This window comes from Telopea speciosissima, chromosome 5, assembly GCF_018873765.1.
Source record: "Telopea speciosissima isolate NSW1024214 ecotype Mountain lineage chromosome 5, Tspe_v1, whole genome shotgun sequence".
NCBI lineage: Eukaryota > Viridiplantae > Streptophyta > Magnoliopsida > Proteales > Proteaceae > Telopea > Telopea speciosissima.
In genome coordinates, this window is record NC_057920.1 from 55,463,013 (window position 1) to 55,587,342 (window position 124,330).

General features: G+C 37.8%; 2 protein-coding genes and 1 long non-coding RNA gene across 3 annotated transcripts; all 3 read left to right on the forward strand.

Annotated features, from left to right (window-relative positions):
* Positions 1-32,421: 32,421 nt before the first annotated feature.
* Positions 32,422-33,708, forward strand: LOC122663097. Its single transcript, XM_043858801.1, has one exon. It carries the CDS (start codon positions 32,422-32,424, stop codon positions 33,706-33,708), a length of 1,287 nt encoding a protein of 428 aa, XP_043714736.1.
* A 26,204-nt stretch (positions 33,709-59,912) lies between these two features.
* On the forward strand, positions 59,913-90,662 carry LOC122661158. Its single transcript, XR_006332837.1, has 4 exons — positions 59,913-59,925; positions 71,340-71,344; positions 87,469-87,476; positions 90,293-90,662. It is a non-coding gene; the product is annotated as an uncharacterized LOC122661158 (long non-coding RNA).
* Positions 90,663-100,477: 9,815 nt separating this feature from the next.
* On the forward strand, positions 100,478-121,347 carry LOC122662421 (patatin-like phospholipase domain-containing protein 4). The gene is made up of 7 exons (XM_043858048.1): positions 100,478-101,058; positions 102,037-102,180; positions 112,895-112,967; positions 117,778-117,883; positions 117,963-118,059; positions 120,770-120,865; positions 120,958-121,347. The coding sequence occupies exons 1-7, from the start codon at positions 100,483-100,485 to the stop codon at positions 121,132-121,134; spliced, it is 1,269 nt and encodes a 422-aa protein (XP_043713983.1). The 5' UTR covers positions 100,478-100,482; the 3' UTR covers positions 121,135-121,347.
* Positions 121,348-124,330: the final 2,983 nt, after the last annotated feature.

Here is a 124,330-nt window from a genome sequence, read left to right on the forward strand (position 1 = left end):
GAATTTACAAAATTATAAGTATTACCATTTTGGCGGTGAAAACATGCATTGGTTGGTTCATCATAAAGAACAGACCGGGTTTGAACCTGAACGAACCTTTTATTGGTTTTCGACCTTTTCTAGTGGGGTCCACAGACAAGGTACACAGATATCGCAGTATTATCTGTCACATGGAGGATGAGAAAGGATAACGCTCCAAATTATATTTGACAGCGAGGCATGTTGATACGTTTTGAACTGCCACCAGTTTCGCGTAAGGAAAGGGATCTGTGAGAGAGAGAGAGAGAGAAAAGTGGCACTAAATGGGAGATTGGGAATAGTGAATCTAGGGGTGTCAATCGGTTGGTTTGGATTGATTCGATTCGTTTTTATCAGTTTTTATCAGTTTCTGTGTGAGAATGAATGAGTCCAAAACATGATCCAATATGGATGCACTGGTTTTGATTTTGGTTTTTGTCGATTGGTGTTATATATCAATTTACTATCGATTTGATTTCAAGTTGGTTTCGTTTTGCCATGTAAATATATTCAAAAGTATTTAAAAAAAAAAAAAGAAAAAAAAATATTATTTGATCGAGTGGCTCCTACACCTAGACACATAAATGTGTAGAAGTACTATGCTGTCCCAATGGAAAGATAGAAATCTCATCTAGGGCGACACTTGGGTGTGCATTTCTATTGGTCAACGCGTGTATGCAGGCTCTAGAGACAACAATCTCTTTTCCTAAAACTATATTTTTTTTTATGAATTTTCAATTTCGGGGTGATATGGTTTCTTATTGGTTTCGATCCAAATTTTTTTGTTCCATTTACTATCTTTAATGATTTCAATGTAGCCCGATTTGGTTTTAGTGTCACAAAACCCTAATCCAAAACATGATCCAATAAGATCATATCAGTTTTGATTCGGTTTAATTTTGATCGGTTCGGATTTAGGGTTTTCACACCCCTAAGTGGACCCTACTCCATGCCCGGATTTGGAAAATCAAAATATTGGTGATTGAGAGAAGCACGGCCACAGTAATCACTCCACGTGGCTGATATTTTTAGATGAAAATATCTAAAAGCACTCTTTTGAGGGAGGGTTGTAATTGGCAAGGGTCCCACAAATTATTGTTTACTTGGTCTATAAGATTGACACCTGTACTTAAAAACATCCCACATGTAATCACTCCTTCCATGATCTCTGTTTTGAGGTTTTTCTGTAAATATGGTATTTTTTGGATGGCAAAATGGTCCTTAAAATGCTGGCTTCACTATGCTTCAAAACAACCGACAATCTCCCGCGCTTCCTCTTTATGTTTCTTTGGAAATGCCTTTTTTGTTCAGTTTGGTGATGTTTGTTGGAGTTCAATTATTAAAAACAAATAATATAATAGGATTTTATATTCCATCTTTAGAAGAGGGAAAATAAAATCAAAAGAAAATGAAATGAGAACTCGTTTTTCTCTCTAAACAAACAAACAAAATTAAATTATTGGTGAATTTGGGTATCTTTTAAGCCACGAGGTTGTGTGGGGCATTTTGATAGGGCTAACATAGTAAATGCAGCTAACATTGTGTCGGGGTGTCTCCATGGAGAGTCGTATTCTGAATAATTGGGTTCACAACTTGCAATAGACATTGTGGACTTCATGTCAGGCTTAGTGCCTTGCAAAGTCTACATCCCAATCAAGAACCCCCTAACCATAAACCTAACAATTTTATTTGTGTTCCTTTGAACCCTAAAACCACCAACTACAGTTTTCCTTACCGGTTCAACCATGTTAAACCATAAAGGGGGCCCCGGTTCAACCTAATCCAACATGTATGGATAATAGCTAGTTAATTCATGTATTTTTGCCCGGCAGCGTCCCCATGCGACCTATCACATGAGGCAGTGAAATTATCACCTTACCCTCCCCTTAGATGCATGTGTGTGCATTCCCATTGCCCCTCGCGCTGATGCAGAGCTCACACAGTGTGGAAACAAATCCCTTCACATATTTTATATCTTGGTGACTTGGCCGTTTTATTTGCAAACTTTTGTCATTCTTTTTTTTGGGAGACGATTCCCTACACTACCCGAGTGAACCCTTTGAAATCTAACAAAAAGAGGAAGGGTATTTATGACATATCATTCCCTCACTATATGTGAAGGGATGTATAATTTCATTTTTGAGCTGACATTGTACAAAACTTTTTTCGTTTTATTTTTTTCATCTTATTTTGGATTTTCTCTTTTCAAATTTCTAGTTTATATGTTTTAGAAGTTTTTGAAAATCATTAGATAAAGCTGAGCTACCCATTTTTACAATTTTCTTATTATAAACCGATTGTTCCCAATTAGAGTTGAGACAATGCATAGTAACATCTATAGTATTGGTACACATGCATGGACATACACATGATTTGTGCGAATACAAAATGGGGTGTTTGATTGAGTTAGACTATTAAATTTGACATGCAGCTAATTTAGGGCATGTTCTCTCTATCCAACGATCAGAATAGACGTATCATCTGTTCATACGGCAGAATATATGTCTTGTGACATTTGGAAAAATAACAAACTAACTTTCGTGATAATAACAATTCGCCTACAGGTTTATAGGAAGAAGGAGCATGTCCAGTAGCGTGGCTCCTGCGCCTAGACACAAGGCCCTAAAAAATGACTACACCATCCCCATGAAAGATGGAAATACCCACCCCTATTGATTCTTCTACGCGCACTCCCATTGGCCCTCACATTGGCACAGGGGCCACGCTCCCAGACATAAAACTCTCCTCCAAAATTTATATATATATATATGACAACTTTTTGATCATATTTTCAAATGATCAAATCAAACATTAATTTTATTTGAACTTATCCCCTACCATATTTTTGGGGGTACCCAAACTGATTATGGTCTGAAATGTTTATGGGTCTAGCAGTGATGGTTTCAAAGATCAGTTTCAGATGAGACTGATCTGATCCATTATGTGTTTACAAAGGTTTTTCCTATAGGAATTCTTTTTTCTCCCAAGTTTCATATTTTCATGTTCATGCCCATCCAAAGAAAGTTCACTGGTGAACATGAAAACATGAAACTTTGTTTAGGTGGCATGAACAACATCACCAACATATGTTGAAGTAGACTCAAACCTGTCATGTTCCCCCTCTGGTTCTTTTGTGGGGAGCAGAAGTTGGATTTGAGAAAGGCACTTGATGTGTATTCTTACTTAATCATTGTGAAATTGAATGGATTTTGAGGAATAGTTCAATCTAATTGCTAACATTTCAAACATATTTTGTGGAAATAAAGGCAAGGTACTCATTTTGAGTAGGGATGTAAATGGATAACGAAATCCGAATCCGATCTGCATCCGTGTCCGTTTAGGGGCATCCGTATTCGTTTAGAGATATCCAGGAAATAATCCGAATACTCGATTAAAATCGTCGAAAAAATCCGAATACTTAATAATAAAAAATTAAGTAAATAATGATTTTGAGGGTTTTTGAAGATTCAATAGGTTCTAGAATATGATGAAAAGAGAATCATGATCTAAGAGATATGGATTGAGAGTGAATTGTATCCACTAGGGGAGGAAGGTCGGGTTACACAAGGCAGAGATGTAAGCGGATGATCGAAATTAATTCGATCCGCATCCGAATCCGTTTAGGCGTATCCGACCCGCCAGGGAATATCCGGCCCGATCACATCCGATCCGTATCCGATCCGAATCCGATCCGTTTACATCCCTAATTTTGAGGCTAAAATCCTCATAAAAACCACATTCCATTGGATTGTCTCAAGGGCTTCTCACATGCTCTTCAGACATATGTTGTAGTTTGACACTGACCCAACAAAGTGACAAATTAAAGCAGGCAATTGTAAGTTTAGGTTTTGTAACATGTCATGCTTATCAAGTAAAGTTTTACACCGAAACAAACGGAGCCTTAATAATTTGTTCAAGTAAAATTTTAGACAATAATTGAAAAAAAATCAAAAGAATTTATTGATTCGATGATATTTTTATTGTTATACTGGTAAAAGCGGTGATGGGTCCTCACCCGGACTGTTAAGCTCTTTACTTTGATTAAGTAAAACTTGGCTTTATGTCATTATCTTGACTTGTTAACACTAATCTTTTTCTATTGAGACAAGTAGGATAGAAGGAAGCTACAGTAACCTACCATGAGTTATGAATTTGAGAAACATCTTATCATCTTTGGAAGAAATTAATCCAAGAGAGTCCTTGTCTTAGAAACCATTACAATAGTATCTTCCCCTATTCTCATGATGAATGATTGAAAGGGGAAAGGAAAGTCTAGGAGCATTTGGGAAGAGTTTTTGCCCTCCTAGAAGGGGCGCCCATCCTCATTGGCCAAGAAAAAAATAAAGAAAGTTAAAAGGCTAAGAGAAGGACTAAATACTTATCAGATATTTTGAATACACATCATAGATAACATTATTTATTTATTAATTTATTTTTTGTTGTTAAAGGTCAGCAAAGTATGTATTGATATAAAAGAATTGACGTTACAAGAATGACTGAAAAACTTCCAAAAAAAAAAACTCATAAATTTGCCAATTTACCTTCGGCATTGCCATCAATAAAAGACAGATCCTGAAAAACTTTATAATAACTATGGAAAAAACCCAAAAATCAGATAAGAAAATTATGTAAATCTGTAGTAGAGTTGGCCAAGCGCTTTCCAAGAGACCGCCTGAACAATGAAATTAGGGGTGCCATTCCAAATGTTTGAGATTTTAACTTTAGCAGCATGATTTACAAAAGCATTTGCAGTTGCATTTGCTTCCCAAAAATAGTGGATGATTCACCACTGAATAGAGTCAAGGAAGGTAGAGACCGACCACCAAGTCTACATGAAGCACCATAGAATCTTGTGAGATAGAATGGATGTTACCACTGCTACGAGATAGCGCATAACCTTAATGGATCATTAGATGTTAGACCCATGGTTTCTTTTTTGTGGGTAAATTTGACAACCCATTGCCCACCCTACCCGGATCCAATAAACATCTCTTATTTGAATCCTGTTGGAGCTAGGGCAGTACTAAGAATAAAAGATGCAAAGCTTGTTGGCTGACTAGACATTTACATTAGATAGCATCTATTTATGAAAATAGAGTGGTGCTTTTGTTCCAACCTATCTTCCCTACTTTGAAATAAACTGTTTTTAGGTTTCACCAAACTGATTGCATACCATAAAAGCACTGTGGATGAAATGAAAGATTAGAATAAATTCTCTATTATTGTGAGTGGGGGATAAAGAAGCCATCAAGGCTTAGAAATCTGAAAGTGACAACAACAACTTCAACAGAGAAAAAAAGGAGAGAGAAGCTGATGCCTTGGGGAATGGGGATAGGGATCTCTCTCTTTAAGATAGGCTTTTCAATCATGAACCAACATTGCTTAATTTCTTGTTTACTTAATACATTTGTGACTGAAATCTATCATTTTAATGAATCAAACTTTAGTTTTGAATTGGGTTATGAAAAGATGACAAGCATGGGGTTACATGATACATGCACCCTTGCCATGTCATATGTACTTAGAAGTAGTGGGGTAGTACATAGGAGTAGTGGTAGTGGATCTGGACCCTCTAATTTCGAGCTGCCCCTATTTTCGTGCGCTTCACACATAGCAAGGAGGAAAAGACTGTCTTACCCCCACTCGGGTAGGGGTAAGGCGATGTTTTCACCGCCTTGCTGAGTCTAAGGTGCACACGACAATAGGGGCAGCTCAACAGTAGAGGACTCCGACGCATAGTGGTTATGGGGGAAAATTGTAACTAAAGTTGATGTGTCAATTAAGTAGCGGTTGCAATCCTTATGCAACCTTTTTAATAGCAAATAAGACTGGAGAACTCTAGTTGGAAAAATGTTATCTTGAGAAGAAGATCGACAACCTCTTAATTACGTCACGATGCCAGGCTTATCTATTTCTTATTTTATCTCTTATTTTTCCTTCTCCTTTTTTTTTTATTTTTTATTGCTTATTCTCTCCAATGTATCTGTGCAACATAATAATGGATTTGTACATGGCATTGACTCATTCAAAGACACATGTCGATGTTCTAAACCACTTGCTTAAGTGATTCCTAACTGATTGTTATTTGACTAAGTAAGTGATGATGATGAGTAGTTAGGTCTAAGACAATTTTAATTGTAGAAGAGCTTTTCTTTGGTTTGGAGCTCATAATTGACAATTTTAATTTAAACCCTTCAACCCACTCATCTCTGTGGTTGTCTCAGTTATGAATTTGTCTCCTTTCTCCATTGGAATTTTAGGGTGGAACCAAAAAGGAAGGTTTTAATAGAGACCTGACCTACCTTTGGCTCATTTCACATTTTTCTCAATTGGGTCACCAAGTTTTGATAACTTTAACTGAACCTCCATGAATGTTGTAAAGTGGGAATGTATTCCATTTACAGAATCCTACCATCTTATTCTCTGAATCAATATTGGTGATTCTCTTCTTTTTGGTGGTCCCAAGTTAATGTTCTTTATGCCAAACATTGAGCAATTCTTAAGAGATCTCCATCTCCAAGAGTTTTGATTCATTTGTTTCTCACCCTTTCATTAGAAACTGTTTCTTTTGGGGTTTGAGCCTTCTGACTACACTATCCCTTTTTTGGGTATCAAAGAGAAGCATTATCATGCTTTCTTCTTGGTTGTAACCTTTTGTTCTGTTTTTTAGGTTATAGTGTTAAACAATATTAAGGCTTTAGGGCCAAACTTAATACAAGAACTAACAAGGGAGGTACAACCTAGGACAGAAGTGGAATTTTTCTCTTTTCAGTTCATGTGACCTCACTTCATCTCTTGGGGTTCTAGGAATATTCTTGCCAGTGCTGCAACTTAATTGATTAAAGTTGGATGTTCTGATTCGATGTTTGATTTTCTATATATTTCATTCATTAATGATGTAACAGTTGATTCTATTGTCACTTCCACACAGGGATGTAAACGGATCAGATTCAGCTCGGATAGTGCTATATCTGCATCTGCGTCCGCATCCAATTAGTTTTCGGACGGATTCAGATAATGCTAAACAGATACGAACACGTATATGGATCGGATAATTTATCCGTTTACAGTAAATATAGCTTTTCGGATAGCTATAGCCTATCTGTATCCGTATTCACATTCGTTTAGCTTTCGGATGGATTCGAATAGTGCTAAACAGATACAGACATAGATACCGAAACGGATTTCGGCTATTCATTTACACCCCTACTTCCACAATTCCACTACAGAAAAATAAAAATAAAAATCTAGGATTATTTACTATTTATAACACATATGGTTTAGACACAAAATTACAAAAATAAACTTGAGCTAGAAATCTTATCACTATTTATCTCATCCACAATTCCCACCACAAATATTTCATTTTTGGATTTGAATTTTTGAGCAAATGGATTGTCTTTGTTTTTAATTTTCACTATAGTGGATTCTCTAGGATTTTTATATCCATATCAAGTTGGAATATGCACAAAACATAATTTTTGTTTCATTGCACATAATTTATAGATTTGTACTATCAATCCGAGCCATAATTAAAACGAAACGATAAAAAACTTTGTTAGATATGACACGTTTTAATGGTTTGGAATTTTAATAAGACAGTAAAAAAATAAGGTCAAAAATTTCGATAACAGGTAAAAAAAAAAAATGAACTATACGAGTTTTAAATATTTAAACATGAAAAATACGGGAACAAAAACATAACAATATATATATATATATATATACATAAATTTGTGGGACCAACATATTTTTTGGAAAGAGGGAAATTTTATAATAAATTAATAGGGGAGTGGAAGTTACACTCGGTAATATTTCTTCCCATTAGCGTCATTCCGTATGTTGATGGAAAGGCCCTCTGGGAGGCTGTGGGACCAACATATGATTTATTATTTAAATAGTAATAGTTGATGTGTGGGTAATAAGAATATATGCTATTAATTATTTTTTTGAAAATTAAGAGTAATTTTTTTTAAAGTGTATTTATTCAATTTAAAAAGCGTAAGTTGTGTTTAAATGCGTTTAAAACGGATTCGTTTTTTAGTGTGTTTTTCAATATTTTTTGGACATTATGGAAAATAGATTTAATAAGTGGAAAAAAAAAACTCGATAACAAAAACGGGCATTTAAATCGCATTTTAATTAATTATGATCCAAACAAGACAAACTGAGTTAGAGATTATGGGCCTTGTTGGGCTAAACCTCAACTTAGCTCATATGGAATTTGCCATTGGACTAGGTTAATTTAAGGAGTACAACATAAACCCACAAAGCCATTATTTCTGAGCTCCATAACCCATTATCATTCATATAAGAGATAACACCAAATTAGCTATCAGAAAGATAATAATAATAAAAAAGGGTTTTCATAAAAAAAATAATAATAATAAAAAGGGTAGATTACACGCTATCCCTTGGTTTTCAAACGAAACTCAAATCACCCCCTGATTTTTTAAAATACTCAAATCATCCCCTGTATTAGACCTCAATATGACAAAGTAGTCCCTACCGTTAGTTTTGTGTTGTTAAGTGATGATGTCAGCCAGTTAAATGAATTTAAATTTCTAAACTACCCTTGACATCCAAACATAGATTTTGAAGGGTAGTATTGTAAATTTAATTCTAATGTTTTAATACAAGGGTAAAATAGTCCCTTCACACCAATAACTAACAGCAGACTAATACCGCTACTGTAGAGGCGGACGGATGAGTATTTTAAAAAATCAGGGAGTGACATGTAATTTATCCTAATAAAAAATTATGATATTAAAGTTTACTATAATAATAACAAGGCAAAAGGTTTTATACATGACCGTGCATGATGTATGACCATGCTGAGGGGTCGTGTGTTATACACAATCATACCCATCCAATAGTCGAAAGATCGACCAAGCATCATGCATGGCCATGTACGAAACCTCTCCCCTAATAAAAGTATTTTAAATTAAATTAAATGATATCTAGTCCCAGCTCATTTTAGTTCATGACAAGTGACAACCAATTGGAATGAGAGGTTCCATTGAATCTGGTCCAACTAATTTAATTCCCTCACTTATCTGTTTGGGAAATGGTATTTTGTTTGACTACTAATTTAATTCCCTCACGTTTCTGTTTGGGAAATGGTATTTTGTTTGACTAGATTAAACCATGAAACTCTAAGCTTACATGTAACAATCTGAACCAACCATTTGGAACCAATGAATTGTTTTAATTTCTGTTTTTTTTTTTTTATTATTTATTTTAAGTTTAGTCCATGAAGATAGGGGTGAGACCGTGGGACGGTGGAAGACGTGGCCGGAATCCTCCACTCCCACAGTATCACCTGACACTTTTCAATATTATCTTTCTTTAGATTATTATAATATAATATAATATAATAGCTCAGGATTTCATGGTTGGACCGGCAGCCTTCAGGTGTGTCTGTGTATGTGTGTGAGTTGGAAACCCTAGAGCATGTTTTTAGGAGATTTTATTAGGTGTTTCTCATGGACTCACAATAAAAAATGGTCTCTACATGGGGATCATTATCCTCTCACGTTCCTGCCTGGTATAGTTGTCCGGTTCCTCTCATAAAAGGATAAAAATGCCAATCTAATCTCCTATTCGAACGCACTGCCCGGGGTATGGTTAAGTTGTCATTTTCGATCCACTATGAGAGGAATCAGACAACCGAATGGGGCAAGGATAATATGATCAGTGTTTTCTTAATGTTATATTATTCATTCAATAATGTTTTCTCTTTTGCCAAACATTTTGGTTACTTCTTGTACCCACGATTATAAGGGTGTCAAATTCAGACTGAAATTGAAAAATCGAAACTTGAAACTGGATCGAATATGTAAAAAACCGAACCAAATAGTTAGGTTTTAGAATTGATTCGATTATCGGTTCGGTTCCCGGTCCAGAATAGAAACCGAATTCCGTTACCCAAAATCGAAGCGAATTTGAAAATTTATTATATTAAAGTATATTATTATTTTATAATACTAATAAATTATAGTGTTATTACTAATGTTAATATTAGATTTTATAAAACTACTATACTATACTACAGTATTATAGTATAATAATATGTCACAGTATATTATAGTATATGGACCAAGTACAGTACCCGTAACCGAACCGTGTAAGAACCAAATATAACCGAATAAGAATCAAAACTGAGCAGGTTTGGTTTGAGTATCGAATTTTCAGAACCCATTCAGTTCTCGATTTGGTTCCCGATCACACCCACACTCTCTAGAACCAGACCAAAACCGAATCAAGTAACTAATTCCAAACCGATTTACATCCTTACCCACAAACATGTTTGTAGCAGAGTAGTGCCCGGTTCAACCAGCTGAACTTGTAGGCTTTGGACATTGCCCTATTAGGTGAAATTACCTTAGCCAAGCCAATTTGAGTCCCTATTAATGACTTTTTAAGATTGGGAAAAAATTTCATGAACACCTTCTCTAAGTATATCGAAGATCATCGACAACCAAATTTATCACAAAATATCACAGACACCCTTTATTTCTTACTTTATGAGTTTATTTCGATTTAGTCCACTCTGTTAGGCCTGTGCAGTTAAGCTGCTGTTAACTCTTTTATAATGGTGAAATTACCCTTACCACAAGGTGAACCTCCCATGATAAGAGTTTATCCCAAAATGAAAATGAGGATTTTAAAATGAAGAAAGTTTTCATATACGGTCAAATGTGCTTCATCTGTCCTCGTTGTTCGAACAACACCTTGGCCACGTGTCGATATTTATTATCGCGTTGGATGATGTCCAACTCGGGGGTGGGCTGGAGAGAAGCGGGATCCGTTAATATAGCTTAGCACTAACATTAATGATTTTTATGAGTCTAAGTGTCGATCAAATGGGCGGCTACCATAGAAATGTGACAATTCTATTTGATTCCATTCGCCATTGACCGCGTCATTGAATCGTCAAGAACAGGACCACTGACTGTTATTTTCAACAAAAGATAGAAGCATTGGAAGGTTGAAATCTAAATTTGAGGTCGACATTTATAATAAGAATTTTTTCTTGCCCAATAGTCATTGTCAAACAAATTAATGGCTTTCATGATCCTACATGAACATCTCACATGAGTTGGCCTCATAATGGAAGTTTACTAAGATAGGGATCACAAAAAAAAAATAATAATAATAATATTTTTTTGAAGAAATAGTTGATCCTTATTGTGATTGTCAGGATTCAAGAATTATAACATTTTAATTTATGATTTGAGTGTTCTTCCATAGGAATAATCTCACCATGGAAACCCACAAACTTTAGTTGGATAGAAATCTCGTATTCAACTTTTTTTAAATTGTTGTCGACCTCATCCTTCTGCAATGTTTAATAATATTAATCGTTGGATTGCTGATCTGAAACTATTTACGTCTTTCTCCCAACATATTGTCCCCTCCTCCCCCTCGCAGGTCCTCCTTTATCCCATTATGACTGCCTTGTGTTGGTCCAATCAAATCACGCCTTGTGTTATTTGAGATGATAGTTTTGATAAGGAATCTTATGAAGTTTGATGGGTTTCTATCATTACACGTATTTGACCAAAAATTTGTTTTTGGCCAAACTTCATCTATGGATCATAACAAATATTGGCTACATGAAAATTGTTTTTCTGCTATATGGTTAGCTTAACTAATATCAAAATTTTGTGAATATGTTATTACTGTCACCCTCTACTCATTTTGTAAGTTTCAGTAAATATTCCTATAATGACAGTTTAAAGTAAAATTTTAAGAAAATCAATACTTTTGAGAAGAATTGAAGGAAGTATTAACCATTAAAAATACAAGTAAGACAGATTGTCTTCTCCCTTCCTCCTTGTTTAACAAAGTCTAAAGCCAATCTTTTTTTTTAACAATTTTTAGTGTTTTTTCTTTGACAAAGTTCATATAAGTAAAACTAATTTTGGAGCCTTCTACCGACCATAATAGTTATTTAACTATAAGTGTTTAACTAGTATCCCTTTGTCTATTCATCCTTTCACAAGGACTTTAAGATGGTGACCTGAATGTAAGACTGACTCATTTAATTGGAAAATATCCCATCTAGAAATTTTGGAGAAGGACAAATCACTTTTGGGGTTTTCCACCGCCTCTAGCTATCTAGTTGCTGTTTACAAGCTTAGAATGAATCCCTTTGTCTATTTAAGATGGTGATTCCAATGCAGTTAGACATTTAGTTGGAACCTATCCCAACTGATTTCAAACACTAGTGGAATTTCTACCCAAAAAAAAAACTCTAAAGGAATTCATAAAAAAAAAAAAAAAAGGGTGTATCTAATTCATGAGGCTCTCGTAATTACAGGGTCTGAGGAGGGTCATATTTACGTATTAAAATCCTCTGCAGTACTGCCGGGTGTGCGATGCACATCTGGCGGTACAACAAAGGCCATGTGTGCCATGTGTGCCATGTGGCCTCTGCTGTGCCGTAGGATGTGCACCGCACACCCACCGGTACTGCAGAGGATCTTGGTCTCATATTTACATAGCTTTACCCGAGATGTTGTTTACCAACTCGAACTCATAACTACTAGGTCACAATGAAGTAATCTTACTACTGTTGCATCGAGACCCACCCACTATTCTATTGGAATTCATATCCGGTGATGGCACTTGTTCTTTTTTCAAATTAGAGGAGTGTTGTCATATAAAAAAAAAAAAACAAGGGAGTGTACGTTAAACAAGAAAATGTATTCTATATCAAACAACATGTAAACAAAGATTTTTCGTGCATAAAAACTTAAGAATTAGTTTTTGTGCACGTAATTGGTCGTGACTTTCAACTGTTGGGTGGGGGGAGGGGTAGAATTGTAATAACACATTCCTCTCTCTCTCTCCCCCATCCAATAGTTGAAGCGTACACAGCCACGCATAAAACCTTTTGCTGAAAATAAATGTGAAAACAAATTACAACATTGTATTGATGCATATAGGTTTTTTTTTTTTTCAAGCGCTTAATTTGTGTATTTGTACGTTGTGATTGGCTCAGTACCATGGGCATGCGGCAAGCTCAATTCATTGTTGACAGAGAGTAGGACCGACGTAAAATACTCATGACCAATATTTTACTTGAGTTCAAAATATGACTACTTGCTCAAAAATTATTTTTGCCCGTGTTCCTATGAAATGCCATGAAGCTCATATATGTGAGAGAATTCTTGTCAAGTAATCATATAGTAGAGCTGATCACCCTGCTTTTTTTATGCAAACTTGAGTGGGGAAAATTTAATTGTGTTTTAACTATTTTTTGAAAACTCTCAACATGTCAAATAATTTGTAGTCTTATTTTTTTGCCCTTTTAATATAACAACACAAATCCTCTTGTGTTGGCTTGTGATTTTCTATGTAATTTTAGTTTAATTTAAATAAATTCATTGTGATATGGTTGAAGGTACCATGAAAGGTCTGAAGTGAGAATTTGATAGAGATGTGACATCTCGAAGTTGTGAAATAAATATAAAATAGATTCTTGGTCTATAACTTATTTTGAAATCCAATGCTTCTTTATTTTCTCGTTTTATAATGTATTCTAGCTGGAGAATCTATTCCGAAAATGCATACCAAACAAAATGTTAAAAATCGTATTTACATTAGTTCTGGACCTAAAATCAAACTTCTTTTCCACTTGATTTTAAAAAAAAAAAAAAAAAAAAGCTAGCTTCTGTTCTTATGCTTAAAATATGGGGAAAAATGCTTTCAAAAGGGAGAAAGGGAAAAAAAATATTGAAGCTTTCTCTCACAAATCCTCTTTTGTAGGTTTGTGATTTTCTATGTAATTTTAGTTTAATTTAAATAAATTCATTGTGAGTGTGGTTGAAGGTACCATGAAAGGTCTAAAGTGACATTTTGATAGAAATGTGAAATCTTGAAGCTGTGAATTAAAGATACAAATTAGCTTTTGATAGACTTTGTTGTAGCGATTTATGGATGTCTACTATAATTAATTGTTGGATTTCTCTTTTCTCTTGTCTTACATCGTAGGGTTGGCGAGTTACAAAAGGGTCCACTAGTATTAAACAATAGGGGAAAAACATGTGCGTTGGCAAATCAAAGTCGAGATTGGATCATGTCCTTGTACAAAAACCGTCCAAGGCCCTCTAGGGCCACTCACATATAATCCACTGTGGGATCCATATGAGTGGCCCTAGAGGGCCTTGGACGGTACTTGTACAAGGACATGATCTGCGCTCAACAAAGTCCCCTAACTGATGCACCCTTCAATTGAGAAGTATAGTCAAATAATCCTCTTAATGCCCCAAATTTGAAAACCTGAGGCTGTGTTTGGTATGCATTCTTGGAATAGATTCTGGGTCTATACCCTTTCTCGCTTTAGAATGCATTCTAGATGGAGAATCTATTTCAAGAATACATACCAAACAAAACGTTAAAAATCCCATTTACATCAGTTCTGGACCTAAAATCAAACCTCTTTACCACTTGATATTATAACAAAGTTAGCTTCTGTTCTTATGTTTACAATATTGGAAAAATATGCTTTGAAAAGTGAGAAAAGGAAAAAAACAAAAAAAATAAAAAATGAAGCTTTCTGTCACAATCTTGCATTTATAACTTTGAGAAATTTCATTTTAATGGTTGAAAAAATATAAGGGAAAAATCTTAACATGATTAACCATACAATGGAGATAAGACTCAAAAATATGTTATTATCTTCATGTTGACATTTGTTACATTTTGTAGAATTAATTATTTAAAATGTTCCATTTCTTTGATATAAAATACTGAAAATTTTCCTCTTAACAATAATTTAAAAATGATATCAAGCTACATTTTATCATCTTAATCTTAATTTTTTTTAATATTTCATTATAATAAAGGTCATTTTATAAAGGGAACATTGATACGTAAGCAAAGAAGTGATGAATTTTACTTCTTTTGTATGGTGCTTGTGAATGACCACTTTTAGAGCCGCTAACACCGGCCTTAATTGTTGACAATTGATGCAATTATAGAAAGAAAAATATTTTTCTTGAATTAGAGAGTGCAACATCACAAGGTTATGTTGTGAAGCTAATATTGTTATTTAATTAGAGAGAACATCTGTTGGAGAGCCATAATGTCATGGGAATCTTAGCATCCCCCTTCCTATTTCTTCTAGGTTGCGGGGTTGTTGAAACCAAGAAATTTTTGTTGTGAAATATTTGTTGTTTTCCTGGTGTTTCTTCACGTTTTCGATAAAATCTTCTTAAAGAAGTATTTTTATAAAGTTTTCAGTGATATTAGTGGATGATATTCGAACTATTCCAACCCTAACACCACAAGAATCTTAACCAAAATGCAAGGGCATTTTAGTAATTAGGTTGGATTAGGTTCTTAAGAACAAATAGTGGGGGTAAAAGGATCTTTTTAAATTAGATTAGGGCAAAAAGATCTTTTCATATTATGAACAAATAAGTCAAGGCAATTAGGTCTTTTCAAATTTAGAAAAGATAGAAGAAAGGGTAGTTTGAACAAGTTTTTAGCACTTAATGCCTAAACTTAATGGTGTGGACTTAAATGGCTTTAGGGGGGGTAAAGTAGGTGTGGTACATGGAATTTGTACGGGTGGTACGTGAACTTATCAGAACCTTAGGGGGTATGAGGAATACTGGGTGCATTTTTGGGGGTACGTGTATTTTTTTCAAAAAAATTGGTAAACTAGACCAATGCAGACCGATCTAGATCGATAGTGATAGAGACCGATACCAATTACTAAAACTCTGGCTTAGACTGAACAACACTTCATCATAGGAGGCTACATCAAATAAACCTGTGTTGGTTCCTTGAAGGCCTTTAGGGCTACATTACAGGTTGTATTACAGCTTGTGTGATGAGCCACGATCCATTCACACTTAAATGCATTAAATGCCTCATTCACATTATAGATTTGATGGGAATGGTTCAGGGAAGGTCTTTATCATTCCAGACAAGTAGTTCTGTTGTAAGCAGACAAGTTGCTCTAACAAAGTACTTACTTTTTAAGGGATACCCTTTTGGTCCAATTATTTTGCTCATTGTGCACTCATAGCTTGAACCGATTCTGTTGGGTCTGTGTTGGGCTTAACAAGGGTTAAATTCATTCTCATTATAAGAAAGCTTGTAAGCTCGAGCTCAGTTCAGGTCTTATAGATCCTGATCTAATTGTGCACTACACTAAGTTACTAATTACTATAAAGTTTTTCTTCAACACATGGTGAAGGTTCACAACACCATCTTAGGATTCTCAAACCCTTATAGGGTTTTAGTATGTTTTTCATGATACTTTCTTGCGTGGCATCGGGTTCCTTTTCAGGAAGTCCAATGCCCAAGGAGTGCCCAGTGTGGCATCCAACGGCATTGGGATGTTGGGCACATAGGGATGTGTGCCCGGCATGCATTTCGACCCGCACAACAGCCCAACGTCATTGGATACCTCCCTGGGCACTAGCCTTCCTGGAAAGGAGCCGCATCCTCTTGCATGCATCTGAAGCCCCATGGTGAATGAGAATCCAATGACTATGACTTAAAGAAAAGTGAAAAACCCGATCTTTCTTATAAGGCAAGTAGTTTTCTGTCCGAGAGTGTAACTTACATCAGCCCTCCCATCTTTGTATCTCTCTCTTCCTCAAAACAAGGGTGCAAAAGTGTCTTTTCACATGTGCTGGTGTAGGCCCTTTTTCCCTTTCTTCTTTTAGGGATTAATGAATTATAAGTACAGATGCGGGACTAAAATGACAAAAGGACAAGCAGGAGAAGATGTCAATGGCATTGATTTGTGAGTGACAGGAAATGATTTGTTTTTTTAACTTAAGAATCTATGAATACAATTGTATATGGTTAAATTTATATATAAAAAGTATGAACAAGAGTATAACTTTTTATAGACAATTCAAATATGTTTTGTTGGAAACCCAAAGAGCATGTTTTGTGGAAGTTAGGTTTATGTCATTTGTAGATAGGTGATCATGGTGTTCCTAATAACTATGCTTACAATCTCATTAAAAAAAAGACAATCTCAAGGATTTCTTATGTACTTTTATAGTACTTATTATTAATAGTTAATTTGTAACAAGTGTGTCCCGTACTACACTCTACACTCTTGTAATAATGAGTGATTAGTCTAAACCTAGTTTAATTAACAAGGAAACCTGATATAGAAACATATGGGTTTCGAGGAATTTAGTTGGCAATGTCGAGTCCAACATGTGCTACGATCGAGTTTGTTGGTCGATTCATGTTCGATTACGTTTCCAAAGCGAATGGGGGAGAACAATCTAAATTTTAATTTTTTCTTTTCTTTGCACAATAGGTGATTAAAGATCAGGTAGAAGAACCCTACCCGGTCGCTTTTTCCTCTACACTAGCACGGGGGCCAATGGGAGCGAACGTAAAGCTATTAATCTAGATTTCAGTCAATTTCGATCGAGATTTAATTCCATGAATGAAGCAAAGTGTGGTCAATTTTCAATACTAGGCGAGAGTCTATATGACTCTTTGACTCTAGAAAAAAAAGGAATAATCTAAAGTCTCCCCTATTGAAGTCCACATATTAACACAAAAAATTGGATGGGCCAAATGGGCTTGTGATATACACATTTTAATGGGCTTGTCTACCTTCTGCCTCCTCTAGATTTTGAATTTTGAATGCTTCTCCAATTGACCCAATTTTGTTTATGGACTCTCCTCCTCTAAATGTTCAAATGTAAGAAACTAAGGATTCTTTTTTCCACCAGAAAATAATATATGGGAAGTCTGATTCTAAGGGTGTCAATTGAGAACCGAACTTGAAACCGTCTGTTTAAAATCGAATCGAAATAAATCGGTTCAATTTTAGTTTCAAAATCTAGAATCTTTTTTCTTTTGTTCAGTTCAGTTTTGTTTTTAAGGTTGAAACTATCCGAATCGAAGCAAATTATTACTTTTCGAACTGAAATGAAATATATTCTGTTCTTTTTAATGTTTTAATTAATGTGGATGTCAAATTCTATTCCTTTTTACTGTTTGGAGAAAGTTTGGGGGAATTTTATTTTATTTTTTGAAAAAATTTAGGGGATTATGGCCCTAAGAAACAAGGCAATTTTTTTCAAAGATGAAAAAAATTTACCTAAGCACCTAAAATAGGACCCAAACCGAATACAAACCGGGTCAAAACCGAATAATGAATCAAATATGGAACTGAATAAAAACAAAGCCATATGGGTTCAGTTCTGGTTTGAAAATATAGGTTCCTATTTGGTTTTGGTTTCCAAATGTTGTATCTTGAACCGAATCGATTGACGCCTTTTTAGGAAGTGTTGACACATTGTATATTCAGTTACATTGGTCTCTCCTTACCATAAAAAAAAGTTACATTGGTCTTAAATATTTTAGTTATTGAATAATTAAAGAATACATCAAAAAAAATTAATAAATTAAGATAGTAGACAAAATATGTATAATTTTATTTAAAAAAAAAGAGAGTAAAAGATACGAATTGCAGACCAAGTAGATAAATAATCATATACAATTTTTGCTGAAATACCAAATTACGCCTATGTCAAAATAAAAACAATCGGATAAAATTGCAGTCTAATAATATCCATTTGCATAATTAGAAATAAACCCTAAACAATTTCAGAAAAAAATGGAGAATAACTCTGAAAATTTTTTAACTACAAAAATTCTTAAATTGTGATTATAAAACATGATTAACTAGAGATTAGGGAATTTGGGTTTTAAAGAATAATCATTGGAAAGAATTTGAATTCTAACTTATCCGAAAATCCCCCGTGATACCACCCTAGAGTAGGGATGTAAACGGATTGGATTCGGCTCAGATAGTGCTATATCCGCATCCGCATCCGATTAGCTTTCGGACGGATTCAGATAGTGCTAAACGGATACGGATCGGATATTTAATCTGTTTACATGTAAATATAGCTTTCCGGATAACTATAGCCTATCCGAATCGGTATCCGTTTAGCTTTCGGACGGATTCGAATAGTGCTAAACAGACACGGACACGGATTCAGAAATGAATTTTGACTATTCATTTACACCCATACCCTAGAGCCCTAGACTACATGCATGCATGCAAAACCAAGAGATGACGGTTAAATTTTAACCTAGAAATGCTCCCAAAACACTTAGAAAATTATCTCAAAAATATGAAAATTGGATGCTTTTTGATGTGTAAAATTACTATAATACCCTCATAAAAGGCATGAGCCATAGTGTGCAAGATGAAACCCTAGGATTTCTTGGAAGAGGACTACCCTAACTTTTTTGTACCCGTTTTTGGCTTACTTAAGGAATTTTGGGAGATTAATAAACTAATTAATAATGAATAGTTTGCTTTATCTCTTAGTATTGACTAGCTAAGCCTGGGATAACTCATCAAACATCTAAGCCTGGCCCAATTCGGGTACCGTATCATTTTTCTAGCCGTTTTTTGGCTTAAGGAATTTTGGGTCCTATTTTCCCAACCGACCCATATGAAATTCATACAATTAAGCGACATATAATTATACAAATAATAATTTTATAAATTCTTTACAAATAATTTACAATTAAACCACCAAGCTCCAAATTTCATCCAATCAAATTCAGAATTCTCTCAAGAGAGTTTCCTCTTTATATGAGCCTTACTGATATTTGTGCTTTTCCATATATGTTGTTGTTATTGACTTGCTATGCAACAACTATGGGTGTGTTTCTGTGATAGAGGACTTCATATATCTGTCATTGCTCACTTTTAAGCTCAGAAGAAATAGCCTTCGAGAAATCATAGGGGCTGAAAAAATATAGAAATGTCATTAGATTATTTCTATCATGAAAATTTCACCATTAAGGTGTGGGTGCTCAATCGTAGGATGTACCCATGCCCATGTTAAGTCTTGGGAACCGGCTCCTCTCTAGTAAGCCCAGTGCCCAGTGAGCATCCAACGGTTGAACTGGCTGAATGCACGCCAAGATATGCAATAGTACAGTGACGATTTTCAGTTTCAATCCAAATCTTCCCCACAATTTTCAGTTTCAAACCCTAACGATTTGGGGAATATGAGGGCAATTTGATCACTTACACTTTAATTTTGGTGGGTTTTATCATAAGGGCATTTTGATCATTAGATTCTCTAAAACTAACGTCTAACATCCCAGACTAACGGATTGGACTAAAGTGTTACAATGTTTTGAAAGTAGGGGGCATTTTGGAAATTGTAAAGTTGTAGAGGTGTATTTGTACAAATGGGTATTTTGAGGGGGGGGGGGGGCATTTGGCAAAAACCCTTAATTTTTTTTTTTTTGAAAGACTTAATTTATATTAAATGATATCTAGTCCTTCACGACAGATTGAACACCCAATTAGAATGAGTTGTTCAATTGAATCTGGTCCAACTAATTCAATTCCATCATTATTTATCTATTTGGGAAATGGTATTTTTGTTTTTGTCTGGATTAAATTTAAACCATGAAACTCTAAGCTCACATGTAACATTTTTAATCTGAATCCTCCATTTGATGTGGGCACTCCCTGGATTGGCCAAGTGGACGGTATCCAAGTGCATAAAATCCCCAAAATCTAAGTATCTTGGTTAATTGTTTAAATTTAATTTCTTCAAAAATATATTTTTTATGGGAGAAAGTTCTTTGTCTGGGAGTGTGGCGAGTGTGGCCTATGCCAGCACTCCCATGAGTCTACCTCTCTCCTCCCCATTTGAAAAGACACCTCTGCCCCCTTGTTTTGAGGAGGAGAGAGATAGACACATGGGAGTGCTGACGTAGGCTACACCCCCGAACAAAAAACTTCTTCCCATTTTTTATTTACACCAACAGTTGCCTAGTGTAGTTGGTGAGCTGTGGTGCGCTTCATGCTCACGCTTACCAGGAGGTCTTGAGTACGAGTCTCTTGGTTGGTACCTTCCTTCCTCCCTCCCTATTACCCCCCTCCTTAAAAAGTAAATTATGTATAAAAGCTCCCAATTCCAAAAAAAAATATATTTTTTAATTTTATTTATGGGAAAGAGAACGCTACTTGGTCGCGAGCGGTGCGTGATCTTGTGCCCAGACACAGGACCGTGTGAAATGATCGTAGCACCCCCATAGGATTTCTGCGTTTTCATTGGGGCACAACGGTCATTTATGCAACCTGTGTTTAGGCATAGGGCCACACGCCCATGCATTCAAGTAGCGTTCTTTCTCTCTTTATTTATATTTAAGGCAAGAGATTGTTGACCAGCGTTGGGTCAACTAAAGCCCACGTAGGGGGAGTTGGAATGAGATTTTTGAGTTTACTAAGGGCTGAACAATATAAACATGTGTTCTTGTGTCTAGACGTAGGAACCATGCGATCAGTTAGCATTCTTTTAGACAGCGGAAGACGTGGAATCCTCCAGTCCAACAATATCACCAAATACTTTTCAAGATTATCTTCTTTAAATTATTAGCCTAAGGCATACATTGCGCCACCTCACATACATTATAATATTTATATTTTTATAAAAAGAGAAAAAATGATTTAGAAATCAATGTAAGGACGTGTAGTTTATCCTGCTTGCTCAGAGAACCCTCTTCCAATTATAATAGATTAGACCAGGATTTCATGGTTGGACTAGCAGCCATCAGGTGTGTGTGTGTGAGTTTGAAACGTTAGAAAAGACCAATAACGGATTGATCGATTTTAACCAGTCTTGAAATTGGCTTTGAGGTCCAATTACATAATCGGTCAGTTTTAATCGTGGCCATCAAAGGTGTATTAATGAAACTGGCCTAATCCAATCTGACCCGACTACTTATTCGAAACCCTATTTAGAATATATGACACATACTATATACTAAGTTATAAGGTCTTAAACTTCCTCTATATATCATTACGAAGCTTGCCTCCATGAAACTTGTTGTTTAGCTATATGGTTAGTTCAATTAACATCAAAATTTTATGAATATGTTATCACTATCATCCTCTACTCATTTTGCAAGTTTCAACGTTTATTCCTAATTTCTATAATGATAATTAGAAAGAATGCTTTGATCAGAAAGTCAATACTTTTGTGAAGAATTAGAGTAAGAAAGATTGTCTTCTTCTTTCCTCTTTTCTTGACAAAATCCAAATCCAATCTATTATTTTCAATAATTTTTAGTGTTTCTACTTTGTCACAGTTCATATAACTTAAACTACTTTTTGGGCCTTCTACCAACCACGGTGTTGTTTATAAGTGTTTAGTACCTAACTAGTCTCCCTTTGTCCTCTATTCATATCCTTTTACAATGACTTTAAGATGTTCTACCAAAAAAAAAAGAAGATTTTAAGATGGTGACCTTAATGCAATATTGGCGCATTTAATTGAAAAATATCCCATAAAATCTCAAACACATTACTACAGGAATTCTTATCCAGGAATTTTGGAGCAGGACAAATCACTTTTGGGGCCTTTTACCAACCCTAGAGCTTAGAATGAATCCTTTTGTCTATACATCTATCCATTGACACAAACTTTAAGATGGTGACCCCAATGTAGTGAGAATTTTAATTGGAACTTATCTCAACTGATCTCAAACACCCTAGTGGAATTCATCAAAAACAAAGCATGTCCGGTGCATGAGGCTCCGGCCACTACGGGTTCTGGGGAGGGTTACGATGCAGAAAAGAATAGAAATTGTAAACAAACAATCACATAGTGCACACAAGGATTTATGTGATTCGACAAGATTGTCTATGTCCACAGTGAGATGATATATGTTTCACTATCAATGAAGAATAGGGTTACAGCCCTAATCCTCACACCTCTTTCAAATTGCATTGTAGAGAAAAATCCCTCGGTACAAATTTATAGTGTTACCTTATACAGAAATTTTATCGAAATTTCCATATAATCCAAGTGGCGGAATACAACCCTCACAGTTTTAGCCCTGTTTTACGGAGATGTTGTTTCCTAATTCGAACTCACAATCACTAGGTCGCAATATAGCAATCTTATTATTGTGCTGAGACCCATCCTCTAGCCGCTGCTCTATAGGAATTCATATAAAATTTTGTGGGGAAGGGATTCATGCATTGTCACATGAATCCCATCAATGACCCGTGCAATATGGGGTATTTTGTCATTTCAGCTGGGACTCTTGTTCACATCCAAGGTCCTGTGCACGAAACCTTTTACCAAAATAGACTTAGTTTTAATGTTTCATGCACAGCCGTGTAAGTATACGGTCATGACTTCAACTATTGGATGACGGTGGGGGTACCATGAAAGGTCTGAAATGAGAATTTGATAGAGATTTGAAATCTAAAAACTGGCCATCCCCCTAGCTTGACACAAGGGTGCGTGAAATAACCACTACACCCCCTAGAACCCCAAAAATGATCAAGAATATGGTGGTTATTTTATGCGCTCATGTCCGGACGTAGGGGTGACATGTCTGGTGCGACCAGATGACGTTCCTTTCTCCCATATATAAATTAGATTTTAATATGACTTTGTTGTAGTAGTAGTGATTTATGGATGTCTTTTCTATAATTGATGGATTTCTATCTGCTCATGACTTACATCACAGGGTTGGCAGAGTCGCAAAAGGGTTCACTAGCATGTGCGTTGGGAAATCAAAGTCCATTAACTGATGCATCCTTTTAAATTAAGAGTAGTAGTCTTTATAAGTCAAATAATCCTCTTTAAGCCCCCAGATTTGAAAAACTTTTAACAATCCCATTTACATCAGTTCTGGACCTAATATATTCAAACTTCTGTAATTTCGCCCTTCATTTTAAGCTTTTGCGAATGGAATACCCAAATTTCAGGAGCAGGAGAAGGTTGTGCTTTTTGAAGATATATATATATATATATATATATATTCTTTCTTTGGTTGAAGAAACATTAGGATGTTGGGATTCCACACGAAAACAAAAATTCCATATTGGATGTGAGTAGTCTGATGCTTAGACTAAGGATCGGAAGACTTCAACACCTTCTCATTAACGATTAGTTTTTAAGAATAAGTTTTACCCGAGTTCCAACAAAACTAGTTCAAGATGTAATATGGGTCTTTATCATCATTCATATTAAAATTTACGAAAGGGACATTAGTACTTAAGCAAGTAAAATGATGAATTTCTTTCTTTTTGACAAAAGAACAAGGAAACAAACTTATATTAGGACCAAGCCCTATCCTAATACTTCTGAGTTTTACTTCTTTTTGTCTGGTGCTTGCTAACAACCACTTTTAGAGGCGCTAACACCGGCCCTAATTGTTGACAATGTTGCAATTATAAGAAGAAAAATGTTGTTTAAATTCTCCTCTTATTGTCCATTCATTCATAGAGTGCAACATCAAGAGATGATGATATGGCAGGTAATATCTCCATTTAATTATTGGAGAACTTCATATATAGTTAATTTATATTTGATTCATAGACATCTTAATGAGATTAAACAACAACATATTTTGGAGTAGAAAATTTGTTGGAAAACCCTAATGTCGCGATAATCTTGACCAAGGAACGAAGAGCTAATTAGTTATTAATTTTGTTTATTTAATTTTTTTTTTGAAACAAACATCACATACTTGTATAACTACGAACCAAATAAAGGAAGGTCTAATACAAAAGTCTAATTTATTTGCATTCACATTCCGAGCAAGATGGTTGGCTGAAAAAATATTCCTCTCTCTACCATAGTAAGTTTGGGTGGCTCATTATCTAAATTTGTTGCATGAAGAGAAATGTTACCAATCCCTAAAAAGAAAATTTTTATCCAGTTATGGGTTATTTGTCACAATTCATTTTTATAAGAACTTGTAGTTACTAAATAAACAATTTTATTTAGAGAAAGCTTTCCTGCATCGTGGGTGTGGGAAAAGTCCACCCATATCAATAACTATTAATGTCTTCCACTTATAGTACTGAGTCGGTAATACCTCTATTATTGTTCCCCAATACCCTCCTAATGCCATCCATTCCAAGGCCTTGGTCATGTTGGGAACAAATGCGCAATCACGTGAAATAATCTAAGCAAACAATCATATACAACGCAAGGTATTTGCCGTGGTTTGACAAGATTAATTGCCTACATCCACTCGAGAGCTAGATATTTTTCACTATTTCTTGAAAAACTCTCTATACCACTCTCCACCTTATAAAGTGATTTTTTCTTTTCTTACAGCTAGTTTTTTTTCACACAGATACAATATAGAAGGAATCCAAAAATTCCAATCCCTGCAAAGTTACATTTTTACCCTTGTACATGTAATGAACTCCAAATCCGTTCCCATTGCAAATACAAACCAGATTACAATTATGTGGACCCTTATAGAATAGAAAAAATACTCAATCCCAACATGTCAAGGGAGAGACCTGAAGGGAAACCGTCCTCCCTCCTCCCTCCTCCCTCCTCCCTTTTTTTGGGTCTACTTTTTTGTGCTGAGACTAAACAACCCTTCATCATAGGAGTTTACATCAAAATAATAAACTTATGTTGGTTCCTTGAAGGCCTTTAGGATTACATACAGCTTCCCTAATGAGTACACTATCCTTTCATTCTTAAATGCATAATAAAATTGATGGGAATGGCTCAGTGAAGGTCTCTATCATTTCAGACACCTAGTTCTATCTAAGGAGACAAGTTGTTCCCCCCAAGTACTAACTTTTATGGGATACCACTTTTTAGTCCAATTATTCTGCTCAGCTACCCATTAATTATAGAACTTTTAGCTCTTAATTTTAAGTTACCATGCATCCTATGCTTCATCAGCTATTGATAGAATCTAAGATCAAGGTAATTAAGGTTGCTGCTAAAAGGGCTTCACTGTCATTAATTATGGGCTCATAAACTTAATCCAATTTTGTTGGGTTTGTGTTGGGCTTAAGGGTTAAATTCATTCTAATTATGGGACTTGTAAGCTCGAGCTCAGATTAATTACTTATAATTACTATAATTTTATTGACTTAAGAATCTATGAATAAAATTTTATATGTTTTAACATTATTTGCAAAAAGTGTGAATAAGAGTAGACTTCTTAGATCAATTCATGCACACACCCTTCAAGAACATGTTATAACTTTTTATAGACAATGCAATGCAATATGTTTTGTTTTGTTAGAAACCCAAAGAGCATGTTTTGTGGAAGTTAGGTTTATGCTGTTTATAGGTGATCATGGTGTTCCTATATAATAACTTTGCTTACAATCTCATAAATTAAATCCAATCTCCAAGGACTTCTCTAATGTACTACATTTGTTTCTTAATATAGAAACTATGTACTTTTATAGTACTAATTATTACTAATTTATTTGTCAAAAGAGTGTCCCTTGTAACAATGAGTGACTAGTCTAAACCTAGTTTAACACCAAATCTGATATAGAAAAATATGGGTTTGGAGGAATTTGGTTGGTATTTTCGAGTCCAACAAGACCTATTAAAATGCTTAATAGGGAAAACAATCTAATTTTGATTTTCTCTTAACACAAAAGGTAATTAATGATCGCGAGAAGCACGCGGCCTGGTCTCTTGGAGTGGGCGAGGGAATCGATTAGGGAGATTTTTCATTTTGTAAGAGGATTGGATGGTCATTTCTGGGAGGACTATGTTTGGGTGTAGGTTGGATGCAACCAGACAACGTACTTTTTCCCTTCAATATTTGCATGTCTAAATGGAATCATTGGACTAATGCATCATTAGTTTTGTCACATGGAACAGTGGTGGCAATTTTGACCATGTGTTGTATACAAGAAATTTCCGAAGGAGCCGAACTGCGGAGAGGGACACAACCATCACGTGGGCGTAAAAGGTACAAATGCTTCCAAACACAATGCCATGCCACTAATTCCTTGCTTGCTGCTTGATTCCCCGAATCCACCACAGGTTTACACCTGAGATGCGGATTGGACGACAATGTAGGGATTTCCTAAATATTTTGGTGTCCCTATCCTCTCCAATTATTTGGGCATCCAACTCCTCTCCAACCACCCATCCAACGGCTGTGAGGACTTGGATATGCATCCCAACACTTGCCAACATCTGGAGATGCGTGTTCAAATTCCCCCTACCGTTGGATGGGTGTAGCTGAAAAGGATCTTTTTCCCCACATGACCAAAACCTTCCTAGTATCTCATAAAATTTGATTTGCTTCCTCAATTTTATTTTGTCTCAATTATAGCCCATTCCATATTAGAAATTGTAATCCTATCAAATACAGTGCTTACCTTAATGTGAGGAATGCCTAATTGTTATTTACAGGATTATGATCCTCTCTCTATTACATTCACTTGTGGGTCCCATTGAGCTCCTTGGTATGTGTTTCAATACTCTGATTTGTTATTAGTGATTTAAGACTGCAATTTCTACCCAAAAAAAAAAGATTTAACACTGCAATAGGAAAGATCTTATTATTGTTATGTTTGTATGGGAATGTAAATCCCACAAGTAGAGCAATTAAGTTCTTTCTTTGTTTTTTTTAGTGAAAAACAGTAATTTTTTTAAAACCTTATTTATATATTTTAAAAAATTAATTTAATATTATGAATTTTAGGGTCCACACATCAAATACTACTATTCAATTAATAAAACATGAGTTTATCTCATAGTTTTGGTGTGTATATTGTAGTTCTTTGGTCACGTTTATAATTTGTACCGTTCATTTTAATTTTTTTTACCCGTTCTCAAAATGTATGACCGTCTTGTTCAAATTCTGCGTCATTTTAAACATGCCCTGTTGAACAAAGTTTTTTTTTTTTTATTGTTCCTGTTTTAACTAACTATGATCTAAATAGATTTCCTCCTATTATTTTTGGGGATTTCTCCTTTTCTTGATGGTGAATGCAATAAAAGAAAAGGGAAGGGAAGGGATCGATTAGACATTCTACTTGCTGAAAACAATGCCTTATGAATAATTTCAAACTTAGTAGGCAGGAGTCTTTCATTAGAATCCTAAACTCGGTTCAGTTCTTGAACCAAATCGAAACTGAACCTATAAATCAAAACCAAATCGATTTACACCCTTACAATGAGAGAGAGGGAGTGTTTCCCTATTTCTTTCAGTCTGCAGACTGTTCCAAATCAAGGAAACAAATATAAACTTCACTCAAGACGATAATGGATTCACTCCTGCCTCAGTAATCCAAGGATTTTCTTAAAGATGGTGAAAATAACCGCATGGCCCACAAGGGCGCATGCAAATATTGAAGGGAAAAAGGTTATATATCATAAAGGGAAAAGAATGCCACCTAGTTGCATGGCCCACAAGGGTGCAAATAACCGCCCCACCTCCATGGAAAAACAGAAATCCCATCTCTCGTGATGCTTGCACGCATGCTCCCATTGGCCCTCTGAGTTGGTGCAGGGGCCACACGATCAAGTACCGTTCTCTTGCCCGTACCATAATTATAGTCAAAGGATAAGAAATGTTGGGGGGGGGGAAATGATTGAATTCTACGTGCTATAGTCTACGCATGAAAAAAAAAAATAGTCACAAGTGACTATTGACTGGAGCCAAGTTTTCAAATCTCGGTTTTGAGACCGGTTTCAGGCAAGCCCGAAATTGAAACGTGCCAAATCTCATTTTGAGGTTTCAACACTACCAAAGTCAAAACTTAGGTTTCAACTCAAAGTTTCATTTTGTTTAAGCCCGAAACGGAGACAACTCAGAAATTTGAATCAATTTCAACCAAGATTTAATTTCATGACTGGTTGTCAATTTTTCATAATAGGCGAGAGTTTATATGAATCTTGAGTAGGTTTATTTATTTATTTATTTATTTTTATTTTTGATAATGTATCCTATAGAAAAAAAAAAAAAAAAAGAAAAAAAGAAAAAGGAATGGTCTAAAGTCTCCCCATTTTATTTTTTTTTGGTACGAAAAATCTCCCCATTTGAAGTCCAAAAAATTGGATGGGCCAAATGGGCTTGCAAATTTTAAGGGGCCTGTCTACAATTTCCCTCATCTAGATTTTAACGGGCCTGTCTACCATTTTCCTCCTCTAGATTTTGAATTTTGAATGCTTTATTATTTTTTGTTTTTTTTGGAGTTGTGTGGGGGGGGGGGGGGGTTAGTATTGGATTTTGAATTCTAGGACCTACCATTGGCAAATTGGCCCAATTTTGTTTATGGGCCCTTCTCCTTTGACTGATCTTTTGAAATGTCCATTCCATGTCCAATATGAGGTCCAAGTATTCAAATGTGAGGAACTAAGGATTCTTTTTTCCATCCAAAAACGCAAAAAAAAAAAGGGAAGTCTAATTTAAGGGTGTCAGATGAGAATGGAAACTGAAAATCAAAACCGAAATTGGTCGTTTAAAATCGAATCAAATCAAATTGAGATAAATTGGTTTAATTTTGGTTTCAAAATTTAGAATCTCTTTTTGGTTCAGCTCAGTTTCGATTTTAGGGCTGAAACCAATCAAATCGAATCAAATTACCAATTTTCGAACCACGAATCGAACGAATTTTTTCAATTTTTATGTTTCTATTAATGTAAATGTTAAATTCTATTTCTTTTTAATGTTTTGAGAAAATTTGGGGATTATGACCTTAACAAACACCTTAAGCTGCAGAAGAGAATAAGAGAGATTGTTTCTCCATTTTTTTTAATCTTAATTTGCAAGGTGTAGCTTCACGTATATTCCACGGGAGATTAACAGCGTGACTGACTCCTTGGCTAGGAGGACTTTGTCGTTAACATGCACAACTGATTAGCCCATTTTCACTCCATAGCTGCGTGAGATGTGTCATTCTTCGCTACCGTGAGCTTTGCATGCCTTTTTCTTAATAAAGACTTGTTTACCAAAAAAAATTCTTATCTTGCAAGGGACTCTAAATCATTATCATTTTAAATTCTTAATATCTCACTATAATATAATAAAGGCCACTTATAATGGGGACATTAGTACGTAAGCAAAGAAAGTGATGAATTCTTAGTTTTTGACAAAAGAACAAGGAGAAACAAGTCTTTTTTTCTTTTTGGGTGCCAAGGTAGAAGGGCCACTATATACAAGACCCATCGAGGGCCACAACAAAGACCCACACAAGAGGACCAACAAGGGGCCCAATAAGTCCACTTATTCAAACTACAACTACTACTGCTGCTACTTCTAATTACTATATAGAAGGATGGGGTAATTTCCTTTTTTTTTAAAGATCGAGTTTCCCTCCACCCACGGTGAACGGGATCCCATTGATCGTGGGTCAGGAGAGGGTGGGAGAAGGCATCATGAGGGTCTTTTGGGAAAATATTAAAACCCTATTGGGGTTTGTGAACCCTAGGATGGTGGATGAATCGTCCTCTATGGATGGAGGAAAACTTTGTCCTTTTAAAAAACATCACATACTTATATAACTAAGCCAAATAAAGGAAAGTCTAATTGAAACTAAGTCTAATTTGTTTGCATTCGTTTTCCAAGCAAGATAGTTGGCTAGAAGATTCCTCTCTCCACTAAAGTTAGGTAGTTCAGGTACGACAAAAATAGGGGTATAGATACATGCGGTATTACATGGATTAGACGTCAATAATACTTTTTGGGGTTTAGTCCCATATTGAGTGTGTGCGTGTGGTGTGTGTTGTGTATATCCACCATTCCACAGTCCTAAAAGTTGGTTAACCTTTTGGGATTGGTGTGTGGTTTGTGTGATTACACACACTTTCATCAAAAAAAAAAAAAACAAGGACTGATGTTCTTTATGTCGCAACGCAGCCTACACCCAGACACATGGGCCTGCCATTTAGGGGGCAGGGTGGTCATTTTGTCCACCCCCATGTGTCTGGGCATAACCGGCGCTCCTAGCACAGAGAACATTTGTCCAAAAAAAAAATATGGTTCTTTTGGAAAAATCATTACGTAAAGATATGGTCATATATTCACTATGTAATAGCCATGTACATCGCCCAATAAACACAATAATAATAGCATGTATTATGATTTTTTTTTTTCCACAAGGAAGCCTCACAACTTAAACAACCGCAATATAATTGTTGAATACTTAATGAGATTTTCTTGACACCCCTCACGGTGTCAAATAATTTGTAACCCTACTTTTTTTCCCTTTTAATATTTCACTTATTTTTTTTCTTCAATGAGGGTAATATTGTTTTTCCACATACATACTTGAAATATGTGTATAAGATTATTATAAAATGTATCAATGTATCAATGACGTACGGATCTTTATCCCCTCAATTTCCTCAATTCCATCTAATAGGGGGCGAAAATGACCACCCTACCCCCTATCTGAACATACTGCCTGGGTGGGATCCACCTCCCTCTATTAGAGGGAATTGAGGAAATTGACAAGCAGACAAATTGAGGTGATAAATTTCCGTATTTATAAGAATATTATATTGATATAAAACTCCCTAACACTTAGAAAGTTTCTCTTCACTATGGGTGAAAAGTACAGCCATCAATGGGTGTAAATGTTTACCTCTGGCAACAAGGTAGGCCTCCTATAGTACAAAGTCAATAATACCCTTGTACTATTTCCCGATACCTTCCTAACACCATCCGAAGACCTCGGTCAAGGGAGAGGGCTGAAGGAAAACTGGTCCCTTTTGTTGGTTTTATACTTATTTTGTGTTGAGACTGAACAACTCTTCATCATAGGAGGCTACATCAAATAAACCTGTGTTGGTTCCATGAAGGCCTTTAAGACTACATAAAGCTTGTCTGATGAGCCCATGATCAGGATCACTCTTAAATGCATAAAATGCCTCTTTCACATAATAGAATTGATGGGAATGGCATGGCTCGATCGGTGAAGGTCTCTATCATTCCAGACACCTAGTTCTGTTGTAAAGAGCCAAGTTGCTCCACCAAAGTACTTACTTTTAAGGGATACCCTTTTAATCCAATTAATTTTCTCAGCTACCCATTAGTCCTAAATTAAACTTTTAGCTCAAGGTAAGGTTGCTGCTAAAAGATCGATCACGACTTGGGTTTGGCTCCATTTTTTATTCATTCTTATTATTATGGGGCAGATTCTATTGGGTCTGTGTTGGGCTTTAAAGGTTAATTCATGTCAAGTGTCATCTCTTCTCTTCCTAAATTAGTGATCCCTTGACTGATGCGAATAAATCAAGCAGCAGAGATGACACTTTGAGCGGTCCTCCACCTATCCGCTTAGTAGAACCAACATCCGAAGGTTTCCTCTGTTAACTTCCTTCTGTGAATTCTCTCTCCTATGTCCGATCACCCTGGGGAGGTGCCGACACCTCCCAGGGAACCCCCTGATCATAGGCCTTGGTCCTCCCTTTTCTCTAACCTTAGCCCCTTATCTCGTGATGGCTTTCCCCTCCACTTTGTTCGTCCTACCATCATCGATGGCTCCAAAGCAGCCCACTATGAAGCTGATCTTCTCTATCTTGAAGCTAAGAAATGGGGTAACTGCCTAGTTGGGCATTTTTTGGGTTCTCGACCCCCATTCCCTCTTGTCAAAGCTTCCCTTTCGAAGCAATGGAAAACAAGAGTGGTTTTGAAACCTTCCTTCTAGACAATGGAGTTTTCATCTTCAAGCTTGCTGATGTAGAAGACAAACGCAGAGTTCTGGATGAAGGCCCTTGGAATGTTGGAAGAAAACCTCTTTTCCTCCGCCAATGGAATCGCTACCTCCAACCGCATCGCCTCGACCTTAGCTCGCTCCCTCTCTGGGTCTCCCTCCTTGGGCTCCCTTTGCATTTTTGGTGTGAGGAGGGCCTTAGCGTGATTGGCTCGGTCCTTGGAAACCCTCTCTATTCCGATGGCAGAACCAAACTCCAGGATCGTCTCGCCTTCGCCAAAATTTGTGTGGAAGTTTCGGCGGATGCTCCCTTGCCAGCTTCCATCCTCGTTGTTGATGATGAAGGGTTCTCCTTCAACCAGGCTGTACATTACGAATGGACCCCTCCTCAGTGTTTATCCTGCAAGTTGTTTGGCCATTCGATCGAAAAATGCCCTGCTGCTGGGCGTGGCGCCTCCGCTAAAGATCCCTCTGCAGGAGCTGTCTCCTCTGTTCCGCCTTCTTCTAGTGAGAATCCCATCCATGCCTTGGATCTCTGCCCCAGCGGTACCTCAGCCGAGGTTCCTGGTTCGATAATCATTCCTCCTGCTGTGACGGTTTGTAGTCACAACGTAGTGGATGGGGAAGGAACCGAGTCCACAGTCGTCCCTGTTGTGACCGGAGTAGCGTGCCCCATAATCGCGGCTCCAGTTCTCCTTGTTGCTACCGGAGTAGATGTCCCAGCCTCTTCTCCGCTTGCTGCTGCTCTCCCCACCCTCCACCGTGGTCAGGGAAGAGGCAGCCGCCGTAGACCTCGTCGGAAAGGTCTCCCTGCTTCGCCTTCTCCTCGCCGGCCTTCTCTCTCTGCTCTAGTGGACCCCCCTGCAACTGCAGGGTCAACAGAGACGGAACAGGTTCTCTGCGATGATGTCGCCTCCTCCCTCGAGGCGCTGACCTCCTCTCTGCCTGCGGGTCATGTAGCCCCTGTTGAATCTGCCATCCCTTCTGTCTCTATTGAGTCTGTCGCCCCCTTGCAGATTTCCCCTTTGCCTCTCGGTATCTCTGCCTTCCTCAAATCGTTGCCTAAGGGATTTTTATCCCCTAGGCCCTCTCTCTCCTCGATCTCTCCTCCTACCGATGTGGTCCCCCTCCCAATAGACGTTGTCCCCCGTGCAATCGATGTGGTCCCCACTGTGATGGATTCATCCCTCAATTCTGATTCAAGAATTTCCAATTTATGTGGTCAGCCTATTGACCCGGGTTAGTTGGCCCTCTTTGAGCGGGGTTTGGCTATTCGGTTTTGGTTGGACTGGAGCTTGTTTTTTGGTGCGCTTTTGGTTGGGCTTCCGCCTTTGTATTGTCTTGCCTTTTGGTAAGGCTTAGGATTCCTTGGCTTGTATCTCCCCCCCCCCCCCCTTTTCTTTCCCTTTTGGTAATTGAATTATTATTTCATCCAAAAAAAAAGAACCAACATCCGACACTTAGGAGCTGTTTAATGCTCTTTGTTCTTTTAGTAGCACTGCAACATCTGGCAGGTTATCATCCACTTCAGTTATTGTCTCACCCTCTTCGCTAGGGGTGCAAGTTTGGCCCTGTCGACCTGAATCCGCCCTGAGCCCGAACAAGGCCTGGGCTGAGATATTTGGCTCTAAGGGCATGTCAGGGCTGGAAATTTCTAGCCCTGAGTCAAGGTCGGGTCAGGTTAGAGTTGAGGTCTCAAACTAAGCTTGGCCGGGCCCGGCTCGATCCTGATTTAAGTTATACTATAAAATATATATTGATATAATATACACATTATAAACTTTAAACGTCAACCGCATTTTTTTTTGTATAATATAATATATAGGAAGGCAATAAGTGATATAATACATTTTATTATAGTGTTATTTTATGTAAAATTGATAATGTTCTCCCGGGCCCATTCCAGCTCATGCATTTCTTTCCCCCTCCCCATGGTCAGGGCCAATCAGGGTTAGCCCTGCCCGACCCTGAGGGTGGGTTAGGGTTGGATTTTTCTGGCCCTGATTAGGGTAGGGTTGGGCTTAGGCCCAACTAAAGGGACTTAGGGTTGAGCTAGGGTTTTATAAAGCACGGCCCAACCCGACTCTGTTGCAGCCCTACTCTTCGCCTTCGTCTACCCCTTCTCCATCTCATTTTGTGTTGGTCTTTTCATCGGGCCCTATGCTATCATCTGGTCCGTCTTTCTCCTTTGCTTGGCTTGCAAGCTTCTACTCCAGTGCTCCCCTCCCCCTTCCTTAGTCTCTCTTAAGAAAATTGTCAATATGGGTATAACAGCATTTTAAATGCGTTTTACAGGTCCACATGAGTTAGAGATCACGGGCCTCATTGGGCTCAAGCTCAGGTTAGTTCATATAGAATGCCATTAAGCGAGGCTCATAAAAAACCTAATTTAGTTCATTAAAAAAAAAAAGAACCTAATTTAAGGATACAACATAAACCCACAAAGCGAGCCATTATTTGAACTATACTCCATAGCCCATAATCATTCACATAAGAGATAGCATTAAATTAGCTACTAGAAAAATAATAATAAAACAAATTGTGATATTAAAAAAATAATTTATATTAAATGATATCTATTCCCAGCTCATTTTAGTTCATGACACCCAATTAGAATGAGTTGTTCCATTGAATCTGGTCCAACTAATTCAATTCCTTTATTTATCTGTTTGGGAAATGGTATTTTTGGTTTTTGTTTGGATTAAACCATGAAACTCTGAGTTCACGTGTAACATTTATAATCTGAACCATCCATTTGATGTGAGCACTCCGTGGATTGGCCAAGTGGACAGTATCCAAGTGCCCATAATCCTCAAAATCTAAGTATCTTGGTTGCTGCCAATGAATTGTTTAAGATTTAATTATTTTATTTATTTAAGTTTTGCTAGAATAGTTTGATTTGAATAGGGAAAAACCCTAAAAGCCAGGATCTCTATAGGGCATTCAAGAACACAATCAAATAAATAATAGAGAACAAGGTTAGAATCACTAACTTTGTTTTGCATCCATAGTGATGATGACCACAGCGGAAAAATAAAGACCAAAGATCTAGGTACTTCCCCTCTATTCACAAAGATAACTGGCTTGATGAGAATACCGTATGCACAGGGATGATGAACACTAAATATTTCCTTCTCTTTCTAGAATGCACTCCTCAACAGAGATTGAGAATTAATAGTTGTGATGGGTAGAAGGGGGTTTACCCATGAAGATAGTATGAGATGGTGGAAGACGTGGAATCCTTCACTCCAACAATATCACCAGACACTTTTCAAGATTATCTTCTTTATATTATGGAGAATAGAGCGCTACCCGATCATGCGCTAAGTTTGGCGACCACGCCTAGACACATAACTGCGTAGGGGTGTCTAGGAATTTCCACCTTTACATGGGGGCAAGGCGGTCATTTCCAAAAGCTTCAAGTCGGTTATGTGTCTAGCCGTGGTCGCCACGCCTAGTGCATGACCGGGTTGCGTTCTTTCTCCCTTAAATTGTTATGGAAAAGGTTCTCTAAGGTGTACACTGCGCAACTTCACATATATTATTAGGGAATTTTATGTTTATCACCTATGTTTTCAAACAATTATGTCTACCACCCTTGGGATTTCATTTATTTCATAACCCTCCCCTGTATTTTGAAAGATTCTTATAAACATACCCCTACCATTAGCTGAGAACAGTTAAGTAATGATGTCATCACCAAAATATTTACTAAATGACCATAATACCCTTAATGAAGGTGATTTTGCATCTTTACCCTAAATGAATATTGAAACATCATAAAGACAAAAGGGAAGGAAATTCCCGAAGAAGAAGATAGCTCACCATCGCTGACGCCATCGCCATCCCCATCGCTAAAGATAGAGCTCGTCGTCTGTAGACACCACATTTTGACACCTCGGAAGTGTGTCTTGGCAATGATGGCTATGGTCGTAACTCGTGTGGTGACTGAATAATAAGAATTACCAAATTACCCTTACCCCACTTTTTGTAATCAAACTCTCCCAAGTAGAGCCTAAATCCCTTGCATAGCCTTAGTTAACCATTTTAAGTCCACATTTGAAGTTTCACCCAAATCCAGCACTTTTTGTAAAAATGACTATTTTACCCCTAACATGGTTCTCGGTATCTGGACCCCCCAATGTGACTTGAGATCATTTGGATGACCTTATTTGGTCATATTTTGCTTGCACGTAAAATTTCGTATAATTCCGGAATCTTTTGGACCTTGATCAACATGAAACACAATTTCTATGCTTTCCTCAATATTCGTGCCAATTTTAGGCAAAATCCAGCCACATAGGCCACACGGATAGAAAGTACATGTTGAGACCTTCTGTAAAATCGATCATCCGATTTGGGAGATATTAGCATTTGAACATGGACCTTTAAAATGGATTCTTTAAAAGATTTATAAAAAAATAAAAATAAAAAAGCGGGTCAACCCAGCCTGACCCGGCCCAGCTGGACTGTCGGCAAGGGACAAACCCCGCACCATTTACGCTGAGCCGCACAAGGCACATCATCCCACTGGCACGCACAGTGCAGCCGCCCATGGCCCATGCTGGGCACTGCTGCCCAACCCCCATTCCTATCCTTTTGGGTTTTTTTTCAAACAGATTGAAGGCTATAAGTAGCCCTCATTTGAACCATTATAGGAGGAGCTCTGGTAAGCGAGCAATTCTTATAAAATTACCTCGTGAAAGATCTCACTTCCATCTTTGAAAACCTCCTGGTATCATCCCCAAATCCCCTACGGTTTAGGATAATAAATTACCCAAATAACCCCCACTCACGACCTTTTGCTGTTTCCGGCCGCCACTTCAAGCGGTGATTCGGGCTACATTGGTGGAGTTCCCTGGTTTTTGGGACTCACCTACACTGAGCTAGCCCTTCCACGCATCTAGGGTGAGTTTTTGTATTTTGTTTTATTTATTTTCTATTTATCTTTATTTTTCTAGTAAAATGTTCTGTTTCGAGAAATATTAGCTTAAAAAATAGCTAACTTATTTCTTAAATTTTGAACATATTATGTGATATGCATATCACCATGCTTGATGTTAACTAACAAGACCGAGATCTAAATCATCTTATTTTGGACCATTATACCCCTGTGAAGGATTTCGGATTATATAAAATATGAACCTATGGGTGGGTATTTGGACAAAATTATTATGACCACATCAAAGAGAATGTTTTTATTAATGGGTGTGGGCTCCGGTTTGATCCAATTCGGATCTGTGATGGGGATTTTGTATTTTTCTTTATTTTTCCTTTCATTTTAGCATTTCAAAAAATATAAAAAATAATATATTAAAAATTCACAAAAAAAAAATTTATGAGATTCATATTTCATCATATAGAAATAGTATAAATGACATCTACATCCCTAAACAGGGTGATGGCTCCATAAAATCAAGCACGATGAAATATGCATCCCATAATTTTTTTGTGAATTTTTATGCATTTATATTATTTCTGTATTTTTTGAAATGCTAAAAGAGAAGGAAAAATAAAGAAAAATACAAAATCCCCATCACAGATCCGAATTGGATTAAACCGGAGCCCACACCCACTAATCAAAACATGTTCTTTAACATGGTCATAGTTATTTGGCCCAAATACCCACCCACAGGTTCATATTTTATATAATCCGAAATCTTTCATAGGGGCGAAAATATCACAAAAACCATGATTTGGAGCTCGAGAAAATTAATGAATATCAAACACAGTGGTAAACATCTTCCCTAAAATTTCCAGAATTTTATCGCTCTTTTGATATTTTTAATATTTTTGTAATTGAAAAAGCAACCTCTTTTTGTAAAGAAAATCAAAGAAAATATATAAAAATAAATAAAAATATAGAAAAATACCCCTGAAGCGTGGTAGGGCCTAGGCTCAGCTTGGGTAACCTTCTTTGGCCGCAAATCATCGCCGGAAACCTCTGAAAGCCATTCCAAATGTAGTTATTCCGAATGGCAAAAGCATTAAACAAGGGGTATTTTAGAAATTTTATATATCTATGGGAGCATGATCTGGGGATGCATCTAGCATGGATTGAAAGAGGAGAGGACGATCTTCACAAAGGTAATTTTTGCATGAATTTGATCTATAAACCCTCCGAATGGCCTTCTATTTATAAGAAACAACCTGTTCGATGAAAGGTCTCAAAGACCCTTGGGGCATTGATTGCAAGGAACAAGAGACTGGCAGGGAGGCTAACAGGCACGACTTATGTGCAAGCTAGGGCAGCTGGCAGCCTAGGCTGGTGCAATCTATCACGACTTTAGCAATCAAGTGGGCATGGGGCCATGCCATGTTGGGGGTGGTTGGTGGGCCTTGTGTCTCCCCCAACAGGTCCAGCGGGTCAGGCCTAGTTGGTCCGGTCGGATCAATCCGGTCTGACTAGGGTCGGTCATTTTTTTATTTTACTTTTTTTATCTTTTAAAAAAAACAAATATTCCATTTTAAGGGTCCACATTCAAACATCATTATCTTTTGATCCGGATGGCCATTTTTTACGCACCATATATCGACGTGAAGATTGCAACATGTAATTTCCATCCGTACGGTTAATACGGTCGAAACTTTCTAAAAATTGCATGAATACCAAGAAAGCACATAAATTGTGTTTCACCCTGATCAAGGCCCAAATGATACTGGAATTACATGAAATTTTACATGTAAGCACAATATGACCAAATAAGGTCATCCAAATGGTTTCAGGTCACATCGGGAGGCTCGGATACCAAGAACCGTGTCAGGGGCAAAACAGTAATTTTAATAAAAGTTATCCGATTTGGTTAAAGCTTTACGTAAAAGCTTAATGTGACCAAATGAGGTCATCCAAAGTGTTTCGGACAAAATTGGGTGGTCTGGATACCGAGAACCATGTCAAGGACAAAATGGTCATTTTTGTAAAAGGTGCCAGATTGGAGTGAAATTTCACATGTAGACTTAAAATGGTTAAATAAGGTTATCTTGGGTTTAGGTCCTACTTAGAATAGTTTGGTTACAAGTGGGGTAGGGGTAATTTGGTAATTCTTGTCATTCAGTCACCACAAGAGTTACAACCTCGACCATCATTGCTAAGACACTGTAGACACCACATTTTGACACTTTGGAAGTATGTCTTGGCAATGATGGTTAAGGACGTAACTCGTGTGGTGACTGAATGGTAAGAATTACCAAATTACCCCTACCCCACTTTTTGTGACCAAACTGTCCCAAATAGAGCCTAAACCCTTAACATAGCCGTATTTAACCATTTTAAGTTCACATTTGAAGTTTCACCCAAATCCAACACCTTTCATGAAAATGACCGTTTTGCCCCTGGCACGGTTCTCAGTATCTGGACCACCCGATTTAGTCCGAAATACTTTGGATGACCTCATTTGGTCATATTAAGTTTTCACGTAAAGTTTCGGCCAAATTGGGTAACTTTTGTGAAAATGACCACCCCTGGTATGGTTCTTGGTACCCGAGCCACCTGATGTGACCTAAAACCATTTGGATAACTTTATTTGGTCATATTGTGCTTACACGTAAAATTTCATGTAATTCTGGTATCATTTGGACCTTGATCGACGTGAAACACCACTTATGTGCTTTCCTCGATATCCGTGCTATTTTTAGGCAAAATCAGGCCATATCTGCCACACGGATGGAAAGTACGTGTTAAGACCTTCGCGGCGATATGTGGCACGTCAAAAACGGCCATCTGGATCAAAAGATATTGATGTTTGAATGTGGAGCCTTTAAAATGGAATCTTTAAAAGGTTTATATAAAAATATAAAAAAAAAGTTTACTGAACCGAGTCAGACCGGGTTAACCCGACCCGGACCAACCAGGCCTGACCCAGCCCGGCTGGGCCTGTCGGCAGGCCACAAGGCCCACCATTCCCCACACATGGGCATGGCCCCATGCCCACTAGGTCGCCAAAGTCTTGGCTGCACCGACCTAGGCTGCCCAGCAGGCCTAGGCATGCACAAGTCAAGCCCATGTGCGCCCAGCCACTTGCACCTGCCAGCCCCAACTGCCCACCAGCCTCTTGTCCCCTGCCTTCAATGCCCCAGGGCTCATTCAGTCATTTCCTCGAACACTTTTTTTCCTATAAATAAGCTATGTTTTGGAGGGTTTAAGGACAGAGGAAAATTAGTGAAAAATTACCTTCACGTAGTCCTTGATCCCCTCTTTCGATCAATGGTTTTCTTATCCATAGGTTATGCTTCATTATTGATATAAAATTCCGTAAATATTCCTTCTTCACCACTCTTGCCATTCGGAGCAACCACACTTGGAGCGGTTTTTGGAGGTTTCCGGCGATACTTACGGTCAAAAAAAGGTTACTCAAGCTGAGTCCAGACACTTCCACGCTTCAAGGGTATTTTTCCATATTTTTTACTTATTTCTAAGTATTTGTTTTGATTTTCTTTACAACAAAGGTTGTTTTTCAGTTATAAAAATGTTAAAAATAATTCAAGAGTGATAAAAATATGAAATTTTCAGGGATGATGCTTGTCACTATGTTTGACATTCATTAATTTTCTCAACCTCCAAATCATTTTTTTTGTGATATTTTTGCCCCTGTAAAGGATTTTGGATTATGTAAAATCTGAACATGTGGGTGGGTATTTGGACAAAAGTGTTATAACCATGTTAAAGATCATGTTTTGATTAGTGGGAATGGGCTCTGGTTTGATCCAATTCGGATCTGTGATGGGGATTTTGTATTTTTCTTTGTTTTTCCTTCTTTTTTAGCATTTCAGAAAATATTAAAAATAATATAAATGCATAAAAATTCACAAAAAAATTATGGAATACATATTTCATCATGCTTGATTTTATGGAATCATTATCCACTAACATGCATATTTGATAGTTTTTATACATTTCCCACCTCATTTAGAGGTATAAATGTCATTTTTCTAATTATAATGAAAAATTCTGGAAAAATAGGAAAAAATGTTTTTATGCATGACATGCTGTTTTATAATGGTTTAGGATGTTTTCATATGCATACGTGACCATCATGCTTGATAGATATGCATACAAAGTCATTTGTGCCCTCTAGGGGCATTTTGGTAATTTTCCAAACGTGGGCCTAGGCTATCATTCTGGAAATATCATTTGGTGTGTTCAGTCATTTTAGGATGTTTAACATCACTTTCGATGCCTACAATGATTCTAAGTGTCTTTTGACACTTTTGCCATTTTGCCCTTAGGGGCATTTTGGTCATTTTGTGATCAAACCTTGCTTAGAACCTTGGAAAGGCTCCTGTTACTTTTGCCACATGTTTTAACATTAATAAACATGTTTTAAGCATAAGTCAGCATTTTCATGAATTATCATGCATTTTCTACATGTTTGCCATAACAGGGGCATTTTGGTAATTTTTACCACCCCACATTTCCTTGCCATTTCATGTGCTCTTGATGATCCAAATGCATGATGTTAATGTTATTTAATCATGTTTTGCTTATTTACAGCACTTAAATATGATTTCATGCCTTTGTACATATTTTGACCCTTTAGTGGCATTTTCGTAATTTTGGCTATTTTGGCCTATAAGCTGTTTTGCTTATCAATGATTGTCCTTTTCCATAATATAATTAAACTTGGTTTTCTTTTTTACAGTCAACCATGTTTTTGACCATAGAGTTAGGCTTTCTAATTTAGGTAAAATCCATTAATTAGCTTAATTAGTATGCATAATGTACATAATCACCAAACTTAGGAGTAGTAATTAGGATTAAAACATTAATCTTAATTAGCCTAATTAGGTTCATAAATTTCAATCAAATTAATAAAAAAATCTTCAAAAAAAAAATTAGTTTAATTAGGTGCATAATATGTATAACACAACAGTACACAACAGAGTTTGGTCTAGGAAGACCGGCCGTCGGTCGGGCGGTTGCTGGGTGCCTGACACCTTCCCAGCCCGTGACTTGACACTTACCCAGAGATCTGGGGCAGACCATCCATTGAGTCATTGGAGTTAATTTAGCGCCCCTTCTGCGAAGGAGGGGCACCATTCATGGGTCCTAGACCCTAAATCTAGGTGGCGACTCCCATTTTCCAATTTTCTTTCTTTCCCCCCGGGTGCATGCCAGCGACCCTCCGTCCGCTGCACCTACAGTGGCGACTCCACTGGGGACTGTCAGACTTCTGATTTGACCACACTTTGTTGTGTACTTGTTGTGTTGTACATAATTGTTTGTATATATTGTGATTGTACTAATTGCATCATGCATCGTGCTCGAAGTGAAATCAAACGACGAAGGTACTCCCTGTTGTGCCTCTACCCCCGGGGAGGTGGGGCACATCATACTAAGTACTCTGAGGTCGGATGATAGCCACTTCCTGCATGACATTCATGCACACACTCACTGCATGAAATCACTCAACCTCGTGGTTAGTCGTTGGAACCCATGTGTAGTCATGGGTAATCCGCGGCGAAGCCACAGCCCTTGATATCGTACCTTTGGTATATCAAAGGAACCACGTACCCTTGACTCGCTTCGTACATACGAGCGATAGGTATATCGGTTCTGTCAAGGGTGACCTTTTCTGTCCTATAACCCTACCCTATGCATGCATCATGTACTGAACATAGACCCAATGCATAGGAGCGCCACAACTGATTGTACTTTATCTGCGGTCCCTTCCGGAATTCCTTCATAGCCAATCCTACTAGTTTCAGTCTCCCGTCTATCGACGGATGAATAAGGATTTGACTTTAACAATAGGGCACAAGTGTTTATAACTACATCATCGTTGGTTTTTATGTCCACAACACAAGATTGGAACTGTAGGGTGATGCCTACTCCTCAATAATCAATCCAATGTGGCGTAGATCTCAACCTGGTAAAGGTTCCACATTTGCTGTCCCAGTGTTAGGGGAAGATTTGAATTTATCCACCACCAAGTTTTGGGTGACTGTCTCAAGGTAGTATTGCCTGCATGGAAATTCTTGTTTAGACCACCTTGATTGATTTATCATGAGAGAGTTCACCCAATTTGAGTGCACTTTTCTCCAATATGCCTTTGAGTTGGTGGCACTCTCTTTTGGACTAACTTTTGGGTGTTCAAATCTCGTTGTGCATGCTTACTGTCTATAGTCATGTTCAGAAAGGAGAGTCTATCTATTATCATCTCATCACTTCGTCTTTTTTCAAAGCACTATTTCAAATCTAGGGGGAGGGTCTCACTGAAATTCCACTCTTTCAACCTTTCCCACTCATTCGAGGTACCATTTCTCGTGAAAGAGAGCCTTGGGTTAAGGATTCCACTACCGGTAGACTTGTCAAAGTTCCTTCTTTGCCTCCGTCAAGTGTCGCATCAGAGAGTTCAGATAGTTCCACTAGTTCAAGCAAAACGAATTAGCATGATGATCCCTCATCCGGAAGGGGAACGATGGAGAACAGATTAATGACCAAATTGGAATAGATGATGGTCAACATGATGGCAACTATGAGGACACAAGGGAATCCTGAGCGTACACCAGATGCTCCTGTACAATCAAACCCTCTTTATCCTCCTGAATTCTCCCTGCATCGACCTACTCCTCCAACCTTGGCAGTTGACGATGAGGACCAAGTTGTGATCGATTCCACTCCTGCCCGGCGAACACATCAGAGTCACCAAGATAAGACTTGGGAAGATAAGTTTTATCGGCTAGAGCGCACAATCCAAAATCTGAAAGGAGTTGAAGATCAAATCATTGACACTGAGGGATTATGCATTTTCCCCCATGCTATGCTCCCTGATAAGTTCAAGTGGAAATCTGATAAGTTTGATGGTAGAGGAGATCCTCGTACCCACTTGAGGTCTTTTATTGGCCAGTTGAAGTCCCAAGGTTTTACAGATGAACAATTGGGGCAAGCTTTTCAGTTTTCATTAACCGGTGCTGCTCACCGTTGGTTAATGGCTCTATATCCATCTTCAATCCATACTTGGGAAGATATGATGAAGGCTTTCTCCCACCAGTATTCCTACAATACTGAGGTGGAACTAACTCGACGAGAGTTAGAGACAACAAGGTAACTTTCTGATGAAGGATTCACTAACTACCTAAAAAGATTTCGTGACAAGGCGGGTCAGATGTGGGACCGACCCAGTGAGAGAGAGCAGGTCGGTATGCTTATGAAGGGGTTGCGGCATCCATACCGCACATACATATTTGGACAAGGCATCACCACTTTTGATAGCTTGATCGTTGCTGGCCAGCAGGTTGTAGATGCAATCAACGATGAAAATCTCCCACAAGGTAGTAGATATCAAACAGGTTCGCCAAAAGCTAGCAGTAGCTCGAGAACCCCTTAGCCAGGAATTCCAGGAGTTAATACAATGGCAGTTGTCATTCCCCCGTCTCCAGCCTCATCCCTGAGGCCATCACCACGCACAATGGGGCAAAACATTACTCGTCCTTCTTGTCATCTTAGAAGACAATTTACGAATCTGGGAACACCCTTGGGGACACCCTTTAGCAGCTTGCTCGAAGCCGGTTTGATTAAGAAGGTGGAACCCATTCCTTTTTCAGATCCAAAACCGAAGTGGTATGACCCAAACTTATTCTGCCATTACCACAATCAGAAGGGTCATGCAACCGACAATTGTACCAATCTCTGACATGCAGTGCAAGACTTGTTGAATGCGAAGAAGTTTGAACTCCGTCTGAAGCAGCATAAGTAGTTCTCTTAAGCAGCAATGTCAGGCCCAACAAGGGCGTTTGAAGGTTTTGGACATCATTAGCTTTTTGACACAGAAGTTGCTGGAGATGGAGGAAACAGTTTCTCACCACACATCTGTTGATCCACCCTACTGCGGGTGTCTTTATCAATTGAAGTTTCCTAGATGATTCTGTTCATCCCATGGAGTTGCTTTCCTTACCTGAATGTTTTGGCCATGTCTGGGCCTAAGTTCGTTAGTGTTGTAGGCAGTCGTGTTGTTGTTCTTTCTTTTTCTCTATGTTTTCCACCTATGAAAGATGTTACCTTTCCTTCTTGGTGTTGTGTCAGTCCTAGTGAGTTTGTGTCTGATGTTACCTTTTCAGCTTTCAATAAAATAGCTTCTCTTGATTATATTGTTTATTCTTCCCCTATTTCCTATCTTTTAATGATGAATCTTGCGACGACCTGTTGCCTAGCTTTCCTGAATAAAAAAGAAAAAAAAAACTCATCAACCATTCATTGTCCATTTTGGGTGTCAAAGTATTGATAATAAAAGATCTTGAGCTTTTCATACATCTGATCCCCTTCCAACGAGAGTGGAGCTTAGAAGGGATTTCACCGCATTGAACCTATTAAGGGAGGCCATCTTCGACCGCTTGCTTTCCTAAAGAATCCAGAAACATTTGAATCCGCTAGTTCCCCTGTTGTGCCTTGGCATTTTTTTTGAAAACTCATCTCAGCTTACCTACAACCCATTATCCAAATACCCTCCTACTTGTAGCATGTCCTCATATCTTCTAGGGCCTGATCAGGAGAAATCTCTGTGTTGAAACCTAATGTCACAAAGGCAATGAGGCCCCCAGGAATGAGAAAAGAAAAGATTTTCAAAACCCAAGCCGATGCAATCTCAAAAACAAAACAAAAAAAGCAAAAAAAAAAAAAAATGTAAAAAAGGAAAAAAGAAAAGAAAAGAAAAAGACAGAATCAAAGATCAATGAGATACATCGGTTCAAGTGACGTTGGGAAAGATCTTGCAAGTAACCATGGGGCAAAAGTTTCCAATCTTCTCAATTAAGCCTTTGAGGCAAAATTGCCAATCTATTCAACAAATCACAGGGTTAGAAACTTCTTGATTAAACCTTTGGGGCCAGAAATGCTAAGTTTTTAGTTTGCTTGTTGGAGCCAAAATTATCAAATTCTAGTTAGACCCTAGGGGCATATTTGAGCTATTACCATCTTTTGCAACCAAGACCAAAGCTCCATTACAACCTGCTAAGTCCTCCTAGGCTAGATACGGTGAAGTTTTCTTCGACAGCTTCGAGCTCACCCGGCTATGATGAAACTTAATTATCAAGGCTTTGACACCAACACATCATCAACACGAACTACGTTTGACCTGATTCCCAACTTGGGATACGTAGGCAGCTTTCAAGCTCGGTCATACCAAACATCATTTTCACTTCATCATTGCCACATTACCCATCATTTTAGGGCTTCATAGGAATTTTCCACTTTCCTATTTTAAGGGAATGACAGGTTCGTCGCTATTTTCATCATCTAATCCTCTCACCATCTTAGTTGAGCTTTTTCCACCGTCCACTTCATCAGCAGAATTCCCAAAGAGTTTTATCCATCTCTAGAATCGACGGGTTTGCTCTTACAATCGCACCATCCTTTTTCCTTCAAACCACTGATTTCTTTCTAATGGTGCGATTTCTCTCACGAGCTCACCATTCCTGTTAGTCTCTCTGTCTATGGTAGACTCATCGGACCTCTCTACAGTGTCTTACAAAAGTGTATCCTGTAGTCATTTTAGGCTTGAGTGGGTCCAGACATAGCCTTAGCCTGTTGCCTCTTGATGATAACAACATGAACAGATCACCCTTGAACATCAACAGGAACGAAAGAGGAGTATTCCAACAAAAAGATCACAACATGTTGCAGTTGGTTTCACCCCTATGCAGTGGATCATTGTGAGGTGGAAAATTAACCGGGGCAACTGGTAGCCCTTGCAGTTGAAGATATCAGATGAGATCGCCATTGGTGACAGCTAGAGAACCAAGTATTGCATGTTTTGGACAAATGGTTATGGCAGAGTAATGCGGATGACTCACACATGTCTCCCTACTTCATTTGTTAGTTCAATCTAAATCAAGGGACTCCAAATAAAATCATGTTTTTACACCCCATAGAGGAATTGATGAAAAAATTAGCATATTTCATAGCAAAACTGGGGAGTTGGAATTTTCCTGAATCTATGTTGAGTGGGTCGGAGGCAGTTTGATCTGGGGTAATACTCATTGATGGGTTTCCTTCTTGTTTCTCCAATCCTCGTTCCCTGGTGATGGATTACACTCTCCTGCATGAACATGTTGTTAGACCGTGTCTGTAAATTAACTATTAATTGTGGTCATTTATCCTAATCTGCATCTATTTCATGCCTACATGTTGATTGCATTTGTGTTTATTCCATGTTTAATTTAATAGTTTTGCATGTTGATTGCATTTGTATATATTCCATGCTTGCATCTGTACTTATTCCCAATTTAATTTAACTTGGCATGATGTTTAAAGAGTCCAATTTACATGTGAATTATGTTTACACCTGTATCTTGACCTAATAGAGTGTCAATCCATCTCTTGACCCAGTAGAGTGTCACACATCTTTTGACCCAGTAGTGCGTCAACCCATGTCTTGACCCGGTAGAGCGTCAATTCATTTGTAACCCAGTAGAGTGTCACATATCTCTTGACCCGGTAGTGCATCGATCCATCTCTTGACCCGGTAGAGCGTCAATTCATTCGTGACCCAGTAGAGTGTCACACATCTCTTGACCCGGTAGCGCGTCAATCCATCTTTTGACCCAGTAGTGCGTCAACCCATGTCTGGACCCGGTAGTGTGTCAACCCACGTCTTGACCTGGTAGAGCGTCAATTCATTAATGACCCGGTAGTGCGTCAATCCATCTCTTGACCCGGTAGAGAGTCAATCTGCTTCCCTAACCCGTCAAGGGGGTCAACCCTATATTGACCCGATAGAGTGTCAATCTGTTTTCATGACCCAGTAGAGTGTCAACCAATAGGTGCCAGTAGTGTATCAACCAATAGGTGACCCGTTAGAGTGGCAGCCTTATAGACTCGACCCATTGGAGCGTCGTGGTCCTCTTCCTTAGATGGAAGGAGAATGCAAGTGATTAGAGTTCCTCGATTCCTGCCCAATTTTCATCTTCCACATGATTTGTAGGCCGCGTTAGGCCAAGTTCTAACAGTACAGGTGATCGTGGTTTGGAGGCTTCATCCCCCAGTTGTTAATTAAAAAGGCGAAGGAACTGTAAGATTCCACTTCCATCAGGTTCAAAGTTGTACACCGCTACCAAGATGGATAATCCACACATTTGTTGAGAAATTTTCAGGTTCAAAGCTATACACTGCTGCCAACATGGACTATCTACACCTTTATTGAGAAATCCTCAGGTTCAAAGCTATACACCGTTGCCAACATGGACTATCCGCACCTCTGTTGAGAAATCCTCAGGTTCAAAGCTGTACACCGCTGCCAACATGGACTATCTACACATCTGTTGAGAAATCCTCAGGTTCAAAGCTGTACAGCGCTGCCAACATGGACCCACATTTGTTGAGAAATCCTCAGGTTCAAAGCTATACACTGCTGCCAACATGGACTATCCGCACCTTTGTTGAGAAATCTTCAGGTTCAAAGCTGTACACCGCTGCCAACATGGACTATCCGCACCTCGCTAAGAAATCCTCAGGTTCAAAGCTGTACACCGCTGCCAACATGGACTATCTGCACCTCTATTGAGAAATCCTCAGGTTCAAAGCTGTACACCTCTGCCAATATGGACTATTTGCACCCCCAGATCCTTTGGTTCAACATCACGCGGCTACCCCCGGATCATTTGGTTCAAAGTCATATGACTACCTATAGATCCTTTGGTTTAAAGCCATGAGGTTGCAAAAAATAAAAAAATAAAAAAAATAAAAATAGCATTTTACCTTGAACTTTCATAATGAGGTATTAAACCCTCAGGGTATTTAGTCCCAGAACTACGAGGTATTTAACCCTCTGGGTATTTAGTCCCAAAACAACGAGGTATTTAACCCTCCGGGTATTTAGTCCCAGGATAACAAAATTTTTAGCCTGCAAGGGTCAAATGGTGCAGTTGATCGCAGTTTGGAACTTTCGTACTCATTTTTATTGGCGTAAGAACTGTGAGATTTCACTTCATCAGGCATTATTCTTTCGAAGATTCAGGTAAGTATCTGACCTCCTTCCTTTAAATTAAGCAAGATTTGCCGGACGTTTAGAATAGTTAAGGGATTTATCGGGTTTTCAATCGGTAATCGCCTATTTGGGTTATTGGATATCTCATATTGTTGATCTTTAACGACTTCTTTTCCGATCTACCTTGCTTATTTTTCTCTTTTTGAAATTCTTGGAATTTGTTTGCCGAGGGGGCTTTCGGTTTCCGGATTTTCATTTAACGCCTGCATCCTTGAGCAAGGTGCAGGTCGTATTTTCGCTCCCCTGTGACAAAATGCGGAATCATTCATTTAACTTTCGTCCACTGCGTGCCCTCAGTCAAATGGGGGCATTCTGTAGACACCACATTTTGACACCTTGGAAGTATGTCTTGGCAATGATGGTTAAGGACGTAACTCGTGTGGTGACTGAATGGCAAGAATTACCAAATTACCCTTACCCCCACTTTTTGTAACCAAACTGTCCCAAATAGAGCCTAAACCCTTAACATAGCCGTATTTAACCATTTTAAGTTCACATTTGAAGTTTCACCCAAATCCAACACCTTTCATGAAAATGACCGTTTTGCCCCTGGCACGATTCTCAGTATCTGGACCACTCGATTTAGTCTGAAATACTTTGGATGACCTCATTTGGTCATATTAAGTTTTCACGTAAAGTTTCGGCCAAATCGGGTAACTTTTGTGAAAATGATCGTTTTGCCCCAGGCATGGTTCTTGGTACCCGAGCCACCTGATGTGACCTAAAACCATTTGGATAACTTTATTTGATCATATTGTACTTACACGTAAAATTTCATGTAATTCTGGTATCATTTGGACCTTGATCGACGTGAAACACCACTTATGTGCTTTCCTTGATATCCGTACTATTTTTAGGCAAAATCAGGCCATATCTGCCACACGGATGGAAAGTACGTGTTAAGACCTTCGTGGCGATATGTGGCGCGTCAAAAACGGCCATTTGGATCAAAAGATATTGATGTTTGAATGTGGACCCTTTAAAATGGAATCTTTAAAAGGTTTATATAAAAATATAAAAAAAGTTTGCTGAACCGAGTCAGACCGGATTAACCCGACCCGGACCAACCCGGCTGACCCAGCCCGGCTGGGCCTGTCGGCAGGCCACAAGGCCCACCATTCCCCACACATGGGCATGGCCCCATGCCCACTTGGTCGCCAAAGTCTTGGCTGCACCGGCCTAGGCATGCACAAGTCAAGCCCATGTGCGCCCAGCCACTTGCACCTGCCAGCCCCAACTGCCCACCAGCCTCTTGTCCCCTGCCTTCAATGCCCCAGGGCTCATTCAGTCATTTCCTCGAACACTTTTTTTCCTATAAATAGGCTGTGTTTTGGAGGGTTTAAGGACAGAGGAAAATTAGTGAAAAATTACCTTCACGTAGTCCTTGATCCCCTCTTTCGATCAATGGTTTTTTTATCCATAGTTTGTGCTCCATTATTGATATAAAATTTCGTAAATACCCATTCTTCACCACTCTTGCCATTCGGAGCAACCACACTTGGAGCGGCTTTTGGGATTTTCCGGCGATACTTACGGTCAAAAAAAGGTTACTCAAGCTGATTCTAGACACTTCCACGCTTCAAGGGTATTTTTCCATATTTTTTACTTATTTCTAAGTATTTGTTTTGATTTTCTTTACAACAAAGGTTGTTTTTCAGTTATAAAAATTTTAAAAATAATTCAAGAGTGATAAAAATATGAAATTTTCAGGGATGATGCTTGTCACTATGTTTGACATTCATTAATTTTCTCAACCTCCAAATCATTTTTTTTGTGATATTTTTGCCCCTGTAAAGGATTTTGGATTATGTAAAATCTGAACATGTAGGTGGGTATTTGGACAAAAGTGTTATGACCATATTAAAGATCATGTTTTGATTAGTGGGAATGGGCTCTGGTTTGATCCAATTCGGATCTGTGATGGGGATTTTGTATTTTTCTTTGTTTTCCCTTCTTTTTTAGCATTTCAGAAAATATTAAAAATAATATAAATGCATAAAAATTCACAAAAAAATTATGAAATATATATTTCATCATGCTTGATTTTATGGAATCATTATCCACTGACATGCATGTTTGATAGTTTTTATACATTTCCCACCTCATTTAGGGGTATAAATGTCATTTTTCTAATTATAATGAAAAATTCTGAAAAAATAGGAAAAAAAGTTTTTATGCATGACATGCTGTTTTATAATGGTTTAGGATGTTTTCATATGCATACGTGACCATAATGCTTGATAGATATGCATACAAAGTCATTTGCGCCCTCTAGGGGCATTTTGGTAATTTACCAAACATGGGCCTAGGCTATCATTCTGGAAATATCATTTGGTGTGTTCAGTCATTTTAGGATGTTTAACATCACTTTCGATGCCTACAATGATTCTAAGTGTCTTTTGACACTTTTGCCATTTTGCCCTTAAGGGCATTTTGGTCATTTTGTGATCAAACCTTGCTTAGGACCCCGGAAAGGCTCCTATTACTTTTGCCACATGTTTTAACATTAATAAACATGTTTTAAGCATAAGTCAGCATTTTCATGAATTATCATGCATTTTCTACATGTTTGCCATAATAGGGGCATTTTGGTAATTTTTACTACCCCACATTTCCTTGCCATTTCATGTGCTCTTGATGATCCAAATGCATGATGTTAATGTTATTTAATCATGTTTTGCTTATTTACAGCACTTAAATATGATTTCATGCCTTTGTACATATTTTGGCCCTTTAGTGGCATTTTCGTAATTTTGGCCTATAAGCTGTTTTGCTTATCAATGATTGTCCTATTCCATAATATAATTAAACTTGGTTTTCTTTTTTACAGTCAATCATGTTTTTGACCATAGAGTTAGGCTTTCTAATTTAGGTAAAATCCATTAATTAGCTTAATTAGGATGCATAATGTACATAATCACCAAACTTAGGAGTAGTAATTAGGATTGAAACATTGATCTTAATTAGCATAATTAGGTTCATAAATTTCAATCAAGTTAATAAAAAAATCTTCAAAAAAAATTAGTTTAATTAGGTGCATAATATGTATAACACAACAGTACACAACAGAGTTTGGTCTAGGAAGACCGGCCGTCGGCCGGGCGGTTGCTAGGTGCCTAACACCTTCCCAGCCCGTAACTTGACACTTACCTAGAGATCTGGGGCAGACCATCCATTGAGTCATTGGAGTTAATTTAGTGCCCCTTCTGCGAAGGAGGGGCACCATTCATGGGTCCTAGACCCTAAATCTAGGTGGCGACTCCCATTTTCCAATTTTCTTTCTTTCCCCCCGAGTGCATGCCAACGACCCTCCGTCCGCTGCACCTACAGACACACTTCCTAAGTGTCAAAATGTGGTATTTATAGAATGCTCCCATTTGACTAAAAGCAACATTTTTGCAATCTTGTTCCCTTGAACTTTCGCAACGAGGTATTTATGGCTCAAGGTATTTAGTCCCAAAACAACGGGTGTAGACACCACATTTTGACACCTTGGAAATGTGTCTTGGCAATGATGGTCGAGGTCGTAATTCGTGTGATGATTGACTGGCAAGGATTACCAAATTACCCCTACCCCACTTTTGGTATCCAAATTGTCCCAAGTAGAGCCTAAACCCCTAAGATAGCCTTATTTAATGATTTTAAGTTCATATGTGAAATTTCACTACAATCTGGCACCTTTTACAAAAATGACTATTTTACCCTTGTATAGTTCTCGGTATCTGAGCCACCCGATGTGATATGAAATCATTTGGATGACCTTATTTGGTCATATTATGCTTGCACATAAAATTTCATGTAATTCTAGTATCATTTGGACCTTGATCAGCGTGAAACACCATTTCTATGCTTTCCTAGGTATCCATATCACTTTTTGGAAAAATCCGACCACATCAGCTGTACGGATGGAAAGTACGTGTCAACACCTTTGTGGCGATGGCGATATATGGTGCATCAAAATTGGCCACATGAATTGAAAGGTATTGATGCTTGAATATGGACCCTTGAAATGGAATAAAAGAAAATTTAAAAAAAAATGGCCAACCTGAGTCAAACTAGATTGACCCAACTGGGACAAACCGGCATAACCCAGCCCGACTGGGCCGGTCGGTAGGCCACAAGCCCACCATTCCCACACATATACATGAGGTCATGCCCACTTGTACATGTGCCAAGTCAAGGCTACACCGGCCTAGGCACCCCATAAGTCGTGCCTGCCAACCCAGCCACCAGCCTCTTGTCCCCTGCCATCAATGCCCCAAGGCTCTCTTAGTCATTTTATTAAATGGCTTTTATCCTATAAATAGGAGGTGATTTGGATGGTTTACAGACGAAGAAAATTCATGATAAAATTACCATTGTGAAGCTCGTTCTCCCCTCTTTCAATCCAGGCTATCTGAATCTCTAGATCATTCTCCCATAGATATATAAATTATGTAAATACCCCTTTCTCACCACTCTTGTCATTTGGAACAACCACATTTGAAACGGCTTTCAGAGTTTTTTGGCGACGATTTGTGGCCAAAGAAGGTTACCCAAACTGAGCCCAGGCCCTTCCACGCTTCAAATGTATTTATCTATATTTTCTTTACAAAAAGAGGTTGTTTTTCAATTACAAAAATATTAAAAATAACACAAGAATGATAAAATCTTGGAACTTTTAGGAGAAATGTTTCCCACTGTTTTTTATGTCCATTAATTTTCCTGAGGTCCAAATCATGTGTTTTGGGACACTTTTGCCCTAGTGAATATTTTGGGGTTTTACAAGAGTGAGGCCCACAAAGTAGGATTTGGGTTTAGACACTGATATGGGTGAGAAGAGCATGTTTATATTAGTATATCTCTGTTTTGGTTTGGTCTGATTCAGATATTTGACATTTGTTTTGTATTTTCTTCGTTTTAATCATTGTTTTTTCATTCTAGGAAGCATGAAAAATTAAAGAAATGCAAGAAAATCATAAAAAAATTTACAGAGTGTTCTTTGAATTATGTTTAAATTTTTATAGTCATTAGCTACTGTCTTTCATGCTTAAATGATTTTTGTATGTATTTCCCATGTATGCCTTTTTCACTAGGGATATAATGGTAATTTCATAGGTGAAAAACCCAAAAAAAAATGCTTTTATGCATTACATACTGTTTTAGGATGTTTTAGAAAGTTTTTATGTATATACACGTCCATCTTGCATCATAATCATGCATAAAGTTCATTCTTGCCCACAAGGGTATTTTGGTAATTTACCATATGCAGGCCCAATGCACCATCCAATACCCTTATTTGGCATGTTTAGCAATTTTATGGTGTTTAATGACATATCAAATGCCTGAGATGACTTAGAAGTGCATGTTCTATCACTTTTAGCATTTTGCCCTTTAGGGGGCACTTTGCTCATTTTGTAACCAAATCATGTTTAGGGTCCTGAAAAGGTTGATGTCACTTTATTTTCATGTTTTAACTTTCATAAGCTTTTTTTTAAGTATAAGTTTGCATTTTATGCATATTTGTATTTTTGCCTTAATAGGGGTATTTTGGTAATTTTACCACTTTGTGTTTTTTAGCATTGTGCATATTTTTATGATTCACATGTATGCTATTAATTAGTTTTAATCATGTTTTAATCTTTCGTTGTATTTAAATGTGATTGAATGTCTTTGTACATATTTTGGCCCTATAAGGGCATTTTCATAATTTTGGCCATTTTTGGCTCTCAAGTGAGTTTTTCTCCTAAATAATTGTCTTTATCCATGAGATAATCACAGGTTTAGGTCCTTGATCACTTTTGTACAGTTGATCATGTTCTAACCATAGAGTTAGGTTTTCTAACTTAGGTAAAATACATCAACTAGATTAATTAGGGCGCATAATGTACGTAATCAACTAACTTAAGGGTAGTAATTAGGATTAAAATATTAATTTTGATTAGCCTAATTAGGTCCATAAATTTCAACAAAGGTAATAAAAAATAAAAAAAAATTTAGTTTAATCAAGTGCATAATACGTATAACACAACAGTACACAACAAAGTTTGGTCTAGGAAGATTGGCCTTGGTCGGGCGGGTGCTAGGTGCCTAACACCTTCCCAGTCCGTAACTTGACACTTACCTAGAGATCTGGGGCAGACCATCCATTGAATCATAGGAGTTAATTTAGCGCCCCTTCTCCGAAGGAGGGGCACCATTCATGGGTCCTAGACCTGAAATCTAGGTGGCAACTCCCATTTTTCCATTTTCTTTCTTTCCCCCGAGTGCACGCCAACGACTCTCCGTTTGATGCGCCTACAACGGGGTATTTAACCCTCTGTGTATTTAGTCCCAAAGCTACGAGGTATTTAACCCTCCAAGTATTTAGTCCAAGGATAACAAAGTTTTTAGCCTGCCAGGGTCAATAGTGCAGCTGAACGCTGTTTGGTATCTTCGTACTCCATTTTTATTAACGATTGGCATAAGAAGTAAGAACTGTATGATTCCACTTTCACCAGGTATTACTCTTCTCTCGAAAATTCAGTTAAGTATCGGGTTTTCAATCGGTTATTATTTTTATAAGCAAGATTTGCCAGATGTTTAGAATACCCCGTTGTGATATTTTAGTATTTTCTTATTTTCCTTCTTTCCCCCGGGTGGGGGTGGGGCCATGCCCACTTGGTTGCTAAAATCGTGATTGATTGCACTGGCCTAGGCTGCCTAGCCACCCGTGCCTGCTTCTGCGCACATAAGTCGTGCATGTCAGCCTCCCCACCAGTCTCTTATCCCCTGCCATTATTGCCCAAGGGTCATTGAGACCTTTCCTCGAATAGGTTTTTTCCTATAAATAGGAGGCCATTTGGAGGGTTTTAGGAGAGGAGAAAATTCATGAAAAATTACCTTTGTGAAGCTCGTTCTCCCTTCTTTCAATCCATGCTATCTAAATCCCCAGGTCATTCTCCCATAGATATATAAAATTCTGCAAATACCCTTTGCTCACCACTCTTGCCATTTGAAGCAACTACATTTGGAACGGCTTTTTGAGGTTTCCGACGACGATTTGCGGCCAAAGAAGGTTACCTAAGCTGAGCCCAGGCCCTTCCACACTTCAAGGGTATTTTTCTATATCTTTAGTTATTTTTATATATATATTTTTGATTTTCTTTACAAAAAGAGGTTGTTTTTCAGTTACAAAAATACTAAAAATAATACAAGAGTGATAAAATTTTGTAATTATTTGGGGAAATGTTTTTCACTGTCTTTGATGTCCATTAATTTTCCTGAGGTCCAAATCATGTGTTTAGGGACACTTTTTCCCTTGTGAATATTTTGGGATTTTGCAAGATTGGGGCCCACAAAGTAAGATTCAGCTTTAGCCACTGACATAGGCGTGAAGAACATGTTTATTTTAGTATACCATTGCTCTGGTTTTGTTTGATTCGGGTTTTTAATATTTATTTTGTATTCTCTTTGTTCTAATCTCTGTTTTTACCTTCCAAAAATACCAAAAAAAAATGTTTTTTTTTTATGGCTTTCTTTACCCGGCAAGGACATGGAGTGTTCTCTGTAATGTATCATATCACATAGAACAATCCCTCTCCCTGTGTGAGTTTTATTTGTATGTCATCCATGCCTTTTCTCACCCTAAGGGCATAATGATAATTTTGTAGGTGAAAAACCCCAAAAAAAAAAAAAAAAAATTGAAAAAATCTCAAATAATCATAAAAAAAAATCTTTTGTGCATTACATGCTGTTTTAGGATGTCTTAGAAAGTTTTTATGTTTTATGTAGATACATGTCCATGTTGCATCATAACCATGCATAAAGCTCATTCTTGCCCTTAGGGGCATTTTGATAATTTTACTGAATGCGGGCCCAATGTATCATCCAGTAGCCTTATTTGGAATTTTTAGTAATTTTAGGATGTTTAATGCATATCAAATGCCTGAAATTACTGGAAAGTGCATGTTCTATCACTTTTACCATTTTGCCCTTTAGGGGCATTTTGGTCATTTTGCAACTGAACCATGTTTAGGGTCCTAGAAAGTTTTTTGTCACTTTATTTGCATGTTTTATTTTCATAAGCCTATTTTAAGTATAAGTTTGCATTTTCAGCATATTTGTATTTTTTGTCCTAACAGGGGTATTTTGGTAATTTTAACCACCTTGCATCTCCATAGCATTTTATGCGTTTCTGTTGATTCATATGCATTATGTTAATAATTTTTAGTCATGTTTTAATCTTTTTAGTATTTAAATGTGATTTCATGCTTTTGTACATATTTTGGCTCTATAGGGGCATTTTCATAATTTTGGCTATTTTGGTTCTTAAGTGAGTTTTTCTTCTAAATAATTGTCTTTACCCATGATATAATCACATGGTTAGGGCCTTAATCACTTTTCTACAGTTGACCATGTTCTGACCATAGAGTTAGGTTTTCTAACTTAAGTAAAATACATCAACTAGATTAATTAGGGCGCATAATGTACATAATCAACTAACTTAGGGGTAGTAATTAGGATTAAAACATTAATTTTAAATAGCCTAATTAGGTCCATAAATTTCAACAAGGATAATCAAAATCTCTCAACAAAAAAAAAAAAAAAAAAAAAAACTAGTTTAATCAGGTGCATAATATGTATAACACAATAGTACACAACAGAGGTTGGTCTAGGAAGACCGATCGTTGGTTGGGCGGTTGCTGGATGCCCAACATCTTCCCAGTCCGTAACTTGATACTAATCCAGAGATCTAGGACAGACCATCCATTAAGTCACTGGAGTTAATTTAGTGCCCCTTCTCTGAAGGAGGGGCACCATTCATTGGTCATGAACCCTAAATCTAGGTGGCGACTCCCATTTTTCCATTTTCTTTCCCCCGGGTGCACCCTAACAACTCTCCATCCACTGCACCTACATCATCACCATCGCCAAACACAGAGGGCTTCTCTGACGGTCTTTGCAAGCACATTGTTCGTGTGAACTGCTCACTCTCACCACATTATCTCTCCTTTGTTCACTTCAAGTCTGAAGTGCTCACTCCCTTGAAGCGACATGGCTACTCTTCTTCAACTCTCTGGAAGCTGTCAAGCTACATGGCTACCAACTGGGACTGAAGGTAAGTTTTACCCTTTGATTCCAATTTCTATTTGTTAAAATTAAAAACATAAGAAATAATCAAATCGTGCATCACCTTGGGTAGATGAGGATTTCCAATAGCTTGGAAATTATGACTGGAATTAGGATTTCCACATAATCTGCCGTCCTCACTTTAACTTCACCCTCAACAAACCTTTGCACAAACTTCCTTGGCATCAATACAACCACTTGGTCAGCTGCAAACCATTTATTCATCCGGGTAAACCTCCTTCAGTCAAGCTCTGCCATTGCAACAGTTGTTTGTTTTGAGTGGTCAGCTGCCTCTTTCCCAGCCTCAAGTTCAGGTCAACACCTCCTCTGCTGCAGCACAACAAATGCCTTCTAAAATACAAACAAAAGTTGTGTCAACTATTGCAACGCTCTGAGCATTAGGTTGCCGGATCGCATCCTTGTGGGCGTAAATGCTTCCTCTAATCAGCTTGAGAGCTTTTGAAGGTCTAAATTGTGACAGATGCTTGATTTTAAGGGCTTGGACTACAATTTATTTCACTCGACACTTGGATGTTGAAAAATCAGCCATTTGTCTCATTTGCTACTTCTCAAATCGCTCGTTTTCAAATTATCAGAAGAAGGTGGTCAGACTGATTGATTAATTCCCAAAAAAAGATTAATCAAAGTACGTTGAAATAAAATGTCAAGACCACCTTCTTCTGGTAATTTGGAATTGGCTTTGAGGTCCGATTACATAATCTCTCGTTTCAATCGTAGCCGTCAAAGGTGTATAACTGAAACTGACCTGACCGAAATTGACCCGACCAACTTATTCAAACTTCTATTTAGAATATATGACACATACCATATACTATGTTATGTTGAAAAAACCGAATCCTAACACGATGTAAAAAAGAATGGAAATTATAAAAAATAATTATACAATGAACACAAGGATTTACGTGGTTCGACAAGATTACTTACATCTATGGTGAGATAAGATACATTTCACTATTAATGGAGAATAGGGTTAGAACTGCTTGTCCTTACAACTCTCTTAGATTTTGTTATAAAGAAAGAACCCTCGCTACATATTTATAGTGAAACCCAAAACGGCCCTTCGAAATTAACCCACAAACCAAACGACAAAAGACACTTATGCCCCCAACATGTTATAAAGTCTTGAACTTCCTCTATGGATAATAAAGAAGCTTGCCTCCATGAAACTTGTGTTTTTTGTTATATGGTTAGCTTAATTAGCATCAAAATTTTGTGAACATGCCATCACTATCACCCTCTACTCATTTTGCAAGTTTCAACGGATATTCCTATAATGGTAGTTAAAAGTAATGTTTTGATCTGAAAGTCGATACTTTTGTGAAAAATTAAAGTAAGACAGATTGTCTTCTTCTTTCCTCCTTTCTTGAGAAAGTCCAAATCCAATCTATTAATTTCAACAATTTTCAATGCTTTTTCTTTGTCAAAGTTCATCCCTTTACAATGACTTTAAGATGGTAACCTTAATGCAATATTGGCGCATTTAATTGCAAAATGTCCCATCAAATCTCAAAACATTACGTACTGGAATTCTTATCCAGGAATTTTGGAGCAGGAGAAATCACTTTGGGGGCCTTCTACCAATCCTAGCTAGTTGCTGTTTAGTGTTTAAAAGCTTAGAATCTCTTTGTCTATCCATCCATCCATCCATTGACAAAAACTTTAAGATGGTGACCTCAATGCAGTGAGACATTTAATTGGAACTTATCTCAACTGATCTCAAACACTCTAGTGGAATTCATTAACAAAAAGAGCGTGTCCGATGCATGAGGCTCTGGTCATTGCGGGGTCTGGGGAAAGTCATACTTACACAGTTTTTGTAGAAAACAAAATCTATAATGATGCAGAAAGGAATGAAAATCACAAACAAATAATTACACAGTGTACACAAGGATTTAAGTGGTTTGGCAAGAGATTACCTATGTCCACAGTGAGATGATATATGTTTCACTATCAATGGAGTAATCTTACTGTCGTACTGAGACCCATCCACTGCTTTATTGGAATTCATATAAAATTTTTTGGGGGAAGGGATTCATGCATGGTCACACGAATCCCATCAACAACCCGTACAATAGGGCGTGTTTTGTCATTTCGAGAGGTACTCTTGTTTACATCCAAGGTATTGTGCGCAACAATGTACTATGCGCGAAACCTTTTACCAAAATAGGACCCAATTTTAATGTTTTATGCACAAACATGTAAATATACAATCGTCACTACAACTATTGGATGAAGGTGGGGTTACCATGAAAGGTCTGAAATGAGAATTTGATAGAGATTTGAAATTTCAAAACTGTGAAATAAATATATGGGAGAAAGAACGCCACCTCCTGCGTCTGAGGATGCGCAAAATGATCTTCACACCCCCTAAAACCCTAAAAATGACTGAATATGACGGTCATTTTATGTGCCTTTATGTCAGGAAATAGAAGCTACATGCCGGGCGTGACCAGGTGGCATTCTTTCTCCCATATATAAATTAGATTTTGATATGACTTTGTTGCAGAAGTGATTTATGGATGTTTTTTCTATAATTGGTGGATTTCTATCTACTCATGAGTCATGACTTACATCACAGGGTTGGCAGAGTCGCAAAAGGGTCCACTAGCATGAAAAACTACATGTGCGTTGGGAAATCAAAGTCCATTAACTGATGCACCCTTATAAATTAAGAGGAGTAGTAGTCTTTAAAAATCAAACAATCCTCTTAACGCCCCCAGATTTGAAAAACTTTTAACAATCCCATTTACATTAGTTCTTGACCTAAAATATTCAAACTTCTTTAATTTCGCCCTTAATTTTAAGCTTTTGTGAATGGAATACCCAAATTTCAGGAGCTGGAGAAGGTTAATTATGCTTTTTGAAGAAATATTTAGGGTAAATTACACACCATCCCCTTGTTTTCAAATACAACTCAGATCACCCCCTGGTTTTTTAAAAAAACTCAAATCAAACGACAAGTTTAGATCCCAATATGATAAATTAGTCCCTACCGTTAGTTTTATACTGTTAAGTGATGATGTCAGCCAATTAAATAAATTTAATCCTAAACTACCCTTGACCAATGTTGAAGATGAAAGAAGGGTAGTATTGTAAATTTAATTCTAATGTTTTAGTACAAAGGTAAAATAGTCCTTTCACACCAATAACTATCAGTAAACTAACACCTTTACTATAGAGGGTGATTTGAGTTTTTTCAAAAACCAGGGGGTGATCTGAGTTTCATTTGAAAATCAGGGGGTGACGTGTAATTTACCCTAATATACTCTTTCTTTGGTTGAAGAAATATTAGGGTGTTTGGATTCCATGCGAAAACAAAAATTTCATATCGGATGTGAGTAGTCTGATGCGAAGGCTTAGAGTCGAAAGAATTCGACACCTTCTCATTAATGGTTAGCATTTAAAAATAAGTTTTACCCGAGTCCCAACAAAACTAGTTCAAGATGTAATATGGGTCTTTATCATCATTCATATTAAAATTTACGAAAGGGACATTAGTTCTTAAGCAAGTAAAATGACGAATTTCTTTCTTTTTGACAAAAGAACAAGGAAACAAGTTGATATTAGGTCCAAGCCCTATCCTAATACTTCTGAGTTTTACTTCTTTTTGTCTGATGCTTGTTAACAGCCACTTTTAGAGCCACTAACACCGGCCCTAATTGTTGACAATGTTGCAATTATAAGAAGAAAAATGTTGCTTAAATTCTCTTCAACATCAAAAGATGATGATATGAAAGGTAATATCTCCATTTAATTGGAGAACTTCATATATAGTTGATTTATATTTGATTCATAGACATCATAATGAGATTAAACAACGACATAATTCGGAGTAGAAAATTTGTTGGAAAGCCCTAATGTCGTGATAATCTTGACCGAGGAACGAAGAGCTAATCCGTTAATAATTTTTATTTTTTTTTATTTTTTTTAAAACAAACATCACATACTTATATAACTACGAACCAAATAAAAGAAGGTCTAATACGAACTCAGTCCAATTTATTTGCATTCACCTCGCGAGCAAGATGGTTGGCTAAAACAAAGTTTCTTCTCTCTACCATAGTAAGTTTGGGTACCTCATTATCTAAATTTGTTGCATGAAGAGAAATGTTACCTATTGTCAAAAAGAAAAAATTTATCCAGTTATGGATTATTTGTCACAATTTAATTTTTCACTTTTCAACATGTTACCATTTTTATAAGAACCTATAGTGACTAACAAACAATTTTATTTGGAGAGAGTTTTCCTCCGCCACCGTGGGTGTGGGAAAAGTACACCCATATCAATGACTATGAATGTCTTTCACCTATAGTATTGAGTCGATAATACCTCTATTGTTGTTCCCCAATACCTTCTTAAGACCATCCATTTGATGGTTTTGGTCCTGTTGGAAACAAATGTGCAACCACAAGGAAAAATCAAAGCAAACAATCACACACAACGAAAGGTATTTACCGTGGTTCGACAAGATTAATTGTTTACATCCATCTGAGAGAACCAGAGATTTTTTCACTATTTCTTGAATAACTCTCTCCACCACTCTCCACCTCACAAAGTTATCTCTCCTTTGCTTGCGGGTAGGTTTTTTCACATAGAGACAAAATATAAGAAACCCAAAAATCCTAATCCCTGCAAAATTATAATTTTACTCTCGTACATATAATGAACCTAAAACCCGATCCATTACAAATACAGACCCAATTACAATTATGTGGACCATTATAGAATAGAAGAAGTACCCAGTCCCAACACGTCAAGGGAGAGAGCTGAAGGGAAACCGTCCCCCCCCCCCCCCCCTTTTTGTGGGTCTACATCAAAGGAGCTTACATCAAATAATGGACCTATGTTGGATCCTTGAAGGCCTTTAGGACTACTTACAGCTCGCCTAATGAGCACACTATTCTTTCACTCTTAAATGCATAAAAAGCTTCATTCACATAATAAAATTGATGGGAATGGCTCAGTGAAGGTCTCTATTATTCCAGACACCTAGTTGTATGTAAGGAGACAAGGAGACAAGTTGTTCCACCAAAGTACTAACTTTTATGGGATACCACTTTTTAGTCCAATTATTTTGCTCAGCTACCCATTAGTCATAAAACTTTTGGCTCTAAATTTTAACTTACCATGCATCCTATGCTTCATGAGCTATTGATTGATAGATTCTAAGATCAAGCTAAGGTTGCTGCTAAAAGGGCTTCATTGCCATTATAGGCTCATAAACTTAATCCAATTCTGTTGGGTTTGAGTTGGGCTAAGACTATTAAGAAAAGTTTTACAGCACAGCCTCTTACTAATTATTATAATTTTTTTGACTTAAAATGTGAATAAGAGCAAACTTCTTAGATCGACCAATTCATGCACACACCCTTCAAGAACATGTTATCAATTGTTATAAACAATTTGTTGGAAACCCAATGAGCATGTTTTGTGGAAGTTAAGTTTATGCCGTTTATAGCTGAGGTGATCATGGTGTTCCTATTTAACACCAAAATCTGATATAGAAAAATATGGGTTTGGAGGAATTTGGTTGGTATTTTCGAGTCCAACATGACCTATAGAATTCATAATAGGGAAAAAGATCTATATTTTGATTTTCTCTTGACACAAAAGTTAATTAAAGATCGGGAGAAGAATGCCGCCCGGCCACTTGGCGCGCGCAAGGGAATCGATCAAGGGGATTTTTCATTTTGTAAGGGGATTAGACGGTCATTTTGGGGGGGGGGGGGGACTGTGTTTGGGTTTAGGGTGTAAGTGAAAAACAATTTTTATAAAAACCTTAATTTTTATATTTTAATATTATAAAATTTAGGGTCAATTGATCATGAGAATAGAAGATGGAGAATGGATCTGTTGGAGATGATTTTTCATCCTTCTGATGTGCACGCCATATTATGCAAATTAATCTAGGCCTGTACCAATTGGAAGATAAAGCAGGTATGGGGCGTTTCTAGGACTGGTCAGTTCTCCGTAAAATCAGCTTATCACTTATTATCAAATATTAACTATGATCAATCCTCAAGAAGGCCATCTTCCTCTAGATGCCCAATGTACAGCCTTGTTCCTGATATGGTGTGAAAAAGAATTTGGTTGTGCCAGACGTTACCAAAGATACGTAGTTTTTTATGGCGAGTTTGTGCACAAGGAGTGGCATCTAATGAAGCTTTGTTCTAAAGGTGTATAAATCTGGATACATCTTATTTGCAGTGCAATGAACAAATGGAATCCGCCGATCATATCCTCTTTGGATGCCCGTTTGCAAGAGCAGTTTGGTTCGGCAGTTCTCTAACCTACTCCATTCCTAATGTCTCTGATCCAAAAACTTATCTTTGGATTAAAGACTGGGATAGTATTTTTGCAGCAAACAAAGTACGGGCAAGGGAGGCTTTTTCGTTGGCATCTTTTATATGTTGGGGGTTATGGAAAGCACGTAATGACAAGGTATTCAATGGGAAAACTTGGACTCCAGAGGAAGTGATACAGTATAGTCAAGCGAATTTTGATGAATTTCAGTTGGCGGTGAGGGAGGGAAGGATTGAAGGACTTGCTACCTCTTGTAATCCATCTTCACGCCAATCAAGGTGGGAAACTCCAAATGCAGGTTTTATAAAGTTGAATTGTGATGTCTCTATGCAATTTGATGGCTCTACTGGGGGTGTTGGTTTCATTCTTAGAGATAGTTTTGGAGCACAACTTGCGGCTGTTTCAGAAAAGATATTTTTCACATCTGTCGTGGTGGGTGAAGCTTTGGCAATACAGGCGGGCTTATTTTATGCTCAATCTTTGGGGTTGGACCAAATTCAGGTGGAATCTGATAATTCAGAGGTTATAGCATCTCTCAACAGGGCGAGCAGGGATTATACTCGTCTTCATATTGCTTCCATTATCCATGACATTGTTTGGATAGCAGCATCTTTTCGTGTTAATTTGTTCTTTCTCTTGTATTTCCAGGACTAGCAATGGTATTGCTAATAACTTGGCCAAGAAGGTCCTGTCAATCTCGTGTAAGACAGAATGGCCAAATTCCACTCCTTGGCTCCATGAGCTTTGTGTTCAGGATGCTTTAGGTTGCTCACGAGTTCATTCTCAATAAATCATTTTATTACCCCAAAAAAAAAAAATTTAAAAGCATGAATTTGTCTCATAATTTATGTATGTATATTGTCATTATTTGGTCACGTTTATAACCTGTACCGTTCATTTCCATTTTTTATCCGGTCTCAAATCTGCGACATTTTAAACATGACCTATCTATCGAACAAAGTTTTTTTTATTATTCCCATTTTAACTAACTATGGTCTAAATAGATTTCCCCCTATCATTTTTGGAGTTTTCTCCCTTTCTTGCTGGTGAGTGCAATAAAAGGGAAGGAAGTGATCAGACATTCTACTTGCTGAAAAAAAGGTTTTTTGAAATAATTTCTAACTTAGTAGACATGAGCCTGTCATTAGAATCCTACATTCGGTTCAGTTCCGGTTAATGTTAATTTATTGTAAATTGAACCTATAAATCAAAACCAAATCGATTTACAACCTTACATGAGAGAGAGAGAGAGAGGAATATGAATCTTATCGGCTGTTACTAACATTGGGAGTGGATGAGATTTCAAAGGCTAATATTAAGGTATTTTTGGGGATGAAGGAAGAAAGAGCATGGTTCTAAGTATCGGTATCGTATCGTCCATATTGAGCAATACGTATCGGTTTTGTTAGTCGTCGATACCGATATTGTACCGGTAGCAAGGTACGAACAAGGGGTTAAATGGTCAGAAAACTCGTTTTTTAAGGAAATTTAGGGGTATTTTTGTCCGATTCAGGTCGATATCGTATCGATTTTGTGGGTCACTGATACCTGTTCCGATACCGTGCACTAAAACCATGAGAAAGAGAGAGGGAGTGTAGTGACAGTGAGAGAGAGTGTGAAAGAAGTGAAATGTTGGGTCTTTTGGTCCATTGAGGAAGACAACTTCGATACATGGCTAGGTTATATACTATAATGGGAAAAGAATGGCACCTAGTCGCATGGTCCTTGCGCCTAGACGTAGGGGGCGCAAAATGGCTGACCCATCCCCATGGAAAGGCAGAAATCCCATCTCCTATGATGCTTGCACACATGCTCCCATTGGTTCCCGCATTGGCGTAGGGGCCACACGACCAGGTAGTGTTCTCTTTCCCATACCATAATTATGGTCAAAGGATAAGAAATGTGGGAGAAATTGATTGAATTCTAAACATTCCAGTCGGCTCATGAAAAAAACAAGTCACAAGTGACTAGTGACTGAGGCCAAGTTTTCAAATCTCGGTCTCGAAGTCGGTTTCAGGCAAGCCGAAAATTGAGATGTGTCAGATCTCGTTTCGAGGTTTCAACACTTTCAAGTCAAAACTTGGGTTTCAACTCTGATTTCATTTTGGTCAGGCCTAAAACCGAGACAACTCAGAAATTTTGATCAATCTCAACCAAGATTTAGTTTCATGACTAGAGAAGAGTACAGTCTGGTCTTTTTTTTTTTTATGGGAAAAGAAATATATATATATTAAGCTAAAAAAAAAGAAGAGTTTAGTCTTTAACAAAAATGTGGGTCTTCCTAGTGGATACATAATGAGTTAGGAAAGACAATAAGTCCCCCAACATGACCATCCATAATGGAAATCACATGAAGATGCTCCAGCTCTTTGTTAGCATTAAGCAGCATAGGTAATAACGGCAAAGATCGCACCGCAGCCATTGAATTCTTGACCAAGCTCCTTTTATTACCAAAAAAAAAAAAAAAATCAAGCTCCTTTGAATTAATTTTTTATACTAGACGAGAGTCTATATGAATTATTTATTTATTTATTTTTATTTGCGATAGTCTAGAGGTACCCTATAGAAAAAAGGAATAGTCTAAAGTCTCCCCATTTTTTTTTAAGTCCAAATATTAGTGCGACCCAACAACACAAAAAATTAGATGGGCCAAATGGGCTTGCATATACACATTTTAACGGGCCTGTCTACCATTTCCCTCCTCTAGATTTAGATTTGATTTTTTTTTTTTTTTTTTTTTTTTTTTTTTTTTTTTTTTTTTGGGGTATAGAATAGAAATTTGAATGCTAGGCCTACCATTGGCCAATTGGCTCAATTTTGTTGGTGCCAGGTAAAAAGTCCACTATATACAAGATCCATCGAGGGGCCAAACAAAGACCCACACAAGGGGACCAGCAATAATAGGCCCACTTACACAAACTACAACTACTGCTACTATTAAGAAGGTCTATTTCAAACTAAGTGTCCGTTTGGTAACACTTTAAGAAACGCTTTTTCCGTTTTTCTGTTCTAAGAAATGAAAAACAAAAAAAAAACACCCTGAAAAGTGTTTGATAAACGTTTTCCATTTCTACTGTTTCTTGAAACAGAAATTAAGTAACTTATTTGCATTTGCCTTCCAGGCAAGACGGTTGGGTAGAAGATGTACAAATACTAAATGGATTAGACGTCAATAATACTTTTTAAAAATATATGTATGGCAATAATTTTTTATGTGTTTAATATGATTCTTTTTTAAAAATCCTAGAGCAAAAATATGGACATATATTCACTATGTAATAGGCATGTACATCACGTAATAAACACAATAATAATAGCATATAAATTATTAATTTTTTTTTCATAAGGAAGCCTCACAACTTAAATAAAGACATTATAATTGTTGAATATATACTTAATACCCTATTACATCCCATAAAATTATCATAAAACACATCAATGTATCAATGACATATCATTTCATCAATCATATAAATTAATGTATCATCTGTTGTAGAATCATGAAAATCCCACAAAACAAAGACATGAGAGAGTACTTTACAGGAGGACCAACAAGAGTGGGTTTATGTTGCCCCATCATGTGCCTAGGTGCAGGAGTTATGCTCCCAGACAGAGTCCTTTTTCCCAGAATTCCCTAACATTGAGAAAGTTTTCTTGCACCGTAAGTGCAAGAAAAATACAAACATCAGTGGCGATAAATGTCTAACCCCTATAATATAGGATATGTCTCCTATAATACAAAGTCGATAATATCCTTGTACTATTCCCCAATTCCTTCCGAAGACCTCGGTCAAAGGAGAAGGCTGAAGGAAAACTGGTCCCATTTGTTGTTTATATACTTTTTTGTGTTGAGACTTGAGACTGAACAACTCTTTTTCATAGGAGGCTACATCAAATAAACCTGTGTTGGTTCCATGATGGGCCTTTAGGACTACACACAGCTTGTCTGATGAGCCCACGATCCTTTCACTCTTAAATGCAAAAAATGCATTCACATAATAGAATTGATGGGAATGGCTCAATGATGGTCTCTATCATTCCAGACACCTAGTTTTGTTGTCAAAGAGACAAGTTGCTACACCAATTACTTACTTTTAAGGGATACCCTTTTAATCCAATTAATTTGCTCAGCTACCCACTAGTCCTAAATTAAATTTTTAGCTCAAGGTAAGGTTGTTGCTAAAAGATCACGACTTGGGTTTGGCTCCATTTTTTATTCATTCTTTATTATGGGATCATAAGCTTGAGCAGATTTTGTTGGGTCTGTGTTGGGCTTTAAGGGTTAATTCATGTCAAGTGGTATCTCTTCTCTTCCTAAGTTAGTGATCCCTTGACTTATGCGAATAAGTCAAACAGCAGAGATGACACTTTGAGAGGCCCTCCACTGGTCACTTAGTAAAACCAACATCTGACACTTAGGAGCTGTTTAATGCTCTCTTTTTCTGTTTCTTTTTCTTTTTCTTTTTCTTTTTTTTTTTTTTTTTTTTTTTTGTGGTCGCGCTGCAACATCTGGCAGGTTCTGGTCCATTTTTGTTATTGTCGCACCCTCTTCGCCTTCGTCTACCCCTTTTTTTTATCTCATTCTCAGCCTGCAAACTTCTGCCCCCCTCCCTCGTAGTCTCTCTTAAGAAAATTGCCCGCCACCAACATAATATGGGTATTTGATCAGCCGGTTCTAATTGCAGTCAACTTCCTACCGGTATTGAAGAAAAAATTTTTTTTTTTTTTTTTTTTTTTTTTTGGGGGGGGGGGGGGAAGAAAGTAGAGAATATGTCAATGGCATTGATTTTTGAATAGGAGGAAAGTTTTATTTTTATTTTTTTGACATAAGAATCTATGAATACAATTTGTATATGGTTATGTTAATATGCAACAAAAAAGTGTGATCAAGAATAAACTTGTTAGATCATTTCATGCACACCCTTCAAGAACATGTTACAACTAAAGCAAATATGTTTTGTTGGAAACCCAAAGAACTTGTTTTGTGGAAATTAGGTTTATGCCGTTTATAGATGATGGTGTTCCCATTTCCTAAGAACGATTCTTACAATCTCAAGGTCTTCTCTAATGTATTACAATATTTGTTTATTAATTTTAGCAATCATGTGACTTTAATAGAGTATTTAATTATTAATTGTTAATTGGTCACAAGACTGTCCCTAATAATGAGTACCTAAACCCTGATATAGAAATAGATGGGTTTGGAGGAACTTGGTTTGCATTTTCGAGTCCAACATGATCTTTATTATCTGACAAGTGCTATGATCCAATTTGTTGGTCTATTCATTGTGGCTAGGATTAGAGGATCTAGTTCAGTAATAAATGCATATTAAAATGCTTATTAGGGTGAACAATCTAAAATTTGATTTTCTCAACACAAAAGGTAATTAAAGGAAAGTGGGCCTTGATGTAACGGTAAGGTTGTTCCATTGTGATCAAGTGATTATGGTTTCGAATCTGGAAACAGCCTCTACTTTCCAAGTAAGGCTGCGTACATTATGACCCTTGCGAGACCCCATAGTGTGGGAACCTCATGCATTGGGTATCCTCTTACAAAAGGTAATTAAGATTGGGAAGAAGGATGTTTGGATGTCAATGGGAGCACGTAGAAGAGTATTGATCAAGAGGATTTTTCATTTTGTAAGAGGGCGGGGTGGTCATTTCAAAGGGGTTGTGACTAGGTACATGCAAAAGAGGACGGGACAGTCATTTCAAGGGTGATGTGTCTAGGTGTAAGCTACACGCGACCAGGCAACACTAATGTACTGTAAGTTTTGCCGCATGGAAGGGTGGTGTGGCGATTTCAACCATGTGGATATAAGAAAGGAGAGGGAGGAGAGGGACAACACTATCACGTGGGCATACAAAGTACTAATGCCCAAATCCTTAAGTCTTTACAATAGGCTTCTCCCATGCGTCCAAGATAATTGCTTTTGCATTGAACTCCAACAATCTCTCTCTTCATATGGGAGCACTTGTGGGAACTGAGATCTTTCCTAAAGGATTTTTCCATCCTCGGAGGCATACGGAGTTGTCACGCACTCACTCCCCAATTTTGATACAATTTGTTGGGACTCGGCTAGCTTTTAAAGATAAGTTCTACCTGAATCCCAACACTTTGAGGAAGTTTGGAAACTCATGGCCCGGCCCGGCCCACCCAGATCTATGCGTAGTCATCCTTATTTGGATCATGTTGGAGCCTGCGCAATACTAAGAATAAAAGATGCTAAGCCTTGTTGGCTGACTAGACTTTTACATTAGAAAGCATCTATATATATATCTCCTATCCATCTTCCCTACTTTGAAATAAACTGTTTTTAGGTTTCACCAACTGATTGAATCCTGCAAAAGCACTGTGGGTGAAGTGACTGAAATCTAACATTTTAATGAACCAAACTTTAGTCTTGAATTGGGTTATGAACAGATGACAAGCATGGATCTGCCCTAGCCATTTTAGTGAAAAAAAAAAAAACTAGGATAGAAAATGTATTACAGTGGACATGTGCATGCATATGACGAATCGTTATCACCTCCAATTCCTGCCCGCTCCAATCCCTCACATAGGAGCAGAATGACCACCTTACCCACTGCCCGAACACACTGCCCAAGGTGGGGTAGAATGGTCATTTCTGCTCCTATGTGAGGGATTGGAGGGAATTGGAGGGGGCAGCGAATTGGAGGTGATAAAAATCCTGCATGTGACTGTATTTCTATATAACATTCATGGACACCAATTGGATACTACCATTTTGATGAAGAAATCAAACTAAATCTATATCTTTTCACCCAAAATAACAAGTAAAATATGTGATGGAGAGAGATTTTCTTGTTTGGAGAAATACTGGTTGTTCTTTAGACCCTTCAACCTACTATTCTCTGTGGATGTCCCAGTTATGAATTTGTCTCCTTTCTCCGTTGGGATTAGGGATGGAACCAAAAAGGAAGGTTTTAATAGAGACCTGACCTACCTTTGGCTCATTTCACATTTCCTAATTAATTGAATCACTAAGTTTTGATAACTTTAGCTGAACCTCCATGAATGTTGAAAAGTGGGAATGTATTCCATTTACAGAATCCTACCATCTTATTCTTTGAATCAAAATTGGTGATTCTCTTCTTTTTGGTGGTCCCAAGATGGTGTTCTTTATGCCAAACGGTGAGCAATTCTTAGGAGATCTCCATCTCCAAGGGTTTTGATTCATTTATTTCTCACCCTTTCATGAGAAACTGTTTCTTTTGGGGTTTGAGCCTTCTAACCATACTAACCCTTTTTGGGTATCAAACAGAAACATTATCTTGCTTTCTTCTTTGGTTGTATCTTTTGTTCTTTTTTGGGTTATAGTGTTATATATTAAGGCCTTGAGGCCCAACTTAAAAGAGTAACTAACAAGGGCGGTGCAACCTAGGACAGCAATGGAATTCTCTCTTTTCAATCCATGTTACCTCACTTCCTCTCTTGGGGTTCTAGGAATATTCTTGCCTGTGCTGCAACTAATAGATTAAAGTTAAATGTTATGATTCCATGCTTGGTTCTCTATATTACAAACATTAATGATGTAACAGTTGATGCTATTGTCACTTCCACTATAGAGAAATAAAAATTTGAGATTAGTTTCTATTTCTAACCATATGATTTAAATACAACAATAAATTTGAGATAGAAATCTTATCACTACTTATCTCATCCACAATTTAGAGAATATCATATACTCCCACCACAAATATTTCATTTTTGGATTTGAATCTTTGAGCAAATGGATTGTCTTTGTATCCCAATCTCACTAGAATTGTTGTCTTCATAGTTGGGGACTGGGGTTGGTGTTAACCACAAGAAAGTGTGGAAGACTGTTTGGAAATTACATATACATCCCAAATTTAAAATGTTATTTTCAAAGTTTGGGGTGGAGATCTAAGTACTAAATTGAAATTAGTGTCTCATAATATTAATGATCTCTGTATATTTTGTAATAAATAACCAAAGTTTGAGTGGTATCTTTTTTCTTTCATGTGAATTTTCTAATCATATTGGTCTGATGCAAGTAATTTGAAATGGACCAATGAAGCAGGTATCCTTCATTCAAGTTCTATATCTTTGAGATAAGATTTTGATTTATCACTAGAAGCAATATATTTTTGTGTTGGAAGCTTTGATCCATCATTGGGGGGATGCTGGCTGGGCTTCGATTATTCCTTTTAATCATCAGTTTCGGTGTGCTACAAGGGGTTTTTTATTTTCAAAATCATCTCAGGAGTCGGAAGCTAGAAGACTATTGCAAGGATTGCAGAGTGCAAAGGAACATGGATTTGAAAAAATAAAGTCTCAACTGATAATGTGCAAATGGTAGATTGGCATATGCAAGATACCAAGGATGGCCATGGGAGCTATTTCTCATTTTGTATGACATTATTAAGCTTATACAATATTCTCTTCACATAGATACTTATTCACTTGCACAGCTTCATCATTCCAAATCTGAAGAGACCTTTAAGAGGAGAAATTTCACACCATAAAATTGCAGCATCAACCTTATGTTGATGTAATAAAATTGCGGCATCAATTATATCACAGGTGCTGTATCAGCCAATGCATTGACAGTTCCATTGAACCAGAAATTTACCGAAACACTGCCAAGTGTGGTAACTTGCAAACCTAAAAGATGTAATAAAGGAATTGTTTCAACAATTGATAAACGTAATCGATCCATGCTTGATGAGCTTCAATAGTTTCACAAATCCAAAACTAGTAAAATAATTTACAATATGAATATGATTGAGAATATACAGGTAAATGTGTAAATCAAAGAACAAAGGAGGACAAAATATGCCAATACACCAGTTTTCGCTGATTGGTCGGCTACCATTGAAACTTTATTAGAAGGATATATGACCATAGAACCACCAAGCACAAAGAGTTGATGTATTAATTCTCTGCCAATAGTTCCCCAGTTCCTATTTATGGATTTTAACTATTCCCACCCTTAGATTATGAATCACGTAAAGTGACTGTTCGGTTGAACACAAGTTTTTCTGGTGTAGAATCTGGAACTACCACAAAATAGCCTGAAATAAAACAAAATGACAAAAAAGATGGAACGAAGTTAAAGAACCACATCTGAAAACTTTTTGTGCAAACAAAATTTCCAAAGTGTACAGATGTCATTACCGGTATAAAACCTAAAGATAAACTGCATAAACACAGAAAGTTCTGCACAGATGCTAGAGGTTATGCCATCTCTGTTGTTGGTTTTGTATTACTACATTGTACTTCTATCTTTCTAAATATCAATAATTACTTACCAAATATTTGAATAAAAGAAACATATAAGTCATCATCACAAGTAAATGAAAGATAAACTGAGAGTTTGATATGATTAAATGGCAGATATGAGTGCAGATGCCTAGCAACCAAGATGTAATACAGAAATAACACCCAAACAGCATTGATGATGTGATCCCGGGTTCCAAAACCCTTAAATTTGGATCTCAATGAACCCACAGAGAACAAATAACTCAATTTTAAAGATGTTAAGGGCAATTCTGTAAATACATTGAGGAAGGAATAGAATAGGGTATTTTGGTAGTTAATAAAAGGATGAGGAAGGAATAGAAAAAATTAAGGATTAGGATAATGGCTATCTAATTACCCAAAGCTGGGAACCAATAGCCAACAAATATCTAGAACAACAGGTCTCTCAATAACCCACCACAAGAGCAATGTCAGCAACCTCGCCAAAGGTGATCAGGTCTGGTTGCAAATCAGATCACAAGGCCTTTTAGGTGTGAGGAATGGCTTGCCAAAATTAGAAGTAAATCCGATAGTTAGACTGGGAGAAATCATGAGATTATGAGAATAGAAAGTGACTAAAATTAGGAACTCAAGGTTAGAAACAGTAGAAAACAGCAACTGAAGTGAAGAAATAGAAAGTAAGGGAATGAAAATAGCATCTAACGAACAAATTAGTAAGTGGGTATAGAAAATAGAAAGTAGCAGGACAAAATCAAAAACCAAGCCAATAAGGTGCTGTCCCAGGTCTTCTAGAAGGCTGAGTGTAACCAACCATTGATAGGATCGATAGGACTCCCTTTGGAGTCTACTACAGCATAAGAATCTGTCCAAACTTAAGAAAACAGCTAGTGGACAGAATAGTATTCAAGAGAGCAAACCAAAGAAGAAACAGTATGCACAAGACTGAAAACAGATTCTGACCTTTAATGGAAGAAGGAAAAGAAGGTAGAAGAATAGATGAAAGGATATGTTGGGCCTCTCACATAACCATGGAGAACGAATCCCACCAACTCCAGCCTTGCATCAAAACCAGTGGATGTTCCTATGGATCATCATCAGAAGTTTGGGGTTGATGACGGTGAGCCTCTTATAAATATGCATCAGTATAGGAGCTTGATTGGGAAGTTGATATATCTCACAGTCACCAGGCTGGACATTTCACTTGCAGTCGGTGTCCTTAACCAGTTTATGCAATCTCCCCAAAAGGCTCACTGGGATGCAGCTGTTTGTATCCTTTGGTATTTGAAGGGTGCCCCTGGTAAAGGGCTTATTTATCGACCCAATAAGCATATAGACTTAGTTGCTTTCTCTGATGCTGATTGGGCTGGTTCAGCCAGTGATAGTCATTCTACCATAGGAACTGCACTTTTGTTGGAGGTAATTTAGTTACATGGCAAAGTAAAAACAAACCACCATTGCCAGATCTAGGGCTGAGGGGAATACAGAGCTATGGCTCATACTACTGCAGAGTTGATGTGGCTACGATCTCTTCTCCTTGAGATGGGTTTCCCTATTCCTACTCCTATGAAGATGTACTGTGACAACCAAGTTGTTATATATATTGCCAGCAATCCGGTCTATCATGAGTGGACCAAACATATTGAAGCGGATTGTCACTTTGTTCGGGATGCAGTTTTAAAGAAGCTTGTTGAGACCATAGTTAGCAAAATGGGAACGGAAAAAAAAGGAGTCTTAAGGTATGTGTTTTAAGCGGTAAAAAAGTGCATATACACGGTCAAATAAAACGGTCAAAAAACAAAGAACGGTAAAAACGGAAAACGGACAGTACAAGTTTTAAACGTTTATATTCCAAAAAAAAGGGCAATATTCTCATATAAATTGAGGAATTTTTATTTGAAATACATGCTTCTAATTTCGATGTCCGGGCATTGACCTTGAGTTGAAGGTGGTATCATGAAAAATGTAGCCCTTCGAGTCATCTTTACTTTGGTGAAATAATCAGGCCGATCAGAGTTCGGGAGAGAGAGATATGGTCAGTTAAGTAAGCCATTGTTCAAAAAGTCCAAGGTCTTAAAAAACGCCAAAAAAAGGGGAACGTGTTTTAAACGGGAATGCTTGCCGTTTGCCTTTTTCCCGTATGTTTCAGAAACATAAGGTAAAACTTGTTTAAAACGATAAAAAACGAGAACGTATTTAAAACGGAGTTTCAACGTGTTTTTTCTTACAAAGGTTGAGAATCCTTTTGTTTCTTCAAAAGATCAGTTGGCTAACATGTTTACTAAGTCCTTGTTTGCTCCTAGTTTTCGTACTTGTTGTAACAAGCTGAGCATGGGTGATGTATATGCTCCAGCTTGAGGGGGAGTGTTGAGATTCTAGGGGTAGTTTGGTCTGTCTAGCTATTTTTAATTTATTCTTCTATTTGTAAGGCTGCACTTGGTACAGGGGTATTCCTGTCCCCTTGTACTTTATCACTTAAATAAATAAATAAATATATATATATATATATATGGGGTAGGGGCCTGCAGTAGAACAATAGGTTCTAGCCGCAGGCAGCCTCCCACGGTTTTGGCTGTCTTCTCTTCTCTCTTGTCTTCCTCTCTTTCTCTTCTCTTCCCTTTCCTTTGGTTTGATTGCAGGAATCTGGTTTCGTAAAATGTGTTTTTGTACACTTGGTTATTACATCAAAAAAAAGAGATTGAAAAATATATGGTTGTTAAAGTTACTGATCTCATAATGTAAGGGGTACATGACCATATGTACCATGGGGTTACATACATGGTTTAAAGTATCAGTCCATATCGTATCATATCAGTTGATACGTATTGGTATCAATCGATATCGATACGATACTGACCAATACAACAACAACCATAACCTTATCCCAACTAAATGTGGTCGGCTACATGGATCCAAAGCAGATATGACAGTAATAGTAAAAGAGAAGTAGGAGGGACTAGAAAAAAAAGAAGTAAAAATGAGTAAAAGGAAGTACAAAAGAGAAAATAAAATTACTTAAGGAAAAAGTCTAAGCAATAGTCAAAGCAGCATCCAAGGAACATCCTCCTATAAGGGGTCGGCTACACGGGTCCTTGTCCTCCAAACAACTCTATTCGCGGTCATACTAGGATCGAGCCCTACCACAAGCATATCCTTTCTTACCACTTCACCAATAGTCATTTTAGGCCTTCCCCTACCTCTTTTAGCTCCTTCAAATTGTATCTAGTCACTCTTCCTTACTAGTGCATCCATGGGTCTCCGTTGGACATGACCATACCACCTCAAGCGGTTCTCCCAAAGCTTGCCCTGGATTGGTGCAACTCCCAATTCGGTCCTAATGCAATCATTCCTTACTCTATCTCTTCTAGTCTTGCCACACATCCTCCTCAACGATACTGCCCGATACGTCTCATTTTTTTTAAAATGATGTATCAATTGTATCGTATTGTATCAGCAGATACGATACGATACAGTCAATACATATTGATACACTCAATACAATCAATACAAAGCCATTTAACGTCATTAATATGTATCGACTTGTATCGATACGTATTGAGATGTATCGGACGATACGGCTCGATACCGTTTGAGCCAAGTCGATACGCTTGACACAAACTACTTAAACCAATTTTTTACCCCTAAAGTCGACACAGCAAGCTTCTGGGTGGAAAAAACACCCAAAACCCAGATCTGAAACCTTGAATCTTGCTTCTAACCTCGATTTTTCAAACTTACCAACTAGGGGCCACCAATCAACACTTGAAAACAAATAGAGTGGAAAAACACCATCCTTTGCATGATCAAACAAGCTGAAATCAAAGGTCGAAGGAAATTTCATAGGGAAGGTATGATTTTTGAAAAAAAATTGATCTTTTTGTTCAAAACATGCTTTTTAGCTCTATTTTTTGCTATAAATCCATGGATTTAGGTTAAACTAAACTAGCAAATGTATCAAAGTTGAACAGTTGCAAGGATTTGAACTCAAATCCATGATTTTTCAAAGAAAAACGAAAATTTCTTCCATAGAGCTTTTTTTTATTTCTTCCAATAATCAAGTCCAATAATTGTTTGGTTATACATTATTCTCCATTTTAGTGTTTATGCATGATAGAGTGACTCTATATTGCTTGTTTATACTTTTTTTTTTGTTCCAAAAGTGTATTTCGTTCGATACATATCTCCGATACGACACGATATGTCTCTTAAAATCACCCGACCGATACAATACCCAATTTCGATTCTTTAAACCTTGGGTACATATGTGTCATGTACACATTCATGATGTATAGGCTTAGTTTCCTTTCTCTTAAGGCTTCCTAATATGTAACTGATTTAGTTTCCTTTTCCTAGTCTGATTTCTGTTTTGTAAACATCATATATATATGTGGTTAAGAGGTGAGCCTAGAACTCATGGATTTTTTTTTTCTCTGAATCGCTGAGTTCTTCGTCTTCCTCTCTTTGTGTTGCTGGTTTATTAGTTCTAATACTGTTACATAGGGCAACTGATCTGCAGTAGTAATTGTGATTCCTACAGTAGTGAATCAGGGTCTGCAAGTCAGGAAATATGAGAAGAAAACAAGGCAAGGTCCAAACACAACTAGCTTGAAAACCCCAACCAAGTCCTTCTGAAATTTAAGATTTGGTACCTACTACAGATTTGCTGAAACATAGGAATGTTTTTCAGAGAATGCAGACAGATTGATTTTTAGATTTAGAAGTCATCTTCTACTAGCTTGAAAACCCCAACCAAGTCCATCTGAAATTTTAAGATTTGGTACCTACTACAGATTTGCAGAAACATAGGAATGTTTTCCAGAGAATGCAGACAGATTGATTTTTAGATTTAGAAGTCATCTTCTAATGCCTAAGCACTCAGGAGTATCAGAACAGTCTTAACCCCTCTTTAATAGTATGTTGCTTACAAACTGGTCAAGTTCAATTCTTGCTCTTCTTTACCAAGCATAACAAACCGTAACTTTTTTGATAGGATAACAAACCCTAATTTTTGAGAAGAGAATGATGTACCCCAAATGTTGGGTTAAAGGCCAATTGCACATTCGCACCTCACAGAATGTTAACTGTTCAGCCTTATTTTGGGTTATGTATACCAAATCCATAATCCCCTCCAATTCTATAATCGCACCTTTTAACTTAAGACCGGAGTTTCAGCCCTAATTTCTGAGAAATGTTGAGGAAACAAACACGAGAATCAAAGGCATAGATAGACACAGAGAGAGGAAGGGAAGGGGCGAGGGCAGCAGGCAGCTTGATGTCGAACAGTGGTAGTCAACATGGCAAGTTTGGGTACAACAAAAAAAAGGGGGTACAGATACGTACGAATATTAAACAGACTAGACAGCAATAATACTTTCAAAAACCCGGTGCAAAAAAATGTGTACGAACACAATATGGTACCTGTTTAACACGGCTGCTCTGTAAGCAAAACTACAGGCATACATTTACTATGCAACAAACATGGACCATGCACACCACCTAATAAACAAAATAATAGCATGTAAACAATAATTTTATTAAAAAAAAGCCTCAACTGAAATAAACACAACATAAGAAAATGAAAATCCCACAATACCAAACAACCATAAACACAAAGGACCAAAACAAAAACAAAATAAATACACAATAGAAACATCATAAGATAGCCATTGGTAAGATATAATCAGTAAATGTGAAGCAGGAAATAGAAAATGTGTTGAGATTACAAAATGTGAGATTGGTGACCCACATAGATTATGACATTCTTTACGAAGTTTGAAGACCATTGCTGCAAATTTTCAAGAGCCACCAACTACAATTTTACTAACTTGTCTACATAATGGTGTTAATTATGTCATACTTTCGAAGAGGAAAAGAGTTCTCTAGGCACTTGTATTAAGTATTAGAAAATTAATATTTGGAAAAGAAAAAAAAAGCTACCTTTAAGGCCAACCTGTCTCTTTAATCAGTTTGGGCAACCCCATGTAGTGGACTAGTGGTCCCCTGTTCAAGCCTTTGGGCATATCAAAAGAGAGCTTATGCGTGCTAGCTATGAGTAAATTCTGGACTTAGTTTGATAATGAGTTTTTCTGTCTGTTTTTTGTGAAGTAAAACCTCTCAACTAGCAAATGCTCCATTCTGGAGCTTCCTTGTCCAAACAGCTCCCACAATATAATGTTCAAAATATGACAAGTCTTAAATCACCCATCAAGGTATTATTTGAAACAAAACGTTACCTCTATAGTATTCATAGTCTCATAGATCATTTACACAAACCTATCACTGCCATAACCATAGGAGTACCATTTAAAATAAAGAAACAAGGAACAGAAGACTAACAATTGGAAATCAGATAATAACTCAGCTTTTAAGTACTTTCAACTCAGTTGCTGTTATTGCCTGAATCATCATAAACTGTAGACTCTGGCATTTTTTTAAATTGAACAGGTGAGCTGTGAAATGGAATTCAAGAGAGAATCCAACTTAGAAATAATATGGTTCTTAAGGACAGTCTATTAATCTTCAAACTATTCTTCAACAGAGGGAATCAACAAATACAGTATACAGCCTCACTTTTGTTATCGAGAGAGACTCCCACATAATAGCTATTAACTGGGAAGAAGAAGGGACGTACCGAGAAGAGAGTCAAGATTCAAGAGGCTTGCTTGCTGCCGCTGCAACCAACCGGGATTCTGGGAACGGAAACGGGAAAGGAGGCAGGGGGCTCAATATGCTTAAAGGGAGACTCGCCGGCCGCCATTACAATCGCTTGGGAACGGAGACGAAGAAGAAGGGGGCAGGCAGTGGCGAAGGTTCCTAAACCAGAGAAATCGAAAAGTTCAGAAGTTCTTCTTCGCTTTCGATTTTGAGATTTTGGATGGGTTTTGCGGGTTTTTTTCCTTTTTTGTTTTGTAACGTATTATACGTGTATAATACGTGGCGGGCCTTTAAGGTCTGTTTCGTATCGTTTTTTTAAGTATTTATGGTGTTTTTATGTTGGGTAAATTACACTGCGACCCCTAAGGTTTGTCCTAAATATAGTGCAACCTCCTATGTTTCAATTATACACCCTCACCCCCTGAATTTAGGTTAGTTGTTACAGGCAGCCCCACTCCATTAGAGCATTCCCGTTAGTTGTTGATGTGTTGGCCATTGATGCTTTAAAATGACAAATATACCCCTAATGGGGTGTGAGTTTACCATTTTGCCCAAAGGGCATCCCTAACTTCACACCCCCTTCCCCCCTTCCCCTCCTACTCAAATTAGTCGCTGATTTAGGGTTCTAGCAATCTACCTCGGGCCATCTTCAACTCCTTCCTCTGCTACTTGAAGGCATGATAAGGAAGATGCATTTTAGGGTTCTCAAGATGGCAATCTGCTCATGCCATCCCATGTCAACATGGCCAATATGGCTCTGATTCTATGATTGGGGATCCTTCTTGTTCTTAGGGATTTAGGGTCTGTCACTTTCTTAGTTCTGAGAACCTTCCAATGAGGGCAGATCTGCTTCTATAATTGACTAGATCATCATGTTCTCTTTTCTTTTTTTTTGGCTAAAATCATGTCTTCTCTGGACTCTTGCAGATTGCAAGAGAAACCTGCTTTAGCACTTCCAGGTTAAACAAGAATAGCTTGCGTAGAAACCTAGGTTACTCAATTTGATGGGTTACTAGAAGCCTTCGATGATAAGTTTCATAAATCCATAAACCAACCAGAATTGTAGTAAAGGATCATATTCCAAGAGATTCAAGATATCAGAAGATCAACGGTTTCGATCTGGTCAAAAGGCTGGTCAAGTTCTGTATTTGGAGAGGACAACATGATATTAAAACTTGGGACCAATCTGATTATGGATTTATGGTCTAATCTGAATATTTAGGAGAATACTACTGAAGATCGGGTTCCAGATTAGGGTTTCCAGAATGTTAAATGAAATCAAATTTATAGAGAACAAAACTGATAGGTTTTCTTAGGGTCTCTGTCCCTCTTATAGGTGTCTAAATGAGGCCATTCTAGCCCTTAATGTACCATTTGGCCATTAACCACAGAGAGACAGAGCCTGAATTTGGGTTTGCTGAACATTTAGGGTTAATGGCGATAAGGGAGAGGCAAGAGAGAAAAAAAACGAAATACGATAGAGAAGGGAAGAGAGGGGTAGTTGAGATGAGGGAGAAAAGAGAGAGATAGTGGCCAAGTGGAGAAGGACATACCTATGTGGTGGACTTGTAGCTCCTGCGACTTCGGAGAAGATAGCAACAGCTTCGGTTGTGGGGAAGAAGGCAACAGTAAATAAAGTAAAGAGGGTTTGAATAGGTTTTTGGTAATAAATGTTAGAAGGGCAAAGTTGGTATTTTACATTTTATTATTAACACCGTCTACTTAAAGGGGTCGGTTGTACAATTTAAAAACACAGGGGATTGCACTGTATTTAGGACAAATCTCAGGGGTCACAGTGTAATTTACCATTTTAAGTATGAAAAACAGATTTTTATTTGGCAATATTGGTTCAAAAATTTTTTAAAGCTAACCGGGTTACAAAAAAACACACTTATGTTGACAAAAAAAAGTTAAACTTAAATTATCCCCCTCTTCTCCCACATCCTCGCAAAGGCACACGTAAAAGAGCTCAAGAACAGCCATTAAGCACCATCATCTCCACGAATTCATTGCTACTGAGAAGGATGGAACCTTCGTAGTAGGCTTGAGCCTTCTCCTCGACCTCCTGGATGGAATATAGGTAGAGAGTGACGATTCAACAGGTTCATTCCAAAATCTAATGGAGGATGTGCCACTTGTAATGGTTAGGGACAGATGAAGTCGACATGGTGATGCAGTTGTTGCTATTGGTATAGAGGTTTTCAACGGATTAGGGATATTCTGGTACAGAGGGTTTCAACGGATTAGGGATTAAGTCAATATGGTGATGTTGTCGTTGCCGCCTTCACCCACCTCTAGACTCTCCTCCGCTTGCCTCCCACACATTCTCGTATTGTGCATCTTTGTGCATCACTCATTAGCAACCACAGCAACAGGACCTTCATCAACAACTCTATCGCATGGTCCGCCACTCCGCCCTACACATCGTCTTTGTGCAACTGCTCTTGTTGCCACTATTAATGACATATTGATTGTTGGACAACATATCAACAAAATTGATAGGTTGAAAAAAGAATTGAGCAAGTCCTTTGCCATAAAGGACTTGGGACCAGCATAACAAATTTTGGGTGTGAAGATCTCTTGTGATAGAAAAACAGGAAAAAAATTGACTATCACAAGAAAGAAACATACAGAAGGAGCTTAAAAGGATCAATATGAATAAAGCAAAGTCAATCAGTACCCCACTTGCAAGTCACTTCAAATTGAGCAATAAGCAGAGCCCTTCAACTAAGCAAGGAAGAACATAAATGAAGAAAATTGCTTATGCATAAGCTATAGGAAGTTTAATGTATGTTATGGTATGTACAAGAACTGACATTGCATATGTGATATCTCAGAAGTTCATCCAATGCATGTTTGTGTTTTGGAAGTAGTAAATCTGTGTTAAAGGGATATACAATGTAGATATGGCAGGTGACATTGATTCAAGGAAGTCTACATCAGGTTACCCTTTTACTTTTGCAGGGGGAGCAGTGTCATGGTAGTCCAAGTTGCAAGGATATGTAGCACTTTCAACTACAAAAGTTTAGTATATTGCTACAGTAAAAGTTTGCAAGTAGATGTTGTGGATGAGGCAGGTCCTTCAAGAACTAGGTTCGAAGCAAGACAAATGCATTGTTCATTGTGACAGTCAGAGTGCCATCTACTTGAGTAAAAATCCAAGTTTTCATTACAATACCAAACATGTTTATGTAAGGTATCACTGGATTAGGGATATTCTGGAACAGAAGCATATGGAACTTGAGAAGATCCATGCTGATAAGAATACTGCAGATATGATGACAACAGTATTACCGAAGGTGAAACATGACTTTTGCAAACGCATGGAAGGATTGGTGTTGTAGATCCCTCCTCGTGAGTCGGAGGAGTCTGATGGGTTTCCTCTTCACGTGGAAGGAGGGACCCACACACTATCATATGCTTATAGATGTTGAAACACAACCTGCCTTTAAGACGATCTCCTTATTTCTCAATGAGTTACATATAAGGAGCAAAAGTGGTCAAGTGTAAAAAATACAATTCTCTCCCACTCTCGTTTCTGTTTCTCGAGCTAGTGCATACAATGGGAAATTTTTTAAAGAAAAAAAAAGGAATTTTTTGGGTGCTCTATTTTTGCATGCGAATTGTATTGTGACGATGTGTCAATATGACGACATTCTCCATATTCAAGGAAGATTAGGAAAGGTGACAGTTCTTCCTATTCATTGTCACTGCCAATATTGTGGTGAGAGTATTGTATATATATAATATGCATTTTTACTATGGTAGTTGAGCAGTCGGGTAGGGGTGCAAGGCGGATCATTATCACCTCCAATTCTGACACCCTCCAATTCCCTCCAATCCCTCACATGGGAGTGAAATGACCACTTACCCACTGCCTTGGGAAGTGTGTCCAAGCAGTGGGTAAGTGGTCATTTCAGCTCCCATGTGAGGGATTGGAGGGGAATTGGAGGGTGTCAGAATTGGAGATAAAAATTCGGCGCAAGGCTCTCTATTCTCTCAGTTTCTTGAAGATGAAAGACCGGAAAAAACGTAAATATGGCTTTTATATTGGGGGCAATAGTATAATTTTGCAATCCTCTTTTTTTGTTTAAAAAACAACATGCAAACTCACTTTAAACGTTAATGCCAACTGAACCTATTTTTTTGGTGTCCATTTGGGCTTAATTTAGCAAAACACATTTAAAACGCTAAAAATACGGAATGTCGTTTAAAATGTGTTTTAACCAACTATGTCTACGGACTAGGATTTTTTCATCATGGTCACAGTGTTAGAACAAGAAGAACCAAAGTTTTTCACGGTTGGAGATGACCACGCGATGAGAATCTCTAGATCATTGCACAATTCCACGTTTAATATGCAATCGACTACAGTTGGCCCGATCTGATCTGATCAGTCAAGGGAAATTGTGGGGCTACAGATTGGCTATTGTGCCCACTCTCAACTTAGTTGTGATCCTTTGATGAGAGTGTTAGGGTTAAGTAGTAAAATTCGGCGTGGCAGACACCCTAGCACGGAAGGCCTTGTCTATGCCGTATATGACAGATTGGCCACACTCCTCTTCGTGGTTATTTGAAGAGCACATCTCTTCAACCACGTGTACTACACGTGCTGAGCAATAGATTTCCATTTACCAAAAAAAAGTAGTAAAATTCGGCTAGGGTTTAAATACAAGAGACATGGTTCATTGGAGAGCTCTAACAGCGAGGGGGCAACACTCGATGTCTAGTTTGGGAGCTGGAAAGAAAAAAGATAGACGGGTTTCAATGTAAGCGAAATTTGGCAAGCACGTGCACTTCTGATGGAAATCTTTTTTTTTTATCCTCCTACATGAGTGTGATCTGTGAGGATAGAATTGGTGTTTGGTAAAATGATGTTTGAAGCAATTCTGAAACACAAAAATAAAAAATCGTAATCAACATTTGAAAGGCACTTTACAAAATCACTTCTATTACTACATCGGATAATTAAGAAAATGTCATTCCGACAATGTTGGCCACATATCAATTTTTTAAAATCCATTATCATTTCTAGATTGCATTACATCACAATGTCCCAATACTTTTATCCCTGTTTTAGACAAATAATTGACAATATTATTATTATTCAAAAAATCCTTCATTATTTTACCCATAAAAAGAGGGCAAAAGGGTTTATGACCATTAAATTGGAAATGTCTAAAGCCTAGGATGGGCTTGAGTGGGATTTCATTACAGAAATCTTTGAGTTTTTACGATTTGATTTTAAATGATGTGATTTGATTAGTCATTTGTTGTCTCTTGTCCCTTATTTCATTGAACTGAAAGGTAGCTATTTCGAAAATATTGACCCTTCTCGAGGTATTAGACAGGTTTGCTTTTTAAGCCCTTATATTTGTATAACAACCATGGAAGGTTCATCTTCAGATTTTGATTCATTAATGAATTTATTCTCTATAAATTCCACATCTCTTGATTCAACAATTGAATTGGAATCTAGATCTAAAAATCTATATATATGCTTTTGAATTTTCAACATATCCCACGAACATACTTTTAAGTGCTCTTGGATCTAATTTTGTTCTTTTAGGATCTGGTGTTCTATAAAAAACTAAGTACCCCCACACTTTAAAATATCCAATGTTAGGCTTCCTTCCTTTCCATAAATCAAATGGACTTAATTGTATTTTCTTAAAAGAAATCCTATTACTTATATGACATGTAGTTAATAAGCCTCATCCCACAAGTTATTTGGCAATTTAGCACTTGATAACATAGCATGTACCATATCAATAAGTGTCCTATTTTTTCTTTCAGCTATGCCATTTTGTTGAGGTGTATAGGGCGCAGACCTTTAGTGTATTTTCCCATATTCTTCACAAAATGCAAAAAAATTATTGAAAAAATATTCTCCACCTCTATGACTTTTAAGGATTTTAATCCTTTTATCCTTTTGATTTTCTACTTCTCATTTATACCTTTTAAACATGTTAAAAGCTTCATCTTTAGTTCTCAACAAAAATACATGTAAAAATCTTGTACAATCATCTATATAAAGATTATAAAGTATCTTTTTCTTCCTCTAGTTAAGAGGTCATTAATTTTACAAATATCAGAATGTATTAATTTCAGGATTTGTGAATTTCTCTCAATATTTGAAAAAGGTTTCTTAATCATTTTTGGTTGAACACAGACTTCATATTTATTTCTATTTTTATGCTTATAAGAGATTAAACCTTGTTTTAACATATTTTGGGAGATTAGATTTTCCAGAGCATGTTGATGATGATCCGCATGTGTTCAAAGTTTATGAAGATGATGATCGCCAACTTTGATGGAAGATCAGACGGAGGAGATGATCGAGTTGAAGCAAGCTACATCCTTAGCATGATGATGCACCCCTGATATTTATTAGATTTAAATTTTTATTGGGAGGGATTTTTAATTACTTCTAATAAAAATATTATCATCTCATAATCACTTATAATTAATGTTGATTAATTATGTTTTTTGATGCCATCCATGATATGTTGTGAGAGTGTTTTTTTATCCCTCTTCGATTACAATACATATATGATATGGATTTGTCTTAGTTAGTAGACATATCCATGGCCTCCTACTGAAGCTTTGAAGGTAAGTGTAGAGGTTGTGTAGATATTTTCATTATACTTTCTCCCCACTACAGCCAACATTCACAATGGACTTCCAACCATCGTACAAAAATCATCGTCAGGCAAATGGGTCCACTACAATTAATTAGAGGAGTGTCATGACCAATGATTGGACCAAAAATAATTTTAAAACATCTTTCAAATATATTTAATTTAATATAATAAAATAAAAACTCTTTTGCAAACTCTTTACAAAACAACTGGATCTACTTTCTCAAGGCTTCAACCAGAACAAAATACAACCTTGTGTCATACTGTCATGTGGTTTCAATTTTGATATTAAGATAGAAATGGAATCTGAATTATCTGTTTATTTGGTAACCTTCTGTTTCAAGTTTTGAATGACAAGGATATCAATCGGTTCTTGGGCCCCTACCGTAAACCCCTTCAAGTTTGCCAAAATTTGTCAAAATTTTATTATTGAACTAAGGGTAAATATTCACCATTTTGTTATATTTTCAAATGTAACCTACCCTTGTTACATGTATAACAACACAAATAAAATACTAAAAATCGATAAAAATCAGTCAAAATATTAATAAATAAATAAATAATGGGTCAAAATCCCCAAAATATCAGTTAAACGACCAAAAAATGACACGTATCGGATCAGATCGGACGATCTAGGGCGCGATCCAGGAATTCCTGGCCAGATTGGTTATTAATCAGGGTCGGTCTGGACTGATACCGATCCAATCTGAAGATAATTTTACTACTCCGATCTGAAAGCTCAAACCATGCTTTGGATCCCTTGGAGTAGTCCCCTGCTTTCAATTTCCACGATGCTTCTTGCTACACCATGATCCATTACCAATAAAATTATTTGATTATGATAAATAATAGGGAAAAAGCATGCTACCTGGTTGCATGGCTCGCATGACTCTTGCATCTAGACACAGAAGCATGCAAAAGTATCGCCCTGCCTCCATGGAAAGACGAAAATCCCATCTGGGGCGATGCTTGCACATGCACTCCCATTGGCAAGCGCGTGTGCAGGCTCTAGAGGCAACGTTCTCTCGCCTATAATAATAATAAAAGCCCGGCCAACCCTTTTGTTAAGAAAAATCCTAATCACAACCTATAATGATAATACAGTGATCTGTGGCAGGCATAGTCATGGTGTCATTTAGTTATTTAGAAGGTGAAATAAGGAGGGAGAGGAAAAATCAAGAGTTTGAATAGTATTATAGAATCCTAGATTTGCAACTCATCTATCAATAGCTTTCGAAATAAGCATAGAATTCTTACCAAAAAAAATAAAATAGAAATAAGCATAGAATTAGGTTTGATCTTAGAAAAAAATAACCAGATTATGATGAATCCAATGAAGTATAAGGTTATTGCAAAAAGATCAAAAAACCAGCGATGCTCAACAAAAGAAATATATGAATCAGAAAAAAAAATGATAAAAAGATTGAGAGGATAGAGTCATAAGACCACCTCTTTGTTCTCAACCAACCCAGCCACCCATATACGTTTAGAAAAAGCACACGAGAAAACATGCCAACATTTCAGGTTCCTTTTGACAAAAACAAACAAAAAAAAAAAAAAAAAAAAAACAAAGCTCATCGCTTGGAAACCATTCGATAATTTAATTTTAATAGGGATACCATCATGCAAAACGCCACCATAGGAAAATCTTAAATTTAGGATGAATATTTTGTTCCATAAAAACTTCTACCACTTACTATCAACCACCAACCCCATAAGTACAACAAAAGCCTCTCTCTCTCTCTCTCTTGTGCAGCCTTTTAATATCGAGAATGGGGTTTGCCTTCTGTGAGTTAGTTGGTGCTTCATTGGCTCAACCAGTACTGGAACTAATTGATCTTCTAGCCTTATACCCTGATTAATGGGGTTACTTCTGTTGGCATTAATTGTCTCCGGGCATGGATGACTTTTTAAGCGTAAACTCAAATTGCAAAATCTGAAGAGTTGTTTCTTTGTTGGTAGTGGGCATTTTATATTTCTTCATGGTTCTTCAAGGCCTCTAATTTTGTTGGAAGTTTAGAGGGGAAAATTATTTTAAGAATGTTCGGAGATCGTTGACAAGAGTTTTTCAGTTCACAATCGTTACTGAAAGCAATCCTAATGGGACTCCCCCCACACCCACCCCCCTACCCTTTATTTTCAGCTTTATAAATAATGGAATCTAACAATGCTGCGAAGTTTTATCAATTTAATTGCAGCAAGAAGACCAGGTAGTTCTGACTTAATTAACAGATTATAGAAGATGCAAAATTCATATTCTAAGAAACAGAATAGCTATGGTTTCAGATCTAAAATTAGATAAACAGAATAATAACAGAAGCCAGATCTGAAACAGGGAAGGAATGTGAGCAGAAAACAAAACAAAATTAAGAATTCAGAAACAGAGTTGACGACAGAGCTGTAGAAGTAAGTAAACTAATCTGTGATAAGCCACTTCTTGCTATATTCATTGGATAAAAGTTCTGATTCGACTAAAGGGGTCTCTAGTTATGTGTTTCTTATTATGACTCTATGATAGTCGTAAATAGTCTAGTCATCTTCTAAATGTAGTGATTTTTAGGAAGAAATATGTTCCTTTTGATACTGCAGTCGTGTAGTTTGGAACTAAACATGGACAATTTAGTGAAATTCAGATTCTTAAGATTAAATTGATAATTTAGATTCTGGTGATAAAGCTGCAAATATGCTTTCACTCAGGCCCATAATGGGCTCTTACCTGTAGAAAAAAATATTTGGTTTGGTTTGAATTTTGACAACCAGTTATTTTGCAGGGAATTTCAAAGATCTGAGGCTTTTGGGAAAACAACTCTTACTCTTCATGCAATTGCTGAAGCACAGAAACATGGAGGTGACTGTTAGGTTGTTAGCAAGTATTCTGGATGACTTTTCTGGTAGTGATCCAGGAAACGATGACATTTTGGAAACGGTTGAACAGCGGGCCATGACATTCCCTCGGCCTCGATGGTGGCAACAGGAAAGGTTTGAAAGAGAAACAAGAAAGAATTTTATATGAAATGGCACAGAAGATTAGTAACAAGTAATTTTGAATTTTGAGAGCCATAGATGGGTACAAAACTGAAACTTTTGAAGCAGAGCCTGCTGCTTTAGTAAGTATATTTCTTTGTTTCTATAAGAGAAACTTGTTTTGTTTATGAGGTAAGGCCTTGTTCAAAGAATGTAGGTAATATCACTGGATATAACTTTGTTCTTTGTAGATCTTGTATTGGAGAAAAATGATTGTTTAATCTGGATTTTTTTTTTCCTTCGTTTAAGAACATGAAGAATCTTGAAGATAGAGGGTAAAAGAGGGGAAAGAACCTTGATTTCCATATTGTTGCCTGGAACAAATTTCACTCTTAATCCTTGCTGATGCTTGAATGATGAGCCTGCCTGCATTTCGGTATGAGCCATGGCGGCCGAACTTGGAGAGAGAGATGAATGTTTGATGATCCTATAACTAGCCATCTTTAGTTCAGGAGAAGAGACTGTTGGTTCTTTCCAAAGCGTCTAGTATGTGCAGTTGTAGGAACTTGAGTTAAGAACATAGGAAAACCTCCTTAAATATGGAAAGAGGATGAGTTGAAGGTCTTGAATGATTGAAACTACCCTTGGAAATGGTTGAGATGCACTTTTAAATTCTCATAACTGCAGCACTCCAGGATGAGTTGGTAGTTTAAAGGGTTTTTGGTTCAAATTAAAAGAGGTAGAGAGGATCAGGAAAGCCTTCTTGAAGTCTGTAGCATTCAAACAAGTAATTGTTTAAGGGATCTTTTGAAACACCAAGTATCATCCTGGGTCATTGAGGATCAGGAAAGCATTTTTGAAGTCTGTAGCATTCAAAGAAGTGGTCACCCCATCTTCTTTGTTGTTTGTGAAGCCCAACGAACGAAGTGAAGAGTTTAATGACCTATCCTTCAATCCTTGCTTCAAACTGAAGGAGCAGTCAGGTGGATTGAATTGATATCAACCCGAATGATGCTTATTTCCAATAACCCACTTCGATTTGGTGAGAAGAGAATCTGCTATTAAATTTCTGTTCAGGAAGATGGTGCTTTCTGGTTTTCTGTGAGTGGCTTCATGTTTTATCTGATCAGCCTGGTTAGCGGATATACCTTTAGGTAAGCTGAATCTGGGAAATTATGATGGGTCGAAGACGGTTATCAGAAGGAATATTCAGCCCAACTTGAGACTACCAAATTTGTGGATTTAGACACTGATGAACCTGGAGAGAAAGATATTCCAAAGTTCTGTTTCAAGTTTCAATATCAAACTTCACAAGAAACAAACTCTAAAGCAGGGAAGAAATAGTGGTATTACGGATATGAGTAACAAGTGGAGAACTCCTCAACTGATTCTCACTCTAAAACACGAGAACAGAGCCTGAGAAAAAGATGTCGATTCTGAAGTTCATTTTCAGAGTAAGGAAGATGTCCGTACAGAATTTGAGTTCCTATGCAAAAAAGATTTATTTTCTTTTGATTCCAACCCAGAATCAATCGGTTAAAGTGATGAATTCTCCATTGAGAATCTTTCTCTTGATCCAAAGGATGGGTTTTTGTCAGATAAAGATTTTGAGAAATAATCTCAAACTGAAATTGTATTGGACTTTGATGAAGAGATTGTAGAAATGACTGTAGAAATCGAAAGTTTAGAAGAGACCCCCTTTTGCAGAATTCAAATTTGGTGAGCTCCGAAACCATGGATATCAGCAACCAGTCTTCTTCGTTTGTTAACTCAATCAGAAACATAGACGAATCAGAATTCGTCCATGGAGAAAAATGACAAATTTCAGAAGAGCAGCCCTATTTTCTGAATTCTAGAATGGTGGACATTGAAATTATGTTTGAGAGTGACATCGAGGAAGACAAGGAAGAAGAAACCACACACGAAGACTGTGGTGGTGGCGAAGAGAATGAAATTTCAGGAAGGATTGAAGAACCTAAGTAGAATATGAAGAATTTATAGATGCCAGAACCTGAAGACGAAAACGATCTGGAAACACTATGGGAACATCAGTCATCAAGGTCCAAGGAGACCTTGAGCTCCACCGGAGGCAAGCCGGAAACGAGAGAGATAGTTTGGGTGGTTGATTTTGAGAAGATGGGTTGTGCTCAATTACGATTTAACCCTTTAATGTGAAATATCGTTTAAATTCTTGTTTTTTCTTTGATTTTTTTCAATTTTCCACAACGAATGTGATTTTACTTAATTATCCCTGTGAATTATTCCCACTGCATTCCTTATTGTAGTTTTAAGAGGGTAGTTAGTGCCTTGTTATGTTTGGATAAATAACAGATCGATATCGATTTTGATCATTTTTGGCCAATCCAAATCGATTTTGACCGTTACAGATCGATATCGAACTTGTCTAACCCAAGATTGATACCTGGTTTATGAACCTTGATCCAGAGAGCAACATCAATGAGTAATGAAGCTCTAAAGGTGTGAAGATCGTGGAGCAACTCTTACCAAAGAAGGACTGGATGTCTGGATTTATGGAGTACTTTGATATTTTCTAATTAAAATATGGGAAGCAGTTTTCTGTACGGGAGTGTGGCCTACGCCAGCACTCTCATGTGTCTATCTCTCTCCTCCTTACAATAAGGGGGCAGAGGTGTCATTTCACCTGGGGAGGAGAGAGATAGACTCATGGGAGTACTGGCGTAGGCCACACTCCCGGACGACAGAGAACTTTTTCCCTTAAAATATTATCGAAAAAAAAATTGGTGGTAAAAGTTAAATAGGGAAAATTACTTGTACATCCCCTGTACTATGGCCTGATTGCTTGATACCCTCAACTTTTCAAATAATTATTTGAACACCCCCTACATTTAATAATTTCACCACTGTCCATTAGTTAGTCACTGCTTACTGATGAAGTCATGGGTTAGAAAAATCCTAAATGCCCAAACTACCCTTTAAGGGTAGTGAAGTGACCCTTTTATCTTTTGGCCATAGTAAAGGGAACTTCCTTTTCATTGTTGAATAAGCCCTCCACTCTGTTGCTCCTGCTGTGGCGATTTGCAGACGCTAGAGAAGACGAAGCGATTTCCAAACTTTTGAGAAGACGCAGCAAGCACCCATAGTGATCCTACCGCCTGCCATTAAAAAACCCCCCAACCCTTCCCACAAACTCTCGTTGAAACCCCTCTCTCTTATCTACATGTATAGACATATCTCTCCGCCCATTATAAATATAGAAGGCTAGCCAACAGAAAATGTATGAAAATAAACCCGGAGACAAGAAAGTATAGAGAGCCTCTTGTTTCACATATAGATTTCTATTGTAGCTTTCCATAGACAACAATAAAAAGGACCACGAGTCAGAAAATGAAGATGCCAATGTCTTTGGATAACATTTGCATTCTTTGTTTTTACAAAACATCACTTTGAGGAAAAGGTCGGTCCCCTTGGTATCTCGATGCAATCTTTGCTTTAAAAATGTCGAATCACTAAATCACATTTTTCTTCATTGTGAGTATGCTAGAAAGATCTGGTCACATGTGTTGAGGCTTTTTGATCAGTGCTGGTGCGGTTTTCCTTCTATCCAAGAATTATTTTCTTGGTGGAGGAAAAAAGCAAATGTGATCCCTCTTAAAAAGTTTGTGGTTTGCTATGGTTATTTTGGTACCATATCAGAACTAGATGGAGAGGAATCGACAATATTTTGACAATGAGCATTGAAGTTCAGCTTTAGTGGTGAAGGCTATTTTGAATGACTTGAATGACTTTTCGTCAATAAATCAGATTTGTGTGTCGTTAATGGCTGATTTGCTCATATCCAAGAAATTACAGGTCTCAATAGTTCGATCTCCACCAAGGAGAATTATTGAAACTTATTGGAGTTATCCGCCGGAGGGTTACTATAAATTAAATATTGATGGTTGCTCACTTGGTAACCTAGGCAGGTTTGGAGTTGGGGGCATTTTCAGGGATTGGTTAGGCTCCCCTAAAAGATGCTTTGCTTATTATGAAGGAGTTAGGACCAATTTCATGGCAGAGTTTGCAACGTTTTTCGAAGGTCTCCAACATGCTTCATCAATAAGAATGACTAATCTCTAGATTGTATGCGATTCTCAATTTGTGGTAGATTGTATTCGCAATCAAAAGATTCCATGGTATTTTCAGGAAAAATGGTGGTTTCTCAAAAACTTCTTAGATAGCATCACATGGCAGGTCTCTCACTGCTACCATGAAACTAACTATGTGGCGGACAGGTTAGCAAAACATGCGGCAACGGCAAGAGTGACAGCGGTTTGGGAGTCAATCCCTGCATTTATTCTTCATGATGTTAACAGGGATGCTCAAATGAGACCCAAATACAGATTTTGTTGAGATTTACCTTCTCTTTTGCTTGATTCGCTTCTCTGCTGATGGCCATGCCGGAGGTGGAGTAGTGGATCAATGGTGTTTCTCATTCTCTTGAACTATATACTTTATCTCTTATTAATATACTTTTACTGATCTTTAGCAACAAAAATAAAACTTAACAGCTCCTAGTTCCCAATAGATCACATCAATAATATTCAGCCGATGTGAGTGTTTGAGAATGAATGTTGAGCTCAAACTACTTTCCAAACAACTTCTTCCATCTGGCATACCTCAGGAAGAGGAAAACAAAAATCAAGAAACCAGTCCCAAGCAAGCCTGCAATGAATTACCTAAAGATGCCATAGACATTGTACAATGGACAAGGAATGTTTACATTAAAAATCCCAATTACCACATTACCAAAAAAGAAAAAAGAGAATCCCAATTACCAGGACATCAACAGAATAGGCGATAGAGGCCATGCTAAGAATCAATAGAAGGTTCATACATTTGTCGGGGAGTTGCAATGGTGAGCCTTGCCAGAAATTTCAGTCGTCTTCTTCACCTTTGCCTGCGATGGATATGGAGCACTGCCAAGCTTCGTCTCCAACGGTGCTATTAGAATCAACTTGGGTTTTAAGGTTAAAACATTGAAAAGGTAAGTTGGTAATTTTAACTTCACAAATTTCAATTGAATAGCTAATAAGGGTAAAATGGACTTTTTCATTCAACCACTAACATTAGACTAACACCGTCAAGTTTCATGGGGCTCCAAATAATTGTTTGAAAAGTTGGGTGTATCATGCATTCGAGCCATAGTACAAGGGGTATACAAGTAATTTTTCCAATTAACTATTATCTGATTGATCAACAATTTTCAGTCTGTTAATGTTAGTGTCATAATGCTAACATACTGAAGGATAAAGTTTTTGGAAACAGTGATCTGCTTCATTCTTTCAATACTATTGACGTTAAAAGGCATGCCATGATAGGATCAGATCATACTCCTGTGGTTGTTAATTTTCTTGCTAGGAGTTGGAAGTGTGGTATTCCTTTTAAATATGAGGCCAAATGGGAGGGGCATCCAGACCTTGTAAATATTGTTAGGCAGGCTTGGCAAGCTGATCCTGTGGGCTCTTCTCTTTATAAACTTAACCACAAATTGAAGCTTTGTAGTTCCATGCCGAAAAAGTGGAGCAAGCAGGAGTTTTGTAATGCTAGTATAGAAATTTGTAGGGTTAAAGATGAGCTTGAGAGAATTCAATCAGACCCTCTTCGTGCTCAATTAGGGTCTCAAGAGGCTTCTCTCTGTGGTAAACTTGAGACTCTTATGAAGCAAGAGGAGCTTTTTTGGGGCTCAACGATCCCGGATCAAATGGCTGCAATCTGGAGACAGAAATACAACCTTTTTTCACACTTCTACTTCTCAGCGTAAACAAATTAATAGGATTACCAGCTTGCAGGATAGTTCAGGGAGATGGATCTCTGAAAAATCAGAATTAGTGTCTCATATTCTTGAATATTTTTCTTAAATGTTATACTAGTTCCAATCCTGTGAATTCTGATGCTTTCCTTGAATGTGTTCCTGATCGTATTAGTTCTGCCCAGAATTTTGAGCTATGCAAACCCATGACTGAAATTGAGATTAAAAATGTTGTCTTTCAAATTGGACCATATAAGGCGCCTGGCTTGGATGGTTTGCCTGGTAGATTCTTTCAATCTCATTAGGTTGTTATAGGCCCTGGGGCCCATGGAGCGGTAATGTTGGATTTTTAATTAAATAGAGTAGTAGATCCTGGTCATGGTAGGGCGTTCTAACGAGAAGATGAGCCGCGCGCGGATCATTTTTACCAAACTCTGCTACGGTGCCTCCCTGCTCTCATTAATGCTGTCCGGCGGTTCTTTTCTAATGGCTTCATGCTTAGGGATTTTAATAAAACGGCCTTTACCTTAATCCCCAAGACTAGCCACCCTTTAACACTTAGCCAATTCAAGCCAATTGGTCTTTGTTCAGTTGCTTACAAGATCATAGCGAAATGCTTGGTCAATAGGCTCAAACCCTTCCTTAATAGTTTGATGGGCCCCTACCAAAGTGTTTTTATCCCCTCACATGCAATCTTTGATAATATTTTTGTTGCACATGAGGTTTTACAACAAATGCATTGTAAGAAGGGTAAAAGTGGTACAATGGCTCTTAAACTTGATCTGAGTAAAGCCTATGATAGGATTGAGTGGTCTTCCCTTGAGAAAGTTTTACTAAACATGGGTTTTGATCCGATTTGGGTTAATTGGGTAATGCAATGTGTCTCTACTGTTGAATTTCATATTAAATTCAATGGTGGTGTGATTGGTACTGTCAAGCCTCATCGTGGGCTTTGGCAAGGTTGCCCATTAAGCCCTTATCTCTTTAACCTATGCCAAGATGTTCTTTCCTGTCACTTGCATAGTTGTCACGGCGTCACGGCGATCCAAGTCGATGGAGGGGTGTCACGTCGATATATCGACATGACGAGCATGTCGACCATGTTTTATTTTTTATTTTCTCTATTTTTAATGTCAATTAGTATGCTATAATATATGTCCTATAACATCAAAAATCAACATGAAAGTGTACTACTAATATACTATGGTTTAATTCATGAAAGTGTAATAACTATTAAATCAGTGAACAGTGAATAGTGAATAGTGATGGACTACTGGCGGTAATAACTATTGAATCCCTCCCCACCTTGTCTCTCGACTCTCTCCCTGTCTCTGTGTGTGTAAGTGTAATTGTGTATGTGTGGGCCTGGGCCTGTGTGCCTGTGTGCAAGGTAAGAAGAAGAAAAAATAAAAAACAAACACCTTCTCTGTGACTGTGCAACCCTGCAACTGCAAGGTAAGAAGAAGGAAAAAAAAAAACAAAAAACAGAGATAGTTCAGCTATAATAAATCCCTCCCCCCTTCTGTCTCTCGACTCTCTCCCTGTCTCTGTGTGTGACACTGTGTGTATGTGTGCACTGTGCAGGGCAAGAAGAAGAAAAAAAAATACATTCTCTGTCTATGTGGAAGCCTACAACTGCAAGGCAAGAAGTCCCAAGGTCTACGATTGTAAGCAAGCTAGTTGCAAGGCAAGAAGAAGAAAAAATAAAAAATAAAAAAAAACCAAGAGGACTATGGTTACAGCACTGACTGGAATAAATCCCTCCCCCCTTTGTCTCTCGACTATGTCCCTGTCTCTGTGACTGTACAAGCAAAGAAGAAAAAAGAAACAAGAAAAAAAAAATATCGATTTCTATTTCCCCCCATTAGGGTATAAGTTATTATGTTTAATATTTTTAAGTTTTATGATAATGTGTATTTCAAGTTACACCTCCAATACACATTAACGAAAAAACATCTAAGTTATTAAATCATTTAAAATATATATATATATATATATAAACCTGACTTTTATACATTAAATGTTCAAATATCGGTCGACATACCCATATATCGTGGTATGGCGTCCATGGCGACGCCATGGAAGCCATATCGCTCGATATTTATACATATATCATGACGGACCTCGATATGCCCTTTCCCCCAGCGCCAGGACGCCATGGCGGGGCCATGGCGACACCATGACAACTATCTCACTTGGCTTCTGCTGAGAGCTCTCGGCCTTTTTTGGGTGTTAAAACAAGTAGGAGGGGTCCCCGTATTTCACACCTTTTCTTTGCGGACGACTGTTTTCTTTTTTAAGGGCGGACAAAAGGGATTGTGATATTATTGGCATGATTTTACAGAATTACTGTAATGCCGCTGGACAACAATTAAATTTCAGCAAGTCTAGTATCACTTTTAGTTCCAATACTCCGACTGGTATTAGGAAAATGATTGCTACTTCCTTATCCGTCTCGGAGGTTTCCAACCATGGGAAGTATTTAGGCTTGCCATCTGAACTTGGAACGAACAAACAAATGCTGTTTGGCAGTATTATTGAGAGAGTCACCAACAAACTTGCAGGTTGGAAGGGGAATCTTCTATCCCCAGCAGGGAAGGAGGTTCTTATGAAAGTTGTAGCCACTAGTATCCCATTGTATGCTATGTCTATTTTTCTCCTACCTCTGTCCATCTGTAATAAACTTAATAGAGCTCTCCAGAATTTTTGGTGGAAAGATAGCTCTAATAAAGGGGTGTTTTGGGCAAAGTGGTCTTCGCTTTGTAAGAGCAAGTTTGATGGTGGTTTAGGTTTTAGGGATTTCCATGCTTGCAATCTTGCTCTTCTTGTGCGGCAGGGGTGGCACATTTTAATAAATCCTGGAGCACTCTGGGTGAGAGTTCTTAAGGGGAAGTATTTTCCTACTTCTAGTTTTCTTGATGCTCCTGCTAGGAGCACATGTTCATGGGCTTGGCATAGTATTCTTCAAGGTAGGGATTTGCTAAAAAAGGGATTTTGGTGGAAGGTTGGTAATGGTGTTTCCATTGATGCTTTTAAGGATCCTTGGGTTCCCTCTCTCCCTGAGGGGAGAGTTCTGAGCCCTTGTTCGTCGAGAACTTATAAAGTCTCTGATTTAATTGACCCAACCTTTTGTTACTGGAAAGCTGATCTTATTAAATCCATATTTTCTGCAAATGATGTGAAGGCTATTCTGAGTATTCCCCTTTGTGTCTCCCATTTTTCTGATACATGGATGTGGCGGCCCTCCTCTGATGGCAAGTTTTCTGTTAAAATAGCTTACCATTTGGCTTTTAAAACTCTTCATTAATCGGGTGCTCAGGCAGTTGCTTCTACTCGGAATCTCTTATGGAAGATTATTTTGAGCTGAGGAAAGGATTGCATATACACTTTTTACTTGTGACTTTGCCTCTTCTGTTTGGAGAGCTTCTATTTTCAGGTTTGATCCTAGAGGATCCAATTGCAATCAGTTTTGTGATTTTTTCACTCAATTCCTCAAAGCTGCATCTCTGGTTTTTTTATTCTAGAAATCTAGTTGGCAGTTTAAAAAATTCTGTCTCCTCTTCAGACTAGGCTACTGATTTGACTGTATCGGATATTCTATGTCTTTGTAGCTGTTTTGATAGTATAGGTTTTCTTTACATTTCCAGAAGTCTCAACAAGGAGGCTCATATCCATGCAAAAGGTGTTTCTCTTTTGTGTTTGTCTACAGTGTGGTGGAGTCAGGCCCCTATATTCTTTGTAATCCCTTCTCTCTTATCTGGGAGAAGTTCTTACTTTTCTCATTTTCATTAGGGAGAATGTTCTCATTGCACAGCGCAGCCTGCGCCCAGACACATGGGCAGCCTGTGCAGGGAGGCAGGATGGTCATTGCTCTCACCCCAATGTACCTGAGCGCAGGCTGCGCTGAGGCACAGAGAACATCGCCCCTTTTCATTAATACAATTCTTTGTTCGTTTGGCCAAAAAAAAATAAAAAATAAAAATAAAAATAATGTTTGTGTCATAACAAATTCATCATGTCTTCGGTGCATATGGAACAGACAAAACGGTAAGGTTCCCCCGCTCCTTTCTTCCCGGCAAAACCTCTTTATAATTTACAAACGCACCAGGAGCATTGGCGCGAGTTTTCAGCACTTCTGAGCCGTCCATCATTAGAGAATACATCCATGACCCATATTATGCCACATGTCAAAATCTTATCTATGACGAGAAACACGTCGTTATGACTTTTGTTTGCCACGTCATATACCACGTGTTTCATACTAGTGCATCAACAAAGCATGCTTGCATTAATTAATTAATTAATTAATAAAATAAATACATAAAATAAGAAACAGGTGGAACAAGGCGAAATGTTTCTTAACCTCAAAAAAGCCCCGTATCGGTCTCTAATGGCCGCTTCGGGCTCTCTCTCTTCCCTTCTCCTCTCTGGACCTCACTCTTTCCTTCCACCAATTTCAAACCCTAATCGTAAATATTATCGTAACACTAACCCTAGTATTCACCTTCCATCTCGAACTCAAATCCTCAAATTCTCTGTGAATTCAGAGTCCAAGAACGAGCTCAGCGACTACCCTGTCTCAGAGAAGAAATCTTTCGCGGTTGCTACCGGTGAGCTTTTCCTTGGAATCGCTTCTAGGATCATCAGGAGAAAGAATGGAAATGGGGATCTTGTTTCTTTGCCAGTTACAATGTTTAAGGATACTGAGGATTTGGAGGGGGAATCGTATGTCAGAGAGAGGATTGATTCGGTTGTGGAGGATTCTGTTGATTCGGGCGTTATTTGGGAGCAGAGTTTGAAGGATGTGGAGGCAGAGAGGGAGCTGAAAACGATTACGAGCCCTGGATTTAGCTTCTCTGCAGCTGGGTTGCTCTTCCCTTATCATCTGGGTGTTGCTCAGTTTCTTATAGAGAAAGGATACATCAAGGTTTGATTTGGCTCATTTTCTCCTCTGATGGTGAATTATTTGTTTATAAATGGAATATTTGCAGGCAGTAATTTGGGTGTATTGCTTTTGTTAATGGGGTTCCTGAATGGACGAGAATATTCATGAAAGTTTAGAAGTGGTTCAATTCATTTAACTTCATAAGAATATTCAAGAAATAATTATGGTTTTAACTTCTTTCAGGTCAAATTCCGTTTTATGTCTCCATATTAGTTATCTTTACGAGGACTGAACAGCCAAAATGTACAACAACAACAACAACAAACTCAGCTTTATCCCAACTTAATGGGGTTGGCTACATGAATCCAAACAAAACAAAGTAGGGAAAACTGCGGACTAAACAAAAAAAAGAAAAGAAAAGAAAAAAGAGAGGGGGGGTGGGGAATGAAGAGATAAGAGAAAGAGGGACGGGGAATGAGGTGAGGGATGAAAAAGTAGAAAATGACAAATGAAAGATAAAAAATAAAGAAAAATGAAGGGTGAAGGATGAAAGATGAAATGAAGAGGAAAGAGGCACAGCCCAGCAAGTCAGGATAATCTCAGTTAAATGGGGTCATTAAATCTTCAATGAATGTACCCGGTCATTAAATCTTCAATGAGTGGATTTTGTGGAAATAAAGACATTTGTTTTTGTATACTTCAATGTATTTGGGCGAGGAACTTTGAACTCCAATGTTAATGATTGAATGAAATGTTCAATAACAATGCATACTGTGTTTAATACTGTTTATTTTTCACATGTTTTCGATTAAAATAATGCATGTGCATCTGTAATTATACTATTAATCATCCTTAAGGAAAGAGTTGTGAATTTTTTTTCTGTTTCTCTATATTTTCCACAAATTGTTATAAGATACAATCACCTTATTGTGCACTCAAGGAGCAAATCCATCCATCCAGAATATTTATGATTGATTTTCCTTCTCCTGGAATGAATTGGTTAGTTTCTCCGTGGTACAGGAAACCACACCATTAGCTGGTTCCTCAGCTGGTGCAATAGTATGTGCAGTGATTGCCTCTGGAAACAACATGCAGGAGGCCCTAAAAGCTACCAAAATACTTGCTGAAGATTGCCGGCTTAGAGGAACTGCATTTCGCCTTGGGGTATGGATATAACCCAATATTGGATTATCAATTTGTTGGTCAAATAAACAGAAATCTTCTTTAATGTTCAAATTTTATCCTTTCTTCAGGATCAATGAATATCTACTATGAATATCAATAATTAGTGTGGATTGTTATCACTTTCTATGGTGTAGCATTTTCTCTATGTTGAGGTGTGGCTATAACATTACGCTTCTAAGAGCAATGTTAGTGGTATATTGGTTGTATGCTATAATTTTTGCATTTACCTTGTGTTTTTGGGCTGATATCCAAGTTATGTTGATTAGAATAGTAAAACCACGTATCCAATGTTGTGAAAGTAAATTCTCATATATCAAGGAAGTTGATAGGATCAGATATATACCTGCATTTGCTACGTCTTCTGTTACATCTAGGAATTGGTTGATCCATAGTTGTCAAGGCGTAGCCTCGGCGTCCAATTGCCCTTTGCTGGAAAGGGACCTTGTTGGTGTGACCTTGATTTTTTCCCCTCCTCCAACGCCTAGGATCTCCTAGACGCCTTGACAACTATGGGTTGATCATGTTCATCTGCATTGTGAGTTCTTTTGCAAATTTTATAGGTTTTTTTTTTTCCAAATAAAATTTTCCCTCTTTGAAGGCTATCCTGTTTTATAGTATATTTACTTTAATAGATGGTGTTCAGGTCTTTCTGTGTCATTGTTCATCAATACCCAAGTAATTTATAGGATAAAAATTTTCTGATTTTGTATTTGCATGGTGATCCATAATCCCGTATGCCCAAAATATTGGGACTCATGAACTCATGCATTCTGATTACTGGATCGTATAATCAATGGCTTAAACTCTTTGTTGTGAAGTCACTGTGTGAGTTTATTAGATATTCAGTGGTTTGTGATATTTTTGCTTATGAATTACCAGAATATGCTCTTGGCAAATACTTCCAGATTGTTGGCCATATTTGTTGAGAGGAAAAAAGTATTTCCATGAAAGTTTGAGGCTCTTTCAGATTAATCGTGGAATATCTTATGACTGAGATGGGGGTTATTGAAGAGAATAATTGGACACCCATTTGTCTCAGGAAGAAGCTATGAAAATGGTCTCTTAGGGTTTTCAGGGTTTGTGATCTTGACCTAAATGCAGTATACAATCATGCCCTACTATCTCATTTTGTGCAATCAGTGACTCTGAAAAGCAACAAAATCAATGTTTGATTTGGTTCTGGAAAATTTATTATTTATTAAACATCATGAAGACTTCATTGAAGTTCTGAGTAGCCCAATATACAAAACTATAAACCACCGGCCTTTAGCTGTATAAAATAACAGAATGTACAAAAGAGCTTCAGATAAGAATCCTTAAATAAGTATGCCCTCCCAATCTCTCAGTGTATCTGTCCAATTGGTATCCTTCCAAACTTTGTTATTAGTTGCCCCCAAAAAAGTAGCAGATCAAAGGAGCTCCTGATAATAAGCCTGCCAAGATGCTATTACTTCTCTCTTTTTGACTGAAGCCAACAGATAACAAAATGAAATAAAACTTGGGAGCATAGGCTCTAGAGTGCCAAAAATTCAATTGATCCCACAAGCTCGAAGGCATAACCCTTTCATGTTTGAACTTAGCGAAGAAAAACACTGTGGCTGAAATGTTAACTTGTCAATGCTTTAGTAGTTTTCATAGCCAACTAGGCATTGATTAGTACAAGTTTTTAGTTAACCTTGCATCTGATAGAAGAACTGATCTGGCAGTAGTAGAATCAGTAATTGAGTAGTAATAGAAGAGTTGGCACCAATTAATAGGAATCAGTATCAGTATCAATGACTTCTGAGATCACCAACTCTATTACCCCCCCCCCCCCCAAAAAAAAAAAGATGTCCAACTTAGATTTGTGGGTGATTTCAGAAATCAAACAATCACGATATCAGATGGACCCAAAAACTGAGATTGAAAAACCCTTTCAGATGGGTCAGTAATATCCTAAAATAAGAAACAGATTGTAATTCAGTGAAGATACATGTTGCCCAAAAATTCAAAAAAACAGAGCATCGCTGGTCAGTATAGGAGAATTTTGATTCCACAAAATCAAAGGCTGAACACTGCCTGAAACTTAGGTCGAAGGACCTATTCAGGAAGGTTTTTAAGACCCTGAAAACGTAAGCAGACTTGTACACTGTTGGACAGATCTCAAGTAATTAGAGATACTTGATCTGCAAAAAAAAAATAGGGTACCACAGGTTACTTTAAAGATAGATTTGTGATAATACCATATCAGAGGCTTGAATCAGCCTCAAACTCCAGTCGAAGGATCCATTCAAGTAGATCACTAATGCCTCTTAATCTCAATCAAACCTAATGGTTAGATCTGGATTAATTGCAGCCATAAATCTTCTTCAAAAAACAGCAAAAAACAGAGTGCCGCTAACCTGTGTTGATGATAGTAGATCCTGCTGCAGAATAGCTCCATAGAAATCAAGAGGAACAGCAGTATGTTTAGGGAGACTCTAGTTTCTCTTCATCTAACCATTAACTAGTGTCTCGTATAGTATGTACAGCAGCATAGGTTGCTGCAACCACAAGAAGGGTCTCTGAGAGACTCAAACCAGACAGACAAAGGTGAATACTGATTTAAAATTTCTCTGATACCATGTGTCAGCAGATAAACCTGCAATCAGCACTCACCAAGCTTGAGAAGAGAAGGAGAGAAGGAGGAGGAAAGCGATATAAGAGAAGATGGAGAGAAAGTCTGAACACAATAGGATGAGATGTTCCCTATCGTGGACCAGCAATGCTTTCATAATAAAACCAGAATTAGACTCTTAGTAGGTCTCTTCTCACCATCTCCATAGTGTATGAGACAAATGTATGCATTTCGATTAGGGTCGAATTCTATGGTTATGATTCTACCCTCTATGTTTTTTTTATTCCGTCGAAAATCGATTTTACGGTATAGACGCTTATGACCTCCCAAGAGCCCAAGACTAATTACACCTTACAACTTACAACTTACAACTTGAATAAATAACTAAAAGACACAAACATACATAAACCTAAAACAACTATGTAACACACACACACACACACCCCACGATAGGGGGACTTCCCCTATTATGTTTACACTTTTAACGATTTTAACTTGAAGCCCGTACTATTGAATGAACATGCAAGTTGTTAATCCGTGGATAATGAGTCTGGCCATTCTCATTTTTATAACCGGTAATGAATCCCCCTGCTCTGGTTATCGATCTCCTCTTCTGTGCATTGCTGGTTGGAAGCTAATATCCATTTCCCTTTGCATATAATTTATTGGATAGTTATCCATGTAACAATGGAAGGTGGTGTTTTCAAAAATCACAAGATAAATTTGAGACATCCATTTTTATGTTTTTTTTAAAATCTAAACCATCTGTTCTCATTTAAAGTTGGAAGTGCATATTAATGTCTAGACTACCGGTACATATGCATGGACATACACGGGATGTGTGTGGATACAAAAGGGTGTATTTGATTGAATTAGACTTTGGAATTTGACACATGGCTAAGCTAGACCATGTCCTCTCTATCCAACGGCCGGAATGGACATATCATCTGTCCAGGTGGCAGAATAAATACCTTGTGACATTTGGAAAAATAATAGACCTTTGTGACAGTAATAAGTCGCCATTTTTATTACATGATTTATCATTTTCATATTTAGTTATATAATTAAAAGAAGGTAAGATACATTTGTACAAGTTTATTGAGACAAATGAAATTACATATTTATTCAATATATATTACTAATTAATCTCTTAAGAGATGCCTAGTGTTCCTACCTGTACTGAAGAAGAAAGATCTGGCTTCTATGGTACTTGATAGGGAATAATCCTTTGCCATGCTCAGACACATCATCAATCAGGTATTTGAACCTTGCTGATAAAGGACGTGGTGAGGCATGACAGAATGTTCACCACCCGTCACATCTATGAATTCTAGATCCTATATGGAAGCAATTTAGGTAATCCAAGACCATCAGGAGTAGTGGGAATTCATATAGATCATAAGGAAAGCATACTTACTGCACTCTTTCGACCCACTAGAAAGGGGTGTGGGGATTTCCAATATAGGGGAAATCAAGGCAGTTTATCAAGGCTTGTTGATTTATCCACACATCCATGGACCCATCTTATCGTTGAGGGTGATTCAGCCTTTGTGATTCAATGATTCTCTCATAATAGAGAAGTCCCTTGGAAGCTCATGCACCTGATTCCAAGAGCTAGGTTTTTATGCAATCCGGGGAACATCTTGCGTTTTTGGCAACCAAGAAGCAGTAACTCTTCAGTGGATGCTTTAGCTCAAAACGGGGTTGGGATATATATATAATAAACATTGAGCAAAAATCTTTCCTTGTGATATGATGGCATTAGTGATGATGCAAGGCGTATTATGGGGCTGATTTGTATATTTTGTATGCTCATGCATATCATAATAGAGTGTAAAGCTTTCTTGGCCATGGGAACGATAAAAAAATTATCAAACACCAAGAAAAAGAAAAACCAAAAAAGCCTTCCTAGGATCCTAGTCATTCTCCAGAAACTAGTTGCCGCCAACACACAACCCCTTAAAAAAAAAAAACCCTGAGACAAAACATTGAAAATGTTAAAAAGGGCGTACCCAGTCTCAGTGCACGAGGCTCCCACCACTGCGGAGTCTGGGGAGGATCATAATGTATGCAGTCTTACCCCTGCTTTCGCAGAGAGGCTGTTTCCAGACTCGAACCCATGACCACTTGGTCACAATGGAGCAACATTTACCCTTGCACCAAGGCCCACCCTCAAAATATTGTAAATGTTAAATGTGTAAGCATTTGTCCAACCTCATTTAGTTGGGATAAAGCTATATTGTTGTCGTTAAATGCATTGTTCGATGCAGTTAGTGATTAAAAAGGGTTGAAATCGCAATACATGCTGGATAGTACACACAATGTCAGTAATATTTTGTTTCTTTTCTTCCACAATTTGATCTTGGGAAGGTTAGAATTAGATCCTTCAAAAATTACATCTATGTTAGGCTGTTTTCTTTTTTAGCCTCTTCAATTGTACCTGCATGGCATCATCTCCTACTGTTTGATTAAATCTGCTGCATGAAAGCAGGATCTATTAATGGCCCAACAAATTGGTTCATGTCATGAAATAATTATACATTTGTCACCTCCCTCTTTGGTTATTATTAGCAATCGACCCATCAACCATTCCCATTTTCAAGCCCAAATTATTGGCACTTGTAATTTGGTAAGACAGTCATTTTCTTATTTTCAATATCTTTCGGCATCATATATAAACGTCTTTGAATCCATCATACTAAAGATAGAGCATATGGTATTAACTTTTTTAACAAACCATGTCCTGAGATCAAAATGAAATGATTTCTCTACTTCTCTGTAGAAAAATTTAGTGAGCCTGTCAGTGCATGGTGATGATTTTTGAGATGTGGATCATGGGTCTCACTTTGTACCATGAATATGCTTTAGAAAAAAACATACAGAAAGGAGATGTACTTACTGAAAGATAATTGGAAACTTTGCAAAGGATATTTTTAAAGATGTTGGTAATTTAATAAGAGAAGGCACTAGAAATTAGAAAGAGCAGGGTGGGTGCGACGTGTAGGATAATGGTGGGTCGTGGTACGATGCACAAGACAGTGGTGGGCGAAGCAGCAGTGTGCAGGACAGCAATGAGGAGGGAGAAGTAGTTAGCGATGGTGGGGCTGCAATGGCAGGTGTGAGGAGCGGTTAGCAGAGTGCAGGACTGTGAATGGGTTGCTCCAAGTGATAGATGCCGGAGGAAGAAGAAGAGGAAGAAAGGTGGGTTGGGTTCTAGCAGGGGTTGGGGCCAGATGGTGTTGCAGGAAGAAGAAGAGGAATTGGCGGTGGGGGCACCTGGGGCGGGAGGAAGAAGACGACCGAAGAAGACATCATGGAGAAGGTGGGGTGATGGGGGCTGTAGGGGACCCATATGATGTTGCGGCAATGGCTGCGAGCAGGATCAGAGTGATGACGAGGATGATAGTCCAGGGACAGTAGATGCTGCAATTGCGAGGGGGTAGCAGGGGTGGGGTTGCAGGGCAGATATGGTGATCGGTGAAGGGAAGGTGGAAGGGTAAAACAGTCCAAAAACATACATGATTGAGGAAGAATTATTTTTTTTGGTAGTTTTGTAAACCCAAACCTAATATTGTGTATTTTTGTAAACCCAAAGAGTATGTGGATAGTTTTGTAATGGGAAACCTGATTTTGTGTAATCTTGTAATTTCTCTTTTTTATTTCATAAAAAGGCTAAATATTAAAACGTCTAATACAAGTTTGTGAAATAACAAGGTTTTGCAAGCAGATTTTTTCCCCCTTGCTGCTGATGGTCATGAATAATAGGCTGCACTGCATTGGGAAAAGAAAATACACGGTGAACAATAGAAAAAGTTCAATGATTTATCATTCTGATATCAGTGGGCCATGGGTGGGGGTAGAATTATTTCATATATTTGTATACAATATGTATCATAGCTTTCTGATATTTTTATTTTTTGGGAATGCTGGGGGGGAGGGGAAGCGAATTTATTTTTTTAGGAATTTTTATGTTCTTAGATTTATTCAAAGTTTCTGCCATTTGTTGAAAATAATGCTGGATGTGCTGGGATTATGTTCTATTCTAGGGCTAAATTGAATTATAATCAACAAAATTGAAGTCAATCAATTAGATAGTTTGTGCTTCAGTTTAGCAACTGTCATATGGACGACCCGCCTGATTGGCTTTCAATCTTACAAGATAGTTAGTCAACTATCAAAACAATGTGTATTTGTTGGCAATACATAAACTAGCAATAAGATTCATAGCATTCCACGGGATGTTTAAGTATTCAAACAGTGGAGAGCTCTAGCTCCAAATATATTTGATTTAGATGAGGGACTTTCTTATTGATTTGACACCCCTCAACAACAACAACAACAACAACTCAGCCTTATCCCAACTAAATGGGATCGGCTACATGGATCCTTTCAAAACAAAGTAAAGAGGGAATGGAGAAGAAAAATGAAGAAATGAGATAAGAAAGGTGAGAAATGAAGAATAAAAGATGAAAGTAAGAGGAAAAAGGATAGTTCGGGATATCAGGAAAAATTCGGCTATTTGAGGTCATATTTGGCACAGGACACAGACTAAGCGTGTCATTCTTCATAACCTCACCTGTTGTCGTTTTAGTCCTGCCCCTAGCTCCTTTAGCTCCTTCAATTGGAATCAGATCACTCCTCCTTATTGGGGCGTCCCCAGGCCTCCGTTGTACATGTCCAAACCACCTCAAACGATATTCTCGAAGCTTGTCGTTGATCGGGGTAACTCCCACATCAACTCTAATACATTCGTTCCTCATTTTATCCTTCCTAGTTTTGCCGCACATCCATCTTAACATCCTCATCTCTGCAATACATAGCTTCGTTATATGGCTCTTCTTTACTCCCAACATTCTGCCCCATACATCATAGCTGGTCAGACAACAGTCCTGTAGAACTTTCCTTTCAGCTTTAAAGGAATGTGTCGGTCACATAGTACTCCGATCGCACCTCTCCACTTCATCCATCCTACTTTAATTCTTTGTGAAACATCATCATCTATGTCACCTTCTTTGTGTATGATATACCTCAGATATCTGAAATAGTCACTTGGTGGTATCTCTCTCTCCGCAATTTTCTCCAAGTCATCATCCATCATAATGTGACTAAAGTTACACATCATATATTCCGTCTTTGTTCTACTAATCTTAAAACCTCTTGTTTCCAAGGTCGATCTCCACAGGTCTAACTTAGCGTTAATCCCTGCTTTTGTCTCATCCACCAAAACGATATCATCAACGAATAGCATACACCACAATACCTCGTCTTGGATGTTCTTGGTTAATTCATCCATGGTAAGCGCAAAACAAAGAAGGGCTTAGGGCTGATCCTTGATGTAACCCAACCGTAATTGGGAATGCCTTGCCCTGACCTCCCACAGATTTCACACTAGTCACCACACCCTCGTACATATCTTTAATTACATCTACATATTTACTCGACACGCCTCTCTTCCATAGTTGTCACGGCGTCACGGCGATCCAAGTCGGTGGAAGGGTGTCACGTCGATATATCGACATGTCGCCCGCCATGGCGTTGCCATGGCGAGCATGTCGACCATGTTTAATTTTTTATTTTTCGTATTTTTAATGTCATTTAGTATGCTATAATATATGTCCTATAACATCAAAAATCAACATGAAAGTGTACTACACTACTACTAGTATACTATGCCACTATGGTTTAATTCATGAAAGTGTAACTAATATCCATTAGTGTATATGAAAGTATGAAAAATTGAAAATATAGATTAACTTGTCAAAATATCGACCGATATGCCAACATATCGTGGTATGGCGTCCATGGCGTCGCCATGGAAGCCATATCGAGCGATATATTTACATCCACCATGGCGTAGCTCGATATGCCACCTCTCCCAGCGCCAGGACGCCATGGCGACGCCATGACAACTATGCTCTCTTCTCAAGAACATTTCAGATTAAATCTTTAGGAACTCTATCATAGGCTTTCTCCAAGTCCATAAAAACCATATGGAGATCCTTCTTGCAAGCTCTACATCTTTCCATGACCCTCCTCTGTAGCTAGATAGCTTCTATCGTGGATCTACCTGGCATAAAACCAAATTTATTTTTTGAGATATGAGTCTCTTTGCTCAGTCGGGCTTCAATAACCTTCTCCCAAAGTTTCATGGTATGACTCAATAGTTTAATGCTTCTATAGTTATTACAGCTCTGGATATCACCCTTATTTTTGTATATCGGAACTACAATGCTTCTCCTCCATTCATCTGACATTTTCCTTATTTTCATAATCTTATTAAATAACTTGGTTAACCAAACTACCCCACAAATTCCTAGGGCCTTCCACACCTGTATTGGGATCTCATCCAGGCCTAGTGTTTTGCCCACTTATATATTTCTTAAGGCTTCTTTAACTTCCGCCACACCAACCTTTCGAACATATCTATGATGAGTAGTGTCTTGATGAATAAGGCCGCAATCATTCGGTTCAATCAAACTTGAACTATTTCCATTTAGTAGTTCACCAATATACTCATCCCATCTCCTCACAATGTCCTCATCCCTTAACAACACTCTTCCATCCTCCCCTTTAATATATCTCACCTGGTCGAAATCTCTACTCTTCCTCTCATTTTAGCTATTTTATAAATAGCTTTTTCCCCTTTCTTTGTGTTTAGATCATAGAGCTCCTCATATTTCCTCGCCCTAGCAGTCCCCACCATCCTCTTAGCCTCGTTTCTGGCCTCATTATACCTCAATTTATCTTCTAAATCATTAGTTCGTTGCCACGTCTTAAACCTCTCTTTCTTGGTCTTGATGTCTGCTTAGACCTCCTCGTCCCACCACCAAGTCTCCCTAGGGGCCTAACGCCTACCCTTTGCTTCCCCTAGGACTTCTTTGGCAACCCTCTTAGTATAAGTCATCTCGTTCCACATCACATTGGTGTCTCCCTTAAAGTCCCACTTTCCTTGTTTGGCCACATGTCATTGATAGAGCGTTTCGGCGGGAAATGGCTAAGTTGGTTAGAGTCCTGGTCCGTCATGCCAGAAGTCGCGGGTTCGAACCCCTCCTGGTGGAATAAGTCGAAGCAGTGCCCAATTTGCCTCTAGAGAGATCAGAAATAATCAAAGCTGTAATTGTACGTACATGTAAAGAACTCAAACATGACAACGGTATGATAATATGATATGATGACAATGCAACTGTTGTAAGGACTCCCCTTTTAGTCTCCACCATCTTATGTTAGGGTACACTGGCTCCCTCCTCCTATGCTTCAGGGCACTGAGACACATATCCAAGACCACCAGTCTATGTTGAATGGTAAGACACTCCCCAAGAATAACCTTACAGTCTTTACACAACCTTCTGTCTACCCCTCTAGTTAAGAAGAAGTCTATTTGACTGGTATTCTGGTAATTTTTCCACTTTTGTATGTAACCAAGTGCTCCTCCCTTTTTTCAAAGAAAGTGTTCACAATAGATAGATCATATGCTACCGCAAAATCTAGGATTGAAGTCCCCTCGTAGTTTCTCCCCAACCCCAAAGCCTCCATGGACACCTTCATAACCTCTACCTTCTCTCTCAACATGTCCGTTCAGATCACCTCCAATAATAATCGATTCATCCTGGCCAACACCCTGCACTAAATCATCCATGTGGTTCCAAAATTGGCGCGTACTACTTTCATCCAATCCAATCTGGGGTGCGTAAGCGCAAACGATATTGACACCCCTCAAGTTGTTGAACAATTTGTATCCTTACTTTTTTGCCCTTTTAGTATCACATACAATATTTTTCCAATGAGTGTAAGTATTGTCATTTCACATGTGTACTCGAAAAATTTGCATGCTAATGACACCTTTTGATGATGACATAATGATTTGTCACTTTCAAATTATTTTTGAAAACCCTTTCATACCCGTAAGGAACTTTTAGAAATAAAACAAAGGACAATTAATAGGTGTCAAGTTCTAAATACATCTATAGAGGTGTCATTTAGATACTCCCTTTAGATAATTGATCTGTCACACCTTAATAGCCATTAAGGAAATGAAGAGCATCCTAGTGTTTAAATATAGATGCAACTATGTAATCTGTTCCATGTTTCTTTGTCCAGGCTGTTCTGAGAAATATTCTTCAAGAGTTTCTGCCTGATGATGTTCATAGTAGGTCAAATGGAAGAGTTCGTGGTGAGTTTGTTTTTCTACTTTTGATGTTCTTCTTGCCTTCGCTTAAAAATGATTTTTTATGACATGGTGATATGCTTGGAATCATATAGATGCTTGGAAGTATTTATTGGTTTGCAAATTTCTTTTGGGTATCTTGCCCTTTCAAAAAGGAACAGTTGAATGGATGGCTAACTGGTCTTGATGCAGCTACCCATGTTGAACTTCTGTTATTCTCTCTGTTGGGCTTATGTAAGCTTGTTGTTTGGCTGTAATCAGTGTAGCGTAGGGTCCTGTGTATGTGGAACTCTCTTACATTTTCATTATTTAAAAATGGAATTAGATATTTTACCTAGATCAATGACATTGTTAGGATCACTTCTAGCTGGTCCTTGAAAAGAATTTCTCAATTTCATTTTTTTTGGACACTGATACCAAAATCCTGTTAATTCCCGAGTGAGCTCATGGAATTAGCCGGAACTTGGTTATGTTTTGGATAAAGGTCATGATTATACTATTGATTTTTTAAAATTTTAGAAATTAGAGACAGGTACATTGAATCAGAAAAGGTCGACGAGAAGTTGCTGGAAGTTGGTCCAAGCTTGACTTGTATCATGTCCAGAGCATGAATGTGAAATTAGACTGATGCAGAGAAGTCATCTATAGGGTTTATTTTATTGGAAATAAGTCTTGGGATGGGTTATGTATGTATTGGACCTTTGATTCCATGTGTTTTCTTTGCAATGGGCCACTTTAATGGGCCTAAAATGTGGGTACAAGCCTACAAGATAGACATATGGGATTAGGCTTATTAGTAGCTTATTAGCTTTACTTTCATTCCTAGTAGAAGTATGTGAAGTTATTTAATAGTCGTTTTTATTTTCAGCTAAGTTGTAAGCACTCCTATTCTTAGTAGGAGTGTATTTCAGTTTTTATAATTTGATTAGGAGTTTATTTTCCAGTCTATATAAGCAATGTTAGGCTTAAGCCACAGATATGATTTGACTAATTGAAAGTTTAAGTTGCCAATGCCCAATGGCCTTAAAGTTCTGTGAGAGACAGATTGGGTGGGATACCCGTACCTGCAATAGGTTTCTTCTTCCCTTTTTCTCTATTCCACCGCCAAGTATTGTGTATGTTTGAATTCTGGTCGAGAACCATTGTTGCTGCTGGTGTTTGTTATCTGATATCAAGAGGGTGGGTTATTCTTTCATCGTATGTTCAACCGTCATCAAGTAAGTAAATATCAGAATTTAATTCCAGATCTAAAGTTCCTGTGCATACTCTGTTTTCCACTTTATTTCAGCATATAGTACTTGGTTTGTACTTCGTTGATTAAACCCCAACCCTTGATCTGATTTCACCCAAACTTTGGGGAATCAAAGACTTACCTCAGACCTCCACTCGACCCAATTTGGTGCTGTTCTGAATTGTGGTTTGTGTGCTACTTTAAAATTACTCTTAACTCAGTGAGTTCGGGTTTCAGATTTTGCTGATTTAATTACTCCCTAATTAGCCATCCGATCAGCTTCAATATTTGGGGGTTAGATAGCTCATATCAAGGATAGAACTCGATCTGAATTTGGGGGATTTCTATTGGTCTGATTGGATTTAATTTCAGTTTGATTATTCTTCCCAGATTTCTATCCTGAGTCGGTATTCTCTAATTACTTTCAAGTTACTTTGATGCAAACCCGAGAGGGTAAGCAAGCCAAGATCGAATCTGGAAGAGGGTTCTGATATGAATCTGGTTTGATTGGGTTATGGGTAGGTATGATGAAGGTTGATGGAGGGTCTATAATGTGAGAGGTATTGGTTCAGATTTTAGGTTCGGTTCAGGTTTTGTTGAAAGTGTTTCAGGTTAGGAATTGAAGGGACAGAAAGAGAGGAAAAGGAAAAGATTTCGGCTAGGGTTGATTAGGGTGGCTGCAGGGACTTGGTATATGAACAGATTCAAAAAGGTGAAGTTGTAAGTGGTTGGATTGATGCTAACCAGCAACAAAAAGGTGCTGCTGTAACTTTGTTGAGGGAAGCTTGAGGTTGAAGATGAAGAAACATAAGTTGTAGATTTGGAGTCCCACCAGTCTACCAGCCGTAGGAGTCCCACCTGGGTTTGCTGAGTCCCACAACACTTGTATCTCACAAGGGTTTCATTCGGGAGGGGTTTTTTTTCACAATGTTCTGGTTGTTGTAACAGCAACTCACGAATTTCATTATATAGGGGGGGGGGGGGAACAGGCTGTTGTGGCCTCTTGGTTACATAAAAAAGTATTAAATGCACTATTAGAACTCCAAACAAGAAAAGGAGTTCCAATACATTGATCCTATCTCCCATACATAGAAAACATAAACCAAGAAAATTAACTAACTCTTGAAATTCTAAGGCACACTAAGAATACCAAAAGTCTTCTCCAACAACTGTCCCAAAATAATGGACCCAAGTAGGCCAAAAAAAGAACCATATAAAATAAACTCAGCAGGCCAGGTCCTGGCCAGCCTATCCACAAAGTCTGGGCTTGGCTTGGTGCTGGTCTTGGACGAACATGTGGACCAGGTTCTATATGAGAACCGCAGGATCCATCTCTTTTCTGCATCATACCTAACCAATCACTCTCATCTTAGTGTACCACCATTGCCATGTTTGTTCCATTCCTGTTGGTTAATGGATTGCTTTCGAAACTCAGATGCGCCAAGGGTTTGGTATTGGGATTCCCCTAGTGCTACATTGGTTTAGGTGAGCACTAGATAGATACCTTATGGCATGCCCCAGAGACGGAGCAAAAACTACTTCTTTAAGCTCCGGTCGTGAAATGTTCTGATCATACGGTCTCTCAATCGTGTTTTATACAGCTCCTGAGGAGCGTTGATAAGAAGAGGATCCTACAAACCAATTCTTCCCCTGATTCCGTTGTGGATTTTTACATCTACCATTTTCTAAAGGAATAATGATGCTCTTGGCTTGACATAGTTTCTTCGGTTCCAGTAGAACCCCTACTTTGTTGGGTTGTAAATAGGACATGATGGAGCTCGAGCAGCAAGTATTGATTTATTTCTCAGGGGCAAGGATCTAGGGTTAGTGTCAATCAATAAGAGGTGTACTCTCAACGGATCTGTCCATTGGGAGTACGGGAGGTCGGAAGGGTGCGTATTATTATTCATCGCGAGGGTTGGAAATCCCAAGTTTGACCTTCATCTGAGAAGGTTGGCTTTTTTGTTGCCTTTGACTTTTGGGTTTGCTGTTTCTTGAGATCCTGTTGTGAGATTAGGTCTGAGATTTTGTTACAGGTATACTCTTGCATCATAAACTTGGCAGCTTTGCCAATGGTTGAAAATTATTGCATTAAGGGGCATGGTTGGACAAAGGTGTAGAGAGCAAATGAGTTTAAAGGGGTGAGTTTTTTGCAGTGAGAGGTTGGGTTGGAGGACTCTGGAGGCAGTGTTGTTTGTAGGTTGTGCTGGCTCAGGTTCCCTCCCCCTTTTTAGGTGTTCGTTCTGGCTGCAAGTTGGTAGATGTGTCTTATTTTATCTCGTAGGGTTGTGGTCTTCCCTTTTCATCTTTTTCCCCCCTCATCCTTTTAATCCTTGGGGTTTCTTTGAGTTTTCTTCCTCTTGAATAGTGCATATCGTATCTTTAAGGTACTATGCATGGATTTAGGACTTGGTATCGGATCGGCCATGGCCGCCAGATCGGTGGTGCAAACAAGGTTTTAAGTATCCTTCCATATCTGCCGATACTAACTGGTACATATTGTATCTTTAAGGTACTGATATAATACCTTATATAAATTTGGTATTAGTACGTGTAAGAAACCTTATCTTTATATATAATTAATTGAATGCACTTGTCTCATCGTACTTTGTTCTCCTTTTTATACATGATATATTTATATTTACTTATTTATAGTGTTTTATGCTTTAAAATTGTATTTTGCATATCCTAAGCATTTCCATACGTTTCTTGCACGGCCGATATCAGAATGGTGGTACAAACAAGGTTTTAAGTATCCTTCCGTATCTGCCGATACTAACCGTTACATATCGTATCTTTAAGGTACTGATATGATACTCTTACCAAAAAAAAAAAGAAAAGGTACTGATATGATACCTTATATAAATTTGGTATTAGTACATGTAAGAAATCTCATCTTTTTATATTAATTGAATGCACTTGTCTTGTCGTACTTTGTTTTCCTTTTTATACATGATATATTTTACATTTACTTATTTATAGTGTTTTATTTGCTTCAAAATTGTATTTTGCATATGCTATGCATTTCCATACGTTTCTTGACTATGTCCATACATATCTTTAGCATATTTCGCGTCTCTCCAATACCATATGATACGTCTCTTAAAATCACCCTTCCGATACGATACTCAATACCGATACTTTAAACCTTGGGTACAAAAATATGTAGGGAAAAAAAAAAAGATATAGGAATCTTGGGGGCAAAATCATCTGATCCGGCCAATCTGTATCGGTATCGGTATCGGCGGGTGACTGATACCGGCAATGATACCGTGAACTAAATCCCTGAAGGTAAGTACACTATGATAAAAATTATCAGGTTTTGAAGAATTCACTTCTATTGTGTATTGGATATTATAGTTTATCCTTGCATCATAGAACCGTTTCATTTCATCCGTAGAATCCCCCATTCAGTGCTCATTTATATGTTAGAGGCTTGACACTGAAAAGCTATTCTGTTCAATATACATACGGAAGTAGAACTATGACAAAAAATTTTAGCAAGGGGAATTAGTGCTCATGAACAACTGTTGCATTGGTTGATTTTACATCCAAACTCCTTAAAATAATTTCTTTTTATTGTAGTTGCTGTAACTCAGATTCTATGGAGGCCTAAAGGCTTACTTGTGGATCAGTTTGACTCCAAGGAAGATCTCATTAATGCAGTCATCACTTCTTCCTTCGTCCCAGGGTATCTAAAACTTGATTGGCCTTTGTATGCAATTTCATATGCTTGATGATAAATGAATTGAAAGCTCAGCCTGGTGCAGGTATCTTGCGCCAAGCCCTGCAACAATGTTTAGGAATCGACTTTGTGTTGACGGTGGTTTGACATTGTTTATGCCACCAACATCTGCGGCTCATACGGTATGTTTTTCTAGATTTTGATATACTATATATGCTGAGTTTATTTTTTTTTTAAGAGTCCTCTTAAATGTGGTTGCCTATTGTACCATGTCACTATGCTACAGAGATCACCATTTGTGCCTCTTAAGAAGCCTCTGAAAAGTTTGGTGTTTGTAAAATAATTCATCTTATGCCTTTGGCATGTTGAGTCTTAGAATCAACAATTAATGTTCTATTTATTGGTGATAGCTTCCATTTTCAACTTGACTACTTTCAGCTTGCTAGTGTATTTTTGTATCTGATGCTGCTCACTTCAATGACATATCTGGGTAGAAAAATGAACAAAATTTGTTGTGTTTCTCTTAGGGGACTAGCATCCATGTTATAAGGATGGGATAAAAGTAAATGTCAGACCTGAACGATTTCTCCATCTCTCATTACTCAGATTCCCACTCGGTGACCCACATGATCTCTATCTACCTATGATGTATCATGCTGAACTATTTAAAATTATTTTGAAGTGAGAAGAAAATAATATACATAGGGGTTCTTCTTGCATTCAATGGTTGGGTCCTAATTACTAATTAGATTAACTAAGCTTCTTCCCATTGTTAGAAAAACATGAAGTAATACAAAGGAAAAGAATGAAATTGGATATTGAGGGAAACAAAGATATGATGGTTTCAAAATCAGGGTAATGCATTACAAGTTCTTATTTCCAATCATGCTGTTGTGCTGGTCTCGACCAACCACAGGGATGATGTAATACCATATATAATAGAAACCGTATCATTTCAAAATATACTCCCTTGAGCACATAGGAGGGATGACCAGAGAGAAAAATAATGGGGCGGGAAAAGAGGGAAGAGATATAGTAAGGTGATAGTGAACAGACTTCATTAGCAAGGTTTTAGCAAGGTTTTAAAACATGAATCAACAATGGAATTGGGTCCCATCGATTCCAATTTGAATGTGTTAGAATCATGCAATATTAATGATTGATCCCCAAACTTGGCTGAGACTTAAAATAACCCCAAAATTAATTAAAAATATTAAACATTTGGAATCATCTGCAACCATTCTCTGCATTGTATATACCCTAGACCCGCCTGACTCGTCACAAGTCGCATGGTCGGCGACGCCTATTACTGAGTACACGCCCGCTGTTGCTGGCATCAGATGAAAATTTCAGGCAAGACTAATGATCCTTTTCTCTTGAAAACAAAACTTTGCAATCGGTTGGAAGAAAAGAATGTAAAGAATACCAATATGTAAAGTTACAAAACCTAAATTTATAGCAAAGAGAAGTTCATCAAAGGAGGCAAAGCTGCAGAGATGTGTAATCTGTTAAGTGCATGATAATTGTGAGGGTTAGTTGCACTATGTAAGTCATTTATGTGTTTGTGGTTAGTTATATGGAGGTAGAGTGGATGTAGGAGTGGGTGGAGTTATAATAGGAAGTGATTAGTGGGTAGTTTAGTTGGTTATTAGTTGTACGCTATATATTCATGCATGAAAGCAAGGCATGACTAGACTTGGATAGACTTTATTGACTTGTGTTCCTAATTTATCTCATGAGAAAGGAGGTCATGGGAGACTTGATTGACTTGGGTCACTATTTTATCTTTTCTCCTTCCGCGTATGCATCATAATCACCCCTTAGAGGTTTTTTTTTTTTAAAAAAAAAACTTTACGAGAACAAGCTCCTCTCTCTCTTTTTCCATTGTTATTTATGGATGTGAATAAGTGTTTCTGAATTTCCAGAGGCTCTGGTGAGAGCAGAACCTGTTGGAGAGAGAGAGAGCTAGGTTGGTTGGTGGGTGGATGGTGGGGGGGAGGGGCTTGTTTTTCTCGACACTAAAGAGAGGGAATTGATTGGAGAGGCAGGGGGAGAGACAGATGGGAGGCGTGGGGTGGAAGCCTATTCCTTAATGTGGACGGGAGGATGGCAGGTTAAGCAAGGGCTGTGCCTGAGAGAGAGAGAGAGAGAGAGTCTTCCTGAAATTTTCTTCTAAGCTGCATGTTCTCTCCCCAACAATTCCCACGGGAGGAGAAAAAGGCATCGCCAGCGCCAGAGGACCAACCAATGCAGCAGCGTAATGTGGAGCCAGGATCACTGGGGGTGTGGTGAGTAGGTCAAAGAGGGAGGAGCTGGCGGTGGTGACCAAGGTGGATCCTTGTGGTGGAGGAGACCTAGAAGGTGGGGAAGGGGGGAGGGAGTAGGAGAGGAGAGGGGACCGGATATTGAGGGTGGTGTCATCAATTCTACGGAGGTCGAGGAGGGAGGCGATGCAGAAGAAGGCCGCCTTGCGGTTTAGGGTATGTGAGGTGATTGTCTGCTTGGTTTCCTACTTAAGTTGCAGGAATTAGGTGAATCGGTTTGATCTGGATTGGATCGGACCACCTGATCCAATCCCCCTCCCCCCCTAAGAATCAATATAACTTGGGATCAAAACCAGTCAATTCCGGTCCGAGTTTTGAAACGATGTTCATGACTGAAAGAGGGAGGAGAGAGAGTGTCATTGAGGGTAGTTTTTGTCATAACCTTTTTTATACAACGATATTTTTTTTTACCTAGATATAAACTAAACAAGGGTATTATAGTCAAGAAATACAAGAAATAGTTACAGGAGAAACTCAGAAAATAGAGTTTATACTTCTATATAATAAAGAAAAAATAATAATAATGGATTGAATCACAAGGTTTCAACTGCTTAATCTTGATTTGCAGGTTCGTGTTTGTGCTTTCCCGGCTGATCAATTGTCACTGAAAGGAATTGGGATCAGTCCACATTGCAACCCAGAGAGCAGGGCTAGCATTCGTCAGGTGATACTATCTTCTATAATCCGCAGATCAACATCATTTGGTCTTTTTAGAGTGAATTACTGAGAATGTATTTGATATTCCAATTATCTCAGCTTTTTCAATGGGCATTAGAGCCAGCACAAGATCATATTCTTGATAGACTCTTTGAGTTCGGATATCTGGATGCTGCTACATGGGCAGAGCATAATCCAGTGGAGGAAAGAGTGGAAGATCAGAGCAACCCCAACAGATCCCAAGTTCAAGATGACTTCACCCCAGAGATGGTCTAATACCTGAAGATATCCATCCAGGTACTGTGGCACTATGAGATCCAAAATCTCTGGGTGGTTTTAAGTCATACCTGGATTTTGGTACTCATGCTTTCAATGGGCATCAGGTAAAAGGAAACACTGCCTTCTAAATTCTAAATCATAGGATTAAAGTTCTCGATGTAACAACACTATCGTGAAGGCTGTTCCATTGGATGGATCATCAGCAGCCATTGTTAAAAGTGACTAATCAACAATGTACGCAGTGAAAGAAACACACACACACACACATATACACAATGGAACACATTGAGAACTTGAAATTGAAATTAAAAAATTGTATATGATTTAATTTAAACTTGGGTGTCCATATATATAGTATTCTCAGCTTCTTGGTGAGAGAGATTGATATGGGTTAGAGGCTAGAGTTGTGTGTTGCGACCGCAACCATGTCTGTAGGGTAAAAGGTTGCAGCACGGGAGTGAAAATAGGTTGGCCGTGTGTTCTTCGATAACAATTAACAACCGTTGATTTAACATCATGCTCAGCCATTGAATATTTTGGTATCATTTTACTTGAGACCAGCTCGGAAGGTTTACAAAAGGTGCACCTTGCCCACCCTCATCCTGCTCTCATCCGCCCAAGCTCAGCTGTCCGCTTCGCCCAAAATTTCTACCGTCTCCATAACCGTGTTTGAGCTCTCAGCCAACCCGCCCTACCCAGCCATCCTCTGTTCCCGCTTCACCCCACACAAACATCCTCTTTCCTGTTCAACCAACCACACCCGTCCCCCAGCTGTTCCTCTCCTACAACCCCCCATCCCACCCTAGCTTCCTCTGACAATTATTTCTCCACAATACATTAGTAATGAGCCTTGTGCACTGGGTTCCATTGTAACCAAGTGGTTACAAGTTTGAGTCTGAAAATGCTTTGGCAAGCAGGGTTAGGGTTGCGAATGTTATGATTTCCCCCAAATCCTGCAATGGCAGGGTCTTGGGTATTGGGTGTGCCATTTTACAGTAGTAACAAGCCTAGAACACAACACCTATTTAAAATAACAAAAGGGATAGAGAATGCTATTTGGGTGCATGTGGTACGTTGCTCGAGTCCAAACATAGGGGTGAGCGAAATGACTCATATTCCTGGGAAAATCTCACTTCTCCATGGGAGCATGTAGTCATTTTGCCCAGCTCTGTGTCTCAGTGCAGGGGCAGAGCACCACACTACCCAGGTAGCGTTCTTTCTCCCATAAAGGATTAATTAAAAAAAAAAAAAAAAAAAGAAAGTAAAATTGTAACCGCATTGATGATTGATTTGAACTCAAGATAGGAAAAAAGAAAAAAAGGAGACTGGATTATTCATATTCAAATTCTAAGAAGGGAACTTAAGCTGCCTTCTCCTCATCTTGGCTTTGATGAGCGGTTTTTTATGTTGTGGAATTCGAAAGATTAAGTTTGACTGTGAAATGGACTTATGAGAAGAGAGAGAGATAGGACATAGTTGGGATAAAGAGAGACAATCTTACGGGGGTGGCTGGTCTTATTCTATGGAAGGTCTTCATCTCTCCATAATAACTACTTTTTGCGTAATGGAGAGAGAGAGGTTTAGTCGCACTGCTAAGTGGCTTTGAGGACAGATCAGCGGTGATATTGAGCTTGCATGCAAGAGGTAGGCACAAATTGATGATAGATTGAACTAATACGAAAATCTAATCATGGAGATCAATGGGCATACATGAACAAGAACAAAGAGGATTGAAAGGTATACTTGGATCCATGGTTTCAAAGTAGAATAGCTCCACTGCCTTTGATTCCTTTCACAGCTCCATCCCTTGTGTTGGCCTTATAATGCTCAATTTAACTTTTAGAATCTCGTTTGGTCTTGAAAATCCATTTACAATCAATCGGTCTACATCCCTTTGGTAATTTAATCAAATCCCATGCACAATTAACGTTCATGGAATACAATTAATTTTGCATGACACTCCTCCATTTCAAAGAGTTTGGACTACTAACAGCCTGATCAAAAGTACCTGGATCAAAATCAATGCCAACTTTAAATTCATGCTTTTGCAAATAAACAACATAGTCATCAGATATAGCAGGCTTGCGAACTCTCACTCATCTCCTCAAAGGAACATCAACTACAGGCTAATCCTAAATATCAACAACATGGGGTGTAAGCTATACAACAGCAAGTTCCATATGTTCTTGAAGGGAAACAGTTACTTGTTCATCATAAGGTTGTATCACTGTGGATGGTTGTGACACAGGGACTGGAATAAGAATACGTTCCTTTTCAAAAACAAAGTTACGTGGTTGAGCATTTTGAATCTCCACATTATCTTCTTTATAATATTATTTATGGTGTGTTGTATAATCAACAAACACAGTCTATTTAACTCCTCCCATTTTTCTTAAAGAGCCTTTGCAACAACATCACTTTGAGTTGTACGCTTGGAGCGGGGGCTCATAATTCCTCAAGGCAAAGTCAAGTCTCATAATTGCAACAGACACAATAAGAGAATCTTTCCATTCTTCAAAATTAGAACCATTCAGAATGTGATGGAAGACAGTTGGGAAGTCAAAATTGGCAAAAATAATCACACAATATTTACCAAAACATATAATATACAAGAGCTGAAGGCATATCAACATCCCAACAATTTAATTAAAACTGCCTAATTTTGGTTTTATTAATCAAATTTATCTCAGTTTTATTTTCAATAATTGTAGGAGGACAAGAAATTGGGAAAATATCCAGTGTAATTGGGGTCACACCTGTGGTGGCAAGATCACCCAATACGCAATGGACTCTATCACATGCAAGGCGAGACGCTCGAAACAATACCACTTTGAAGATTTCGTCACCTGTGATGGCAAAAAGAGAGCCTCCAAAGCTGCGAAGCCCCAATTTTATTATAAGGTTAATCCCTACCCTCACTCATATAAATAACTCACACTGGCCCATTAAATGTTGAGCATAAGGAACCTAAGGGTGTGAAGAGAAGGGGGTAGAGACTAATCCTATACTAACAATTGAGGCTTCCTTTCCCATTAAAGGAATAATGTTTTAGGTCCACACAGAACACTATATTTCATACCGTTAAGGTATGCTTAATATGATCCACTACTACAGTAATGATTACTTACAAATATTGGATCTAGCTCACTCCACCCTTAGTCAACGCCACTAAATCGGTTTTGAAAACCAAATA

Coding starts and splice junctions, on each gene's coding strand:
- LOC122663097 (XM_043858801.1), top strand. CDS start 32,422: ATGGAAAACAAGAGTGGTTTTGAAACCTTCCTTCTAGACAATGGAGTT.
- LOC122662421 (XM_043858048.1), top strand. CDS start 100,483: ATGTTTCTTAACCTCAAAAAAGCCCCGTATCGGTCTCTAATGGCCGCT. Junction 102,181..112,894: donor GAACTGCATTTCGCCTTGGG/GTATGGATATAA, acceptor TTCTTTGTCCAG/GCTGTTCTGAGAAATATTCT. Junction 112,968..117,777: donor GTCAAATGGAAGAGTTCGTG/GTGAGTTTGTTT, acceptor TTTTTATTGTAG/TTGCTGTAACTCAGATTCTA.